General features: G+C 33.3%; 8 protein-coding genes and 5 long non-coding RNA genes across 23 annotated transcripts; 9 read left to right on the forward strand and 4 right to left on the reverse strand.

Moving 5' to 3' along the window:
• Positions 1-5,453: 5,453 nt before the first annotated feature.
• On the forward strand, positions 5,454-6,269 carry LOC107961108 (uncharacterized). The gene has a single exon (XM_016897343.1). The coding sequence runs from the start codon at positions 5,454-5,456 to the stop codon at positions 6,267-6,269; it is 816 nt and encodes a 271-aa protein (XP_016752832.1).
• Positions 6,270-26,724: 20,455 nt separating this feature from the next.
• On the forward strand, positions 26,725-27,888 carry LOC107960362 (uncharacterized). The gene is made up of 2 exons (XR_001701149.2): positions 26,725-27,278; positions 27,569-27,888. It is a non-coding gene; the product is annotated as an uncharacterized lncRNA (long non-coding RNA).
• A 951-nt stretch (positions 27,889-28,839) lies between these two features.
• Positions 28,840-30,519, forward strand: LOC121229604 (uncharacterized). The gene is made up of 2 exons (XR_005927389.1): positions 28,840-30,102; positions 30,220-30,519. It is a non-coding gene; the product is annotated as an uncharacterized lncRNA (long non-coding RNA).
• On the reverse strand, positions 29,528-31,768 carry LOC107960363 (putative F-box/LRR-repeat protein At5g02930). The gene is made up of 2 exons (XM_041114301.1): positions 30,807-31,768; positions 29,528-30,699 (listed from the first exon to the last, which is right to left on the reverse strand). The coding sequence occupies exons 1-2, from the start codon at positions 31,590-31,592 to the stop codon at positions 30,505-30,507; spliced, it is 981 nt and encodes a 326-aa protein (XP_040970235.1). The 5' UTR covers positions 31,593-31,768; the 3' UTR covers positions 29,528-30,504.
• An 828-nt stretch (positions 31,769-32,596) lies between these two features.
• On the forward strand, positions 32,597-36,459 carry LOC107960364 (uncharacterized). Of its 3 annotated transcripts, none has more exons than XR_005927390.1 (2): positions 32,597-34,250; positions 35,215-36,459. It is a non-coding gene; the product is annotated as an uncharacterized lncRNA (long non-coding RNA). The 3 variants fall into 3 exon arrangements; XR_001701150.2 differs by having other exon boundaries at positions 32,597-34,011; XR_001701151.2 differs by having other exon boundaries at positions 32,597-33,945.
• Positions 36,460-40,191: 3,732 nt separating this feature from the next.
• Positions 40,192-41,190, reverse strand: LOC107961548 (uncharacterized). Its single transcript, XM_016897655.2, has 2 exons — positions 40,781-41,190; positions 40,192-40,644 (listed from the first exon to the last, which is right to left on the reverse strand). The coding sequence occupies exons 1-2, from the start codon at positions 41,059-41,061 to the stop codon at positions 40,449-40,451; spliced, it is 477 nt and encodes a 158-aa protein (XP_016753144.1). The 5' UTR covers positions 41,062-41,190; the 3' UTR covers positions 40,192-40,448.
• A 20,483-nt stretch (positions 41,191-61,673) lies between these two features.
• On the forward strand, positions 61,674-64,357 carry LOC107949176 (54S ribosomal protein L51, mitochondrial). Its single transcript, XM_016883903.2, has 4 exons — positions 61,674-61,854; positions 62,598-62,677; positions 63,801-63,907; positions 64,006-64,357. The coding sequence occupies exons 2-4, from the start codon at positions 62,598-62,600 to the stop codon at positions 64,176-64,178; spliced, it is 360 nt and encodes a 119-aa protein (XP_016739392.1). The 5' UTR covers positions 61,674-61,854; the 3' UTR covers positions 64,179-64,357.
• A 29-nt stretch (positions 64,358-64,386) lies between these two features.
• LOC121229605 (uncharacterized) lies at positions 64,387-66,409 on the reverse strand. Its single transcript, XM_041114302.1, has 2 exons — positions 65,099-66,409; positions 64,387-64,771 (listed from the first exon to the last, which is right to left on the reverse strand). Exons 1-2 carry the CDS (start codon positions 65,351-65,353, stop codon positions 64,427-64,429), a joined length of 600 nt encoding a protein of 199 aa, XP_040970236.1. The 5' UTR covers positions 65,354-66,409; the 3' UTR covers positions 64,387-64,426.
• Positions 66,410-66,422: 13 nt separating this feature from the next.
• LOC107949175 (polypyrimidine tract-binding protein homolog 1) lies at positions 66,423-71,865 on the reverse strand. 2 transcript variants are annotated; one of them, XM_016883900.2, is made up of 10 exons: positions 71,502-71,865; positions 70,762-70,971; positions 69,945-70,007; positions 69,788-69,861; positions 69,528-69,623; positions 68,373-68,430; positions 68,195-68,299; positions 68,018-68,099; positions 67,269-67,381; positions 66,423-66,952 (listed from the first exon to the last, which is right to left on the reverse strand). In XM_016883900.2, the coding sequence occupies exons 1-10, from the start codon at positions 71,682-71,684 to the stop codon at positions 66,536-66,538; spliced, it is 1,401 nt and encodes a 466-aa protein (XP_016739389.1). In that variant the 5' UTR covers positions 71,685-71,865; the 3' UTR covers positions 66,423-66,535. The 2 variants fall into 2 exon arrangements, with proteins under 2 accessions (XP_016739389.1, XP_016739391.1); XM_016883902.2 differs by having other exon boundaries at positions 67,316-67,381; positions 71,502-71,813.
• Positions 71,866-75,260: 3,395 nt separating this feature from the next.
• LOC107949177 (uncharacterized) lies at positions 75,261-76,774 on the forward strand. The gene is made up of 2 exons (XR_001697650.2): positions 75,261-76,161; positions 76,282-76,774. It is a non-coding gene; the product is annotated as an uncharacterized lncRNA (long non-coding RNA).
• Positions 76,775-76,873: 99 nt separating this feature from the next.
• On the forward strand, positions 76,874-82,082 carry LOC121229606 (uncharacterized). Of its 2 annotated transcripts, none has more exons than XR_005927391.1 (2): positions 76,874-77,014; positions 81,895-82,082. It is a non-coding gene; the product is annotated as an uncharacterized lncRNA (long non-coding RNA). The 2 variants fall into 2 exon arrangements; XR_005927392.1 differs by having other exon boundaries at positions 81,902-82,082.
• An 8,767-nt stretch (positions 82,083-90,849) lies between these two features.
• LOC107949178 (KH domain-containing protein HEN4) lies at positions 90,850-94,999 on the forward strand. 7 transcript variants are annotated; one of them, XM_016883906.2, is made up of 8 exons: positions 90,850-91,025; positions 91,672-92,264; positions 92,652-93,056; positions 93,154-93,411; positions 93,529-93,792; positions 93,926-93,993; positions 94,274-94,336; positions 94,427-94,999. In XM_016883906.2, exons 2-7 carry the CDS (start codon positions 91,692-91,694, stop codon positions 94,320-94,322), a joined length of 1,617 nt encoding a protein of 538 aa, XP_016739395.1. In that variant the 5' UTR covers positions 90,850-91,025; positions 91,672-91,691; the 3' UTR covers positions 94,323-94,336; positions 94,427-94,999. The 7 variants fall into 7 exon arrangements, with proteins under 7 accessions (XP_016739395.1, XP_016739396.1, XP_016739397.1 ...); XM_016883907.2 differs by having other exon boundaries at positions 94,437-94,999; XM_016883908.2 differs by having other exon boundaries at positions 94,472-94,999.
• Positions 95,000-129,534: 34,535 nt separating this feature from the next.
• On the forward strand, positions 129,535-130,640 carry LOC121229607 (casparian strip membrane protein 3). The gene is made up of 3 exons (XM_041114305.1): positions 129,535-129,887; positions 129,979-130,102; positions 130,243-130,640. The coding sequence occupies exons 1-3, from the start codon at positions 129,688-129,690 to the stop codon at positions 130,459-130,461; spliced, it is 543 nt and encodes a 180-aa protein (XP_040970239.1). The 5' UTR covers positions 129,535-129,687; the 3' UTR covers positions 130,462-130,640.
• Positions 130,641-144,179: the final 13,539 nt, after the last annotated feature.

The following is a 144,179-nucleotide window of genomic DNA, read 5'->3' on the forward strand; positions in this document are numbered from 1 at the left end:
TGCTAATGCAATGTCTTTTCTAACTCTGTTATTCGAGCTCTTAACGTCTCATTTTCACTTTGGCTCTCTGATGTAGTTCTTTTCAGGGCTTCCTCTCGTGCTCGAGCATCACAGAACCTCCTCTTCCATTGATCGGCCTTAGACTTTTCTTCTTGGATTTCTTGTTGCCATTGCTTCGATGTTTTTCCCAACCCGGTAGTTCTCATCGACATATGCAGCTCCTTGTAATCATTCTTCAGACTGTCCAAGTCTTCTTCAGCTTTCCTTTTCCCCTTTCTTAGTTTCTCGGCGTCTAATTTCTGGACGCCAATGTCCAATTTTAGATATACCTTCTCCTCTTCGAGTTGCTCTATATTTTTCCCCAACTCTGAACTTCTCTTCTCAAAATCCTATTTTATAATTTCCAATTCGGAGGGAACCACTCGCAGATACTTCTCTATCGGTTGAGCACCCTCTAAACTTGACCCAGGGATATTGTCGTTAACTCGTCTACTCAACCATCCATCATACTTAGGGGTCGTCATCGGATCTGCAGTCAACCCTTTCACTCGACGAGTCTGATTCCAAGCATTAGAAATCTCTTTAACCCTTTTCTTGTAGTCTCCCTTATACGAAAATTTGCATTGAGCAAGCCCATGGGTTACCGGTATGAGCTGTCTTGCTGCATATTGCCTAAGCACAAGTAAGGGAGCATATCCAATGGCTCCCCAGATCCCAAGCAAAGGGACCCAATCGAAACTCCCACATCGAAAAAGAATTTTGTTAGGCATCCACCAAGGTACTTTCCACTCAATGTCCTCTCCCTGGAGATTCTCTAGGAGCGCGATCCAGTTTTCTTCCGATATGTCATCTCTTCTGGGTGTAGCTCCTATCTCCTTTAATGGAGAATGATTCCCAAAGAAAGTTCGATAATGACCTTTGTCTATCTTTCAAAAATGACTGTGAAACCATACTAACAATAACTGTGCACACCCTATAAATCTGCCCTCGCCGGTCCTTCTACACACGTTCAAGGACCTGAATGTCTCAGTTAAAATTGCAGGAACTGGTGTGACTCCCTTGTCAAGTCGGTCGAATAGATCCGTGACCGCCTCATCAACATATCCCAATACCCTAGGGAAGAGCATCAACCCGTAGATACTCAAGGCAAAGACGTCAACTTTCTTCTTCATATCAGGATGTGTTTGGATCAAATCTCGCAAATTCTTCCATGGGATGCACTTACACTCCCCTTTCTACTTGATCCTTGCCGTAACCCATTGTTCGCTCATTCCAGTAATATTCATTAGCTTTTTCGAAAACGCCGAAACATAAGTAGCTCTCGAATAGGCCTTATCGACTTGTACCTTTGAACAATTTAATAAAGCTGTATACTCCTCCACCGTAGGTACTAAATCCACCTTCCTAAACGTGAAGCAGCTATATGCAGGGTTCCAATACTGAGCAAGGGCCCGAAACAAGTGTTCGTCTATTTCGATATTAAGTAGGTACGGTAGATCTCCATAGTTACATTAGAATAATTTTTTAGCCTCATCATCCCACTGATTCCATATCTCCTTCAATTCCTGATGATTATTTTGAGTCACGCTAATGCGAGTATAATCCCATAACTCAGATTTTTATCCCTTGGCTAGGTTGTCTCCCTTCTCTAATTGTGTTATCTCTAACCATTTACGGACAGCCGCAATATTTTCTACCTTATCAAGGAATTTGTCCCCCTTGACAAGCTTTCTAATTCAGAAAATTAAACACAAATTGACACATTTCAAATGTGGAATGACATGCAAATATGGCAAAACAAAACACAGCAAGTTAGTATCATATATCAGAAACATAACTCAAAGTAAAGAAAATAGAAACAAGCACCTATTGGGGGTAATCACTAGGGTTTAGCATAGTTCTTCCCAAGGTGGGCCCTTAGGGTTCCTCTAAATATGGTTTGGTTCTAGAGTTGAGGTACTTGAACCAGCAGATTCCTCGATCCTCACCCATTATAGGCTCATATAGACCGAGTTCAGTTCAGGGGGATACATTTCCCTATGGCTGCAAGGAGGTGAAAACCTCACGAAGACATAGGTACGGATGTATCCCGAAAGCGATCCACTATCCTGCACGGAGGTGAAAACCTCACGAAGGAAATAGCTTCTCACTCCCACTTAAGAGGTGTGACCACAATTGTCATGCAATGCCATGACAGAAGATATAAAGGAACTTTGAAAAAAATGCCAGAAAAACATAACACCAAACAGATGAAATGCAATAAGAGGATCGTAGACTCCAAACCAAATTTAACTTTCGAAAAAAGACAAAAAGTAATCAAATCGCGACTTAACTCTCTTATAGGCCCCCAATGGAGTCGCCAAGCTGTCGAAACCATTTTTAAATTTTGAAAAATGGGGATCGACTTTAAAAATATGAATAGAGTCGCCACTAGAATTGATCGTTTTAATAAAACATTTGGGCTTATTAAAACAATAATTTTTGGTCTGCTAAATTTGAGAAAACGGGCTCGGGAGTCGGTTATATACGAGGAAGGGTTAGCACCCTCGCAACGCTCAAAAATTGGTACCTTATTTGATTAGTTAATGTCTTGATGTCGAAACTTAAAAAGATTTTAGAGTACGATCTTCTTACTTAAAAAAATATAAATTGGATAAAATGTAAAGGCCCACTCATTTCGAAGGAGAAATATGCCATACCCAGTAAGTTAGGGTCTAACACCTCAGACCTTCGGAACTAAGTTAGTCTTTGATTTTTTTAAAATTCATGTATGAAGGTTCAAGAGAAGGGTATTTGGTCATTCGGGACTCATGAAAGATAAAATGTAAAGACCCACTCATTTCGAAGGAGAAATATGCCATACCCAGTAAGTTAGGGTCTAACACCTCAGACCTTCGGAACTAAGTTAGTCTTTGATTTTTTTAAAATTCATGTATGAAGGTTCAAGAGAAGGGTATTTGGTCATTCGGGACTCATGAAAAATTCGAACTCAATAAGTTAGAGCTCGATCTTTCAAAACCCGCAAGTGCCAGGTATTGCCTTGATTTTAGAAATCCCTATCCTCAAAACCACAATGCCACACCCAGTAAGTTAGGGTGCAACATCCTAAATTCCAAGAATAGTTTTTTATTCGAACTTCATACAATTAGATTTAAAAAGGGTACTCAGTTATTTAGGTTTAACGAGGAAAATTGGAACCTAGTAAGTTAGGGCACAATCTTCCCCAGGATCTTAAATATCGAACATTGCCTTTATTTTGAAAATAGTCGATGATAAATCTTTAAATAAAATGAATTTGGGCGGTTGAAACTTAACAAAAAAATGACAACATGCAATATGAAAACAGCAATATAATAACCCTAATTACATATATTAATACCTAAAATATAGCAAGCATAAAGAAAATTAAGAACAGTAGTAATAACAGAAGTGATGAATATAATAACATGATAAATACAGCAATGATTAAAAAAATGCACAATGGAAAGGAAGATAATAAGCCAATGATGATGTTTGATAAACATGTCAAATTGCATATTTTTTGTGCCTAATTTGGTTTATTGATGAACTGAATCCTGCTAATTAAGTGTTTTTATTATTTAATTCTTGTCAGGGATGCAATTGATCAAAAGCAAGCTGAAAATGGGCCAAATTAGAAGAAAATTATTAGAATAGGCCAAAGCGAAAAGATGGAGCAAGCCAAGGACTAGTCATAAATTTGACTTTGTAAAAAGCCAAAAATAGGAAATTCTATTTTAAGTTTATTTATTTTTAATTATTATATTTTAGATTTTATATTAATTTTCTTAAGCTATTTTTAGTAAACCCTATCTATATAAATAGGGGGTTTTAGTTCTTAGGAAATCATCCATTAATCAATTGTCTTTACATTCCTATTTCATTTTGGAGTTCCATTATCCACTTTGTTTTCTTTTTCTTAATTCAATTGAGCATTAGATTATTTTGTCTTCTTTTTACAAAATTTGTCTAATTCTCTTTGCAATTATTCCTATCCATTTCCACTACCTTTTTCATATAATTTCTATCATTTCCATAACCTTCAAGCATGATTAAATTCATGCCACACTAAACCCCTTTCAGCTTTAAGCCGGTGTTAACCCCGTCAAAATACCTGTGAGTTACGAACCCGAGCTGTTTAACTCCCAACTTTCGATATTTATTATTTCTCCGGATTAAGAGTATGACTTTGTCAACTCACAAAGTCAAGTCAATACTAAGTCAAAAAAGACGTCGTTTGAGTTAGTGTGGCTAGACGTATAGTTGGAATTCCGAAAGGATCGATTGTCTAATTGGTCTTCCGTGAACACATTGGCGTGCCAAGTGGAGATTGCTGTTTGGTTCCGTCAAGGGAAGTAGTAACCGGATTTAAATGTCTTAATGTTTGAGGGCATTGGTTCGACCTAGGCTCTTCTAGAACGCAAAACTGCTGGAGTTCTAAATCACGAATGTTTCGTAGGTTGTTCGATCGGTAAAGGTTAGTTATAGGACGTTCCATAACTAATTTACACAAGGAAGAGTTGGTGTCCGAGGCGTCCTTGGTAGCTATAACTAGCTTATCGAAAAAGAGGAGTTCACCTAATTTCGAGGAACGGGTCGAAGACGGGAAAACCCGTGCTTAAGGCTGAGCTAAGTTTTATTGATTTCCCGTTAAATTATTTTGTTATTTTATTTTTATTTCATCTTTTTATTTTTGTTTCATCTTTTACTTTTTACTTTTTACGTTTTCTTGTGTTTATTTCAGGTTTCATATTTTATTTCCCCCCTAAATGTCGCGGGCACGACAACTGCCCAGACACTAATCTGGTCAAGAAACAAACAATTTTAAGTAATTCCAGTCTCTATGGGATCGACCCTACTCCCTATACTGCTTTAATTTGCAAACTAGGTGTAGGTTTATATTGGTGGAATTGACAGCCATCAGTTTTGGCGCCGTTGCCGGGGACTGGCAACACTTACAATTGTTTAAATTACCTTCATGACCAGATCTTCATCAGGAGATCTCGAATACGACCCATAGATCGAGAAATCAGTGCGAGCACGACGAAAAGAGATAGAAGCTCTTAAACGTGCAAGTAAAACAGAAGTTGAGCTAGGACAAGAAATCCTAGAATCCGACGTTGAAAAGTTGAGCGAAGCAATTCGTGCAGAGGCAATTCGACGTGGGAAACAAGTCGAAGAGGTTGAACCTGAGACCGAACCACTCTTTGAAACAAAAAACAACCTCGGTAAACTAGAAAGAATGGTAAACCGAACCATTCGTCAACTAGCCGCTGCTCCCAACGAGCAAACACCATTATGCATTTAACTATCCAACCGGAGGAACTCCTTTCGAATTGAAGTCGGGCTTGATTCACCTTTTGCCCACTTTTCGAAGCTTGAAGAACGAAAATCCACACACTCACTTAAGAGAATTCCACATGTTCTGCCCAAGCATGAAACCCCAGGGAGTACCCGAAGATGAGATCAAACTTCGAGCCTTTCCTTTTTCTTTAGTGGATACAGCAAATGAATGGTTATTTTACTTACCTCCCGGTTCTATCACAACGTGGGATGACTTATCTCGTGTATTTCTTGACAGGTTCTTCCCAGCGTCACCAGCAGCCGAGCTTAGGAGGGAAATAGTGGGAATTCGCCAATTGGAGAATGAATCGCTCTATGACTACAGGGAGCGGTACAAAAAACTGTGTGCGAGTTGTCCTCAACATGGATTGACCGAACAATCACTTCTTCAATATTTCTACGAGGGTTTGCTCCCTATGGAAATGAAGATGATCGACGTTGCTAGCGTAGGAGCGCTTGTCAATATGACCCCTCAAAGGGCAAGAGAGCTAATATCCACCATGGCGAAAAATTCTCAACAATATCGGCCAAATTCAGAACCGACAAGACAGGTTAATGGGGTAAACGTTTCAACTTTAGAAGATAAATTAGATAAGCTTACGAATGTTGTTCAATCTTTGCTTACAGAAAAGAAGAGTTTGACCCCATTATGTGGAATTTGTACTACGTTTGAACACCCGACGGATTTGTGCCCAATCCTTAACGATAATTCAACGGCACATGTAGATGCTGTCGGAGGTTTTCCGGGACCTCCACAAAGACACTATGATCCTTTCTCCAACACCTACAATCCTAGGTGGAAGGATCATCCAACCTTAATTACGGAGCTAATCCCCGATATAATCCACCATACCAACCGAGACCTCTGCAACCACCACAACAACAACATAAGCCGAGCACATCTCTAGAAGCTGTTGAGGAAAGACTTGCCGCCGATGCTGCAAAATATCAACAGAGGACAGACGCATCAATACAAGATTTAACTAATCAAGTTAGTAAACTCTCGATGGCAGTTAATCGCTTGGAGTCTCAAGGTAAATTACCTTCCCAGACAGAGCCGAACCCTTGGCAGAATGCCAGTGCAATCACTCTTCGTAGCGGAAAGGTTCTGAAAACAGTACCAACTAAAAGTCATGGGCAAGAAAAGGAACAGGAAAAGCAGATCTCCGATCCAACAACCAGGCTAGAGTCAGAAATTCAGAGACCAGTTGTAATGCCACCTCCTTTTCCAGTGAGGCTTGCAAGGGATAAGAAAGAGAATGAGGAAAAAGAAATCCTCGAGACATTCAGGAAGGTGGAGGTAAATATTCATTTACTCGACGCTATCAAACAGATCCCCCGTTATGCAAAATTTCTCAAGGAATTGTGTACTAGCAAAATGAGGTTAATAGGTAACGAAAGAGTAAATATAGGAGAAAATGTCTCCGCAGTACTGCAAAAGAAAGTTCCGCCCAAATACAAGGACCAAGGTATGTTTGCTATTTCCTGTGAGATAGGTAATGTAGGCATTAAGAAAGCCATGTGTGATTTAGGGGCTTCTATTAATGTTATGCCTTATTCTATTTATAAGTTGATTAACGCAGGTCCTTTAAAAGAGACAGGAGTAATAATCCAGTTGGCGGACAGGTCAGTCGTCTATCCCGAAGGGCTGCTTGAAGACGTCCTTGTTAAAGTTAACGAATTATTTTTCCCTGCAGATTTCTACATTATTGGTATGGAGGATAATAATTCAACTAATTCGTCTGACATTTTGCTTGGAAGGCCGTTTCTAAGTACCGCAAGCGCAAAAATAGATGTTCGAAGCGGGACGCTGACCATGGAGTTTGATGGCGAAATTGTGAAATTCAATGTCTACGAGGCTATGGGTCATCCTAACTCACTATTGAATATTTCTAGCATTGATATTTTAGATTGTTTAACTCAATCTTATTCTGAATATCATGACTTTGATGAGTTGGAAACTGTCCTTTTCAGAAACATTGACATGGAAGTTTTACATCATCTCGAGGAATTCGCAGTCATTGAAGATCCGTTGCAAGAAATCGTCAATCACTTGGATATGCAACCTTCGTTGACAAACCGAGGTAACCAAATTGAACTATTACCTTCCCAAACTAAAATGTTACCCTTAGTTTTACAGCCACCGATCTTGGAGCTTAAAGCATTACCGGACCATCTTAAGTACGTCTTTTTGGGAGAGAAAGACACCTTACCGGTAATAGTGTCAAACAAGTTAACCAAAGACGAGGAGGAAAGTCTAGTTCGAGTTCTGAGAGATTATAAGGAAGCTATTGGTTGGACGATAGCCGACATAAAAGGGCTAAGTCCATCCACCTGTATGCACAAAATTTCCATTGAAGACAACACGAAACCAAAGAGGGATGCTCAACGACGCCTTAATCCACCCATGATGGAGGTAGTAAAGAAGGAGATCCAAAAACTGTTAGATGCTAAAATGATATATCCGATTTCTGACAGTAATTGGGTTAGCCCAGTTCGTGTCGTGCCCAAGAAAACTGGTGTGACAGTGGTGAAAAACCAGTTAGGTGAGCTGGTCCCTACACGAGTACAGAATGGATGGAGGGTTTGCATCGATTACAGGAAGTTGAATGCAGCTACCCAAAAAGACCATTTTCCACTCGCATTCATCGATCAAATGCTCGAGCGATTAGCCGATAAGTCCCATTATTGTTGTCTCGATGGGTACTCAGGATCGGAACATTTGCGTATAAACGGATGCCGTTTGGACTCTGCAATACTCCGGCCACTTTCCAAAGATGCATGGTGAGCATATTCTCTGATTACGTCGAGAAAATCATCGAAGTCTTTATGGATGACTTCACAGTATACGGTAACTCTTTTAACGAATGTCTCAATAATCTTGCTAAGATATTACAAAGATGCCTAGAATTTAATCTTGTTTTAAATTATGAGAAATGCCATTTCATGGTTGACAAAGGATTAATTTTGGGTCATATAGTTTCCTCGAAAGGAATCAAGGTCGATAAGGCAAAAACGGATATTATTAACTCGTTACCTTACCCCTCATCAGTGAGGGAAGTTTGTTCGTTTCTTGGCCATGCAGGATTCTATAGACGATTCATGAAAGATTTTTCGAAAATCGCGCGACCACTTTGTAGTCTGTTACAAAAGGATAAAGAATTTGAATTTGACCAGACTTGTAAGGACGCGTTTGATGTGCTGAAGCAGAAATTGGTTTCCGTTCCCATTGTACAGCCACCAAATTGGAACTTCCCATTCGAAATCATGTGTGATGCAAGTGACCAAAGTGTGGGAGCTGTTCTTGGCCAAAGAATAGGGAAAGAACCTCATGTAATCTACTATGCTTCGAAGATTTTGGATGCTGCCCAAAGCAATTACACAACGACCGAGAAAGAATTATTAGCTGTTGTGTTTGCTTTGGATAAATTCAGATCTTACCTATTGGGAACTAAGGTAATTATCTTTTCTGATCATGCAGCTTTGAAATATTTAATAGGGAAAAAGGAGGCAAAACCCCGACTGATCAGGTGGATTCTACTCCTACAAGAGTTCGATTTTGAAATTCGGGATAAAAAGGGATGCAAAAACCTAGTAGTTGACCATCTGAGTCGATTACCGATTCCAGTAGACGACACACCATTGAAGGACAACTTCCTAGATGAAAACCTGTTTTTAGCAAATGCAGTGCACCCTTGGTATGCAGACATAGTAAACTATCTCGTCACATGTACTGTCCCTTCAGATTTGCCAAGGTCTAAAAAAGATAAGATAAGAAAGGATGCACGATATTACATTTGGGACGACCCTTACCTTTGGAAGCATTGCTCGGATCAGGTAATACGACGTTGTGTAGCAGAAACAGAGGTACAGTCTATCTTAACTTTTTGTCATTCTTATGCATGCGGAGGGCAATTTGGACCTAAACGCACCGCACACAAAATTCTCGAATGTGGATTATTTTGGCCAAACATATTTCGTGATGCCTTTTATCTCTGTAAAACTTGTGAAAAATGCCAAAGAGTTGGCAACCTTAGTCGTCGAAATGAGATGCCGCTTACTCCTATTCATATTTGTGAAATTTTTTATGTGTGGGGCATCGACTTTATGGGTCCTTTCGTTTCTTCTTTCGGTAATTTTTATATACTTTTAGCTGTTGATTATGTCTCTAAGTGGATAGAGGCAAAGGCCACTCGAAATGATAATGCTAAGACCGTAGTTAACTTTCTTAAAAATTCTATTTTTTCCAGGTATGGCACTCCACGAGCATTAATCAGTGACAGAGGAACACATTTTTGCAATAAGCTCATAAGTGCACTTATGGAGAAATATGGAGTGACTCAACGAATTGCCATAGCTTACCATCCACAAACAAACGGGCAAGCTGAAGTGTCAAATCAAGAGATCAAGTCCATTTTGGAAAAGACGGTTAAACCTAACAGGAAGGATTGAAGTTTAAGACTGAATGACGCACTTTGGGCCTATAGAACAGCTTACAAGGGACCAATAGGCATGTCACCTTACCGACTCGTTTTCGGTAAACCATGCCACCTCCCGATCGAGTTAGAGCATAAGGCTTTTTGGGCAGTTAAGCAATGCAATATGAAAATGGAGTCTGCGGGAAAATCTCGAAAATTAGACATCCAGGAACTCGAGGAAATCAGAAACGATGCATATGAAAATGCTCGAGTTTATAAAGAAAAGACGAAGGCATTTCATGACAAGTTCATCACTAGGAAGCAGTTCTCAATAGGACAAAAAAGTGCTCCTATACGACTCCACTTTAAAAATCTTTGCTGGTAAGCTTCGATCCAAATGGATAGGACCGTTTATTATTACTAATTTATTTGCGAATGGTGCAATGGAAATTCAAAGTGAAGAGATACGAAAGCACTTTAAAGTGAATGGTCAATGACTAAAACCCTTTTTCGAGAATTTTCAAATACACACAGTTGAGGAGATTGTTCTCGATGAGCCAAAAGTTTAAATAACAGGTCGTCGAGCTAACGACGTTAAACAAAAGCGCTTTTTGGGAGGCAACCCAAATTTATTTTCATTTATTTTTAGTTTAAGTAAATTAGGAAGTAAATAAATAAATTCTTATTAGTCAAATTGATGTTTTCAGGAATACAGTGGAAGTGATTAATTTCAAAAAGACGAGTAATGAAGGTGGCGTGGGCACGACTTGCTAATATGGTGATATTCCTAAAAAAACCGATCATCCACTAAAATTCCTACCCAAACCCATTTACCACATACCCAAACACCAAACCCAATTTCCATTTCCTTCAAACCCAAATAAACCACCCCAACTACCCACCCAACAGCCCAATATCCATTAACCCAAACCCAATTAAATCATCAACCCAATACCCATATAAACCCAATACCTATGATTGGCCCAATAACCAACACCATACCCAATTACCCTGTAATACCCCTACCCGTATTCATTGCCGGAATAGGGTACGAGGCGTTACCGGAGTTTACGAATTATTTTTTTTTATATTCAATATAGCCCTTTTATAAATATCTAACCTTCCCTGTAATATTAAATCGAGACCAATCCACATTAACCAAATCAATTCAACATATTTTCATGATAGATTCATGCATTTATATAAGATAACGTCATCACATATCTATAACCAGGTTTGTTAACCATACTAATGGCTAACTTTACATTCATTTCACGTTAACATTTACTTTGTTAGCTTATACATGCCATTGATTTCCAAAATAAAGTTTCTTTATATACCGAAATCCTGAGGTTGACAGTGTGATGTGTCTCCGACCAAATCCGACCTCCGAGCTCTTAACACTACAAAACAGGAAAAAAGGAAACGGGGTAAGCACTTTATGCTTAGTAAGCTCATGTAACAAGAATTATACTTACCTAATATTTTCAATACAATATAATAAACATTCATATATCCATTCAATGCATTATTACCCTAACATGCACAAACTCAACATTCAAGTTAGTACAATAATTTCCATGTATCAATAATATATATACCATGATTGATGTACTCATCAATACCATGATTTTCATTCCCTTATTATTTTTCATATTTATCCCATTGAATTTATCGGAATTTCGATGGATTTTCAGAGGTACACTTTTAGTGTACAATTCCGGGTCCGTCAATTCATATTCATGTGCGCACATTTCCATTTCAGAGAGCACACTCCCGCGAACCTCAACCTTGCAGCGGGATTACCAGTCCATGCTAAATCCCCTGCAATATAAACTCATAGAGTATTGTCGGGATTACCAGTCCAGGCTAAATCCCCTGCAACGACAATTACTCTAATGAGCTTGGATCTGAATTACCAATCCAGGCTAAATTCAGACCCTAATTCGGATTACCCGTCCGGGCTAAATCCATTTTACACATATTCTTCGGGAGGGCTATATCAGGATAGGATCACCCGTCCGGGCTAGATCATTTTTACCGTCAATTCCTTTTCAGAGATCCATCGAATTTTCCTTTCATTCAACCGGGATTTCTTCCCATTTTATCAAATATATCAATGTTTCATTAATTTTCATACAATGAACATTCAAATCATATTCACATCAATAACATACAATCTCAAGCATTTAAGAATATAATTCAAGTTACACGAACTTACCTTGATACTTGTTTGTAAACAGTAAAAATCTATTAATCCCGAACTTTTTCCTTTCCTCGATCTAGCTTCGTATTTGAATATTCTGGATTTAAATAAATAAATTTAATTATCAATTTAATACATTTCATGTTCATATGCAACATTCTCTATAATTCAACTATTATTTATAGTTCATTCAAAGCTGTCTACTTGAGTCATAGTCACTAAATTATTTATAACTTGAGCTACGGAACTCCAAATTAAGATCCGTTAATTTTCCCTGAAACTAGACTCATATATATTTTTACCATAAAATTTTAAGAATTTTTGGTTTATCCAATCAGTACAGTTTATTCTTCAAATTCACCCCTGTTCTGTTGTCTAACAGTTCTGACCCTTCTTCACTAAAAATAAATTATCTCTTTATACAGAATTCAAATGATGTTCTTGTTTGTTCCTATTAAAAATAGACTCACTCAGAATTCTAGACATATAAATTTAAGTCCCTAATTATTTTTATTCAATTTTTTATAATTTTTCAAAGTCAGAATAGGGGAACCCGAATTCATTCTGACCTTGTCTCACAAAATTCATTATATCTCAAAATTTACAAATCCATTGCTTACAATATTTCTTCTATGAGAAAATAGACTCAATAAGCTTTAATTCCACATTTTTTTAATCTTATAATTCGATTCTTACAATTTTTGGTGATTTTTCAAAGTTAGTCTACTGCTGCTGTCCAAACTGTTTTAGTGCAAGCTGTTTATTACCATTTTTCCCCTAAGCTTTTAATAAATGATAATTTCGTCCCTACTCAATTAGCCTCTCAATTGAGCTGATTTTTCTCAATTAACATTTTATTCTATCACCTTAAACTAGTTTACAACCTTTAGGAATCAGAATTTTAGCAATAGACTTTAATTCCAAACATTTTCACAATTAGGTCCCAAAAATCAATTTCCATTGAAATTGCCTAATAAAATCATCTCATAAACAAATTAAAGCTTTAATTTCATTCTATTTCATCATAAAATTACAGCACTCAACCATGGTGACTTTCAATTTCATCCATGAAATCAAAAACTAATGAATTTAATAGTAGGACCTAGTTGTAAAAGTCTTAGAAAGACAAAAATTACAAGAAAAGGGCAAGGATTAACTCACTTGGTGCAAAAATTATGAAATACCAGCTTAGAGAACCCTCCTATGGCATTTTTAGCTGCTGGAATTGAAGAGAAATGAAGAGAAATCTAGATATTTCCTATTTAGTCCTAGTTTTATTTAGTTAATTTTGCAATATTCCAATTTTACCCTTAATTTATCAATTTTTCTGCTGATTTCATACCCTTGCCGTCCAGCCAAATAACTTTTGAGTCTAATTGCCTTTTAAATCCTTTCTCATTAGACTAATAAGCTATTTAATCACTCTAGCAACTTTTACACCTATTACAATTCAGTCCTTTTCATTTAATTGACTACCCAAACATTAAAATTTCCTAACGAAATTTTAATACCACATTAATAACATTTTATAAATATTTATAAAATTATTTTTTACTCGTTTTTACGAGATAGAGGTCCCGATACCTTATTTTACCCAATTTCTTCAATAATTTCTTTTTCTAACTAATCACTAAATTGATAAAATTTTCCTATCAATATTTTCATACGATTTTCCTATTATATAAATTTTCAAGCAAAAATATTGAAATAAATTTCTCTTTAAATCGGATATGTGGTTACGAAACCACTATTCCGATAACATTGAATTTACGCCATTACAACTCTCCCCCCTTTTAAGGATTTTCGTCCTCGAAAATCTTACCAGTAAAGAGGTTTGGGTATTGTTTCCTCATTGCCTCCTCCGGTTCCCATGTTGCTTCCTCAATCCCGTGCTTTTGCCACAATACTTCCACCAAATTTATCTTTTTATTTCTAAGCTCTTTTGTCTCCCGTGCCAATATCTTGACCGGTTCTTCACTGTAAGTCATATCCGGTTGAATCTCTACTTCTATCGGAGAAATAACATGTGAAGGATCTTATCGATATCGTCGTAACATAGATACATGAAAAACATTATGGATTCTATCAAGTTCCGGTGGTAATGCCAATCGATAAGCGACCGGTCCAATTCTTTCTATGATTTCATAGGGCCCGATAAATCTTGGACTCAATTTACCCTTTAGACCGAATCGAAGAACTTTCTTCCAAGGAGACACTTTCAGAAATACCTTGTCACCGACTTGAAATTCAATCTATTTTCGCTTAAGGTCGGCATATGATTTTTGACGATCGGAAGCTGCTTTTAGACTTTCTCGAATAACCTTTACTTTTTCTTCTGTTTCCCGGATCAAATCAACCCCATGTATCTTCCTTTCACTGAGCTCTGTCCAATATAACGGTGTTCTACATTTTCTACCATACAAAGCTTCATACGGAGCCATTTTAATACTAGATTGATAACTGTTGTTGTAAGCAAATTCAATCAAAGGTAGATACCTCTCCCAATTACCTTCAAACTCTAGTATACAACATCGGAGCATATCTTCCAATACTTGAATTACACGCTCAGATTGACCATCTGTCTGAGGATGAAATGCAGTGCTGAAATACAACTGAGTACCCAAGGCTTCTTGCAATTTGTCCCAGAAACGAGACGTAAATCGGGGATCTCTATCTGATATAATGGAGACAGGCACTCCATGTAACCTGACAATCTCAGATATGTACAGTTCAGCTAGTTTATCTAAAGAATAATCCATACGTACCGGAATAAAGTGAGCTGACTTTGTCAATCGGTCTACAATCATCCAAATAGCATCTTTTTTCCTCGGAGACAAAGGTAGCCCCGATACAAAATCCATAGTGATTCTTTCCCATTTCCATTCCGGTATAGTGATTGGCTGAAGTAACCCCGAAGGTACCTGATGTTCAGCTTTAACTTGTTGACATATTAAACACCTTGATACAAACGCAGAGATATCACGTTTCATTCCCGACCACCAATACATTTTTTTCAGATCATTATACATTTTATTACTCCCCGGATGTACAGACATAGTACTACTGTGGGCCTCGCGTAGAATCTTCTGTATGAGCTCTGAATTCTGAGGTACACATACCCTACCTCTGAATAATAAACAATCATCAGAACCAATCTGAAATTCAGAATCATTACCTGATTCACACTGTGCCCGTTTAACCTGTAACTTCTCATCATTCTTCTGAGCTTCACATATTTGCTGTAAAAATGTCGGTTTAGCTCTCAATTCAGCTAGGATTGAACCATCATCAGTCAATGATAACCGGGTATTCATAGCTCGTAAAGCAAACAGAGATTTCCGGCTCAAAGCATCAGCTACAACATTAGCCTTACCCGGATGGTAATCAATAATCAAATCATAGTCCTTTATCAGTTCAAGCCACCTGCGCTATCTCAAATTCAAATCTTTCTGTGTCATCAAATATTTCAAGCTTTTATGATCAGTATAAATATGACATTTCTCACCGTACAAGTAATGCCGCCATATCTTCAGCGCAAATACAATAGCAGCTAATTCAAGATCATGTACTGGGTAATTTCTTTCATGTGGTTTAAGTTGTCTTGAAGCATAGGCTATTACTTTACCTTCTTGCATCAAAACACAACCTAAACCATTTAATGAGGCATCACTGTAAATAACAAATTCCTTACCCGGTTCAGGCTGCACTAATACAGGTGCTTTCGTTAATAGGTATTTCAATCGGTTGAAACTTTGTTGGCATTCATCAGTCCACTCGAATTTTACATCTTTCTACAATAATCGAGTCATTGGAGAAGCTATCATAGAGAATCCCTGTACAAATCTCCGATAATAACCAGCTAAGCCTAAGAAACTTCTAACTTCAGATACATTCTTCGGTGGACTCCAATTGACAATAGCTGAGATTTTACTTGGATCTACCCTGATGCCTTCGGCAGATACAATGTGTCCAAGAAAACTCACTTCTCGAAGCCAAAATTCACATTTACTGAATTTAGCATACAACTGCTTCTCTCGTAGAATTTGCAACACAATTCACAAATGTTCTGCATGTTCTTCTTCATCCCGAGAATAGACCAAAATATCATCAATGAATACTACTACAAATCTGTCTAAGTACGGTCTAAATATCCGGTTCATCAAATCCATGAATACTGCAGGTGCATTAGTTAGCCCAAACGGCATAACTAGAAACTCATAATGCCCGTACCTGGTTCTAAAGGCTATTTTTGGCACATCTGACTCCTTTACCCGTAACTGATAATAACCTGATCGAAGATCAATCTTTAAAAACATAGTAGCACCTTTCAGCTGATCAAATAAATCATCAATCTGGGGTAACGGGTACTTATTCTTTATGGTTACTTTATTAAACTGCCGGTAGTCGATACACAATCTGAAAGACCCATCTTTCTTTTTCACAAACAGAACCGGAGCACCTCAAGGTGAATGACTCGGTCGAACAAAACCCCTGTCAACAAGCTCTTGCAATTGTGTCTTTAACTCTTTTAATTCTATAGGAGCCATCCGGTACGGAGCTATGGAGACCGGAGTAGTTCCCGGAATCAAATCTATAGAAAATTCCACTTCTCTTTCTGGTGGCAATCCTGGTAATTCTTCTGGAAACACATCAGAAAATTCACATACCACTGGAACTGCCTGTATCTTTGACTCAGATACCTTGGTGTCGAGTACATAAGCCAAGTAAGCATCATACCCCTTTTTGACATACCTCTGTGCTGCCATTACTGAAATCATACCAGATAACCCCTCTGTCTGATCAGATTTAACCCGGAGCAACTCACCATTCTGACATTTTAACTCAATATATTTTTGTTTACAATTTACTACCGCATCATGCTGGGTTAACCAATCCATACCCAATATCACGTCAAATTCATCAAATAGCAGTAACATCAAATCAACCGGGAAACAATAACCTCTTACCATCAGTGGACAATTTTTACAAATTTTATCCACTAACACAGACTGGCCCAGGGGGTTCGAGACTTTAACCACAAATTCAGTAGGTTCAACAGATACATTTTTAACAATTGCAAGTTTAACACATATATATGAATGCGTAGAACCAGGATCAATCAATGCAGTAATATCAGTATCAAGTAAAGAAAATGTACTAGTAATAACATCGGGTGCTGAAGCATCTTCTCTGGCACGAATGGCATATGTCCTAGCAGGTGCTCGTACTTCAGGCCTACCTATAGTATCTTTTGTAGCTCCTCGACTACCACTGACATTACCGGATGGTCGAGGTGGTCTGCCCCTCGAAACTAGATTACTCGGCTTCGATATATGTTCAACTTCTTTTTCAACCCTTTCTGGACAATCTCTGAGGAAATGGTCAAAAGAACCACATCGGTAACAAGCCCCACTCTTAAATCGGCATTCACCAAAATGAGCTTTATTACAGTACTGGCATCTCAGTTTAGGAGTGCCAACACTGCCAACACTGGTCACTGATGGAGTAGAAGGCCTTGGATTAGTGCGTTGAGAACCTCGTTCTTTGCCCGAATACCCAATGGCTGAAGTAGAACGATCCTGATATTTCTTCAATTTCTTTGAAGCAGAAAACTGAGATTTTCCCATCGGTCTTTTACTAAAAATTCGAGCTTCCCTCTCAGCCTGTTTCTTTTCTTTGCTCAATTCTTCTGCTTTATAAGCTCTCTCTGCCAATGTAGCAAACTCTCGAATTTCAAGAATTCCGATCAGTAACTTAATGTCTTCATTCAACCCTTCTTCGAATCGTTTACACATTTCAACTTCTAACTGTACCCATTCTCGAGCATATTTACTCAATCGAACAAATTCTCTTTCATATTCAGATACTGATCTATTGCCCTGTTTCAGCTCAAGAAATTCTTTTCTTTTCTGGTCAAGGAACCTCTGGCTGATATATTTTTTTCTAAACTCGGTCTGGAAGAATTCCCATGTAATTTCTTCTTTCGGAACAACTGAAGCTTTAGTATTCCACCAATGGTAAGCTGTATCTTTTAGCAGTGAGACGGCACATTTTAGACATTCTTCTGGTGTACAAGATAATTCTTCCAGAACCCGAGTAGTATTTTCTAACCAGAATTCAGCCCGTTCGGAATCATCATCAACTGCTGCTCGAAATTCTTCGGCCCCATATTTTCGAATTTTATCTACTGGAGCTTCCTCTTTTCTGACAGATTCAGTACCTGTACCTTGTGGGATCTCGGGAACCGGTGAAGGAGCAGGAGGGGGAGCTTGAACTTGCTGCACTACAGGGTTAGTTCTTAAGTATTGATTAAACCATTCATTCATCATTTGAAAGAAGGCTGTTTTTGCCTCCTCCCCTCGACCCTCTGTCTCGGGCCTTCTACTGCTAGTTTCTTCTCTTTGTACTGAAGCCGGAGCATGACTCCCAGCTTCCTCAGATTGAGCTCGGTCGGATGACATTACTATAAGAAAAACACATTTTAAATGGTCAGGAGATATCACACTATCAATAATAATTTAAATAGCATGTATAGCTAATCCCGTATTTGCTACATCGATCCTAGAATCGGCTAAACCGTAGCTCTGATACCAATAAATGTAATACCCCTACCCGTATTCATTGCCGGAATAGGGTACGAGGCATTACCGGAGTTTATGAATTAATTTTTTTATATTCAATATAGCCCTTTTATAAATATCTAACCTTCCCTGTAATATTAAATCGAGACCAATCCACATCAACCAAATCAATTCAACATATTTTCATGATAGATTCATGCATTTATATAAGATAACGTCATCACATATCTATAACCAGGTTTGTTAACCATACTAATGGCTAACTTTACATTCATTTCACGTTAACATTTACTTTGTTAGCTTATACATGCCATTGATTTCCAAAATAAAGTTTCTTTATATACCGAAATCCTGAGGTTGACAGTGTGATGTGTCTCCGACCAAATCCGACCTCCGAGCTCTTAACACTACAAAACAGGGAAAAAGGAAACGGGGTAAGCACTTTGTGCTTAGTAAGCTCATGTAACAAGAATTATACTTACCTAATATTTTCAATACAATATAATAAACATTCATATATCCATTCAATGCATTATTACCCTAACATGCACAAACTCAACATTCAAGTTAGTACAATAATTTCCATGTATCAATAATATATATATACCATGATTGATGTACTCATCAATACCATGATTTTTATTCCCTTATTATTTTTCATATTTATCCCATTGAATTTATCGGAATTTCGATGGATTTTCAGAGGTATACTTTTAGTGTACAATTCCGGGTCTGTCAATTCATATTTATGTGCGCACATTTCCATTTCAGAGAGCACACTCCCGCGAACCTCAACCTTGCAGCGGGATTACCAGTCCAGGCTAAATCCCCTGCAATATAAACTCATAGAGTATTGTCGGGATTACCAGTCCAGGCTAAATCCCCTGCAACGACAATTACTCTAATGAGCTTGGATCTGAATTACCAGTCCAGGCTAAATTCAGACCCTCATTCGAATTACCCGTCCGGGCTAAATCCATTTTACACATATTCTTCAGGAGGGCTATATCAGGATAGGATCACCCGTCCGGGCTAGATCCTTTTTACCGTCAATTCCTTTTCAGAGATCCATCGAATTTTCCTTTCATTCAACCGGGGTTTCTTCCCATTTTATCAAATATATCAATGTTTCATTAATTTTCATACAATGAACATTCAAATCATATTCACATCAATAACATACAATCTCAAGCATTTAAGAATATAATTCAAGTTACACGAACTTACCTTGATACTTGTTTGTAAACAGTAAAAATCTATTAATCCCAAACTTTTTCCTTTCCTCGATCTAGCTTCGTATTTGAATCTTCTGGATTTAAATAAATAAATTTAATTATCAATTTAATACATTTCATGTTCATATGCAACATTCTCTATAATTCAACTATTATTTATAGTTCATTCAAAGCTATCTACTTGAGTCATAGTCACTAAATTATTTATAACTTGAGCTACGGAACTCCAAATTAAGATCTGTTAATTTTCCCTGAAACTAGACTCATATATATTTTTACCATAAAATTTTAAGATTTTTTGGTTTAGCCAATCAGTACAGTTTATTCTTCAAAGTCACCCCTGTTCTGTTGTCTAATAGTTCTGACCCTTCTTCACTAAAAATAAATTATCTCTTTATACAGAATTCAAATGATGTTCTTGTTTGTTTCTATTAAAAATAGACTCACTCATAATTCTATACATATAAATTTAAGTCCCTAATTATTTTTATTCAATTTTTTATAATTTTTCAAAGTCAGAACAGGGGAACCCGAATTCATTCTGACCTTGTCTCACAAAATTCATTATATCTCAAAATTTACAAATCCATTGCTTACAATATTTCTTCTATGAGAAACTAGACTCAATAAGCTTTAATTCCATATTTTGTTAATCTTCTAATTCGATTCTTACAATTTTTGGTGATTTTTCAAAGTTAGTCTATTGCTGCTGTCCAAACTGTTTTAGTGCAAGCTGTTTATTACCATTTTTCCCCTAAGCTTTTAATAAATGATAATTTCGTCCCTACTCAATTAGTCTCTCAATTGAGCTGATTTTTCTCAATTAACATTTTATTCTATCACCTTAAACTAGTTTACAACCTTTAGGAATCAGAATTTCAGCAATAGACTTTAATTCCAAACATTTTCACAATTAGGTCCCAAAAATCAATTTCCATTGAAATTGCCTAATAAAATCATCTCATAAACAAATTAAAGCTTTAATTTCATTCTATTTCATCATAAACTTACAGCACTCAACCATGGTGACTTTCAATTTCATCCATGAAATCAAAAACTAATGAATTTAATAGTAGGACCTAGTTGTAAAAGTCTTAGAAAGACAAAAATTACAAGAAAAGGGCAAGGATTAACTCACTTGGTGCAAAAATTATGAAATACCAGCTTAGAGAACCCTCCTATGGCATTTTTAGCTGCTGGAATTGAAGAGAAATGAAGAGAAATCTAGATATTTCCTATTTAGTCCTAGTTTTATTTAGTTAATTTTGCAATATTCCAATTTTACCCTTAATTTATCAATTTTTCTGCTGATTTCATACCCTTGCCGTCCAGCCCAAATAACTTTTGAGTCTAATTGCCTTTTAAATCCTTTCTCATTAGACTAATAAGCTATTTAATCACTCTAGCAACTTTTACACCTATTACAATTCAGTCCTTTTCATTTAATTGACTACCCAAACATTAAAATTTCCTAACGAAATTTTAATACCACATTAATAACATTTCATAAATATTTATAAAATTATTTTTTACTCGGTTTTACGAGATAAAGGTCCTGATACCTTATTTTACCCAATTTCTTCAATAATTTCTTTTTCTAACTAATCACTAAATTGATAAAATTTTCCTATCAATATTTTCATACGATTTTCCTATTATATAAATTTTCAAGCAAAAATATTGAAATAAATTTCTCTTTAAATCGGATTTGTGGTTACGAAACCACTGTTCCGATAACATTGAATTTACGCCATTACAACTCTCCCCCCTTTCTAAAATAACCCAATTAAAAAAAATAACAAAAATAAAAATTTAAACACCCAAAATCCCTAATTTCCCAAAATTTTCTCATCTTCTTCATCTTCACTCAAACAAAACCCAACCCCAATCACCCTAGCCACCGTCGACCACCGCCATCACTCCTTTCGCCAGCCAATCATCACCATCGTAGCACCTCTCCACACCCCACCTCGTGCCGCGCCACCGTCGACCTCGTTCCGCACCACCGTCGACCGCGCGCCCACGCCACCTCCACTTTCTTTTCTTTTCTTTTCCTCTCCAACTTACCCACGTCATCCAACGCCTTTTCCACCGCCGAACCATAGCCGAACAAGTCCTCAACGACCACGTCGCACTATCGTCGCCGACCAGAACCCCCACTGCCGTGCACCGCCGCACATTGCCCCCTAACCCCCATTTTTATTCTTCTTGTTATTATTTTTCTTTTTCTTCTCTTTGAAACACCCAACCCATCACCAATCATCAAAACCGACACCCCCATCATCACCATCTAAAAAATCAGCCAAAAACGCACCACCCATCCTCACCGCCACCGTCGCCGCCGTCCTCACTGCCGTGCGCCGCCGCAACTCGTCACCACCGTAACCTTCTGAAATGTCAATTTTGGACGCTACGATCGAGACCATGGTTCGCGCTCGCAACCAAACGGCTGATAACATACCGGCTTCACTCAACCAAAATCAGCACCAATTCTCCGCGCCTCCTGTCGTTGAGTTAGCCGACGACGACACTCCTCCACCTCCTCCGAGACGAACGGTTGCCCAACCAAGAGCCCACCGACGACGAAGTCTAACCCCGGCTGACACAAGCACTTCGGGCAGTCCAGAGGAAGTCGAAACTTCTAACTCCATGTTGAGCCTACACCCACTGTTGTTGAACAAGTCTCTCAACGCCCAACCCGAAGTCATTGACGGTCGACACGTGAGCCATCGACGCACCTGCACAGCAGTACTGAAGCTGCTGAACGAAATTCCCCACCCGACTCGCCTAACGAGCACGTTCGACCACCCTGAGCAAATCAACGCAACAGACGTAGTCGAGCAAATGTTATTCTTACCGATAGTCATTTGCAAGGATTTCTAGAGTTTTCGACATCGGAACAGCAAACACGATACAACGCCATCCGACAACGCTCGCTTCCGGTCTGTAAGCAAATCGATTTCCCTACTCTTGAACTTCTAGATATTCATGATGCAGTGCTCCATTATTTTGATGCTATTGGTTGGACTCTATTTGCTAATATTACTTGTGATGCATATTATGAATTAGTATATGAGTTTTATACCACATTTAGCTTCAATATAAATGCATTGCAAACTGTTGAAACACAAAATATAGTGTGCTTTCATTTGCTTGGAAAAGACTTTCGGATGTCTGTTTCAAAATTTAACATTGCCATAGGTTTCATCGATGCTAATGACATTCAATCTGATGCCTATCATTCTGCTCTTTTAGATGTTCCCAATGACTTCGATGCTCAGCATGTTTATCGGGTTTTAACTAATTCTGACCAATTTTATAATCCAAAGACTACAAAAGATTTATGGGTGCATGAGCCTGCTTTAAAATACATACACCGATTTTTAGCATTTTGTTTTTCAGGTAGAAATGACGCATCAGCTGCTTTGACTAAGACTGAACTGTTCTTTTTGTGGTGCATGCATTCGGGTATTAAAGTTAATTTAGGATATTGGTTTGCACGAAATTTTCATGCCGTTTTGAGTTACAACCGTCCACTTATACTTGGATCATTCATTTCAAATTTAGCCTCTCGACTTTTTGAGTCTAAAATTGATTTCGCAACCTTCACATGTGCATATCGTATGGACCACCTAGATAAACATTGTTTGGATTCTATGGGATTGCTTGCCGGCACCCCTACTCCGTGTTATTTCATTCCTCCAGGTACACGGGCTGCTCGGGAAAATAGAGTTTTTCACAAACATCCGCACACTAATACGAGAGAGCAAGAGGAACACCCTTTGACTGTGGAGGCCCGTTTAAGTCGAATCGAAGCTAGACTTGAAACAATGGAAACACAAGTCGCCACCATCCTCAATATCCTGCAAAGTCGCGACGCTCAACACCAATGATTTCATTAAAATACACGGGGAGTGTTCTGAACTTTTTCATTTTTAATTTATTTTGAGCTGCTGACTTTATTTTGCATGCTTGAGGACAAGCATAGTTTAAGTGGGGGGTTGGATTGATATGTTAATTTTTGCTTCATGTCTTTCTCTTTTGCATGTGAATCTTACGATGAATTCTTTCGATAATTTATTCAACATTTGAGCCTTAAAACCTCATACTTAATCGATTTAAGCAATTGGGCAAATTTTGAATTAAATGTTTAAGTATATAGATTGGTCGAGATTTAGGTTTTAAAATTGGTATATGTAGCTAGAGTTTTTTCGCATGAATTGATTGATTGAATAAAATATGTTTGCTTGTGCATAAATAAATTAATAAAGGTTCAGGCTATGAATAAAGGTTCGAAAACGTGACTGAATTGAGTAACCGGGGCAGGTTGCTTGGGTTGTCATCTTGTCTCGCGTAAAAAGGTTCGAGTGACAAGTCGATAACTTACAAACATTCCGCTAGCTGAACACCCCATAAAATTAAAAAAAAAAGAAAAAAAAAGAAAAAATAATACATAATAAATAAAGACTGTTTGAACTGAGTAACCGGGATAGGGTGCTTGGGTTGTCATCCTAGTTCGCGTAAAAAGGTTTGATATTGTCTATTAATTTTCTGATGCATAGTTAATTAATAATGCCATGCAAATTATGGGATTCAATCTCAATTTAGCGAAATTGTTTAGTTGACATATTTCAATTTTATGACACTTGTTGATTAAAATGTATATTTTGAACATTTATTTAGTTTTTGCCTATGTTGTTTGCATTGATTAAGGATATGGAAAAGGGGCTCGATTTTTAATAAATTGTGGAATTGTTTCTAATGTTTGAAAGAACAACATGCTTGAGGGCAAGCATGAGCTAAGTAGGGGGGATTTGATAAACATGTCAAATTGCATATTTTTTGTGCTTAATTTGGTTTATTGATGAACTGAATCCTGCTAATTAAGTGTTTTTATGATTTAATTCTTGTCAGGGATGCAATTGATCAAAAGCAAGCTGAAAAGGGGCCAAATTAGAAGAAAATTATTAGAATGGGCCAAAGCGAAAAGATGGAGCAAGCCAAGGACTAGTCATAAATTTGACTTTGTAAAAAGCCAAAAATCGGAAATTCTATTTTAAGTTTATTTATTTTTAATTATTATTATTTTAGATTTTATATTAATTTTCTTAAGCTATTTTTAGTAAACCTTATCTATATAAATAGGGGGTTTTAGTTCTTAGGAAATCATCCATTAATCAATTGTCTTTACATTCCTATTTCATTTTGGAATTCCATTATCCACTTTGTTTTCTTTTTCTTAATTCAATTGAGCATTAGATTATTTTGTCTTCTTTTTACAAAATTTGTCTAATTCTCTTTGCAATTTTTCCTATCCATTTCCACTACATTTTTCATATAATTTCTATCATTTCCATAACCTTCAAGCATGATTAAATTCATGCCACACTAAACCCCTTTCAGCTTTAAGTCTGTATTAACCCCGTCAAAATATCCGTGAGTTACGAACCCGAGCTGTTTAACTCCCAACTTTCGATATTTATTATTTCTCCGGATTAAGAGTATGACTTTGTCAACTCACAAAGTCAAGTCAATACTAAGTCAAAAAAGACGTCGTTTAAGTTAGTGTGGCTAGACGTACAGTTGGAATTCCGAAAGGATCGATTCTCTAATTGGTCTTCCGTGAACACATTGGCGTGCCAAGTGGGGATTGCTGTTTGGTTCCGTCAAGGGAAGTAGTAACTGGATTTAAATGTCTCAATGTTTGAGGGCATTGGTTCGAGCTAGGCTCTTCTAGAACACAAAACTGCCGGAGTTCTAAATCACGAACGTTTCGTAGGTTGTTTGATCGGTAAGGGTTAGTTATAGGACGTTCCATAACTATTTTACACAAGGAAGAGTTGGTGTCCGAGGCGTCCTTGGTAGCTATAACTAGCTTATCGAAAAAGAGGAGTTCACCTAATTTCGAGGAACGGGTCGAAGACGGGAAAACCCTTGCTTAAGGCTGAGCTAAGGTTTATTGATTTTTCTTTAAATTATTTTGTTATTTATTTTTATTTCATCTTTTTATTTTTATTTCATCTTTTACTTTTTACTTTTTACGTTTTCTTGTGTTTATTTCAGGTTTCATATTTTATTTCCCCCCTAAACGTCGCGGGCACGACAACTGTCCAGACACTAATCTGGTCAAGAAACAAACAATTTTAAGTAATTCCAGTCTCTGTGGGATCGACCCTACTCCCTATACTGCTTTAATTTGCAAACTAGGTGTAGGTTTATATTGGTGGAATCGACAGCCATCAATGTTAGATATAGTGATGCAAGTAAAAAAAAGATAATAATTATAGTAAATTAGTAGTAGTGTAAAATAATAAATAATAATAGTTTAGTATAAAAATAGTGACCGATAAGAACAATGGTATATATAAAAATAAATAAATAAAAATATCATAATAGGTCTATTGATAATTATATTTGAAAAAAAAAACTTTAGTGAAAAACAAATATAAAAAGTTATAAATAATAATAATAAAGTAGTAGTAGTAAATAGTAAAAATAAATAAAGTATAACAAGCAAAATATAGTAAGAATAACAATCTATATTTAAAATTATTAACCTTTAATAATATATATACATATATATATAAATATTTAAGATAAAGAGTACAAAAAATGATTTTTTTAAAAAAAAATTAATATAACAGATAATATAATAAATATAATAAAAATTTATACATAAAATAATTAGTTTTACTTTTAAAATATACATATATAATAAGCATATAACAAATATGTAAATAAGTAAATAATATAATAATGTGAAACAACTCAAATTGATTAAGTTAAATAAAAATGATATAAAACAAAATTTTAAAATAATAATAATAATAATATAATAAGTATAATAGGTAATAGTATAAAAACAGTATAATAAATAGTGGGATAGAAAAAACTAAAAAACCAGTAGGATATAATAGAATAAAAATAATAAATATTACAAACAAAAAACAATTAATTTTATGTTAAAAGTATTTAAATAATCAAAATGGGGCTTAATTGAAATTAAAATGGGAGTTTTTAGCCAAAATCGGAATTAAAAAAGGTTAGGGGGACCACGTTGGACGCGCATGTGAACTAGGGGGACCAAAAATGGAAAATTTTCTTTTGCCCAATGTACAGCATTTAATACAGGACTAAAATGAAGAGGCGCGCAAATATTTGGGGCCAATTTTTTTTTAAAAAAAAGTAGCATAAAAGGACCCAATCTAGTGGCCACACGCAAACGAGGGACTAGGTGCGCCATAAGCCCAAAAAAAATTAAATGGTCCACTCTCTTTGTAATTAAAACAAAAAAAGTTGGCTGTCTGCCACTAACACTAAAATTAAAGAAACCCCCCATTTCTTTAATCCTATTCTGCCGAATTCAAAAAAGAAAACCAAGGGGTTCGGCCCCCTTTCTCCTTCTGCTAGGGCGCAGCGCCCATCGTCGCAGCGCTTCTCCTCCCCTGCGCGCTCATCGGCGACCGTCGGAAACCAGGTAAGGCCTTCCTAAAATCTTTTTATTTTTTAAACTCTGTTTTTCAAAAATACAAGATAGATCCACAAAAAGCTCTAAAGATTAAAAAACTAAAAGAAAAGATTGTAACCACCTTATTCTATTCGAATGTATGAAAGCTTTTACTCAAAACTTGCTGTTTTCGTATATTTCTCTCTGATTTTTGTAGTAAAAAAAAACCGATCGCTTTACATTGTTTAGAATGGCTTTTATAGCATAGAAAAGCAAATAAAATCTTCTATTGGTTGCTATCTGTTTGGTTCCTGTTACAGGTGTTGTTGCGGATATCTCGGAGGCACGAGGCGTGACAAAGAGGGACTGCTGGTAGCGCACGTCTCGGAGGTGCGGTGGATGGTGGAGTGGGACGCTGGTGAGAGGCGTGCGACGCGAGGGCTAAAGCAACAGCATTAGGTTTCTGTTTGTTTGGGCCTTGTTTGGGTTTATTTTTGGGCCTGTGTTTTAGATGTAAATGGGTCTTGGGTTTGGGAGCTTTGGGCCCAGGCATAAATTTGGTCCTACAGCCCTTTTTTGTAAGAGTTTGAATTCAGCACACTAACTTCATTCTTGATAAGAAAATCTCAAATTTATAGTATTTTATCTGATAATTAGCTAAAAATAAATATATTAAAAATACGAATTTATCTTGGGCTTAATTGTTTTTTTTGAAAAAGTTTAAGGGTTTTTTTATACATTTTAAAAGTTCAAGTACTCAGTGCAAATAAAAAAAGCAGGACTTACTTTTTTTCAAAAAAAATTTGAAAGTATTTTTTATACATTTTAAAAGTTTAAGTATATAAGTAAGTGAAAAACTTAATTATTTTTTAAAAAATTTAAAAGTTTTAAAATTTCCTACAGAGCCAAAAAAACAATTAGTCTAATAATAGTTTCCATGGAATGTAATTAATGCAAACTTTTTAAACGTTTCAATTGCCTTTTCAACGGCTTAATTAATGGAATTAATGGCTTTCACGCAATTTAATTTCATGCATTTATCTTGTTTTTTCTCGTCTTCCTTTCTTTTTATTTTTCCTTAGTTTCTTCTCTTCTTTTCATCGGTATCGATAACTAGATTACTTCGAATTTTTTTTCAAAAACCACATCGATCTTGGTAAAGAGAATGCCGACAATAAAAAAAGAAAAATAATATATTTTTTTAAAATTTAAATTGATGCCGACAACTTAAACGCCGACACTTATTAAAATATATATATTTTTTTAATCTAAAAATACACATTTCTTTTAAATGTATTTGAAAAAAAAATACATATTAATATAGACATTAAAAAAACAATTTTTATCTACCAGACAATCATGGGGCAATGATTACGGGATGAAGAAGGATGGTGCAGATGGTAAGATGGTCAACACCAGCATGTATTGCAAAAAATAAATCATTTTCATACGAAATTTTACATTTGAATATTTTTATAAATAATCAATTTATTTGGATGAATTAGGAATAGAAAAGCCTAAGCGAACCAAGACAAGGTACAAGTTGACCAAACATTTCTAGCTACTCCCATAATGCAGGATATTCGAAATTTCCTCTCTTTTACCACCTCTATTGATTTACACTTTCATGCTTGTAATTATATTATACAGGCTTTAATGTATCTGAAAAGAAAAAGACCCATTCTTTTCTTATTTTATTTCGTGGTGGCGGTCAATCGTCATGGGTTGAACCATACAGGCAATTTCCCTTTTCAAATCAAACCGCCTCTGAAAACTTAGCAGGGTTTTCCATGCCTTTTAAATACCCCGCCCAAGACCTCACAATTCAATCAATTTCTTTTCTTTTCTTTTCTCTTCAATATCATTCTTTCAACATAGAAAAATAAACCCATATTCTTTAGCCAATTACATAGCCAATCTACTTGCTTCAATGGAAACATCATCTGCAAACTCAAACTACAATATGTTACTATTGTTCCATGGTTTTTCGTGCTATTACACCGTTAAAAGCTATGTCTCAAGATATTGGTCATTTTCTCCACAATCCCAGACTTCAGGTTGGGACCTGAAGAACCAGAAATCTGGGTTTTCAAGCAAGGAAGTTTTATCTGGTGGTGAGAGATTATGCAGAAAAGAAGTGGAGATTTTGATGGGGAACCTGGGGATTTTTTGCAGCCAAGAAAGTGAAGAACAGTTGAATGAATCATACGGTTGTGAGGAGATTTCAAGATTGTTTGAAAAAGAGCCAAGCTTGGAAGAAGTGAAGTAAGCTTTTAATGTTTTTGATGTAAATAAAGATGGGTTTATTGATGCAGAGGAATTGCAGAGAGTTCTGTGTGTTTTGGGGTTGAAACAAGGTTTAAAGCTGGAAAACTGCAACAACATGATCAATAACTTTGATGAAGATGGTGATGGCAGAATAGATTTTCAGGAATTTGTAAAATTCATGGAGAACAGTTTTTGCTGAATCAGTTTCTTTGTTCTTTTTTTTTTAATCATTAAATATTATATATTGTTTTATATATAGTTGATTTTGCTTTCTTTTTTTGGGGGTAAATGTGATTAGAAACCGAGAAACTAATAAACCTGAAAACTGGGAAGAAGTAGTTGATACTTTCTAATAAAAAAAAAATAGCTTGCAATTGCAGACATCAACAATTTACAATCAAATCAATGAAAATTATTTATTCAATGGATGCTTCTAGAATCCTAACTTGTGGTAGGTATGATGAAATGATATATGAACATTAGAGGAAGCTGTAGACAAGCTAAAAATCTCTTCTTGAACCAACTCTTTAGGAGGGCAACTAGTATATCCACGACTAAAGGATTCAGGGTTGAATTCAAGCCTACGGTAAGTTAATGATAAAGTCTCAAGAACAACTGCCTTCTGCATTAGATGCTTGATAAATTCAATCTCACTTTTATAGCCAAAGAAGTGATGTATGATAATTTTCTTCACATTATCCAGAAATCCAACTGTTGGTTGCCCATCTCCCCTGTTCTCAACAAACGGACGCTCCAAAGCAAAAGGTGGTCTATGCTCACCAGCCTCTTCCCAAAAGGAAAATCTGAACTGCAAATCCATCAACATGTATGAGAATTAGTGTTGTAGATCAAGGATTTCAATTGTGATGTAAGAATGTTATTGAGGTGATGGTGGGAGACAGGTGAAACTGTAAAATAACATTGTAATGACTGGGTTTTAGGACATCTCCCCCATGTCATCCTACACATACATCAACAGTATTCTCTTTTAATACCGTTTAAATTTAGGAAACACAGAACTCACATCTATTTCAATCTTCTCTAGGGAAGGGCAATGAACCAAGAAGTCAATTAGTGCAATGAGATCACACTCTTTTTCCAATGGACCAAACCAAGCAAATACCTTTAGATTTTCGAATATTTTCCATCCATTGTTGTTCACCTCATATTCTCTAGCAAGAAACTTTCACATACCAAGAACAAAAGAAGGGCATGAGAATTTCGTTAAACAATCAATATTTCAATAAAAAAACAGAACAATAATGAAGGAATACTAAGAAATAAATCTACCTGAGAAAACCAAGAATTCACACCAAATTTCTTTACATGGGCAAGATTTCTTAACCATGTGCTAGTGTCAAAGTTTTGCACATACGGATAATATCTGGATCGAAAAACTGTGGCTTCAGCAATGGAAGACAATAAACTGACTGAGATCTTCACTGAATTTCCATAGACTTTAAAACTTGACAAACTTGACGAATCAATTTCTAGATTGAAACCAGGGTTATGCATGCATCTAACTACAAGGTGTTTAAGCCTCATACTTTGACACCAAGAAGCTTTGAAGTTGAGTAATCTATGGCACAAATCGATTGTCAAGCTTTCAAGAACAGGAGAGTTAGATAACAAGCCCTTTAGAGTTCCATCGTCAATCACACAATCAAAGAGGCAAAGGGCTTTCAGAGAAGCAAAGGGTAGATCACATGGTGGATTAGGATTGAAAAGAAAACCCTTTAAAGAAACTTGTTCTAATGATGGGACATTATCATGGGAATAAAACACGTTAGGCAAAACATAATAATCTTCAAAGTCTTCAAAGAGTAACTCAGTTGAAACTGAGAGAATCTGAACCTGTCTTGAAATGGCAAACTCAATGTCGTGTTGAAGTTGAACATTAGCGACAAGGTACTGTAAGGCTCCGTAGGAGAAGTCAAGGCTGAACTTATGGAGTTTGAAGGCTTGGTGTTGGGTCAAAGTGTTGTGTATGAAGGTACGTTCAGATGGAGTGGTCTCATGGTAGAAGTTGCCATTTGAATGTCGATGACAGGGGTGAATTTCCAGAGGTTGATCCATCTTTTGGACAAGATGCAGGTTTGAATCGATTGTTTGGTTGTCAAGAAAGACAGAATGTGATGGAGAATTTCATCTGGTAATACGCTGATCCAATCTTGTCCTTCAGACATGTTGATTTACCCACGAAAGAAAGAACGAAATAAAGTTTGACTTTAAAAGTTTGTTGGGATGTAAGATGTCAGCTTGTATTGCTAATTGATATCATTTGGTATACATACAAAAGCGATTGGTGTTGGCAATTTTATAATAAGTTTTTAATTTTTTTAAAATAATTGATTGTTAAAGTGAAACTAATTATGGAACAACATTTTTTAATAAAATTAATTTTTTTAATTTAACTTTGAATCAATCAAATTTAACACTTAAATTGTTGAGTTGAAATAATTCTTAAAAATAAGTACCAACTATATATATAATAGATAATAGGTTAGGCTGATCTACACATGGCTAGACCAATATTGAAAAACATTTTTATTTGTTCAAGCTCATTCAGTTCACTTAAAGTCCAAGTTAAAAAAATTGACCTTTTACTATTTTAAAATATTAAAAAATTTAAAAACATGGTTTATTTAATATTTTAATTCTAATTAAAACTCGATAACCCCAAGGGGTTGCAGGTTTTTTCCTACCAATTGGAGCCCTCCCTTCACCACCCCCATAGGGATAGTCTACAGGGTTCATTACTACTACTCTTACTACGGGATGCTTACCTAGCCAACATTTAGATCTAGCTACTACTCTTACTACGGGATGCTTACCTAGCCAACATTTAGATCTAACTCTACCCAAACTTTTTTGGTTCACCCCAACATTCCCCATTTGTTCAACTGTTGCTGCGCAGTTTTTGAATATCAAACGGACCTCCCTAGAAGGTAATTTTAATGTGACCAATTTCCCCTCTTTGCAATCAGTTTTGCAACAGCACTCACTGCTCTAGCTAAGAAAATTTTGTTTGAGCAATTTGAATCTAAACTCATTACAATTCAATTTGATCATAAAAATCAACAATTCAAACCTAACCTGAAATGATTTGAATTCAAAGTGATTATGATGTTATTATAAAATTCATATGCTTGAATTACATCAAGTTCGAATGTATGAAAGTTATTATAGTGAATCTTGTTGACGAAGAAGGGTGAAACTTTAAATAACAACCATATAAACATTGTAATGACCAAGTTTCAAGACATCTTTCCAGGGTCGGATTTTGATCTTCACCTCTCGTACACTTTCTTACATCAAAGGTATTGTACTCATTGAACATTCGACAACCCTTCAAGACTTTATCACCCAATGATGCACCTCCACTGAATCGAACAAAAGATCTCTGCTTTAAGTTATTTCTTTAGCGTAGCGATAACGACCAAATATCAATATTTATAATGACACACGGTGAGTGAAGCAAAAGGTCGGACACTGGGTGAATTTGGATTGAAAAGAAAATTTAAGGAAACATGTTGCAATGATTGAATATGACAATGGGAATACATGTTAGGCAAAACATAATGTTCTTGAGGGAAGGGTACGCCTATATGGGGTGATTAGTCAACAAAATTGATTATTATTAGTCTTGTAGATTGTTATACAGTTATAATAAAATATATTATACAATAATCTGATTCGGTATCTGACCTGGGAAAACCCACTTTTATACGATTTCAAAGACCCTCTTTGGAAGGAAGGAGGTCATACCTCCATTTTTTTATCGTCTTCTCTACTTCTTCTCTACTTCTTCACCTAGACCTTCCTTCTCCACTTTTGTTGAAACACGGTATCAGAAATTGGTGCGGTGAGTGTGGATCGAACCCGATAGAAAGTTCGTCGTTCTTTATGATGCTAAGGTTCCTATCATTATCTTCTCCTAGCAAACTCTTTGGGTACTACAGTTCTAGTTTAGAAGCAGTAGATGAGAAGCAACAGTACTCAATGGCAATGAGGGATGTCGAGAGGAAGCGACTAACATCGGCAGAAGAGACATGCACTGATTGCAGTTTCACGATTTTATGGTTTCCATTTCTAATCCCTTTTAAGCTCCCACATCCCGAACCTCTTTATTTTCCTTTTTTTGCCCATCTAGTTTTCAATGTAGAATTGCATAGAAATTATGCATGTTGATAAATGATTTTTTAAAGGAATTGATGGGTTTTTGGTTTTTGTTTGTAGAATTTTATCAATGTACGGACACATGCATGATGTATGAATTTGGGATATGGTTGGGTTTTGGCATTATCCCATACCAGAGTTTTTCTGGCTTGCACAATTTTGTTTGCTTTAGGTAATCTTGTAAATAACTCTATTTTTGTCGACTTATCTGATAAGGATGCATTATCATCAAACAACTCTCCTGGGTAAGGTATGAAAATCTATCATTTGAGTGCTATTGAATTCTCTTTTGACAGCATGAAAGGATCATTATTAGGTTGGCTCTAGAAATCTGAATATATCTTTAGAATTTCTCAACAGTGACGTAATTTTGAAGTTGTGCATTTACAGATTATTTCTATTTTACAACATTGAGCTTGAAGAGTTGTTAATTTTTCTGTTAAGATATTATTCGAAAATTTTGTTTTCATTTCCTCGCTTCCTAAAAACGGATAAAACTCATGTTCTCAGATTTTATTTAATTATGTCTACTACTCTGTGGATGGAGAGACCAAGGTATTCATTGTGTTCTCAGGTTTGGTTTCTGCTTTAGGTGTTTTAAGAATAGTAGAGGAAACCTTTAGATTGTTGAATTTGAGGAATAATGGTGTCGATATAGCATTGAAGGACATGTAGTGCAAGTGAATAAATATGTGGTTCACCATTGTTCGTCCCACAGTCATGCTTTTCTAGAACTTTGTTTGCAGTCATGAGCATCGGTCAGCTCAACTTATATTAGGAAAGAATTTGCTCAGCTTTGGTGTTTGGGTAAACCTTTCATGTATATATATATTCTAGCACACTATTCTTTGACTTTATTATAAGGGGATATAATCTTGTTGATTTCTTTAAAGATTTCAGCAAAGTTAATTTCTTTTAGTTGTTTTAAGGTTGAAATTTTAGTGTTCTCTGCAGTTTAGATCTGAAATTTATTTTAAAAAGTTTGGATTTCAAGCTCTTTTTCATTTAGAAATTTTGAAAATAAACAATTTATTAAATTGGGTTCGTTGCTTTCTTTTATAAAAGTTATATAAAATTGACAAATGATTATTATAATATATACCTTGTTTATTTTGTCCTTAATCCTTTTTCCAGAAGCGGTAAAATAATTGGACTTTGAGTTGCTTGTGGAATTGCAGTGAATTTCATCGAATGATATAGGCTCTGCTAGTATTATCTTAGGGTATTATAATTTGTGTTTATATTTGGTTTATTTCTTGCAGCATATGAAGTGTTGAATAAACGTAGTTGCTGACCCTGCTTTGTATAGCTGAAGCAAATAAATGATACCATGTTCTGGACTGTTTCTAGTTGCAAAATATTTATTTCTTTTCTATCTATCTTTTGAGCCACAACATGAGTAGAAAAATACGTCGGTCTCTGATTTTTCTTTTTGAAGCTCACTTCGCATTATTATACCTTTTTCAGATCGATTTGATCTCTAATGTTTGCTTCCTCAAATTTTGAAATCATGTTGTAGTTAGGTGTCCTTGAACATCACAACTCATGGAACTTTCTGGAGATAGCTTTGCTCGGTTGCTTCTGTGCAATACATAACCATGGGTTTGAGTTGCTTTTTTCATTCTTAGCAATTGTGCAACACACCCCTTGTCCTCCTTTTGGGTTCAGCATCTTGAGAGATGGTCTAAACAAATCTGTCCTCTTGTCAGTATATGTATCCCCAAACACATCCTTCTGCTATGATAATCAGAGATTGATAGCATCATTCTTTAGCGGAATTAGGTAGAAATTTTTATCAACATATTGATCATGTGGAACCTACATCGCTTTGCTGATTATTCTTCTTACAGTTTTCATGGTGACACCCAACAATATATTGTTTAGATACATCTTCCTTCTTCTTGTTTGGATTATTGGAAGACAACTTTGTGAGAGAACAAAAAGGCACTTATGGTTTCATGTATAGACACTTTTAGTCAACAGCTCGTCAATTTGAGGTTGCAGTTGATGATTGAAGGTTAGCTAAGTTAAGCTCACAACTTCCAGTTATTTGAGTTAGCTGAGTTAAGCTTGCAACTCCGAAACAGCTCGCGGACTTATGCTCCCAGCTGATGATTAAAGGTTAGATGAGTTAAGCTCACAACAGCTCACAGACCTACGCTCCCAACTGATGATTAAAGGCTATCTGAGTAAAGCTCACAACCTTCAGTTATTTGAGTTAACTGAGTTAAGCTCGCAACTCCAAAATAGCTCGTGGACTTACGCTCCTAGCTGATGATTAAAGGTTAGCTGAGTTAAGCTCGCAAACTCCAGTTATTTGAGTTAGCTAAGTTAAGCTCGCAACTCCAAAATAGCTCGTGGACCTACGCTTCCAGCTGATGATTAAAGGTTAGCTGAGTTAAGCTCGCAACCTCCAGTTATTTGAGTTACCTGAGTTAAGCTCGCAACTTCGAAATAGCTCGTGAACCTACGCTCCCAGCTAATAATTAAAGGTTAGCTGAGTTAAGCTCAGAACCTCTAGTTATTTGAGTTAACTGAGTTAAGCTTGCAACTTCGAAATAGCTCATGGACCTATGCTCCCAACTAATGATTAAAGGTTAGCTGAGTTAAGCTCGTAACCTCCAATTATTGAGTTAGCTAATTTAATATTGTAACTCCACACAGCTCGTTGATTTAAGGTTATAGCTGATATTGAACAATTCCCTTTGAGTCCGTCGATTTACAAAATTTGTTCTTATGTGAAATACAATCACAATATTCTGCATTTGAATTCTTGACTCCTATTCCACACTATCGGACAACAAAATTTGTTCAATAAAATTTCAAGTTAAAACTTATATAGTAAGCCTCAAATTAAAAACATTATAAGTGTAACTTTGTCTCAGAAGTCACTTTATAATTCATCTTCAACAAGATGGAGGACAAATTGTTATACAGCTATAATAAAATATATTATATAATAATCTGACTTGAAGTTTGACCCAATAGGAAACCCACTTTTATACAATTTTAAATACCCTCTTTGGGAGGGAGGAGACGAGACCTCCATTTTTTGGATCTTCTTCTTCTCTGTTTCTTCACCCAACCCTTCTCCACTTCTATTGAAACATGGTATCAACATAGATCATGGATTTAAATCGTGATTCTAGACATTTATTATAATAATGATGTATGAATGTTGCAATGAATATCGGTGATGGAAAGAGATGAAACCTTGAATAAGTGATGGGCGTCGAAATCACCAAAATTAATTCCTACAAAATAACTCTAAATAGTAATAAAGAGTGGTAGTAGGGTCGAGTCCACAGGGATTGGATGTTATAATCAACTTTCGTGTTTAACTTGTGATCAAAATTTTTGTCGTGTCAAAAGTTGTGGTAAAAGTCGTGCCCACGACTCTAAACGGACCTACTAAAAAATAAACAAATAAATCAGGGGAATTTTGAAATGTTTAGAAACTAAATAATTGAAACAACATAAATAAATAATTAAATAAATTATAAATTAAATTGAAAATTAAATTTGAATTTTATAATCAAACATTTATAAGCCTTAGCCCTAGACTCGATGGATTCTAAATTTTTGAATCGATCCTTAAAAATTAATTTACTCCTCCAAACAATAAGTTAGTTATAACAGTTAAGAACGTCCTAACCACCAATTTTTCCTCTCGTAGTTGGTCCCGATACGACCTACAATCTAACCCTTATCGATTATCTAACCGAGATACATGTGTTCCCAATTCAAGATTCCGGCAGCCTTGCGTTCTGAAGAACCCAACTTGAATTAACGGCCTCAACTGCTTGGGTCGTTTAAACCCGGCCACTTCTTCCTTGATTTGTTCTCGGAGATTCGAATACAGCACGGTCGACTCGTTTCTCCAACTATCAGCAAACACGACTCTAACCCAACGTGTACTTTTTGGGAGAAGGAAGGACTTGAAAGGCAATTAAACGAATTTTGAAAGAACAAAGAAATGGAAATGGAAACAACGTAATGCTCACGCCCAAATTGGAAGAAAAAGAATAGTTTCTCTTAAATTCCAAATGAAAATCAAATATGTAAAATTAAAATGTGTCTTTTCTAAGTACATTAAAGCCCTATTTATATACATAGAATTTACTAATTTTGGCTTTAACCATTCAACGTATAATTAAAATTAAATAAAAAATATTTTTTTCTATTTTTGGCTTTTACAAAGTCAAAAGAATCTGATGAGCCATTGGCTTCTTCTATATTTTTTATTCGGCCTCATTTTATTGATTGTGTTTCAATTTGGTCCTTTTCTGCTCGTTTTTTACTCTTAGCGTCTTAATTGTATCCCTGACAAGATTCAAATATAAAAGTACTAATTTAGCAGGAATCAATTCAAAAAAAACCGAATTAAACACAAAATATTATGCAAATTAACATGTTATCTATAAGACATCTCCCCTGGGTCAGCTTATGTATCGGGATTAGATCATAACCTCTATTAGTTTGGGCATTCTCTATTGGTTTGGATACTAATCAATGGATGCCCAAAGAGAATAATACTTTTAATATAAGCATATGAATATATGGTGATACGAGTGAGATGCCCCAAAATTTGTTCATTACACCGGAGCCGCTATCTAAATATTATCATGAAAGATTAAAATGAAAAATCGGCTTTTTTACTAAAATAAATTTAAAAAAAATTATTTATCAAAATAGGTTGCCTGCCCGATTATATACGAAAATGGGGTGTTTTTTTCATTCGCGCCTATCTGACAGATGCGAATGATTATTTTATATTAAATTTTTTTAAAATAAAATATTATTTTTTTATTTTTGGAATAGTAATTGCGCCTACCTGAGAGGCGCGACTAATCGAGCCTTTCTTTGAGGCGCAAATGGTGGGGCCCACATTTTTCATGTGTTATTAAAATGCATACTTTACCTGGATGAAGTATGTATTAGCAGATTCACTAATATGATTATATATATATATTTACACAAGCATGTATCACATTACAAAAACAAAAATTTAAATACTTATACCTAATAAAACATGTATCTCATTACAATAATAGTTATTTTCCAAATAACATATTGTTTTATAATTTTATTTCCTATTTAATATTTTAATTTAATTTTAATAATGCATACTTTACCTGGATGAAGTATGTATTAGCAAATTCACTAATATAATTATATATATATTTACACATGTATCACATTACAAAAACAAAATTTTAAATACTTATACCTAATAAAACCGAGTATTAAAAACAACTTTATAATATTACCAACTTTCATCGGCTATATAATCCACAAGTTTGCCTTATATATTACCAGCTGCTAATACATGCTTCATCCGGATAAAGTATGCATTTTAATAACACATGAAAGATGTGGACATTAATATTTAAGGCAAACTTGTGGATTATATAGTCGATGAAAGTTGGTAATATTATAAAGTTGTTTTTAATACTTGGTTTTATTAGGTATAAGTATTTAAAATTTTGTTTTTGTAATGTGATACATGCGTAAATATATATATAATTATATTAGTGAATTTGCTAATACATACTTCATCCAGGTAAAGTATGCATTATTAAAATTAAATTAAAATATTAAATAGGAAATAAAATTATAAAACAATATGTTATTTGGAAAATAACTATTATTGTAATGAGATACATGTTTTATTAGGTATAAGTATTTAAATTTTTGTTTTTGTAATGTGATACATGCTTGTGTAAATATATATATAATCATATTAGTGACTCTGCTAATATATACTTCATCCAGGTAAAGTATGCATTGTTAAAATTAAATTAAAATATTAAATAAGAAATAAAATTATAAAACAATATGTTATTTGGAAAATAACTATTATTGTAATGAGATACATGTTTTATTAGGTATAAGTATTTAAATTTTTTTTGTAATGTGATATGCGTAAATATATATATAATCATATTAGTAAATCTGCTAATACATACTTCATCTAGATAAAGTATGTATTTTAATAACACATGAAAAATGTGGGCCCCACCATTTGCGTCTCAGAGAAAGGCTCGATTAGTCACATCTCAGAGAAAGGCTCGATTACTGTTCCGAAAATAAAAAAAATATTTTATTTAAAAAAAATTTAATATAAAATAATCATTCGCGCCTGTTAGATAGGCGCGAATAAAAAATACCCCATTTTCGTATATAATCGGGCTGACAACCTATTTTGATAAATAATTTTTTTAAAAAATTTATTTTAGTAAAAAAGCCAGAAAAATCAAAGATAGGAAACAAAGAGTAATCACTTACATCCATTTCAGTCTTCTCCATATAAGGGCCATGACTCAAGATCACAATCTTTTGCCAATGGACCAAACCAAGAAAAGACCTTTAAGATTTTCGAAAATGATCCATACATTACCGTTCACCTTGTGTTCTCTAGCAAGAAACTTTCCATACCAAGAACAAGAAAAGGCATAAAACTTCTATTAAACAATCAAATTCAACAATGAAAAGATAATTAATGAATATTTTATTAAGAAGTAATTATACCTGACAAAACCAAGAATTTAACCAAGTTTCTTTACATGGGAAAGATTTCCAAAACATGTTGTAATGTACTCAAAGTCCTGCTCATATTGTCTATTTCTTCATTGAAGAACTGTCGCTTCAACAATGGAAGGCAAAGAACTGAGAGAGATCATCATTAAATCTCCACAGAATTTAAAAGTAAACAAATTGGCACATCAATTTCTACATTCAAAGCAAGCTCATCTATCCATCTAAGTGTTTAAGCCTCATGCTTTGCCACCAAGAAGTCTTAAACTTAAGTAACCTATGGCACCAATCAAGTGTCAAGCTTTCAAGAAGAGGACAGTTAGATAACAAGCCATTTAGAGTTTCATCATCGATCCCACAATCAAAGAGCAAAGGGTTTTCAGTGAAGCAAACGGTAGAACACTTGGTGGATCTGGATTGAAAAAGAAAAAAAAAACCTTCAACGAAACATGTTCCAACCATCGAATATTATCATGGGAATACAACATGTTAGGCAAAAGGCAATGTTCTTCAGGCAGTAAATGAGCTATAACTGAAAGAATCTGAACCTGTTTTGAAATGGCAAACTCAATGCAGTGCTGAACATCAAGGTCATGGTCCCAAAAGGTTCCAACGGAGAACTCAAGGCTGAATTCAAGGCTTGGTGTTGGGTCAAAGTGTTTGTGTATGAAAATGGATTGGGATTCAGTGATCCCTTGATAAGGTGTGATTGGAAAGTCAATGACAGGGGTGAACTTCCATAGGATGAGTAGGCAAAAAAAGAGAGGATGTGATGGAGAATTACATCTGGTAATGCACTGATCCAATCTTGTTCTTCACAGATACTCATCAATACACACACAATAAAAGCTTTGACTATGGAAGTTCGCTGGAAGATCTCAGCTGCTACTCCTACTATAATATTTTATACTTAAAAACGAGATCGGTGTTCCTTATCCAAAATAATAATGACACTGATAAAAGGGCTTTCGTGTAGCGTATTTTTTTTAAAGCTTTTTTAAATTAAAAAAAAGTTTTTATAATTATTATTAAATTTAATTTTGAGATCAAAGTTGATTTATGTCCTGTTTTAATTTCCTAATATTAAATTATTGAACTCGTGTTAAATAAGTGTGAGCTTTAATCATTATTTTATACAAGTCAAAACAATAATATAAATATTTAGGTAAACTAACTAGTTAGTCATCCAATTTGTGGGGTGCTTTCATTTTGATCGTCCAAAATAAAATCTTTACAATTTTATTACCCAACTTTTAAAACTTTTTCATTTTAGTTGCTCAAACATTAAATCTCTAACAGCGGTTAATTTGTACACGTCACATTATGTTTACACTTTTATTTTGGTCACCCAATTTTTAGGTCACTTTCATTTTGTTCACCCAAAAAAATATTTTTTTAAGTATTAATAGGGGTAAAAAAATTAAGAATTAAAGTAAAAAAAGAAGAAGTAGCAACTAAAATAATGCATTCAAAATTTGTCAAATTTTACCCCCCTTACTGACAGTTCTAAATTTCAAAACATCAACATCAATTAAAAAATTATTAAAAAATTTTATCCCTTCATAGCGTTTATAGATTTGATACTATAATATTGAAATTAATTAATTTAATATTATTTTAAAATTTATTTTATGTTTCTAAATTAAAATAACTAAATAACTTATTTTTTATAATTGTCTATGAAACACAAATTTCTTTTGATTATATGATCTTGAATCTTCTATGCTAAGCTATAAATAAAGAAAAATCCTTGCAATTAATTTAATTAATTAATTTCATCTTCCATGACAAATAAAAACTTATAGTTACAAATTGGAAGATTTGAGATTATATCATCACAAGATTTATGTTTCGTAGACAATTATTAAATTTGAATTATTTGAGTTAATTTTGTTAAGGATAATTTGGAAACATAAAATAAAATTTCAAAATTTAGAAGGAGATTAGATAAATTAATTTCAATATTATAGTTACAGATTGGTTCGCATTATCAAGGGATAAAACACTTTCAACAATTTATTTAATTTATTTTGATATTTTGAAATTTCAATATTTAAAAAAATAGAATTTTCAGCAATGGGATAAACAAGTGCAATTTGAAAAATTTTGTGTATTATTTTAGTTTCTACCGCTTTTTTCACTTCAATCCTTAATTTTTTTTCTATCCCAATCAATTCTTAAGAAAGAAAAAAAGATACTTTCTAGGTGACAAAAATGAAAGCAGCCTAAAAGTATGGTGACTAAAATGAAAGTATAAACATGATGTAACGTGTACAGTTAACCGTCGTTAGAGATTTAACACCTGGGTGACAAAAATGAAAACTCTCTAAAAGTTAGGAGATGAAATTGTAAAGATTTCATTTTGGGTGATCAAAATGAAAGCTTTAAAAATTGAATGACCAACTAAATAGTTTACCCTAAATATTTAAAATAATCTACACAACAACATAAACATTAAATATAATGAATATTAGAAAATTTTAATAAAAATAAATTAATAAAATTTTGAATAACTTCTATATATTTTAAAAAAGTAAAAATTCTATAATTTAAAGGATTAAAATATTTTAAATAATGTTTGTAAATTCATAAAAAATAGATGTTCATATAACTATCATAATCCCGATTTTTTTATAAAAATAACTCAAAAAATAATTAATTACTTAAATAAACTATTTTTTGATAAAATACGAAAATAACTTAAAATCTACAATAAAAGTTGGTGGAGCGAAAGTGTTTGGCACCACCAATATGCCACGTCAGCAATCTACATTAAAAATTTATTTTTTGGGTGGAGCCATGTAAAATGGCATTACTTGTATAAATATTAAGAAAATATTATAATTTTTTAAAGTAGGGAGGGTTTAAGCAATTTTACCTTTTTTTAGCCAAATAAATTGGCCCCACCAGATTCCAAGACACTAGCCTGTTTTGCCTATTTTCCTATTGAAACAGCCTAAATTTTTTATTTTTTTCATTCCTTACTTTTTTTTATTCTTTGTCCTTTTTCATTTTTTTGCTTTTCTTTTTAAGTTTTTTATTTGTCCTTTATTTATTAATTTTATTTGTTTATTATTGGTTTTATAAAATTTAAAATGTATATTTTAAATATTTTATAAAATTATTTTTTTAAATTTAAATATATTATTTTTTAATATTATAAAATATTTAAAATATATTATTTTTAAAGATATGACCTTTCAAATTTATTACTTGTTTTATAATATTTTTAATGCATATTTTAAAATTTTTAAATATATTTTTAATTTTTAAATATAAATTTTTAAATTATTTTTTAAGAATTGTGATTTTTTAAAATTATTTTTAAAAATATTCAAATGATTTTTTAAAATTCTATTTAAAATTTAAAAAAATAATATTTTATTTAAAAAGTGAAAATTGAATTGATTAAAAAAATAAAAAAAATAATTTATTTGTTAAAAAAGATTAAAAATATATATTAGAAAATTTATATATATTAAAAATATATATTATAACTGTCACATCACATTAGTGATATTAACAATGTGACTTGTCATTATCCTAATTGTTAGTTTAAAAAAATAAAAAGAATAAGAACATCCTATTTAAGAAGGTGGGGTTTAGTCCCCCTTCAAATATTTTGTAGAAGGAAGGAAGAAAAGAGAAAAAAAAAAAGAGTAAGTTATTAATAGTTTTTATTTTGTATTTTTATATTTTATAGTTATTATAATATAATAGTTAATTATATTTAATTTATGTATTTTTTAAATTATGCAGATATTAAAATATCTTCTAGAGTAAATACGGATTACACTTCATCAAGGATCAATGAAACAGTAAAATTAATTATAAATTAAATAAAAAATCATTTTGATTCCATGAAACTAATCTCTATTTGGTTGCTATTATCCCTTTTAAATTCCTTTTTGCATGAAATTGATCTCTACGTCCTAGTTATAATTTTTTATGACATATTCATAAATTTATATATTAATTTGTTTTAATATGACAACCTTTCTACTTAACTTTGCATTGTTATTGTGCTTGGTTCCATTGGTGGAGTACAAAAAAGATACATTTGTCTTTAGCAAGTGATTTTTTTTTATAAAGGTTCTCGTATGTAAGATAAATTTTTGAGTTTGAATATGTCTAGTTTATATTATATGTAAAACTCTATGTATTATTATAGATATTGATTCAATAAAAATAAGTCTTTTTTATTTTTATATTTACCCATACCACCTATGTTTTTTAGGATATTATTGCTTTTTTTATGTACTTTTTGTAGTTATATGGTTGCCTTTTGTTTTAATGCTTAATTATGATTAGGACATAATAATCACATTTGATCTCTAGGTGTTATTATTAATATTTTATGACAAATCTTCATTCTATTATTAATATTTTATTACTATTTAATTTAACTTAAATAAAAAATACTTAGAATGACTACGTTGGTACAGTATAAATGTGATGTTTTTGTTTTCTCAACCTTTCAATTTTACTTTTCAATATATAATTTTAAATAATTGATTTATCATATTTTTATAAAAATTTTATCATACAGGATGGGTATCAAGTTTTGAGGTCATGGTTTTATTTTCTCAAGTATGATTTGAACGAGTAGATCATGCCATACTTACAGTTGGCGGGATTTGGGACGTTGCATTGATCCGGAGGTTTGACCTGAGGGTGAACTTATTATCCACCTTGGTTGAGTAATGGTGTACGAAGACCTACACCTTCATTATGTCGTACGGAGAGTAGACTATCACATTAGAATGCGTTGCTATACAACTTGGGTTACGAGTTGACGGTGCTATGGTCACAAGCCAAAGCAAAGTGTTGGAACCTTCAGTACTATGCCACAGATTGCTTGGATGATCCTCTAGTGATGGGAAATAGAATTTCACATGCTTGACATTGGCATAGTTGAAAGCAAATTTTAAGGAGTTATCAAGCACTGCCACTGAGCACGAGGTGATGTGTGCTGCTTGAGCCTATATTATGCAGCTGATTGGGGGTACTTATGCCGATCAACAAGTCTAATAGGGTCTACTTAAAGTACTTACCTCTATTGGAGGATTTCTCTCGTGTCGATAGTTATAGTTAAAGATCGGCAGTGTTGGCCATATTGTACCATAAGCTTTGCCGAACAACAAAACATGGGGTTAGAAACATGGCTGGTTGTTTGGGTCTACTACAGTCCTTGGCTCTATATAGGATGTCGTTTCTAGCAGCTGTTAGCTATTAACCATATTTGTGGCCACTTATAAATAGGTAAAAACAAAATTATACTTAACATTTAACAACTCATAAGTGTGGATAATATTTTCCTAAGTTTAGTTGATAGCGTGTTTATTTCAATTTCAGATGGGCCAAGTCTCCGAGATTGGTGCGAGCCAAACATTAATCATTTATTGCCAAATGATAGAGGCATCCGCTAGAGAGAAATTAATATATATTAATATGGTTTAAGTAATTTTGATTTAACTTATCCACTTGTAGTATGTGATGTGACTTGACTCATTATGTTATATTGTGCAATTCTTGTGGATGTCGTATTCTACACTGAACATTGCAACCCTTATTCCTCAATGGGTTCACACCGAAGCCCATGTGTGGTGCATTAACACGCCGGTGCTCAACTTCTTAACCATTGAGTGGTACAATGCCAATCGTGTTATGCGACAATTTAAGTGTAGACAATTTGTGCTGGTCGAGGCACAACAATTTGCTGATGTCCATGATAAGACCATGAGGGGGAAACATACAACAGATTGGAGCGTGGAACATCAATGTTATGTAGCACTATGGAATGCCCGGTATGGCAAGCGGCCTAAGATGCACTCTTACATGTTTGACTTCAGTCTCTCGACTGAATACATATAGTGGTACATGACTCGATGGGTGCGTTTATTTATATGGTAGGCAACTTATGATAGTACCGGATTACGGCTATAAACTTGGAAGTCAACTTATGGGGGAGCTAGAGAATCAACGTATGGCGGAGCCCGAATCAGAGGACCAACCTTTGAACACATCTAACCAATAGGTTGACGCTTTTTGTGATGAGTCGTAGAGCAGTTCATATCACCCGGACATGGCCGGTTCGAGTTCATATCACCCAGAGCAACCACTGATATCATTTGATATGTTTGGTAAGAACATGTACTCCACCCTGCCTCAGATCATGTTCGATCTAGCTGTCGGTCCTCCTGATGTGTACAGAACACCCCAACGTCCACCCCGTCAACGAAGGCCCATAAATCGCTATACTCCGAACGATGATACCACTCCCGATTCTTTCCAATTTTCAGTTATGTAAATTTCAAGTGTTATGTAATATTTGTTGTATTGGTTTATAATTCCACAACTTATGTATTAATCTTTTTTTGTATAATTTATAATATCTTTTAAAGTATTAAAAGTTGCAACTATTAATTTTAAATAAAAGCTTAACACTAAACAATACAAAATTTATTTCCAAAATACCACAAAATGCAAAAATCGGGTACAACATTAAATTTCTTTCAGATCGTGAAGATTGACCAGTATAGACGTTTCCATAGAGACACTTGCTCCAATCGTGGCCAACTGTTCTATATATGGTGCAACGCTTTAGATCGACATGTTTTCTTATATCCATGTCATTTTGAATCTTTATTGTTGTCTGTTGACCTTTAACTCTCCTACGTAGTGACCGATCTAACAATATCTTGAACACAGGCGGTTGCATTTCCCATGTCGATGCATCCCTTAATACGAGGAATTCGTTACCCCAAATACGCAACATACATTCAAGTGTGTACACATTGTCGATATATTATTCGACATTCAAACTGTAGGTAGCACACACTGCAACCACATGTGCACACGAGTACCGTAGTGTTTGGAACATCCTGTACTCACATTGCCTGTTTCGGAGTTATGGTGAGATCCTTGACCGACGATCGATGTACTCTGTCACTCGAAAAGTTTCCAAGTTTCGAGAATATAATTATGTATTCATCGACTTGGCCCTTTAAACGTTCTCTTTCATGGCATCCCTGATTTTTTCAACGTGCACGTGTCCTGCCTCTAACTATTTTGCTTGTTTCAACCCCATTTTTTACATTAAGGTTGCTAACCTGTAAAACGTGGCTGTAAAAACTACTGAAATTGGCAAGTGACGCATATGTCTTAAGACGGAGTTAACGGCCTTAATGAGGTTGGTTGTTATATGACCATATTAGTACCCCTCGTTAAACTGTTTGAGAGAAGGTTTGGACCCCGCCATATCAATCTCTAACCTCGCCAACTTATGTCTGAATCAGTGTGCTTCCAGCTCGTATCTTATGTTTTTTTTATAAAACACATTACCACCCCAATTAGGAAATGGACTCGAAATATTTACAAATACGAATTTAAATACGATATTTTTACGCATGTTCATAATTCGTTTGCACCAGTCTTTATCCTTGTACTCATTGTGGAAATTGACAGCGATGTGACAAATACAGTAGGCGGACCTCCACGGAACCTTGGATTGTTGAATTATAGCAACAAGGCCTTTCGATCTGTCGAAGATAATGCAAATGTTATCTTGCCTGAAAACATGCCTCCGTAAGTTCCGAATGAAATATGCCCACGATTCGGGGTTCTTTGACTCCACGATGACGAAAGTGATTAGTAGTACATTTTTGTTACCATCTTGTACAACAGCAATCAGAAGTATTTGCATGTATTTTCTATAAAGCCACGGTACATCAGCTTGCACTAGTGGTTTGTAGTGGGGGAAGTCCCTAACACATGGCTTTGAAAGTCCAGAATAGTCTACGGAAAACTCTTTTCCCTAGTTCCAATTGTCCATTTGGGCCTCTATAAGGCACGTGTACAAGTCCATGATAGTTCCTAGGACGTACTCCACCATCGCTGAAATCGAACCTTGAAGTTCATTGTATGACGCAACCCAATCGCCATACAATTGTTGTATGGCCATTTGTTTCGCCCACTATGCTTTCCTGTATGACACTCTGTATTGGAATCAAGCTTGCATTTGCTTAATCAATGTCGACACAAGAATGATTGGGCTATCTTTCACTAGTGGCATGATGCAATTGCAAATACTTTTGGCATCCAATTCTGGTGGTCTTGAGACATACGTGTGACAACGCATGTATGACGCCTTTCTAATTTTTGTATTATCCACTGTTAAGTCCTCTGTATAAATGCAGTTGAAACCCGCCAACCACACCCATCGTTGGCTCTCCAACATTTCCCAACATATAATGTCGACGTAGACTGGGCAACCTTGTAATCAATCGACAACTTCATACTGTACTATTTGATGGCAAACACACAATTTGCCTTGTTTTCGAACTGTTGTCCAACGAACAATCCTCTAATTGCAAATTTAACTTCAATCTATTAGTAGGTACTATATCGGCATACTTAGGGAACTTGAATACATGCGTTGCATCTAGATCTACATTCAACATATTGCCCCTAGGTTCATTTCGTAAAATAATGCTACGACTCGGGTTATTGAATGAATGGCTGTGAACATCTTCAACCTCCTCCGAACTTTCATTATCAATATCGTTTGGAACCTCATCAACATCGGGATCACTAAAATATTGAATGTCCTGGTCAGAATCTTCACCATTATTGATCATTTCTCCGAAATCTGCCTCTGTGCTTGTTATCACCAGATGTATTTGTAAGCGGGGACCAGAGGTAGGGTTGTTTTACGAACTCCCACCATAATTTGGATTTTCAGGTATCTGTGATGCCCTTCCGCATTCTAATTGGTCTGTTCATCCAACATTAAGATCAAATTCAAATTCGCGATGTTGACTTATTGGACTAACATTCTTAACAGGTTCTAAGTCTACTAACTCAGCAAATAATTCAACTAGTTAAGGGTTCTCACTCCCAATCAACCATCATATTTCCATCATAGTGCCAAGTCACCATCATCTAACAATTGCATCTCACAAAATTGGAACGAATCTGTAGAGATTGGAAATTTAACACCCCCTAATCCCAAACCGTCGCCGGAACAAGGCTACGAGGCATTACCGGATATATCAGACAACTTAAGGATATTTTACAATTATTATAACATTCATAGTATAATTGAATAATTATGTCCCTATAATGGACTTTCGAAGCCCAACACAAGTATTAAAGTGGAATGAAACGGGACTTGTTCGAGTATTCAGGGAAATATATATATATATTTTTTACAAAAATTTCGACAACATTTCTTCTTAATTTTTACATAAAACCCCCTGCAAATTCAAACCAAAAACCACCTAATCCAAAACCAATGGCACAATCAAAAACAATTTAAACTTAAATATATCTAAATCATAACCAATTCATTAACATAGTCATTTAATAACTAAACATTCATAATATTAATCCAAATTAACTAATAACTTCATTCATTTTTTTTTCATTCCAACTTATACCAAATTATATAATATAATATTTACCATTTTATCAAACTAATAACAAAATATGGTATACCATTCTTATAACTAACTTTACAAGTATATTTATATAACTTATAAATCACCTAGTACATGCCACTTTCAATTAAGAAAGAAAACATCACCCAAAATTTGCTGGAGTCAGGATCACTCGGATGCTGGACCAGGACACTAGACTTCTATTAACCTGCGCACGGAAACAACCGTACGCTGAGTATTTCATACTCAGTGGTATTACCATAATTCAAATTGCAATAGCAATTAAAAAAAATAAAATAAGAACTCAGCATCAAATAACAATTCTTTTTTTTTAAGTTATCATTAAATAACAATAAATAAACAATCTTTAGCTATTATTCAATTTTAGTTACAAATCACATTTACCAGGTTTTAATCACCACAATCATTTTAAATCCATGCATTTCATTTCCAATCTAAATTTTCAGTCCACAATTTTAATTTCTTTCATATTCACTAGTACAGTCGATCAAATTCATTTGAACTTCTCATTTCAATTATTCACCCTATTAACATTTCGGACTTTAACGGATACACGGATTCCAACCCAAACACACCAGTACGGCACATTGTGCCTAAAACGGTACATAGTACCTGATCAGTGTACGACACATAAAGTGCCTAAAACGACACACGAGGTGCCTGATACGACACACGAGGTGCCTGAAATACGACACATAAAGTGCCTGATCAGTAAAGCCGGCAAATCCCGTATACTTCCATATCCTATGGCATGCCAATTATATCCGACTCAGCCCGACTAGTTAATAGGGTATTTCTATTCTCAATTCACTTTCATTTCCATTCCAAGATTACTTTTCAATTAAAACTTTCACATTCAAATCAATTTACAATTCAATTATACATACACATTCACCATTCAATTCAATTCTCATTCAACTCAAATATCAATACTTACCTTATAATTCACTTATTAAATATAGAATTGATATAAAACATTTAATAAAAAGTAATTTGAATTATAGTAATACAAACCCTGAATTTCTCGTTTTAATCCTCGATAGCTTTCTCCTTTCCTTTGTGCGCCGATGTCTTGGGTTCTTTGTTAACTACGAAAATAATAATAATTTATAATCATCAATATAACACAATTCAATTTAATCCATGAGCCTAAACATGCAAATTTAACCATTTTTAATGTATATATATAATTTCACCATTAAGCTGTCTACTTGAGTCATTGTTACTAAATTATTTATATCTTGAGCTACGAAACTCCAAATTAATATCCATAAATTTTCCTTAAAACTAGACTCATATATCTTCTCACCATAAGATTTTCAGAATTTTTGGTCTAGCCAATTAGTACTGTTTATTCATTAAATACTCCCCTGTTATTTCATTTGACAGTTCTGACCTCTCTCTACTAAAAATAAATTATCTCATTGTACAGAACTCGAATAAGGTTCTTGTTTACTTATTTTGAAACTAGATTCATTAAGGAGTTCACACATATAAATTACACTCCATAATAATTTTTTTACAATTTATAATGATTTTCCAAAGTTAAAACAGGGCATCTCCAAATCACCCCGAACCAGTCTTACAAAATTTCAAATATCTCTTGATTCATCAATTCATTGCCTACACTATTTATACTATAAGAAACTAGACTCAATAAGCTTTGATTACATATTTTTTTCATCCTCTAGTTCAATTTATACAATTTTTAGTGAATTTTCAAAGTCAGACCATTGCTACTTCCCAAAACTGTTTTGATGTAAAATGTTAATAACCAAATTTATAACACCAATTCACACCTTATGTCTATTCAAATTTCATTTAAACTCAAATTTAACTATTAAATTTTCAACATATTTTCTTAATTCTGAAATTTTCCTCAATTTTGTCCCTAAAACACAAAACTTATAGCTTACTTTGCAATTCGATCCTTATATCTATTTTAACTTGAATTTCATTCAATTAAACCCCTATTTCATTTTTTTTATTCAACATGAACAATATTTAGAATTCTAATAACTTTCAAAATATTAATTTAATTTCATCAAAACTTTGTTCTAAAGCTTTTAAAACATTAAAATTAAGTAAAAAGGGCTAAATTAACTTACCTATTAAACTTTCAAACCTTCAAACCCTAATTCTCCCTTTTTCTTTTCTTTCTTCTTTCTTTCTTTCCTTCCCCTGCTTTTCGTTTGCCTATTCTGTTTCTTTTCTTTGTTCTTTACTTTATTTTCTTTCTTTTATTTGTTTTAATTGCTAATAATATATTATAATTTAATTTAATCAATCAATAACAAATATCTAAGAAAAGCCTTAGATTTTTTTATAGTTTATGCCGCCTCATCTATGCTAATTGGTAAAATTGCTAGTTTGGTCCTTTTTATTTTCTATTGATCTATAATTGAACCTTTGCCCTTTATTCAATTTAGTCATTTTTACTAATTACTCTAAATTAAGCTAAATTCACCTAATTTAAACCTAATTAAACATATCGCTAGACTCATAAATATTTCTAGTAATTATTTCGAACTCGATTTACTAAGATGGAGGCCCGATAATGTACTTTTTTCGGTGCCTGTGAATTTTGGGTCATTACATTTCTCCCCTCTTAATAAATTTCGTCCTCGAAATTTACCTGAGAATAGATGAGGATATTGTGCTCTCATCGTTTCTTCCGGTTCCCAAGTCGCTTCTTCCATACGATGACTCCTCCATAACACTTTTACTAGAGGGACCTGTTTATTTCTCAGCTCTTTTACTTCTCGAGCTAATATCTGAACCGGCTCTTCTTCATAAGTCAAATCAGACCGAATTTGAATATTTTCAGCAGGAATAATGTGGGAAGGATCCGATCAATATCTCCGGAGCATCGAAACATGAAAAACATCATGAATTTTCTGTAATTCTGGAGGTAAAGCTAGTCAGTAGGCAACAGGCCCAATTCTTTCCACAACCTCATACGGCCCAATAAAACGTGGACTTAACTTACCCTTTCGGCCAAATCTCAAAACTTTCTTCCAAGGTGATACTTTGAGGAATACTTTATCACCAACAGAATATTCAATGTCTCGCCGTTTCAAGTCTGCATATGATTTCTGCCTATCAAAAGCTACTTTCAATCTATCTTTAATCTTCTTAACTGTTTCTTCTGTTTCTTGAATCAATTCTGGCCCAATCATTTTTCTTTCATTCAATTCTGTCCAACATACCGGTGATCGACACCTTCGACCATATAATGCTTCATACGGAGCCATTTGAATACTATATTGGAAACTATTGTTATAGACAAATTCAGCTAATGGCAAATAACGTTCCCAACCTGATTCAAAATCAATGATACAAGCCCGAAGTATATCTTCTAATATCTGTATTACCCGTTCGGACTGTCCATCTGTTTGCGGATGAAAAGCCGTACTAAAGTTAAGTCGAGTACCCAATGATTCATGTAGTTGTCTCCAAAATCTCGATGTGAACCGAGGATCTCGATCTGAGATTATTGACACCGGAATACCGTGTAATCTAACAATTTCTCGAATATACACTTCTGCAAGCTTCTGCTTTGACCAATCTGTTCTAACAGCTATAAAGTGAGCTGATTTTGTAAGCCGATCAACAATTACCCAAATAACATTCTTTTTACTTGCTGACAATGGCAAACCTGTAACAAAATTTATTGTAATACGATCCCATTTCACTCAGGAATGCTAATAGGCTGAAGTAATCCCGTAAGAACTTGATGTTCTGCCTTTACTCGCTGACATGTCAAACATTTACTAACATATTCAACTATGTCCCTTTTCATTCCAGGCCACCAATATAATTCTCGTAAATCACAATACATCTTCGTTCCACCAGGGTGCAAAGCAAAAGCACTATCATGTGCTTCTCGAAGAATTAACTCTTTTAGTTCAGAATTAGCTGGAACATAAACTCGATTTTGAAACCTCAAACAATCATACCCGTCAATACTAAAACTCTTGGTTGTACTATTTTGAACCATTTCTCTTTTCTTCAATAATCTATCATCTTTCATCTGAGCTGCTCTAATTTGATCAAACTTCATCGGCTTAACCCTTAATTCAGCTAGTAAGCTTCCATCATCATTAATACTAAGTCGAGCAAATATTGCCCTTAATTCCCCCACTACTTTTCTACTCAATGCATCAGCTACCACATTCGCCTTTCCCGGGTGGTAATCTATAATACAATCATAATCTTTCAGAAGTTCGATCCACCGTCTCTGTCTTAAATTCAACTCCTTCTGCGACAGAAGATATTTAAGACTTTTGTGATCCATGTAAATGTAGCATTTTTCACCATATAGGTAATGCCTCCAAATCTTTAAAGCAAAAATTACTGCAGCTAGCTCCAAGTCGTGCGTCGGATAATTACGTTCATGTGGTTTTAATTGTCGAGATGCATAAGCTACGACCTTCCCATCTTGCATCAATACACAGCCCAGACCGCTTAGAGAAGCATCACTATACACGACAAAATCTTTTCCCGACTCTGGTAATGTTAATACCGGTGCCTCTGTCAACATTTGCTTCAAAGTCTCAAAACTCTTCTGGCACTGGTCATCCCAGATAAAAGGAACATTCTTTTGCAATAGTTTAGTCATTGGTAGTGCTATCTTTGAGAATCCATTTACAAACCTCCTGTAATACCCAGCTAGACCGAGAAAACTGCGTACCTCTGATACATTCTTGGGTGGTTTCCATTGGACAATCGCTTCAATTTTCTTTGGATCAACCCGAATTCCGTCTGCAGATACTACATATCCCAGAAATACAACCTCTGATAACCAGAATTCACATTTACTGAGCTTTCCATACAACTGTTTCTCTCGTAAAATCTGTAGAACTATTCGAAGATGCTGATCATGTTCTGCTTCTGTCTTCGAATATACCAATATATCATCAATAAAAATCACCACAAACTGATCCAAATACGGCTGAAAAATGTGGTTCATCAAATCCATGAAAGCAGCTGGGGCATTAGTCAACCCAAACGGCATCACCAAAAATTCATAATGACCATAACGAGTACGAAAGGCAGTCTTAGGCACATCACTTTCCTTCACCTTTAGCTGATAATACCCAGATCTCAAATCAATTTTTGAGAATACTGAAGCTCCCTTAAGTTGATCAAACAAATCATCTATACGAGGCAACGGATACCGGTTCTTGATCGTCACTTTATTCAACTGTTGATAATCAATGCATAACCGCATAGAACCATCTTTCTTTTTAACAAACAACACTGGAGCTCCCCAAGGTGAAATGCTTGGTCTAATAAATCCACGATCTAGTAAATCCTGTAACTGCACATTCAACTCTTTCAACTCAATGGGCGACATTCGGTATGGAGGTATAGAGATTGGTGCTGTACCCGGATACACTTCAATAGCAAATTCAACCTCTCTGTTAGGTGGTAAGCCCGGCAATTCTTCAGGAAATACATCTGAAAACTCACATACGGTCCTGATCTGACTACACTGACTTCCAACTAAATCAGAATTAATAACATATGCCAAATATGCTGAACAACCCTGCTGAAGCAATTTATTAGCTTTCATTACCGAAATGATGCGTGTCGGACCACTGGTACGGATGCCACCTACTTCAACTCTGTCCCCATCCTCTGTCTGAATACTGAACCTCTTTTTGTAACAATCCAAAATCACCCCATATTCGGATAACCAATCCATGCCCAAAATTATATCAAAGTCCCCAAATGGCATAATTAACAAGTCAACCAGAAAAGTTTTATTCTGTATAATCAACGGGCATCTTAGACAGACCTGATTCACTAACACTGTTTGCCCCAACGGACTCGACACCTCAATAGACACTCTAGATATTTCGGATTTTAATTTTCTCAACTCAACTAAATTCGAATTAATGTAAGAATGTGAAGATCCAGGATCAATTAACGCATAAACAGGCTCAGAATACAATAAAAATATACATGTTACCACATCGTGGGCATCGCCTTCTTCACGAGTTTTGACCACATAAGCTCTAACTGGTATTCTGGCTTCAGACTACTGAGTAATAATATCACTGCTCCTTCTACCAGCTCCTCCTCTAACAACCGAACTACCTCTACCTAGACCTCTGCCTCGAGCAGTAGATACTGATTTCTGTGATGTGACAGGAGTATCATTTTTATTCTTCGGACAGTCTTTAACAAAATGCTCCGTCGACCCACAATGGAAACAACCTCCGGTCAATTTCCAACATTCACCCAAATGTCTCTTTCCACAATGTCCACATTCTAGAATGTCCACATCTCGAGGTGGACCTCGTATACTACCAGTAGATACCGTCGTGTGTTTTCCCTGGCTTCTTCCACCTCTGTCTGATCTAAAACTGAATCTCCAACCACCCTAAGATTCTTTTGGTCTTTTCGGCTGAGGGTTCCAACTGGTAGTTCCCGTACGTTTCCCAGCTGGTCTAACACTTTGAGTCTTTTTATTAAAGCCCAACACTTGTTCTACCATTTTAGCTCGCTCAATCAAATCTACCATTTCAGTAATACGTTGAGATACTAACTGTAATTTGATCTCATCTCGTAGACCCCGTAAAAATCTCTTACAACTATCAGCTTCAGTTGGAATAAACTCTTAGGCATATCTACTGAGTCTCGAGAATTCTCTCTCATAGTCTATTACTGACATGTCACCCTGTTGTAACGTCAAAAACTCTTGTTTCTTGTCTTTGATGTACATTTCTCCGATATATTTCTTTTGAAACTCTTTCTGAAATAGATCCCAAGTTATCTGATTCTCTGGTAAGTGTCGAACCACTGATTCCCACCATAAGTAAGCTTCTTCTTGTAACAACGATACAGCACAAATCAAACACTCTCGGGGGGTACAATCTAATTGTCATAAAATTCTTTTAGTCGACTCCATCCAATTTTCAGCTACAGATGGATCGACTCCTTTCAGACCCATAAATTCATTGGCACCATACTTTCTCAATTCCTTTATCGGGGCCCGTCTTTGAATTGGAACTGAAGTCATAGCAGGAACAATTTCCACTATTCTTTGTAGTGCATCAGCAATTTTTCTATTTGTATCAGAATCATCTCTATCATTTCTTCTTTCTGCTCTAGGAGGTTGGTTTCTCATCGGGTTAATACTAGGTGTTACCGATTCAGTTTCATCTAACCCGTAAGATTCTTCTTCCCCAGTATGCATTTCTTCATCAGTATCATTTATTCTTTCATCCGACATCTTTAATCTATAAAACAAAACAAATAAATAGATCAGCATCCAAAAATCCCGACTCAATTTCGACTCAAAAGTGGCATGTACTTCTAGACTCAATTTCGAGCTCAATATAGCCCGAGAATCAGCTAAACCTGATAGCTCTGATACCAACAAATGTAACACCCCCTAACCCCAAACCGTCACCGGAACAGGGCTACGAGGCATTACCGGATATATCAGACAACTTATGGATATTTTACAATTATTATAACATTCATAGTATAATTGAAGAATTATGTCCCTATAATGGACTTTCGAAGCCCAACACAAGTATTAAAGTGGAATGAAACGGGACTTGTTCGAGTATTCAGGGAAATATATATATATATTTTTTACAAAAATTTCGACAGCATTTCTTCTTAATTTTAACATAAAACCCCCTGCAAATTCAAACCAAAAACCACCTAATCCAAAACCAATGGCACAATCAAAAACAATTTAAACCTAAATATATCTAAATCATAACCAATTCATTAACATAGTCATTTAATAACTAAACATTCATAATATTAATCCAAATTAACTAATAACTTCATTCATTTTTTTTTCATTCCAACTTATACCAAATTATATAATATAATATTTACCATTTTATCAAACTAATAACAAAATATGGTATACCATTCTTATAACTAACTTTACAAGTATATCTATATAACTTATAAATCACCTAGTACATGCCACTTTCAATTAAGAAAGAAAACATCACCCAAAATTTGCTGGAGTCAGGATCACTCGGATGCTGGACCAGGACACTAGACTTCTATTAACCTGCGCACGGAAACAATCGTACGCTGAGTATTTCATACTCAGTGGTATTACCATAATTCAAATTGCAATAGCAATTAAATAAAATAAAATAAGAACTCAGCATCAAATAACAATTCTTTTTTTTAAGTTATCATTAAATAACAATAAATAAACAATCTTTAGCTATTATTCAATTTTAGTTATAAATCACATTTACCAGGTTTTAATCACCACAATCATTTTAAATCCATGCATTTCATTTCCAATCTAAATTTTCAGTCCACAATTTTAATTTCTTTCATATTCACTAGTACAGTCGATCAAATTCATTTGAACTTCTCATTTCAATTATTCACCCTATTAACATTTCGGACTTTAACGGATACACGGATTCCAACCCAAATACACCAGTACGGCACATTGTGCCTAAAACGGTACATAGAACCTGATCAGTATACGACACATAAAGTGCCTAAAACGACACACGAGGTGCCGATACGACACACGAGGTGCCTGAAATACGACACATAAAGTGCCTGATCAGTAAAGCCGGCAAATCCCGTACACTTCCATATCCTATGGCATGCCAATTATATCCGACTCAGCCCGACTAGTTAATAGGGTATTTCTATTCTCAATTCACTTTCATTTCCATTCCAAGATTACTTTTCAATTAAAACTTTCACATTCAAATCAATTTACAATTCAATTATACATACACATTCACCATTCAATTCAATTCTCATTCAACTCAAATATCAATACTTACCTTATAATTCACTTATTAAATATAGAATTGATATAAAACATTTAATAAAAAGTAATTTGAATTATAGTAATACAAACTCTGAATTTCTCGTTTTAATCCTCGATGGCTTTCTCCTTTCCTTTGTGCACCGATGTCTTGGGTTCTTTGTTAACTACGAAAATAATAATAATTTATAATCATCAATATAACACAATTCAATTTAATCCATGAGCCTAAACATGCAAATTTAACCATTTTTAATGTATATATATAATTTCACCATTAAGCTGTCTACTTGAGTCATTGTTACTAAATTATTTATATCTTGAGCTACGAAACTCCAAATTAATATCCATAAATTTTTCTTAAAACTAGACTCATATATCTTCTCACCATAAGATTTTCAGAATTTTTGGTCTAGCCAATTAGTACTGTTTATTCATTAAATACTCCCCTGTTATTTCATTTAACAGTTCTGACCTCTCTCTACTAAAAATAAATTATCTCATTGTACAGAACTCGAATAAGGTTCTTGTTTACTTATTTTGAAACTATATTCATTAAAGGGTTCACACATATAAATTACACTCCATAATAATTTTTGTACAATTTATAATGATTTTCCAAAGTTAAAACAGGGCATCTCGAAATCACCCTGAACCAGTCTTACAAAATTTCAAATATCTCTTGATTCATCAATTCATTGCTTACAATATTTATACTATAAGAAACTAGACTCAATAAGATTTAATTACATATTTTGTTCATCCTCTAGTTCAATTTATACAATTTTTAGTGAATTTTCAAAGTCAGACCATTGCTACTTCCCAAAACTGTTTTGATGTAAAATGTTAATAACCAAATTTATAACACCAATTCACACCTTATGTCTATTCAAATTTCATTTAAACTCAAATTTAACTATTAAATTTTCAACATATTTTCTTAATTCTGAAATTTTCCTCAATTTAGTCCCTAAAACACAAAACTTATAGCTTACTTTGCAATTCGATCCTTATATCTATTTTAACTTGAATTTCATTCAATTAAACCCCTATTTCATTTTTTTTATTCAACATGAACAATATTTAGAATTCTAATAACTTTCAAAATATTAATTTAATTTCATCAAAACTTTGTTCTAAAGCTTTTAAAACATTAAAATTAAGTAAAAATGGCTAAATTAACTTACCTATTAAACTTTCAAACCTTCAAACCCTAATTCTCCCTTTTTCTTTTCTTTCTTCTTTCTTTCTTTCCTTCCCCTACTTTTCGTTTGCCTACTCTGTTTCTTTTCTTTGTCCTTTACTTTATTTTCTTTCTTTTATTTGTTTTAATTGCTAATAATATATTATAATTTAATTTAATCAATCAATAACAAATATCTAAGAAAAGCCTTAGATTTTTTTACAGTTTATGCCGCCTCATCTATGCTAATTGGTAAAATTGCTAGTTTGGTCCTTTTTATTTTCTATTGATCTATAATTGAACCTTTGCCCTTTATTCAATTTAGTCATTTTTACTAATTACTCTAAAATAAGCTAAATTCACCTAATTTAAACCTAATTAAACACATCGCTAGACTCATAAATATTTCTAGTAATTATTTCGAACTCGATTTACTAAGATGGAGGCCCGATAATGTACTTTTTTCGGTGCCTGTGAATTTTGGGTCATTACAGGAAACTTGTAAAATAATCTAGACATCGCCCTTCTACAACGAAAAACTATTTTTGCACTGATCTTCCTTTTCATTTCTGCCAGCTTCACATTTTTTTGAATCGCAGTCCTACTATTTGCTGACCTTGAAATACACAACCAACATCACTTTCTACAATTTAACCATAAAAAAAAACATGCACCAAAAACACCTTATTATTCATCTTCAACAGAATTTTTGAACTCTCTTACTAAACACAACAATTTCACCATTCTATATATACTAGAGAACCAAGACGTGCAATCATAAAGAATGGCTCCACCAAAATAAAATATTAAATATTAAATTTTCATAATAATAAAAACATATTTTTAAAAAATTACACTTGTAATAAAGTGCTGAAGTCATTCTAAAAAATATTATTTTTTAAAATTTTAAATAGAATTTTAAAAAAACGTTTGAATATCTTTAGAAATAATTTAAAAAATCATAATTTTAATAAATTATATTTAAAATTAAAAATATATATATTTAAAATTTTTAAAATATATATTTAAAATTTATAAAACAAATAATAAATTTGAAAGGTCATATCTTTAAAAATAATATATTTTAAATATTTTATAATATTAAAAATAATATTTAAATTTTAAAAAAATATTTAAATTTAAAATAATAATAATTTTAAAAAATATATTTAAAATTTTAAAAAAATAATATTATAAAACATTTCAAATATACATTTCAAATTTTATAAAATCAATAATAAACAAATTAATAAAACAAACAAACAAAATAAATAAAGCACAAATAAATAAAACTTAAAAAGTAAATAAATAAAAAACTTAAAAAAACAAAAAAAATGAAAAATGACAAAGAATAAAAAAAAGTAACAAATGAAAAAAAAAATTAAGTTGATAGGCATAACAAGGTAGTGTCTTAGAATCTAGTGGCGCCAATTTATGTTGTTTCACCAGAAAAATATAAAATTATTTAAACCCCATACTTTTAAAAATTACAATATTTCTTTAGTATTTATATAAGTGACATAATTCTTTTATATCGCAATAAAAAAATAAAGAGCATGTATAATTTTTTTTATATCGCAAGTAAAAATTGAATTATCCTTTCGTTTTTCTATTATTCTCTTTTATCCTTTTTATAAGTTTATTTATCTTTTAATTTAAGAATAATGATATTCACCGTAACTTTGTTGAACCCAAAATGATAGAATTATGTGTCTTGTAAATAGTGCTATAACACATATTATACTAAAAGATAAAAAAATAAAAAAAAATTGATAATAAACAATTAAAAAAACTTCATCGATAATTTATGATTTGATGCAGAAAATTGTATTGAATAACTATGGCTGAGAGTATAAAAAAATAGGTAGAGAGAAAAATAATAATAATTAGAATTAAATTGAAGAATTAAACTTATTGATTTTTTAAAATTAAGTCTAAATTAATAAAATCTATAAATATTAAAAAGCTAAAATTATTATTAAACAAATAAAAAAGCCACGTCAAACTTTCGACTTGAACTTAACGATACAGTGACTAAAACTCTAAAAGCGAAAAACCGTCTAACAGGAGTACGAAACCCTAGTATCAATCAAAAAAATAAAGGTGACGAAAAGCGTGACAAAATATTTCTGTTCTTTTTTATTTTTTCTTGTCTAAACACTCATCGTCTTCTCTGAGAATCGATTTCATTGTCAGGTAAAATCCCCATATTTTGCCTATTATTATTTCCCCTTTATTTGCATTTTTGCCTGTTGATTTCTCTGTTCTTTTTTTTCTTTCTTTATAATTTTATTTTAATTCGAGTCTCTTTTTATGAGATCTATGTTTTTTCTGCTGTTATTTATAATCTCTTTGCATGCAATCTATTGTTTGGGGGGTGATTTTGGGTTCAAGTTATTGGATTTGAAAATGTTGTTGTTTTCTTTTTTCCTGGTCAATTTTAGAAGACCATTTATATGTATGCTGTTCAAATTTTCGGGTTTGATTTGATTTTTTTTCCTGTGATAGAATCTTTGAGATATTGTTTTCTTTTTCCTCATTATATGTTACATTAAGGATAGTTGATTAGAAGCGGGATTTTAGTTTGTTATAGAATATAAATTTGTAGGTCGAAGTTGTAATTAGTAACATTGTGAATTTGTGTAGTTGAAATGCTAAGTTATAGGAGGTGTTGAGTATTTATTTAATCGTATTGTTCAAAATAGTTTTACTATTTGCTTTCACTTTCTTGAATTTTCTGAAAAAATTAATGTCTTATGGTTGAATTATAGTATTTAAGTTAGCATTATATTCTGAATTTCATGGAAATAATTGGCAAAAACAAAGGGTGCAATTCATTTGTTTTATATGTATTGCTATTTAGAAAATAAAAAGAGGGGGTGGGGGGGGGGGTTAAACATATACTTAGTTAATAATTTGTTTATGTTTTGAAAATGAAGATGGCATTGCGAGGAGTTTGGCAACTTAAAAAGCTGATTGTAAGCTATTGTGATTGGGGAGGTAGTAGTAGGGGCATCAGGTATGATTTTAATCCTTCTTTTTTTTCCACTTGTTAACTTTTATATAAACCTCTTGAGTATTATCTTCTAAACTTTCTGGCTTATATTATTTTTGGTATATTTGCTTGACACCTCTGGGGTAAAGTACTTTTTCGAAATCTCAATGTTTGTTGCATCTCTCTTTTCAATTCCAACATTGCAATGTGTTTTTCTCATCTTTGTTTGCCTAATAAAGCAGGTACCTTTTTGTTAAATGTTTTCTTGATCTGTTCGCCAAGAGTTTGTGCTAAGATTTGCATTTCAACTTTAGGTATTATTCTTGTTTATGCTGTGGAGACTTGTATCTATATATAAACTAAACTATTGAACCACTTCTGAGTAATTTGCAAATAATGAATGAATCAGCTTCTCAAGCTAGTATTAAGCTGTGTCACTTTCATCTGCGCACAATGTGGTTTGATAGTTGAAATTATGGATGATCTGAATCTAGCTGTAGGTGATTAAATAAATGATCACCAAAGTAGTGGGATAACATAGATTAAGCAGGATATCTTGGATGATGTAGGAGTTCATCTTGAGATAGGCTGCTTTCTTTAATATTTGTACAAGTATATTTGAATGCTTAGCACTTTGGGTTACATTACGGTACTCAAGTCATCTCTGCATGTGTATGCACTGATAATTACTGTGACCCGGTGAAACAGTAGTGAAAAATTGAACTTTGTCATTACTCATCCACCTAAGTATTTGGGGACCAAAATAGAAACAGAGAAGCACATTTCCCTCCCTTTTCTTTTGTCATGTGACTGAGGCTATTCTGGAGGGGGAATTGACGTGAGAATTCTTGAAAAAAAAATTTGCTGTGGGGATGGTAAAATCTAACGGACTGTTTTTGCTAGTCATTATCACACGAATAGGTTTTCTAATGACTTAATGATACAATATTGGGATGCCTTTCAAGTAAGGTAAATGAAAAGGCCATACTTTGTTAACATTTGGTTTTTGACTCATACACCATGGTAGTCTCAAGTTCAACTCTGTTATAATTAATAATAACAAGAAGCATGTACAAATACCAATTCTCTCCTTTAAATGGATTCTGAATTCTTCAAACTCATGGTAATTTTGACATGGTTATGCCAGGGCATTTATGGAGTCTGAGTTACCAACTTTTAAAGAGAAAAACCCTCAGCTGGAGGTGGTTACTGAACTCATTCGTGGGCAGCATCCACATTTGAAAGGCTTTTACAGTAAGTTACTCTTTCTTGGATGAGTTTCAGACATGATGCATACAAGTATGCGTTGTTTTTAACCATGTCTCAAAACATGTATCTTGCCAATTTCTCAGAGAACAAAAACGAGCGGGTGGTATGCGTGAAGAATATGACTCCTGAAGATATCCTTCTTTATGGAACCAGGCTAAGAAACGCATTGGGAAGAAAGGTGGTGAAATTGAAGACAAGGCATGTAACTAAACACCCTAGTGTGCAAGGTACATGGACAACTGATGTGAAATTTTGAGACACAATAGTACCAAGTTCTTCACAATTTTGTCTGTATGTTTCTTTATTGTTCTATGTAGTCATGATGGCAACTTTGCTGAAACATTCACTCTTTGGAGGTGAATGAAACTGTTGTGTAATGAACAAAGGCTAATGATGTCGTAATAGATGATTGGACCCAAATAATTAATAATTTTAGAGCATCTGTACGTCTTCAAAACATCATAGCATTCAACCTTCTCAGGTTTTGAACTTCTAATAATTTGTCTAATGAAACAATATATGAACAAGAGAGGAAACTCTAGGCAAGCTAAAAATTTCCTCTTCAACTAACTCTTTAGGGCTATTATTACATCTATCACTAAATTCAGGATCAAATTCAAGCCTATGATAGGTTAAAGATAACGTCTCAAGAACAACTGCCTGTTGCAACAGATGCTTAATAAATTCAATCTCACTTTTATAACCAAAGAAATGATGTACCCTAATTTCCTTCACATTATGCAGAAACTCTGTTGTTAGTTGTCCATCTTTTTTCAACTCAACAAAAGGAGGCTCCAAGGCAAAAGTTGGTCTACTCCCACCAGCTTCTTCCCAATACGAAGATCTAAACTGCAAATCCATCAAGAATCATAGTGCAAATAGAATGATGAGAAATTAGGAAACTGAGTAATTTCTCACATCTATTTCAATCCTCTCCAAAGAGGGGCAATAACCCAAAAAGGCAATTAGCGGTATGAACTCACACTCTTTTGCCAATGGACCAAACCAAGAAAAGACCTTAAGATTTTTGAAAATCTTCATCCATTTTTGTTTACCTAATGTTCTCTAGCAAGAAACTTTCCGTACCAAGAACAAAAAATGGATATGAGACTTCAATTAAACAATCAAAATCCATTTAAAACAAAGCAACAAATATTTACAGAGAAATAAATATACCTGAGAAAACCAAGAGTTCACACTGAGTTCCTTTACATGGACAAGATTTCTTAACCATGTTCTAATGGAAAATTCTTGCCCATATGGTCTATAACTCCATTGAAAAACGGTAGCTTCAACAATCGAAGGCAAAGAAGTGAAAGAAATCTTCATTAAATCTCCACAGAATTTAGAAGTTGACAAACTTGACACATCAATTTCTAGATTCAAATAATGGTCAACTATGCATCTATGTACTAGGTGCTTAAGCCTCATACTTTGACACCAAGAAACTTTAAAGTTACGTACTCTATGGCACCGGTCAATTGTGAAGCCTTCAAGAACAGGGAACTTAGAAACCAATGCCTTTAAAGTTTCATCGTCAATCGCATAATCAAAGAAGCAAAGGGTTTTGAGTGAAGCAAAAGGTAGATCACATGGTAGGTTTGGATTGAAAAGAAAACACTTCCAAGGAAACTTGTTCTAATGATCGGACATTATCATGGGAATAAAACATGTTAGGCAAAGTTCAAGCACTGCTGTGCATAAATGAGCTGAAACTGAAAGAATCTGAACCTGTCTTGAAATGGCAAACTCAATTCAGTGTTGAACATCAAGGTCATGCCGCAAGGGTCCAGTGGAAAACTGGAGGCTGAACTTAAGGAGTTTCGGAGCTTGGTGTTGGGCCCAAGTGTTGTGTATGAAAGTACATTCAGATGGAGTGGTGTGTTTGTAAGAACTATATGGAATGTGAATGACGGGGGTAAACGATCCATCTCTCGAATAAAATGCTGGTTTGAACTGAATGTTTGGTTGGCAACAAAGACAATTTTGTGGAGAATTGCATCTGGCAATGCACTCATCCAATCTAGTTCTTCTTCACACACGCTCATCAATACACAAAATGAGCTTTGACTTATGAAGTTTGCTGGAATTTTGAGATCTCAGGTGCCGCTATAATATGTTATACTTTAAATGGGAATTGGTGTTCGACTATTTTATAAATACTCTCAACGCATTACAACCACTTACTTTACCTACTCACTGTATATCAAAGTGTACCGTCCCACAATATATTTCCCTTTTCTTTCCTAAAATTCCCCATGTGAAGAGTTCATGAGAATTTATCTCTGGATTTTCAGACACAAATACTTGATGAAAAAGTGTCTGGATGATTGAAATTGCAAGCACCTTCATCATTTCTAAATCACAACTTCAATTTTAGCATGAAAGCATCTCTTGTACATTAATTTACCATTTCATTTTCAACGTTACCTCTTTTTTACATCAATGGCGGAGATGGTTTCCAAAACAAAACAAAAAAAACAACACACTTCCAATCCAATAAAAAAAATTTAATTTCAGTCATAACTTAAAGAGATTCAATTGGCGAATCTTTATATGAGGAATATAAGATAGACAAGGGATCATTTAATTTCATTATAGAATAGACACAGGTCATCGACTGTAATAAGGAGGCCGACCCAGCACCGCTGCGCCTCCTTGTCTAACATTAGCCCATGGCGGCTGCTGCTGCTGCTGCATGGGCATGGAAGATGCACCAGGTTGTGAAAGGGGTGATGAACCTGCAGGTCTTGCCGCATTAACGTATGTAGGGGCTGTCAACGATTGATATGTTTGACCAGGAACTGATCCATATGGCGGCCTAGCCTGAAAATTTGGATCCCAAGCAGGAACTTGTCCAGCAGGAGGTTGACCCTGTATTGCAGCTGAAGCCGAATAGTCAGTACCATGGTGCACCGGAACACCCTGAGGATTCTGCCAAGCATTTGGAGCAGCAGGCAATCCCGGAACTTGTGTTGCAAGCAAACTCGGGTCTGAGATTGTGTAATCTCTACTTTTATCACTGTATGCCTGCGGCAAAAGATGAACTCATCAGAATCATGTGACAACATTGCTATGACTCTTCATTTTTCTTTAAGTACCCATGTCACATTTTTGGATACGAATGTAGCGATCCTCCAGTGACCCTTTAAATATAGGGAAAAACTTATTAAAAAATTGAGCAGGTAACTGACGCTTATATCCAAATTCAAAAAACATAGTCAAGAAGCATACAATTTAAGGCCAAGATCCCCTTTTTTTCCCAATCAAGAACAGATTCCCTTTATCTTCTAATGAAGTCCTAAGTTATTTTTCCTACATTTACTCAAAAAGCACATATTTATACCTTTACATTGAGATCAGTATGACGAGAGTATGATAGATGAAGCTTACAATAGCCACCATCATATATGCAGTGTCCCTCTAAGGATTCTTTGGCAACTGCTGCGGTTGTAACATCTGGATATAATACATTCAACATCAGTAAAATCAATCAAAATACTCTCTAACGTAAAAACATGAATTACAAAAACAAGTAATTTGCAGGTCATTACATGTCTAATGGTCCCCAAGGCACATCCCATAGACTTGGACGCTCTCAAAGTTCAAATCTTTGAGATAAGGTGTGGAAAAAAGTATCCCACAATCATCAGAAAGAGAACAAATTTCAAATAAAACCGAACAAAGTGAAGCCAAGAGAATGGTATTATAGTTATTATATAATATAGACATCAATGCACTTTGCATGAAACTTTAAAAGAGAAGACATTAGATCTGATTTGCTTTTGCTTTTGCAAAGGTGCCGAAGATGCATTTTAACAAATTCTCTTCACAAAGAGTGATGAGGCACATAAACTGTCCAGTCTTTCATTAGTGCCTAGGTGCCTGCCTTAATAATGAAATAAAATTTTTAAAAAAAATACCATATGTAGGAAAGGTTCGTGAAGTAGGGAAAGAATGACCAAAAAAGAGAACAAACTCAATTCTCCAAGTCCTCTTTGCATGGAAGGATAATTGGGTATCAAATCATTAGGTATGTATGGATTACCGAAGACGGAAATAAACAAATTCAGAATTCATGTAATGAAAGCATACCGGGATATTGAATAAGTGCCTGTGTTCCACCATTCTTCTCAAATATGGCAATCTTTTGGACTGTGCCAAATGCTGAGAACACCTACAATATGTAAGCAGTAGAATAAAAATATGAGAAAATTTTCAAGCAAGAACCCAGTACAGGCATGCCAATGGAGCAGCAACACAACATCCTACCTTGTGAAGAACATCAACTGTCACAGCATACTGCATATTTTCAATTGAAGCAAGTAGCACATTACTCTGAGGCTCTTGCTTTTTTCCATCAGGACCAACTACAGGCTGGAGATTACCACATATTAATGAACACCCAACGTTATAAAACAGGTCAAATGTTTGTAACTGAAAAATCTACCTGCAAAAGTCCTTCCATTGCAGTAGGATTCACAGGAAGGTAAGGATTGGTATAGTCCCTGCATAAAATGTGCAAACAAAATCAGATCACATTAAGTACAAATGCATCACCTGATGCCAAATAGAAATTTGCATCTAGTAAGGATAAATGATTTATGGTAACGAAGTACTGCAAATGTAATAGAGATGATCAGATGACATGAAAAATTATGGGTTCAAGTCAAGAACCATCTTGTTTGACAGGAATAGTAGATCAATCACTATAACTGCATCCAGTTGGTTCCAACCATATAGCGAATAGCAACTCAAAGCTTTCAAATACATGCCAATTGAAGACTCTTAGCAAAATTACAACTCATTCTCTGAATGCTACAGCCTTGAATTCGACCAATGCTTCCAGAAACAATTCCTAATGTTCAAAGAGAAGCAACATAGATAATATTTTTATGGAATACAACAAATGAATGTTATTAATAAAAATTACATTAACATACACAAGTCTCTATCCCCCACAGGTAAGTAAAGCTTCTGCAAATTTGCATGCTGACCCACTTTCATTATATAAGAAAAATGAACATCATAGCAGAGACTATTGTTATGACTTTAAAATACTTGAAAAACTCAGGTTCCACAACGCTGAATTGTTCAGCTAATAGAATAAATAATTGCAAGCACACAACAGTTGAATACAAGGTTCGCAATGGGAAACACTAAACAAGTTTAAAAGCAATATTCAAACATAATATCAGATTAATTTTACTAGCATGTTACATGATATGCTCCAATGATCAGTCAATTACAAAATTTATTTGTATGAAAGAAGGAGCAAAAGCTCCCCCACTCATGATGCCCCCAAAGTCGTAATTCCACAATCAACATATAAACAACTGCAACTATAATGTGATTTGAAAATGCAGGGAACTGTGGTCAAAAGATTAAGAAAATTACTAAGCGGCCATGACAACACATCTGTGTGCTGACTACCAGGCTTCACTAACACCCTAGATGACAAAAAGCATACACATTGATTAGAAACATATCAGATGCCAAAATAAATATTTCGCAGGATCATTACTTCAGATTTCGGAAATGAACATGACCAAACATTGATGAACTTTAAATAGAAAATATCATGATATTTTGGATGCACTTTTACCTGCTCCGATGAGACTGAAACTTGATATTCAGATCAGTGTGTGCTGAATATGAGATTCTCAGGTAACAAGAAGTAACATGATCTGGAAGCAAGTACCTAAATTCAAAATATCATGATAAAACATTACAACACAACCACATTTTATGAAATACCTGAACTACATATCGTACAATAAATATGAAGAAGAGAATTAAGTGATGCTAGATGAGAAAAATGAGTATATGTGTTAAAGTAGGAGGATGCAAGGCTATAGTACTTACCTGGGAATACTTCTCCCATCCAATGCATTCCTCGCCGAAGATGCAGTTTCAGCATCAGTGAATTGGATTAATGCCTGCCAAATTTACCATAAAATGAGTATGATATTGGAAGATATGCAATCTCCAAAGATCCAGATGCATATTTTTGACATCTCACCTGGAATCCGGCAGCCTTTTCAAAAGTAGCAATCTTGTGCACAAAACCAAATGCAGAAAATACCTGAAACCAAATTCAATTAGATACAATCACAGATCATAAATTCAAAAATATAAATTAAAAGAATACTAGCAAACATCACAAGCAATAGTATAATGGGAGAAATCACTGTTAGCATATGCAAATGGATGAGAAATAAGTTCAGAATGACACCTGAGGATACATGCCTCAAGATATACCCTAGAAAGGAGCATGACGTACTTGACAATATCTCCAAATTATCTCCAAGAAAGGAATTTAACTTAGGGGCATAACCATCTATGATACAACTGATTTCAATTAAAATGATGCTATTATGTAAAAGAACAAGAAAAAAATGACAGTTTAATTCATTGTATATTATGATAGTTAAAACTGATACTTTCACTGTATACTACCTTTAACTTCAGACGTCTATTACCTAAAAAGACCACCAATCAATCTGTTGACTGAAGGACACTTCATGAACTTTCTATTTTAATAGTTCACAATCGCAACAAGTATTCTCATTCAAAACAAAGCTTCACAAGATTTAGACGGACTAAAAACAGGTCAATTTATAACTATAAACAAGATATCTTCATTTACTCATAACAATAGGCTCCTTGGAGCAAGATTCATCCAAAACTCCAATTCCTTATGCAAATACCAGAAGCCCCTAAGCATAAAAAGGCTTTAACACCTTAAACTACCTATTCTTTTAGCAGAACAACAGAAAATCTGTAACAACTGGTCGCATTTATTTGAAGAAATGCATGTGCCAGAAATAATCACTTACCAAGTGAATGGTCTCAATGGTCACGTCATTAGGTTCCACACCCTCAATGGTAACCAGCAACACATTTCCAGGGGTATCTCCAGGACTTTTATTGTTGACAATTTCATGTCTGTTTGAATATTGAATATACACAGTTTTTCCACGAATCTGTGCTGGTTCTGATGATGAAGCATAGTATGAAACCATTGAAATAGCCTGATTTAAGTCTGCCTGCAAATAAAAGTAACACCTTTTCTTAACATCAAACCATTACTGATCATCCTTTAAAAGGATTATCTAGACTTCACTAATTGAAATTAACCCATAAAATATTTACACTAAAAAATAAAACCATCATCGATCAAAAATTCCAATTGCCAACTAACCCACCAAATTTATATTTGTGATTTGATAGAAAAGAAAATAAAAATAAAATTTTATCTTGCGCATTAGTAATTAACCTTAACCTAACACAATGGAACAAAACCATCATCCCCAAAACACACAAAAATGAATAAAAATAAAAATTCTGCCATCGACCCATCAAATCTACATTGCAAAGAACAAAATCAGCCGAAAATTAAATTATTATTGCCATGCTAAACAAAACAAACTGTCACCCAAAAAAGACTAAAATTTCCAATTTACAATTCAAATTTACACAAGAAATTATCAGTAGATAATTGACCTCAACCTAACACAAGGCAGTATATGAATTACAAAAAAAGAAAAAAAAACTATTGATGGATTTAGAAGCTTACGAATTCAACAAAAGCTTGGTTTCGGTTGGCGCCAACATTGCATTTAGTATTAACGATCTTCCCAAAGGGTTTACAAAGTTCGACGAGTTCCTCTTCCGCACACTCCCATGGGAGGTTACGGAGATGGAGGACCTTCGATGGCGTCTGGGTATAACGGAACTGGGGTTGGCTTGATGTTGACATCTAGGGCTCTCGCAAGGAGGGAGTATTTGTTTAGATAGAAAAATACGGGAATTTTCTAGGGAAAATTTTATCTTTGAGGAGATGATTTATTCCTGCAATCAGTTCTGGTGGGGTTCTTTTTATATTGTTGACGTAACGCTGATGGAATTTTGGTGAGACTTGACAAATACTATAGCATTGCATTTACTGATTTGTCCATGTCTTAGGAAAAACTTTCAAAGTAACATGTTATATTTACTAATTTGTCCTTCATTTAAAAAACCTCACGTTGAAAATTGTTCGGTTGAATTCGAATTATGCAACCAGCACAAATCAAAATTGAGAAAATTAGATATAAATATTTATGTCCTCCGAAAAGAATAAAAATTATGAGGCAAAGAAATTTCACTAAAAAAGCAAAAAATCAAAAAAATGAAAGTACAAAATAGAGAAACAAATAAACATTGAACCTTAAATGTAAAGATTTACCGAAATTCTCACAAACCTTCTGTTAAAAAGGTCTATTTATAGGTTCAATTTCATGTACAAAAAGTATCTCTATAATAATCAAAGTTAGATTGGAAAAATATAATAGAGTTTAATTAAGAGAAAGAACCTGATTAAGTAAGGAACACATCGCCATGTCATGAAGTTGCTATTGGCTCGTCAAGATGTCCATCGTTGCGCATCAAGACGTGGTGTTACTTCTCCTCAGGATGTCGTAGTTGCGTCATTGTGACAACAGCTCTTCCTCATTACGATGTCAACTCTGTTTTGTCTAAAATACCAGGCACACTCTACAAAGATAAAATAAAATGTTTAATTCATCATTTGTCACTGGAATTTAACAAAAACTTTAGGGTAAACTATCTTAAAGTCATCCAACTAATGGTAAGATTTTTTTTTTATCTCCCAACTATGAAAAGTTAAAAATAGTATCATAATTATTTGATTTTTTTTATCACCATAGATGATGGAAAGATGGTGTGAGCTTTTAAAATCGGTATAATAGTAACATTAACCCGCAACATTTGTACATTGCGTCAATTTGATCTTAATTCTAAAAAAATTAACCATCAACGCTCACACATTGTGTAATTTGGTCTTTTTTTCTTCTAATTATGTTTTTCATCGTGGTGCTTTCACTTAAAAAGTTAAAAATATTATCAATTAAATTTGATTGGAAATATACAAAAATAGAAACATCCAAAAATCCAAGATAATAATTTTCATCTTTTTTCATTCTTTTAAAATTAACCCCTCAATGTCACAAATAAAAGTGAAACTACAAAAAGAAAATATACCAAATTACATAATGTGAAAATGTTAAAGGTTAATTTTTTGAAATTAATACTAAATTGACATAATGTATAATGTTTAGTGCAAAGGTTAATTTTTTGGAATTAATACTAAATTGACATAATGTATAATGTTTAGTGCTAAAGTTGTTATTATGCCAATTTTAAAAGCTGACAAGTTTATTCTTATTAGTAATTTAACAGCTAGTGACCAAAAAGAAAAAAGTTGAATAATTGAGTGATCATTTTGTACTTTTCATAGTTAAGTAACTAAAAAAAGAATTTACTAATAGTTGGGTAACTACTAGTGTAGTTTACCCAATTTTCAAATGTAATACATGTGGGTTTTTTTTTTCCAATATGTTACTTTTATTTTGCAAAAGTTATACATTTTTGGTATACAAAGTTATGGTATTAACTTTTAGAATTTAATTCGGATATTAATTACTAATATTATTAGGTTTGACTTTTCATAAATTTATTAATAGACTAAATTTAGTATTAATTGTGAATTTATTTAATTTATTAAATAAAGTGTGATCTAGTGATTTTTTTTTAGTCTAGTTAATTTCTTGAAAGTTAATTGTTGATATTATTAACTAATTATGAATTTTGGTTAAATTAACTCTAAAACTCGAGTTAAACTTTAAAAAGTTAACATTGTTTCTTTTAAGTATTAAAATAATTTTTGTCATATATATATATCACATTGAACAAAAATAAATATAAATATCATAAAAAAATAACAAACCCATATATTAAGCCAAAATAAAATCACGTGAGCTCACTCAAGAAATTGATAAAATAAATTGGACTTTTATGTTTGGTTTTAAATTTAATTATTTACCTTAAGCTATGCATGAGAAAATTAACGGAAATTGTTTTCAACATAATATATATATAATGAAATCATCCGATTCTCAAGTAAATGAAGTTAGAATTAAAATTAAATTACCATAATAAATTATATAAAACATGCGATAAGTTAAGACAATCTACAAAAGTAATAGGAAAAATAATTGAAATATGAAATGACATATATGAATATAGCATAAATACAAGAATGTATCGAATTCCACAAAAAATGTATTACTAACTGAAACATAAAAGTTAAAAAAATTTCATTATTGTTCAAGGGGATCTGCTCCTCCGAAAGAAATATTTAATGTGTTGTTCTCGGCGATGTCAACATGATCCCTCAATAATGGAAGGTATTATCCATTGAGGGAAGGTTTTGTCCCCTTTTACGGAGAGTTGTTTACAATTCATGGAGGGGGCGCCTGGACTATATGGCCCCGTATAAGCTTTTATTGTAAGGGACGATTGGCTCCTTCAAGAAAAATTTTTAAAGTGTCATCCTCAGGGACACCAACCTGATCCCTTAATAATGGAATGTATTGTTCTTTAAAAGAGGGTTCAGGGTAGATTTTATCCCCCTGGGCGAAGAGCCATTTACGGCTCACAAAGGGAACACCTCGATAGTAAATGAACATATGGTCACCCACCAAGATACAACGTAAGTGTCTCAACCTTAGTGAGATTCAAACATCTAACATTTGGTATATAGGTCACATGTTGGGGTATATGGTACCACTTGCAGCTCAAGTGGTACCATATACCCCAATATGTTTAAATTTTAAGGGGGATCAGCTCTTCTGGAAGAAAATTTCGAAGTGTCATTTTTTAGGACACCGACCTGATTCCTCAAAATGAAAAGGTTTACATCTATAATACCATGAATACAGATAATAATAATAAAACACGAACATATGCAAAAAAAAAATCAGCATCATAGATACACAAAAATGGAAACATAAGCATGAATAAATTATGGGTCTATTTAGCCACTCAAGTTTACCAGTGTTTTTATTTTGGTCATCTATTTAAAAAATATGTTATTTTAGTCACTTCAGTTAGATAAGTTATCAATTTTAGTCACTCTACCATTAAATGCTTTTGGTCACTAGACGAAATGCTAACACGGAAGCCTTTTGATTGACATACTAACAAATTTATCCCCTAACACTTTGCATATTCTATCAAATTGGTCCTAATTATAAAAAATTTAACAAATTTAACCCTCAATGTTTACACATTTTGTCAATTTAATCCCCATTCTTAAAATTTGTAAATTTAAGAACTTGAATATATATACTATTTATTATAAAAAGACAAAATATAAAATATTAAAAAATATATAATTACATTATAACTTTTTTTTTTTTGAAAATCAACTGGACTTTCATAAATGGATAAATAAACAAAATACACAATGGGTTTTAGTCTAATTGGGCTTACAACCAAAAGCAAGAAACCAAATTAAAAAAACAGTAAAAAAATAAGTCCAGGCCTGATTGTTCTTAACCTAAATAATTCAAAATTTAAAAATTAAAATAGAATAACTTAAGAAAAACCGATCGTCAGTCCAGTCAATCAAAACAGCTGGATATCACTAGCCTCTGTCTTTTCAAATCCATTATCCAGCTTTAATGATAACAGTTTCCGACGTGATCTTTTAATATCTGCTATCAATATCTTTTAACATCTTCTTGAATCTTCTTCATCTGTCTCCTTTAATCTCCAGCTTTCCCTTTTCTGAGTAGTGACCCTTAGATGCAGTCCCAACGGTTACCCTTCTTCTTCCCTTAGCATATCTTTTTCAAGCATCAGGCAGTCTTGAAACTCCTTCCTCTTGTTCTTCTTGCCTCCGTCGTTCTCTCGCCTGATGGAAACTCAGTGGATGCAGCCCCAACAGGTAATGTCCTTCTCCTCTTCTTATCGCTTCTTTAGCAACAAAATGCGTGTTCTCATTTTCTGTTTTAGGAATAAAATAAAAACCGATATTCTGAAAGAAAACTTTTTTGCTGTTGATATCTCTGATTATCGCTCCTATAATCGATTTGTCTTGATTTATGGACTGACATTTCTTGATTACTGTTCTTGAGTCTCATTTTATATCCAAACAATGTAATCTCATTTCAATCCCTAACTGAATCGCCTGTAACCCTGCATGTGCCTCCGCTGCAAATGATGACGAAATGTTGGAGTGAATAACCGATTTAGAGGCAACGATATCCCCCTCCGTACCGCATACAACCAAGCCCGAAGCAGATCTCGAAGTTCTCTTATCGAAAGCCGCATCAAAATAAATTGTAGTTCTCATGCTCCTTTCAATTTGGTTATGTCCTCTGTCAATGCTGGTAAGAAGTATTTTTTCCTCCGCTCCATTCAACTCTGCTATAAAAATGATGACTTGTTTAGAAATATCCCTGCCTATTGTATTCTTTCTCTTATAAATGAATTTATTTCTATGGTTCTAGATTGACCATAACCCACAGCAAAAAAGACGACACTAGGCTTTGTTCCCTTGCCTGAAAATCCAGATAAGCCACTCCCACAAGCTTTGAATACTGTTGTTTGATACCCATGCAAGATCTAAACTTGACCATATTTCAGTTGTTGTGGCACAGTACTTGAAAACATGGATGCAATCTTCATCAGAAATGTGACATCGGAGACATAGAGTTTCCTCTGCGACCTTCTTACTCTTTAGATTAGATAGAGTAGGAATATAATTCCAAGAAATTCGCCAAATTGTAATTTTGATTTTTGGAGAAATTTGTAAATTCCATAATTTTTTGTAGAAATTTCTATTATCAGTCTGTATAAAATTATTACTAGGACCCGAAGTAGTCTCTTGTAATAGTTTATAGGCACTTCTGACTGAATACTCCCCTGTCGGTTCTCCTCGCCATACTTAGAAGTCCTCATATGTTGTCGCTGCCAAAGGAATCTGCAGAATTTTTTTTGCAATATCCTCATTAAAGTTACTAAGAATTAAATCTGCATTCCACTCTCGATTATTAGCATCAATCAAATCTGATACTAACTTAATGTTCTCATTGGCAGTATCATTCTGCATTCTATCAGTTTCAGCTCCCGATATCCATAAGTCATCCCAAACAGAGATGCGAGCACCTGTTCCTACTCTCCAGCATAACCCTTTCTCCAAAATCCCTTTAGCTGCCCAGACTCTCTTCCAGGTAAACGAAGGTAAATTCCCCAAATGAGCATTGATGAAGTCCGAATTTGGATAATATTTTTCTTTTAAAACACGACTTAACAAAGAATTAGGGAAATTGATAAGACGTCAACCTTGTTTTGCTAATAATGCTAAATTGAATTTTTCGAGACTACGAAAGCCTAAACCACCATCTTCTTTCAAAGAGCATAAATATTTCCACGTACACTAGTGAATACCTTTTTTGTCTCGACTTTTCTGCCACCAATATTTTGCCATGCCTTCTAATTCAGCACATAAAGACTTAGGAATTAGGAAACATGCCATCGTATAAATAGGAATAGCTTGAAGAATAGCCTTTATAAACACTTCTTTCCCCCTTTGAGACAGGTATCTTACACTCCAGCTGTCAATTCGCTGCTTCATTCTGTCCTTTAAAGTCTGAAAAGATAGTTTCTTCTTTCTACCCACCATATTAGGCAACCGAAGATACCTTTCCAGGTTATTTGAACTACGTACTCCAAGAACCCTGGAAATGACTGCTTTATCCCTTTCCTGTGTATTGGTGCTAAAAAATACTATAGATTTGTCATAGTTGACACACTGTCCGGAACAATTCCCATATTCAATCAGAATATGTTTTAAGTGAGCTAGCTCCTCTTTCTGTGGCTTCCCCAAATAAAATATTATCTGCAAATAACAAGTGAGAAACCTGTGGACCACTTCTGCTTACTTTAACCCCTCTGATTATGTTCCCTTGCGTAGCGAGTCTCATAAGACTGGAAAGACCTTCCCCACAAATTAAAAATAGGAACGGACTCAAAGGGTCCCCGTCTTAATCCCCTTGAGGGTTGAAAAATCTCTCCAGCATGACCAGTGAAAACCACCGAGTATGAGACTCTGGAAACACATTTCATTAGAGACTCAATCCATCTTAAATCAAAACACATGCGCTTCATAATTACTGCGATAAACTGCCATTCAACTCTATCATAAGCTTTACCCATATCTAATTTAACTGCCATGAATCCCTTTTTCCTGTCTTATTTTGTTTTAAAGTATTTAGGATTTCATAAGCTAAGAACACATTATCAGAAATTAACCTCCCTGGAACGTAAATGCTTTGTGCTGGGTCAATACAGGTTTCAATAACCACCCGAAGACAGTTCACAATGACCTTATCTATCAACTTATAAATAACATTGCATAGGCTTATGAGGCGAAAATAAGTAATATTTGAAGGGTTTTGAATTTTTGGGATCAGAACTATATTAGTCGTATTAATAAAAAACGCTTTGTGCTGGGTCAATACAGGTTTCAATAATCACCCGAAGACAGATCACAATGACCTTAGCTATCAACTTATAAATAACATTGCATAGGCTTATGGGGCGAAAATAAGTAATATTTGAAGGGTTTTGAATTTTTGGGATCAGAACTATATTAGTTGTATTAATTAAACTAATATCCATACCTCCATTGAGATGTTGTAGGCAAAATGATGACACCTCCTCCCCTATAATTGACCAGCACTTCTGATAAAATAAAGCTGGGAAACCATCTTCTCTTGGCATTTTTGTTGGCCCCAATTCTAACAAAGCCACTTGAATTTCCTCATTTGTGTATCTTGCTGTTAATCGAGCATTATCCTCTTCAACAATACAGCGATCTACTCCTGTTAATAGATGTTCAAAATATCCCCTCCTTCCGGCTGAAAATAGATTCTGAAAATAAGATCTAGCTATTCCTTCCATTTCATTGATCTCTGCTGTTTCTCTACCATCTTCAAATTGCGGTTTTTGAATAAGGTTCTTTCTTCGTCGTTGAGTTGCTTGTTTATGAAAAAAGGCAGTATTTTTATCTCCAAATTTTACCCAATTAACTCGAGCCCTTTGCTCCTAATATCGTTCGTGCTTGTCAATCTCAAAATTAAGTTGAATCTTCGTATCAATAAGTTCTGCCAGATTTTCATCATACCTATTAGATTTCATCAACTCGACCAATCTAGAAGTTAGCCTCTCCTTATTTATCTTTCTCCTATGCCTAATTTGATTCGCCCATCTTTCCAAGCCATGTCTTACTTTTTCCAATTTTAGTAACAAGTCTCCATTCGAATTATCCCATATGTATCTTACCTCATCGATAAAAGATTCCTCCATCATCCACCAAGCTTTGAATTTGAAACTCCTTTTAGGCCTTTCATTATCTGTAGTTTCCGTCGTGATAGGAAGTGGACAATGATCCTAGATGTTGAATCATTGCCTCTGGAAATGTAGACAACCAATTCCCATTAGCAACTCCTCTATCTAGCCTTTCTTGAATATTTGTTTCCGGTAAGTTACCCCTTCCCTACCTAAACCAATTCCCTGTATAGCCCACATTCAGTAGGTGACAATCTGCTAGCCCTGAACGAAATGCATTCATGCGCCTCTCCTCTCTAGGTAAGCCCTTATCTCTTTTCATGACCATACATTATTTCGTTAAAGTCTCCACAAACTAACCATGGGAGCTCCTCTGCATTACTCAAATTATTCAACAGATCCTAAGATTCGTTTCTATCTTGAGTGTAAAGAGAGCCATAAAACCCAGTAAATCTCCACCTATGCCCTTTATCAGTATCTTCAATGACTACATCAATGTGCCTTTTTCAAAAACTTTGGAAAATAATTGTAACATCATCATGCCATGCCAGACATAATCCTCCTCTCGAACCATCAGAATCAATGTCAATACCATTTCGAAAACCACACCTTTTACGTATTCTTTCCATCTGCCTCTTAAATATCTTTGTCTCCATGAAGAAGACAATTTGGGGATTATACAACTTCAGAGAATGCCGAAGTCATTGTACCGTCCGTGGATTTCCCAAGCTACGGACATTCCAACTTAGGATTTTCATTTCCCCTAGTCGGCTTGCCTTTTGGAAGCCGCTGATCTTAAAAAGTTGTTCACCATTTTGCTGTCTTTCATCATCAGATTATCAGTACTAACAATATAATCATCAGTTTCTCCTCTTTACCTCTTTTCCCCCTCTTCACCTATAAGAATCCCTTCTTCAGCATCGTGGTCCATTGAGAATTGTTGTTCTTCTATTGGTTTCTTTCCATCCCTTTCAGAGGATGTGATTCCTTCCAAGCAAAATCCCAAAACGGGATCAATCTGCGCCTTTTTTCCAGAACTATTTAGCGCACTCCATATTCTCCCTTCAGATGTCCTATTACAACCGAAATATCCATCCCTTATTCCCCCTTCTTCGCGTAACCAGATGCTACTTTGTACCCGTGCTTTCCTAGATTGCGCTCTTAAAGAAAGATCCCATCCCATTTCAGTAATCTCCACACCTAACGCATTTTTGCCTCACAAAAAGAATCGCTATGTCCCAAACAACCACAATAGAAACAAAAAGGCGTTAGTCTTTCATATTTGAATCTGATATATGATTTATTCCCATAGAACATAATCTGCTTCTTCCTTTTTAAAGGAGACTTTACATTCAATTGGATTCCAACACTTAAAAAATTTAGATATCCCTTTCCCATGTTGGCACCATCATACTCCAAGAACAAGCCTATGAACTCACCAAGTTGCTTTGCCAAAGCCTCAGAATAGTATCCTGCAGGAATATCATGGATCTGATCCCAAAACTGTAAAAAAATTAAAGGAACTAATAATGGATCTTCCCCCGGTTGTAACGAATGTAATAATAATAAATGGTTATTAAATGTCCAAGGAGAACCCTTAACAACCCTGTCCATATCCATACTATAAAAGAACTGAAACAGAAATCTTTTTTCCCCCAGATACAGAATTCTAACACCTCAGACCTGATGCCACAGATTTGCCATAGTACTTTTCATAGCAGCAAAATTAATAACACTAGCTGTTAAAAAACAGCCTACTAAACAGTAATCAACTTCTCTCTCTGGACTTGGAAAAGTTGGAATTTGTATAATCTCATCCTCTTCATTTATGGATAATCCAGCAAATTCGGTCTCCATAAGCACTGATTCAAGTTTTTAAAGTTATATTTTTTGAATTTTTAAAATTTGGAGTAAACTGATAAAATGTACAAATATTGAGGGTTAAATTTATTAAAAAAATTAAAATTAGGACCAAATTGATAGAATATGCAAAGTGTTAAGGCTAAATTTGTTATTATACCAATCAAAAGATAGCATGTCAGCATTTTGTTTGGTGACAAAAGGCATTTAACGGTGAAATGATAACTTATCTAATGAAAATGACTAAAATAACAAATTTTTAAAATAAGTGACCAAAATAAGAACACGGATAAACTTAGATGACTAAATAGGTACTTTACCCATAATTTATTAACGCTTAAAACTTACATAAATTTATAAATATTTGAAAGATAAAAATAACATAAACACATAAACATGAATTTATTTTGATCCCAAAAAATAACCTCTTAAAATATCTAATTTCTCATTACTATAATTGGCCATCTTACAATCTTTATCTTTCAAGGACAAATCTGATTTGCTAAAAAAATAACCAACTTCAATGTTGAATTCATTGGGATATAATCAAAGTTAGGTCGGATCCGTTTGAAATTATAAAAAAACTACCGTATACTAAAGACATTCAAAATAAGGAAGTTATATATAGAAAAAACTGTCCTTGGCAGTTACTATATAGACAGGGAAGGTAGCTTCCTTTCATTTGCAAATATAGAATTTTTTTTGAAAAAAAAAAAAAGAAGCCATTCGAATTTACAAAAGAAAGTGGCATTTAAATAACAATGAAATTTTTGGAAGCAGTTTGTGTTTTATCTTTTGTTTTGTTCAGCGCTGCTGTCAGTAGATTAGTTATCATCCACTTTTTTTTCCTTTTCCTAACTTTTTTTTTCTTTTTCTCATTTACTTCACATGTGTTCTCGTTTTTTTTTAAGTTTACAGATCTATTTTGTGGGTATTTTTGTTATCTTCACAAGTTGTGATGAATAGAAGATGATGCTTATTGTTTGCTAAAACTCCACCAGTCACCAACAATTTTTCTTAAAAAGTGGGTAGCTCTTCGTCAGTTTCTTAATATGTGTTTTGAGAATATTTTAGAATAATAAATAATTTCACGAGTCAATTTGGACTTATATATCTTAAGTCCTATATGTTTTTTTTTGTTTGTTTTTCTATTGTTTAATAAATTTTCAGTTTTAGAAATTTTTGTCTGCTCTTGTAGTACGGTTTTTAGTCTTTCTTATACATGTAATCTTAGTTTTACAAGTGATTTTATGGATAATTTTGTTGCCGTCCTCTATATCGTAAAAAATCACATTTGGGCATTCCAACAAAAATGCATTAAGCCATTTTGTTTAATAATAGCGTCAGGCCATTAATAAAAGAAGATAATGGAATTCTTTTAGCATTTAAAATAAGTATGCTATTGGCGGAAATGGTTGGTTTTAAAAATTATTTAGGAAATTAGATTTTTTCTTAAATTTAAAGAAATAGATTGATTTAGAGAGAGAAATAAAAAACGCGTCCAGCAAGACGTGTTTTCGTCCAATGATAACTTTTTACAACAGTCAAAATATTCAACGACTAATTTCTAATAGTTTTTTTTTTCAAACAGTTAGTTTATTTGCTATATATATCAAACTTATTTTCTTTCTTTTGCCTTAAAATCCTATTCTCTTAATCTTATTCATCCATTCTCTCAGCTATTTTATTCTCAATTTTTCATTCAATCCCCCTCAAATTCTTGTTGTCTTAATTTTATATTTCAAAATTTCTTTGATTTTATTTGATTTTATAATTTTAAAAATACCAATGCCTCTTATTCGTTTGGATGAAAAACACATATCTAGTATCCAATTGCAAATGGTAAAAAAATATATTAATTTTTTTAATTTTAATTAATAACTATTAAGTTGTTGACATTATTAATTTTATTAATTTTTTATGTTTATATAATGAGACCGAAGATCGGATTATCGAGACATATATGCAATTTAAGTATGCACCGCACTTTGGCTCTCTTGGAGGACTAATACTGTTATCCTCATATGGGTGACGATGTTGAGACCTATGTGAAGGCTTGTCTTGTGTGCCAACAAGACAAGGTAGAGTTGAAAACGTCGACTGATTTATTGCAACTTTTGCCCATTCTGGAATGTTCATAGGAGAGTGTTCAAGTTGATGGGTGGTTTACGGGCCAGTTTTGGACAGAGTTGTTCAAGTTGATGGGTCAAACTTGAACTTTTCTACTAGCATGCATCCATAATTTGATGAGAAAACTGAAAGAGTAAATGATTTATTGGAGACTTATCTTTGGCACTATATAAATGCCACACAGATGGACTAGCCAAAATTGTTGGATGTGACCCGATTTTCTTATAACTTGCAGCGAAGTGGGGCCACGAATCAGAGTCCATTTGAGATATTGACGGGGCAACAACCACTTACACGCAATGTTGTTGCTCCCTGTTATACAAGACTAAATCCAACAACTTATCTATAACGACCTAATTTTCAGTGGTGTTAGAAACGGTGATTTGAAATCACTAAATCCGATAAGTAAGATTGAACAATATAGTAATTTAATATTTATGAGTCAAGTAAGAATTTAGAAGAAATTGTGAATTGGTGAATTTGGTGAACTAAAAGAATTTATTAGGTCAAACGGGTAAAAAATGAGGTATCGAGACCTCAAACTTGAAAACTGAGCCATAAATATTTTAGAAATATTCATGGAGTATCATTAAGTTAGTAATAAAATTTGGTTGGGAAATTTTACCGTTTGGGTAGTCAATTAAATAAAAAGGACTAAATTGTAACAAATGAAAAATTTGATAGAAGGATTAAATAGCTCAAGTGCTAAAAGAAAGAGGATTTAAAGGGAAATTAAGCTTAAAAGTGAATAGGTTGGACGGCAAGGGCAAGAAAATCAGTAGAAAAATAAGGGAAATAAGGGCAAAATTGGAGATTTTACAGTTTTAACATATAAAATAAGGACAAAATTGAAAAATCTAGAGGTCTCTTCATATTTTCTCAGCCAAAATGCCATATGAGGTATATAAAAAGCTGTTTTTTCATATTTTTATATCCTGTGAGTTTAATTCTTGCTTCGTCTTGATAATATTTATATTTTTATGACTTTTACAATTAGGTCCACTTATAGAATTCATTAGTTTTTGATTTTGTGGGTGAAATTGGAAGTTACCCTGACTAATTAAGGGAATTTTATGATGAATTATTATGAAATTTAAGTTCTAATTTCATATTAAGGTGGTTTTATTAAGTGATTTTGATAGAAAATGGTATTTAGGACCTAATTGTGAAAAAGTTGTGAATTAGAGGTTGTTATTGAAATTCAGAATATCAAAGGTTGTGAAATAATTTATAATGATAAAATAAAGTGTTAATTAAGAAAAAATAGTTCAATTGATGGGTGCATTAAGTAGGGACTAAATTGTAAAAATTGTAAATTTTGGGGTAAAAGTGTAATTTCAAAAGTTGAAGAGCATAAATTATGAAGTGAAATAGAAATGAAATAAATGATAATGAGTGAAAATATTTTACATTATAGATCAAGAATCCAAAAAAGAACGAGGAAAAGAAAAAGTTGCGGAATAGTCCCTAAATTTCAATATCTTCTACAAATCAACCAGGTAAGTTCATATGGTTGAATTTACATGTTTATTTGTGAATGATTGAATGATATAATGTGTTATTAAATATGAATTTGCTATGGGATTGTGAAAATTTTTATAAAATGAAAGAATAAATGTGGAAATTCAAATTAGGAAAAAAACGCAAGATTGAGTATATTCGTATCGTGACATGTGATGAATTGACAAATAAGACCATGGTTGATCCATGGAAAAGTGTGAAACGTAGGTATGGTATTAACCATACTGAGTTGTGAAACGTAGGTGTGATATCATCCATACTAAGTTGTGAAATGTAGGTATGGTATTTCAAGGAGGAAAACCGTACTGAGTTGTGAATCGTGGCATTGAGCAACGACTTACTCAATTTCGTAAGACGTTTCCTAATTTGATAATAAGTAATATATGAGGTGCAAACTAAAATGAAAAGGGATCGAGTAGTTGCTAATGTTGAGCTCAACTATGTGAAGTATTATAACAGTGGTTGTGAATGGCAAGGAACTTTAGTAAATGTTTTGTTATTTTTTGGAAATATTATGTTTGGTAAGCATTACTTTTAAACCTATGAACTTACTAAACTTCAATAAGCTTACTTGTGTATGTTCGATATTTTTATGTAGATTGAATTAAAGGGAAGTTGGTAGATCGGATCATCACAACAAAGCTCACTGTCCAAATCAATTCCAGTAGCTTATGTTTTATGCTTAAAGATTTATATGGCATGTATAGAGTTTAAATGAAATGAGGAAAATATGTTATATACTAGTTAACAATATTTTGTACTAAAACAGTTTTTGGTTAGTAGCAATAGTTCAATTTTGAAAATTCACCATAAATTATGAAAATCGAATTAGAGGTTGAATAAGATATGAAATTAAATCATATTGAATCTAGTTTCACATAGAATAAACGGTGTAAGCAAAAGACTTTCATATTAGGAGATATTTGATTTTTTGTGAGACAATGTCAGAGTGAATTCGAGCTCCTCTGTTCTGACTTTGGAAAATCATTAAAAATTGTACAGAAACAACTATGGGTTATAATTTATATACTTAAAATTCTTAATGAGTCTAGTTTCAAAAGAAACAAACGGGAACATCACTCGAATTCTGTACTATGAGATAATTAATTTTTAGTAAATAAAGGTCGAAACTGTCAAACAACAGAACAGGGGTAACTTTGAAGAATAAACTGTACTTTTTGGCTAATCCATAAATTCTAAAAAATTTATGGTAGAAAGATATATGAGTCTAGTTTCAAATTCTTTTTACGGATCTTAATTTATAATTCTGTAGCTTAAGATATAAATAATTTAATGAATATGACTCGACGGACAACTTTGATGTGAATATAAGTAAATAATGGAATTTATTTGTAATTATTCTGTAAACTTCGGTAACATCTTGTAGCCCTGTTCCTGCGATGGATGTGGGTTAGGGGTGTTACATTTTTTATTTGCTAAAGATTGACAAGAGCATAATAACTTAGCTAAAGCTTGCCTACACAAGGTAAGTAAGCGCAACAAGAAGTAGGTTGATAAGCGCAATAAGAAGTGGGTTGATCAGAATTGCAGAGATATACAGTTTTAGGTTGGTGACTTAGTCCTTGCTAAATTGCACTTAATTTTGCACCACACCGGTTTGCACAAGGGTAGGCAAGATGGTCTACAAACTAGATTTACCAACAAAACTCAAGGTTCATCTGGTTTTCCATGCCAATATGTTTAAGCATTTCCACGAGGATCAAGAGAATCCAAATTGAGACAATTTCGAACGAGCACCAATTGGGGTAAAGATCTCATATGATAGGATGTTGAGTGCATCATGACAGATCGAGTAATCCGGTAGAAGTACTACAGGCCAAAGCATGAGTACTTTGTTCATTGGAAGGGACTTCCCAATAGTGAGGTTAATTGGGAACTTGCTAAGGTCCTGGAAAAAATCTGGTTCGAACATGATTTTCTTACATAACAGAAAATAAAAATTTTGAAAACCAAACCGATTTGTGATATTTATAGCAATAAACCCTTTACCGAAATCTTACCTGTGTTTTTGGCTAGGCGGATCCTTGTCGTTCTTAGCTTTCAACTAAACGACCTTTTTTGCTATTCTTGTACCATGAACTGCTTTGAGTGTAGGCTCGAACGATTTGAATCAAACACAGAATTAGAAATAGTTTTCTTTTCTTTTAGTGTGAAAACGAAAACCTCTTCTTAATAGAAAGCAACATAATTGTTATTCCAGAAATATATTTAATACTTGAGAACAAATTCTCACTATTTTTGGGTAGAGTAACAATATCTTAAAGTTGTGTAAATAACCCTATAGTGCCATCTATTTATAGGGTGAAGACGTAGAACCCTTATTGAATTGTAGAAATATTAAAATATATTTAATACTTGAAAAATATAAAATCATTTCCAGGTCAATTTCATTTTTCATTTTCATTTTTGAGAAAACCATAATTATTTCCAAATGTTTCTCATTTCTCTATTTTTACCTTTTATATTAATTTGATTCAACATTAAATTCATTTCTAGTTTTAATGAGCTAGCAAAAGAACTGATTGGACATATGTGATTAGGGTTCAAATGATTTATAATTAAGTTATGGATTTTAGCCTATTAATTATAAACTCATGTAGTCATGAAGTCATTCCACTATAGTATCGTGACTGAGCTCTCTCTAATGGCATATCATTATGAAAGTAACTCGATCATTGCTCGTCCAATGACCTTATCATAAGTGCGTTGCCCTCATAGGATATCATTAATCTTTTTGGGATAATATCCATTCTCTCAATATGGTCCTATTTTATCTCATGGTAATCATTACATCTTCCTTTATGAAAAATCAATTACTAGTAATCAAGTCATTCTTCGCAAAGACGAATGACCCGTGGCTACGTTTACTTTTCATAAACCTTGTAATGCCAATGAGAGCATATCATTTACCCATGTCTCGAGCTATTAATTCCACTATTGTGAATGACGCTACATACTGCAGAAGCCGTATACAAAACGCACCAATTTTCGGTTCTTTATCTATTTGAATTGAGGCTTTTACTTACATCAAAGTATACGAGTCACACATACATAGTCTGACATTCACTCAGGATTTAGGTATGCCTTACTATGAACGTCACAAATGAATAAATCCATAAACAGATTCGATATCTATTCTTTTTGGGTTCAGTTCGATGTACTGTCAATCTAGTAGTCACATCTATGTCTCTATATTTTGAGAGTCATCTGCTCTGATGCCTAAGATAAGACATTTCTCCAATTGGGCTTGATAGACGACATATTAATCTTTCAATTGATTTGCTCATTTTCGATTAGACTAAATACATGTTTAGGTTCATCTACTAATATAAGTTGTCTTTCCGTATTACGATTTGACCACGTAATACCGCTTAGTTTAATACTAGGCAACCAATAAGCTAATATTTGCATCTATTTTACTTTACATGCAAAAACCATGCGGGGATAATATATAAAGTATTAATTTAATTTGTGAATACTTTTATTAACTAATCTATTTGAAAAAATTACAATTGTACTTAGATGAAAATATTACATTTAGGGCACCAGATCTAACATGAGGCTCTATGGCAATTCCAAGAGAAGATAGACTAGTTTCATTCCGAGGACGTGACGAGGGTGTCACGAGAATAGGTGAAAGAGAATGTCACGGGCCGCACAAAGGAGCCCGCAATTGATACGCGTATTTCAGACCCTTCATGTTCCCTTGGTGTCATTTACACCTACAGGACTAACCCATTACTTTAAAGAGACTCAAGGCCCATCTTTTTGAATTATGGTTAAAATGTAAACACTCTAGTAAATTATATTATACCAGGATAATTATTATAAATCTTAAAGGATAAACATGCATAAAATTTAAATCCCTTAAGATTTTCTTATTTTAGATGGGAACTAATCTCAGCCATTAATGTAATTTGATTTTTACAATTGGATTTGGGGGAGCTCAACTATAAATAGAGCCCTCCCCCTTCATTTGTAATTACTTCATTCTTGAGTTAAAAATATTATTGAGAACATTTACTCAAACACTTGGTGTGCGCTATTTTTCTGTGGCTTTTCTGTTTGTTCGTGGTTTCTTTCTCTTTTGCTTCCATTTTGCTTCGGTGCCTTTTAGAATTTCTGCGAGAATTCATATTTTTCGAAAGTAATGCTGATTTAGATGGATTTAAACCCAAGAAATCAACTAAGGCAACGTAATTTGCCAGACTAAAGTTTTAGTCCTGTGAAATAGGCAATGACTCGACATGAATGATGAATAATGAAATGTACATAAAATGGGATTGTAGTATTTGCTGAGAAAACTAAAATCATGATACTAAGACAAAGCCCTAAGATAAATCAAGTGTTGAAGAATCCATAAGAAAGCAAAACAATGACAGGAACTGCGTTGAATATTGCAAATATATCATCAGAGTCTTATTTTTCTCCCTATACTATAATTTATATGAAGATCTATTTAAATAATTTTTCTTAAAACATTTTGATGAATACCAAGTTAATATAATAACCGAACAATCTTTATGCTAATACTTATTCTTTAAAAATAAATCAAATGTGAAAGAAGTATATATGGCTAGCAACAATACACAACATATGAATAGTACTACTTATAGGTTTGGATGGGTGATGTAGTGCGATGCGGTGCGTTTAGCTTATTATTTGTTTTATGCGACAGTGTTGCTACAGTATGTAATCTCACTGCCGCCGCTATTTTTACACTAACACCCTTATTCTATTTATAGAAAAAGAATGTTAAAAATTGAAAGATGGTATAGCTGGCTGTTTGGATTGAATATACCTTTTGATTACAACACATTCATTTTAATAATTTCTTTAATTTTACATTAAAACATTTGCAATTTAACAATAAAAGTACTATGGTACCTTATAATAGAAGTTAAATTGCATGTTGTCCTCTTTAATAAAAAATAGGTAAATTAGTCTCAGTATGTTAGATTAAAGAGTAAGCTAGTCCTTTTTGTTAAAAATTTCATCTATTTCTACTGTTAAAAACTGATGCAGTTGATAGAATAATTAGATAGTTACACGTGATGTGTTCACGCGTATCTAATATTAACATATATAGACTAATTTTTAACAACAGAAATAGATGAAGTTTTTAACAGAATGACCAATTTACTCTTTGATCTAATGTCTAAGGACTAATTTACCCATTTTTTTAGTAGAAAATGTAAAATACAATCTAACTCTAATATAAGGCCTGCATAATACTTTTACCGCAATTTAAATCATTTATTTAAAAAAAATAAAAATAAAAATAAAAATGTTGAATGCATGGTTAAAGTAAAATTCTTAAATGTTTTCTTTTAAGGTATGGTTAAATTTAAATTAGTTTTTGCAAATTAAAATTTTAATATTAGTTATATAAAATTTTGTTTTTTCACCTTATCACATAAAGTTGACAATTAATGTTACTGTTGAGATTAGGTTGCATTTATTGTTCTATTCGATGACTTATGGTGTTTTTGATGTCGGAAATTAAATTCTTTTGAAATTTTCAACTTGGAGAATCACTATTTAATTTAAAGTGTTAAAAATTTTTACCCATAAATTATGATTTTTCTGGTATAAGAAATTGAAAACTTTTTAAGTTTTTCTACGTTGAATAAGAGAGTAAAGGAATAGGTAGAAAGAAAAAAAACCAACAATTAAGATAAAACTGACAAATTTTACAGATGTTGAGAGTTAAACTTATTAGTGTTTTAGAATTAAAACTAAATTAATAAAATGTATAAATATTAAAGAGCTAAATGTATAAATATTAAAGGGCTAAACTTATTATTTGATAAATAAAATGACTAGGTCAAACTAATGTTATCAATTTAACGACATGATGACTAAAAATTTTAATTTTAAAAGCTTTAGTGACTAAATCAAAATCTTTTATAATTAGATGATTAAAATAAAAACACTCTCATAATTAAATGATTATTCATGTAATTTATCTAAGAAATAACAAGTCACATTATCCAACCATTTTAGACTTAACACAACATAGTGACTAAAAAATTGAACTTAAATAATTTAATGATTAAATTAAAAATTTACATAATTGAATGAACAAATAAAAACACGGTAAAGATTTAGTGACTAATTCAGTTGTTTTCCCCAAAAAGAACATATTTTCAATAGCACACGACAGGATTAACCGTGCATCACACGATGTGGAAACTGGCTTCTTTTTAATTATTTAAACGCATATAGAAAACAGAATAAAAGCAAGAATGGGTCAACCAAAACCCTAGAATCAATCAAAAATAGAGGAGACGCTAGGCGTAACAAATATTTTCTTTTTTTCGTTTCTAAACACTCATCGTCTTCTCTGAGAATCGATTTTATTTGTCAGGTAAAACCCCCATCTTTAGCCTATTATTATTTCCCCTTTATTTACATTATTGCCTGTTGATTTTTCTGTTCTTTTTAATTTTTTTTTACTTCGAGTCTTTTTTTATTATCAGATCTGTGTTTTTTCTGCTGTTATTATTAATCTCTTTGCATGCAATCTTTTATTTTTTTTGGGGGGGGTGATTTTGGGTTCATGTTATTGTGTTTGAAGAGATAAAGTGTTTTCTTTTTTCCTGGTCAATTTTAGAAGAACATTTATATGCGTGGTGTTGAAATTTTTGGGTTTGATTTGATATTCTTTTTTATGTTATAGAATCTATGAGATATTGCTTTTTTCCTCATTATATGTCATATTAAGAATGGGTTATTAGAAGCAGGAGTTTAGTTTGTTATAGAATATAAATTTGTAGGTCGAAGTTGGAATTAGTAGGTCACATTTGAATTTGTGTAGTTGAAATGCTAAGTTGTAGGGGGTGTTAAGGATTTATTTAATTGCACTGTTTTCAATATAGTTTTACTATTTGCTTTCACTTGAATTTTCTGAAAAAAATCCTATTTGACTAAAAATGGTCAAATGGTTGAATTCTAGTATTTATTCAAACATAATTTTTTTTGTGAAAATAAACTTTTGATAGACTTTGAAACAGGTAATTGTTCTGCTGATAATATGGCTGGTCAGAGAAATAGTTTTCGGAAGCGGGCTCGTTCTCAGTCTGACTATCCCGATAATGGAGCAAATAAAAGGAGAAATGCTGGTGATGACAGGGAGCAATTTGTTGTTGATCCGGAAGATACTGTTTATCGGTATTTATGCCCTGCAAGAAAGATAGGAAGCATTATTGGAAGGGGAGGGGAGATTGTGAAGCAATTAAGAGTAGCCACTAAATCAAAGATTAGAATTGGTGAGACAGTTCCTGGTTCTGAGGAGCGAGTGGTTACTATCTACAGCTCACGGGATGAGACAAATGCTGTTGAAGATGGTGACAGTTTTGTTTCTCCTGCTCAAGATGCTTTATTCCGGGTGCATGACAAAGTTGTTGCAGAAGATTTGCATGGTGATGAAGAATCAGAAGGCCACCCAATCACTGCTCGGCTTCTTGTATCTTCTGATCAGATTGGATGTATCATAGGAAAGGGTGGGCAGATTGTTCAGAACATACGCAGTGAAACTGGTGCTCAGATCCGCATTCTTAAGGATGATTTACCTTCTTGTGCCTTGCCCACGGATGAGCTTGTACAGGTAATTTTACTTTTTGATAGTTGAGGTTGCATTTTTAGATAATTCTGATTCATTATGCAATCCCCCCTTCCCTCTAAAACAAAGCTCGGGCCATAGTCGTACATTGATATTGAGGGCATTTACAAGGAGTGTTTACTGTGGCAGGGCTGCAGGGGCCTGTAAACATTTCCGGTAATGGAGTTGACAAATTCAACACTTTAAACTTCAGCCTTTAGTACTGAAGTCTTTTGTCTCTATTCTTTGGGATGTCTAGATAATTCTAATATGTTCTAAGATTTTGTTTCTTTTCAATTTTTTTGTAGTTAATTTCTGTTTTAGTTTGTTTGGTTATACTGTTTATGATGTTCTCTTACAGTTGGATATTTATATATGTATTTTTGGCTTTAGATATCTGGGGAAGCTGCAGTTGTGAAGAAGGCTCTGCATCAAATTGCATCTCGCCTTCATGAGAATCCTTCACGATCTCAGCACTTGCTTGCTTCTGCCATGTCCAATGCATATACTGCTGGTGGTGCTCCGATTGTACCATTAGCTTCATTGGTGGGTCCTTACGGAGGATACAAAGGTGACGCTGGAGAATGGCCACGCTCATTGTACTCTGCTCCAAGAGATGAGAGATCATCAAAAGAATTTTCCCTTCGTATAGTTTGTCCAAATGCTAATATTGGAGGTGTAATTGGTAAAGGTGGTGCAATAATCAACCAGATCAGGCAGGAATCTGGTGCAGCCATTAAAGTTGATAGCTCAAGCAGCGATGGAGATGATTGCTTAATAACAATATCAGCCAAGGAGGTCAGCTTTTAACTTTGATTATATTTCTTTAGAAATCCTCTTATGTTATGCCTTGTGCTAGGCTTGTGACAGTGTTCCAAAATTTGTGATGTATTAGTTTTTTGAGGATACATTTTCACCTACTATTGAAGCTGCTGCAAGGTTGCAACCAAGATGCAGTGAGAAGGTTGAAAGAGACTCCGGAATTATATCATTCACAACCCGTTTACTTGTGCCAACCTCACGTATTGGCTGCCTTATTGGTAAAGGAGGATCTATTGTAACTGAGATGAGGCGGATGACAAAAGCTAACATTCGTATCTTGTCTAAGGAAAACCTTCCTAAGATTGCATCTGAAGATGATGAGATGGTCCAGGTGAAGTACTTCTATAGTTTTGACAGTATTATCTTAATCATTACTTTGTATTTGTTGGTTCATAGTTGTTTTAGTTAATACTTGCATAAAGTGAACATCTCTGTTTTTTATTATCAGATTGCTGGGGACCTTGACGTTGCGAAGGATGCCCTTGTACAAATAACAACACGGCTAAGAGCAAATTTTTTTGATAGGGAAGGTGTTGTTTCTCCATTAGTGCCAGTTTTACCATATCTCCCTATGCCAACTGAGGGAACAGATAGTTTGAGTTATGAAAGTAGAGAGAGCAAGAGGCATGGACGGGGGCATACCTATTCTGGTGGTTATGGCAGCAGTGATTTAGCTCCTAGTGAAAGCTATGGAACTTATGGTGCCCCCCAGGTATTTCTTTTGAGGACTTAACTGTTTCATGAGCCTTGTTCACGTCATCCTTTTATTAGTTCTCTTGTGACTGCCCTATTGCTCCTCTTACTGCACTGCTTATGAGTAATAATGATTCTTTATATATTTCTAGATTGGTGTTAGTAACAGTGCTTATGGAGCTTATGGAGGTTATTCATCAGGACGCAGTGGTCCCTCTGGGTGAGAAATTTTCCTTCCTTAAAAGGAACGTCTTTGTTGTTGCCTATATTACTATTCATGACTATCATCTACTACAGGAGAAATGCTTTGAGATGAGTGAGCATTGCACTATTATAAACATCATATTTAAATATGTGAACTACATGACTTAAAAGTTTTCTTCAAGGGTAACAATGCCACTTTATCCTTCCCCAAGCATGTCTACGACACACTTAGTTTTGATTAGATATGATTACTTTCTTAGGATTCTGCAACAATCCTCACCAACTTTTCTTACCAGGTTATCCAGCCATAACTCTGTTTCCCGGCGCAAAAACTATGGTTACTAAATTCTTTTTGATTGGTACGTGCTGACAGACTATAGTTTTATTTTTGGTTCTGTTATGTGTATTATTATAACTGGCAATTCTCTGATTGGACCGGTACATACTAGTGTATGACAGTTGGATAACAGAGCCTCTCCGATCTCCATATTTAGGGTTCTGATGCACTTGTTTTCCCTTTGTTGCCTATCCATTCCCATTAAAACAGCTGAGATTTACGAAGCCTGAAGCCCGCCTAGTGCCTACTTTGATGAAGCCTGCCTAAACCGGAAGACCAGATGAACCAGGGCCCACCTTGATGCTACTACCTAGAAGGACCAAATATATGTGGAGATATTACTATTCTCTTTGAAATTTGCCATGTCCATGCCACCAAAATACCAAGCTCTATAATATGTGCTCCCAAGAACCTTGCTAGCCGGAAATGCCTGTTGCTGCCTTACAGTTCCTTTTTTGTTTGATGTCGTTTCTGCTTAGTAGTTTTGCATTTGTTTAGTCGTTCAAAACCTTGTTGCTTCTTCCATCTTCTGACTGTTGTACCAAGTGCCTGGTTTATAATTTGTCTTCTGCTTTCTCTTAATTGTTCAGTAGTCTGAATTTATGGTTGGATCTTATCCTGAACTTAACCAGTTTACCCTGAAAAGTATTGCAGAAGACAACCTGGTTTGCAGGCATTTTTATTATATGTTATTAACATCTAAAGCAGCTCAGTAGTCCTTGAGCCGATTAATGTTTATTAATCAAGTTGTCATTTGCTTTCCTACTTAAAATTCTTGAGGGAATACCTCGGAAAACATATCTAAAAAGAACTTCAAAATGAAATACCGAACTTTCCCTCAGCTTAATCATGTAACAACTTTATTGTATAATAATGTATAGCTAGTTTTGGCACGCACTATCTTAATGATGCTGGGAATTGATGCATCGAGTCGTCTACCGTTACAGTGTTGACTCTATATTGGTTTTCAGTGGTATATGTATATAGCAATGTTTCTAGGAAAATTGCTAGTTCAGGGAGTTGCAGAGCTGGATGCAGAATGATCATAAGCATGAGAAGGGCTATGTCTTGTTTGTCTTCTGCAATCCGTAGATTTTTGGGTTTTGGCATGCGCAATGATCTCAAGAGGAAGGTAAGAGCTTAAAGTTTTTGCTTCTTGTTTGTAACTCGAGAAAACGGAGCTTGTGTCTATGTTACCTGGACTCTGGGTGAGTGTTGGATATTTGTTTGTTTCCAACTTGGGTAGACCCATTTTTTAAAAAAGGCTTTCTATAAATTGAAGGGTCAGACTCTACCATGTCCAAATAACTGTAGGAGATGGATATTTTAGTGAAAATGAAGAGTCCGGGTAACATAAAGTTAATAAAGGTTTTTTTGGTTAAGTGATATGGCTTTTATCTCCCAATATTATTGTTTATTACATTTTTCCGCTGCTTAGAGTGTTTATATTCTTATGAGAACAGGCCTGGTGGCAGGTTCTGGGCGCATGCCTGCTAAGCTGGAGAGTTGATGAACTTGAGATATAAAACATTTTCTTTTTAGTTGTGGGGAAGAGAGATTTGAACCTGCGAGAAATACATGCATTTATGGTTGGTAAGAATGAAGAAGAAGAAAAAGAGCCTTTTCAACCGGCCCAGATCTATTATCACGAACCCTAAAATTTCTTCAGATATTTTTATTTCTTTTATTTTATTTAGAAGGCAGCAAAAGTGCAAGCTAGAGGTCACCGATATTCTCATCAGCAAAAGTGGACCGTTACCATCAGACGGATAGAGTTTGACAATACAAGGTTCAGCTGAGTCTATTATTGAGATTGGATTTCCGTCTCTTAATTCAATAAGAAAAAACCGGCTCCAGCTGGACTAGGGTTTCCACTAACAGATCCATCAAGGAAAGGTCGAACTAATTTCGTAGATGTGGGCTGGAGAGTTTTGTTCTGTCGCAAAAAAAAAGACCAAGAAGTATAATAAGAAAGAAGTCTAACTACCCGACCTTACACAGTACCCTAGCTTGGGAAAGATTATGAACGGGAAACTCAGGATAGACAGACTAGCCTTATTAAGTTAAGCAACCCCAGCAAACTAAAGAAAAGAAAGGTCTTTTCAGCTCAAAGAAATTCGGAATCAAGACGAATTGTGACTAACCCCCCTAGTCTAGGATTTAGTTAGTCATTGCTAGCTCTTTGAACGAATACGCTCTTGGGCCGCAGGAAGATCATCTCTCTCTGTCTATTCAAAGATCCGAGACAGCTAGTTCAGTAGTTTTAAGGGATTTGTGCAATGAATTCTTTTCTGCCAGTTTCGAGTGGGAGTCTAAATCAACCCATTTTCAAGGTTCGATACGTTCACCTACGAGACTCACCTTTGGCTTTCGTCTCGGTAGGTGTATTATTATACATTTTCCCAAGGTAGGCCAAATGCTTACTTGTTAGAGTCAGGCTAAAGCTAGCACGTGGAGCCTTGGAAAGGTTCTGCAGGATTCTTCGTGAGTATTGTGTATTGTGTTTAAATCTAACATTTATGTAACAGTTTGGTGGAGCTGTTCAATAATCTGAACTTGTACCCTATTCTTATTCAATCTAGTTAGTGTTGGTTTCGATGGTCAACCGCAGAATGTTGTAATGGTGAGATTGGTTTCGATGGTCAACTGAAGAATGTTGTGAACGTTTTAAAGATATAAATGGTCGATATATATATTTATTAATTTTAACGTTTATCTATAAAAATATCAATAAAAAAGTATCTTAATTTAATTTAAATTTAAATTATTTTACTATTAATTGATTGAAAAAATAAGTGCGTCTTGTTTGGAGTAAAAATCATTTATACTCTTTGCTGTGCTCGTATAACTAATGAGTATTCTATTCACTATTACTTATTTTTGAGTAAAAACTATGATATTGGGTAAGATGATAATCGTAAGTATATAATCCGATTTGATTGTCGTTAACATGAGATTATAAGGCCGAAGATTCAAATTTCGTCCTGTTAAAAATATTAAGAGTATAAACTAAACAGGTTTTTCTTTTTTATTTTATCCCTAAAATCTACCCAGTCAATTAATAAACGGTTTCATATAATGTATTGAATGGATTAGTCACCGAATTCTTGATTGTACCGTTTAGTGCAATTCGATTCTACCCCTACAAAAAACTTCACCCACTTATCCAAAAACAAACCTTATTTTGATCACTAAGACAACAGTTTTATTTGGAAAAAATATACACAAAGTGCAATTTATTTTTAGGCTTAAAATAATAACATATCACATCATATTGACCATAAGTGGAGTTGGCTAAAGTGGTATCATATACTCCAACTATTGATCTATATGGCATAGGTTATGGGTTTGAATCCTACCAAGGTTGAGATGTTCACATTGCCTTTTGGTAGGTGGCCATACATCCAAGTATGGTTGAGACGCGTCCCAATCATGAGTTGTACATGGCTTTTCGTGAAGAGAGGGCAAAATCTCCTCGAGGGATCATACCAGATTATATACTGAGACGTGTAGTAATTGTATGTGTGCATAGAAAATGAAGTGCTTGAAGTCTCCCGCAATCATAGGTTCCCTTTGTTTCAGGTATACACGATAGGATCCCCCAACAATTCCTTGTTCGGTCTATGTTACTCTGTAACATGAAATATTTCATTTGGATGCAAGTGACACACTACCATCATAGTGTCCACCCTTGTTGCAATTTCCACCATATCTTTCCTCGTACCAAATGTGTCAACCCTTTATCTGTCTAAACATATTTTTCTACTTGCTTTAGAAACAAGTTTGACAAGTGGAAATATGTTTCTTTCACCATCGATGTTATCGGCAAATGACACGTCCCCTTATTCAATAAGAAATTTATGCATTCCTCTAGGTTCATTATTATATGCCCGTATCATAGACCTCCATCATATGATTGAGTCCATTGTTCCTTAAGTATCTCATCGAGGTAATCAATACATTTTGTGTTTATTGCCTGCAAATTCTTCAACATTTCATGGAATCGATGTTGGACGAGCTCGTATCTTGTCAAAGAAAATAAAGAATATCCATAAATGCAAACAATGTATATGCTAAAAAATGAATGTTTACTACATACGCATGTTAATAACATATCATTGTTCCTCATCTTTGTGGAATTGACCCATGTAATTTGCCATGATATGATGTATACAATCCCTATGGTGTGTACGATTCCATAGGCTTTCATGTTGACCAATTATAACCTGTATTTCGGGTGCCTTATCAGAAATGATGCATATATCGAGTTTGTTAGAAAAAACCCGATTTGAAAATAGTTTTCTTGCACAGCGAAAAATGAAAATTTTAAAAACTGATTCGATTTATGATATTTATAACAATAAACCTTAATTGAATATGCACTTGTATTTTTTGATAAGCGGATCCTTAATATTTTTTGGCTTTCAACCAAACGATCTTTTCCACTATTCTCGTACTATGAACAACTTCGAATGTGGGCTCGAACCAATTTAACCAAAACACAGAATTAGAAAAAGTTTTCTTTTTAGGGTGAAAATGAAAATTCTCTCTTCTTTAAAACAAACCGGCAAAATTGTTATTCTTGAAAAATATATTTAAAAGTTGAGAATAAATTCTCACTATTTTTCAGCAGAATAATGATATCTCAAAAGTTGTGTAAATAGCTTTACCAGTGCCATCTATTTATTGGAAGAGAAGGTAGAACCCTTGTAGAGTTGTAGATGATTATTTTAAATAGAAAAACAACATCTTACTTAGAGTAGGATAAGAATGAACGATGCGCCCTTGTAATTTTACTAGGGTTACCGCCCCTTTCATTTTATATGAGGGGTTTTGGGCCTCTCTCACATCGGGTCCAATTACGAGTACTTCCTAGGCCTTTTTAATCCAATACTCTGTAATACGATCCAACCTAATTTAGTTTTCTATTTCCCAAAATAAACTTTAATATTTACTTATTAAATAATTTTCTCATCCCAATTTTACTCCACTAAAATTTTTGACAATTTTATCCCGGTAAAATTTTGATGATTTTACCCTCGGTAAAATTTCGAGAAAATTTGTTCAATATGTCATAACTCAACATGTTCAATATGACCAAATGATTTATTTTCATTTTCGGGTTTTAAAATAGTCCAAAAACATAAACTAATTCTTCCATAATTTTTTAAGTAATCCTATAGGACTACAAGTTTTCGTTTCAATTTTCATTTTCATTTCCATTTTTGGAAACCTACATTTATTTTCAAATGATTCCATTTCTCCATTTTGGAGAAAACCATAATTATTCCTGAATGTTTCCAATTTCTCTTTTTCTATTCATTCCATTCATTTCTATTTAAACATGCAATTCATTTCTGGTTTCAACGAGCTAGTGAAGGGACCGATTGGACATATGTAGTTAAGACTCAAATGATTTATAATTAAGTTCCTGATTTTTACCTATTAATTATAAATCAGGAACTTAATTATAAATCAAATAGAGGAGGGACCAATTGGACATATCAAATAATGATCAAGTCATCCATAATTAAGTTTTCGAGTCTGTCACAAAGACGGACAACCCGTGACTATGTTTACTTTTCATCAACCATGTAATGCCAATGAGAGGATATCGTTTACCCATGTTTTGAGCTATAAATTCCACTATTGTGAATGTTGTTACACACTACAAAAGTCGTACACCCAACGCACCAACATTTGGTTCTTTATCTATTTGAACTTAAGCTTTTAGTTATATCAAAGTGTACGAGTCACGCATACATAGTCCGCCAATCACTGAAGATTTAGGTATGCTACACTATGAACGTCACAAATGAATAAATCCATAAACGAATTCAAGATCTATTCTACTTGGGTACTGTTCGATGTACTGTAAGTCCAGTCAGTTACATCTATGTCTCTATCTTCTGAGAGTCATTCGCTCTGTTGCCCAAGACAAAATATCTCCCCAATTGGACTTGATAGATAACATATCAGTCTTTTAATCGGTTTGTTCATTTCTGATTAGACTAAGGACATGTTTAGGTTCGTCTACTAATACAAGCTATTTTTTCGTACTACAATCTGACCACGTAATACCGTTTAGTATCAGTTAAACATTAGACAACCAATGAGCAACATTTGCTTCCATTTTGCTTTACGTGCAAAAACTATGTGAGGAAAATATGCAAAGTATTAATGTAATTCATGAATAATTTTATTAACCAGCCTGTTTGAAAAATTTACAAGTGTACTTAGACGAAAATACTACACTTAGGGAACCAGATCCAACAGGGTTGTGGCATGACATGCCTTCTTAAGTTAGTCAAGAAGAAGTTCAAGACATCTGTAATTTCTTGTTAAACAATTGCAAAAGCTATAAGCATGATTTTTTTATTATTGTCCTGTGCAATGACCAATAAAAAGTGATGCTTATATCTCCTATACTTGAATGTACCGTCAATTTGGACGAATGGTTTACAATACCGAAACGCTTCAATACATGGCTTAAATGTCCGAAAAAGACGATGAATTTTTTTTCCTTGGACCATTCGATTTCTATGATATGTAGGTTCCATTTACAAATCGATGATGGTACCTAGGACGTATTGATTCAATACCTTACCGTTGCCACATATTATTATATGTTTTATCCCACTCGTTATGTATTTTTTCCATTGCCTTCTATTTTGCAATCAATGCATTATAGTTATAGTATGACACATTGTAATTGTACTAACTATGAATATTAACAATCAAAATCATTACGAGGATTCTAAGATTTGATTTCACCATAGGTAAGACAATGTCAGAATTCAATTTCGGATGATCCTGTGATATACTTGCAACAACACAAGTATATGAAGTGTCATATTTCTTTATTGTCCAAAATCCCATCTTCTTTCTTGCTAATATCATGATTTTCTAGGGATATCTACTACCACGCATTGCACATTTTGCCTCATACTTTTTCGCTTGTGATTTTGTAACATGGAAATAAGCCTCATGCTTTATGCTCTACCGTTTCACTATAACAATATCTTTGGAGGAAAACTTCATTCCAACTTGTAAATTGCTGAAATTTGTAGAAGAACTTGTATGGCTTAATCTTCTATGAGGAAGTTCTAGAAATTCTAACTTATTTTGAACATCAATATCGACATGAAGCATGTAGGGTGGAGGTTCATACGCCATAAAATCTGGTTGGGTTCCTCCAATATTTTTCGGACCTTTACTGTCAGAACCACTTCCATTTTGTTCAGTAAGAATGACTATTGGTTTAGAAAATAATGTAATTTCGACCATTGGGCCTAACTCTCATATTAAATCATCACTGGTTTCAACTTCATCTTTGTTTTCAACCCTAGTTTCGATTTCGCATACCAGATTGGATGTCCCTTCGTGAGTGCAGGTTGTAGGGAGAACATAATCTGTTCTTGTCAACCCTACATTAAAACCAATATTACTTATGGATTTCCCACTCGTCTAATTTGATGGCATATTTGTAATGCCCCAATTTTTCTTAAAATTAGATTGTTAAAGTATGTTAAGTAATTTGAATTGGTTTGATGGTTAAGTGCTTTGGATGTTTGCTTTAGGTTTTGAGTTCAATTCCCTTGTTTTGGATTTTCCTTATTAATTTTGGATTATGTCTAACTTGAGTTTTAGGGCTTACGTTTTGATTTTGCGAGTTTGTTAACAAGAATGAGCCTGTTGATTTAGTGGTAAGGCTTCAAATTACCTTTAAGTTTTGTGTTCAAATTCTGCTGTGTACAAATGTGAAATATTTTTGTTATTTGCTATTTGTTGGAGGTGAAATTCAATTTGAATTTTATAATATCTGGTGGGTTAGGATGTGGCTAATTTATTTTTATTATATTTTTGGAATTATTAAAAAAAATCCCTAATTTTTCTCCCAACTCCAACTGTCAAACTCACCTCCATTTCTTTCACGTTTCTTTTCCTTCTATTGTTTTTCTCTACTATTTTATTTTCTTTCTTTTCTTTGAGTTTTCTTTCTTTTTTCTTTTGTTGTTAATTTTTCTTACTGCCGTCCACTTTCTTTTAGTGATCGTACGTGGTATTTTCTTTTGGATCATGGTTTGAATGTAGTGTAAGTTTTGTCGAATTATTTTTATGATTTTATTTTTTAATCCATTCTTTGAGCAAGGTGGGGTTGTGTTAGTGTTATTCTCATTCTGCATTGTGATAAGTGTTCGTGTGGTTTTTGATTAGGTGAAAGGTGTGAGAATCGAAATCCTCCAGTAGAGGAAATGTTGATTTGGATGCTGTTTCTGTGAAGTAAGTACTTGAATGTCATTTTGGGACTATTTTTTAGGAAAAAAGAGGGTTTTTAAGTGAAATTTCGGGTTAATTTATGTTTGTAATAGATGTGTTTTTGGTACTGTATGTAGAATTCGGAGTGTGCTATTGTGTGATTTATCAGAACTATCATTAGGTGTGTGAAACTAACCTAAAACCTTGATTGAAACAAGGAAAAACCTGAAAATAGGGGCTATTTTCGAAACTTCCTAGTATCTCATGGTCGTGTAGCAGGTCGTGTAATAGACTGTGTACGCCACATGACTATGTGGTTGGCTGTGTGCCAGACAATATGGAGCACATGGGCATGTATGATTACACAGCCTGAATAGGCAGGCCGTGTGGGTCACACGGGCTGGCTTGTTGGACCGTGTGGGCCTTTTTTGGCCAATTTGAAGGCCCAATAGGGGCTGATTAAGGGACTCTAAAATTGGATCTGTGGGCATTCTGTAGGCTTATAAAATCGTAAAATTTGGCATGTTATACATGAGTATGCTTAGAAAGCATGTTGAGTAAGCTTAATTTTGAATAAGTTATGTGATATGATATTATCTGTGAAAGTATGTTTAGGTATGCATGCCATGTAATTCATGTGATTTATATGTATGTTAATAAGATTATGCATCTACATTGGGGTGGGTTTTGATTTGATGAAGAAAATGTATTTTGGCAGTATTACTGCAATTCTAGTGATTAAACCGTAATTTTTGTCTGGCAGCTCAGTTGCACTTTTATGAGTGACATACTGCCACATACCAGTGTGATCGGATGGATGGACTCTTGTAGTCCTAATTGGTGTGATTGGATGGACAGAGATGGTGTGTAGTAGATGGGGGTAGGATATGCTCTGATATGATATAGATGTTTCTGAAAATATGAAAATTCTGTTATGATGTTCGTGTATGTAAACATTATAACATTCTGCATGTAAGCCAAGTCACACACTAGGCTTCTTCCTAACTCGTTTGTTTTGATTCATTTCAGATGATCATCAGACTAAGGATTCGGTCGTGATTCCAGAGCTTGGTTTAGACTTTTTGGTTCAAGCATGTTTTGGGATTTAATTATGGACTTTCAGATTGTTAACTTTGTTTTGGGACATTAATTTTGGCTTTTGTAATTGTTTTGTTCTTTTGTGCAAATTTATTACTTATAATTGGTATATTTGAACATGACTACATAACTAACGAAATACTAAGATTTTATAAATTAGGAATACTAAAATGTTTTTTCTTGCAAGGTTTTGGAAATTGGATACAATATTTTACGAAGCAAGTGGTTAAGCAATTGGGTCTATTTTAATAAAATAAATAAAAAAGCAGTTTTTGACAAAGGACACATGCAATTTTCTTAATACTTATGTTTTCAAAAAATAATCAATAAAGTTTTTATGTAATGATGTAACCTTTAAAATCCGACCGTAATGTCTAGGCCGAGTTTGGGGTGTTATAACACCCGCATTTCCTACATAGGGCATCAACATTTTGAAGTCGAAATCAAAAGCACTCACAAAATATCGTGCCGAGGTTTCTGCAATCGGGTTACAAACTAACCCTGATTGTATACCAAAGTTGAAATCAATGAATGCATTCCCATTAATGATTCCAACATTCCCTAATACGAGCTTCCTAACAACACAGTGAAACTACCACACAACTGTGTGGTTGTACTTTCTGCTTCCTATTCCTTAAACAATTTAACTAGAACTATTGTCAAACTCAGACCACCTTCTTCTGCATCAACAAACTAGACATATAACTCTAGTATAACATCTAGTTGAGTAATGTGTATCAAGCATTAACTCAATATCCGTGATGCCTTTGAGCTCAAATGTATCATATCTAATAAGGTTCATTGATGTTAGAGATCTGTATTTCAAACTCAAAATTCTCCTCTGACTTGAAGCCTAGAATTTCCTTTCAATTCTTAATAGAAGCTTGTTCAATTTGATGCTTCAATTGAAAGTCAATTCTATAGATTGGCTAATACAAAAATGACTCCAATTTCGATGTCACAAATTTGACCATCATAATAAATAACAACTCTAATTTGTCTACTCATATTCACCAACCAAACTTGTTTCACATGCTTAATATTCATTTAAAACGAAAACATTATACAAAAAAAAGAAGAAAAACTCATTAACCAAATTCAAACAACAGCACCATGTTTACTTGCTTGAACTAATTTATTTTGTTGGGTCAATTTTTCAACTTTAGATTTTTAACATCAACAATATTCTCCTCAACATGCAAATATTCTGCTTGAAATTTAACTGTGAAAACCTTTCCATATCAATCTTCATTTTATAGGAAACTCTACCACCGAATATGAAACATTTTTCAAAATGTTGGAAAAGATCGAACATGAATCACAAATTTTCCAATATTTATATTCTTATGGTAAAATTTGCCACGAAAAAATGAAGTGAACTGTAAATTTTATCCCAGGATTCTTATATTTTTGACCACAACATGACTTACGAACGCAGAGTAGAGAATCAACACAAAATATCTAAAATTAAAGTGGCTTGACTAAAAGTGTGACAAGTCAGTTGTAAGATTTGTATGTTACAATGGAACATAGAGTATTATGAGGATTGAACCATAGAGAGATCGGGTGATGAGGTTACTAATAGTGATAATGCATGCAACAAAAAAGTCTAGCTAACTAATCACTAAGCATTATATTACAAAAAATCATCGTCAAAGATTAATTACATTAAACTACACCTAGGAGATTAAATTAAATAACATAGAAAAGTGTCCAAATATCAATTCAATGAGATGAAGTGGTTGGTTGATATCCATGTTTCTAGTTAGTTCTTAGATTAGGGATCTATATTTATCAAACTCCTAATTAGTCTAATTTTTCCATTCGACCACCATTTTACCCAATTAGATAGTTTAGTTTGATTTATCTTTTGACTTCATTAAACTAAATTGAGACAATCAAATTGGTCTGCAATAGGCTTTCCTCTCGCTGTCACCTATCTAAATGTTCCTATAAAATTATTGATTCTTGGTTTTTAAGTTTATTCAATTTAGTATAATTTTTATGATTTAGTCCCTGACCCAAAAACTAACCATGCAACATTACAGTCAACAAACCACTATAAGATTTAGTGCATATTCATCATCAACATACAAATATCAGCCAAGTTCATGCTTAAATGACTTATAAAAGAAAAGAAAAAATGCAAAGTTGAGGAGTTCTTAGGGACTCTTGGAGGAGTCTTTGTTGAAGATGATAACATCAATAAAAGTAAGGAAAGCAAACAAAAGTTGAGATTTCTACACTTTTGAAAGTTCACAAATAGAAAATCTATTTAACACTTTAAGGAGAAATCAAAATAACAAGATAAAGTTTTGTGTCTAATTTTAAGAAGGTTAAAACTACAGTAAAACTGACCAACTAACAACTACTAACTAACTAAGCTAAGAACGAAAAAAACTGAAAACCTAAAAATGGTGAAAGGAATAAAAGAGAGAGCTAAAAATATCACAAATGAGGCTCTTTTATGTTTGGCATCAAGTATGCCTTTAATAAAACCTATTTTACAACCCTAAAATTTGACCAAAATACACTTGGAGTGCATGAGTTAACTTGAGTTGGTGTTTGACACAAAATTTCCCTTGCAGTTTTTTTCATCCCGTCATACTTCTGTGTCGCAACATTCAAGCTTTGGTATCATGACATCCTCGATAGTAGGCACAATATTGGCTTGGAGGTTCTTAATGTCGTAACACAAGCTAGCTTAGCTTGCGCTTCGTCACTTCAACAATCAACTTGGAGTTGCGAGCGTTAAGGCTTAGAGTTGAGACATTGGGGCTTAATGTCACGACATAACACACCTAATGTCATGACATCATTGGCAGACTGCTTTAGGTTGGTTTTTCATTGATGTTTTACTCCCTTAAGGTGATAGAGGGTCGATGTCACGACCCACATGCATTAGTGTCATGGCACCTAAAGGAGTTGATGTTGTCCTCAAGGTTTGGATATAGTTATTTCCTTACATATGCTCAAGTAAGCCATTAGACTCATAATGGCATAGTTTTGCCAATTTGGGTCTCGAAAGGATTAAGAGGTAAGAAAAACTACCATTAACATTAGAAACCAAAAATAGTTAACAAAAAGCATTAAAAAAGCTCGTAAATTTCTTGAGAACAAGCTCATTAAGTGTTTCAGAGAGCCTAATTTTATATATCAGATTACGACAAATCAAACTCTTCCACACTTAAGTCTTTGCTGGTCCTTAGGCAAACACCTAAGATACTAGCAAATGCAACTAGACGACTCTTGAACAATTTTGAGACATGACAATGAATTAGTGAAACAAATTCTTCTACTATACAACTTAAGAATGATGAATCCTGAATTTAAAAATTTGAAAAAAAAATCAACCTAGTTCACAAAGTTACAAAATAAATAAACATAGAGGAAATCATAGAAAAACATTATACTTCATATTATTCCATCAAAATAAGCTATGCATATATGATGTATATTCACAAGAAGGAATGAACGTCTTCTCAAAAGCCTCTTCGAAGTAGTCAAAATGGGGGCGTCGAGGCATATTTTTCTCCTTTCTCTCCCCCTTGCTAAAATGCTGGGTAGAGATTCATCGGCTACTGCAGGACATCCTACCCTTGTTGCTTTGTGAATCTGCCAATATAGGGTTGTAGAGTGGCGACCCATTGGTTGAGGAACATCAGCTTGGCGGTCTCATCATGGGGTCCACCTTTTGGGATATTCTCGTTAGATTTTATGACCTAAATGTAGTATTTTCGTCTATAAACACGTGTATATTTTCAAACATGTTGGTGTAATATAAATTACATTAATAACATCTGTATATTGTCTTCAATTTTTTTTGCATGCAATACATCAGATATATAACTTGTGACATTACATTAATACCATCTGTATATCTATCCTAACAGATAGAGACATAGATGTGACTGATTGGATTGGCAATACATCAGACATGACCCGAGTAGAACAGACCTTGAATCTGTTTATGTATTTATTCATTTGTGACATTCATAGTGTGTCATACCTTAATCCTTGGTCGATGGTGGACTACGTATGTGTGACTCATAGAATTTGATGCAAGTAAAAGGCTGAATTCAAATAGATAAGGAACTAAAAGCTGGTGCATTAGATATATAACTTTTGCAGTATGTAGCATCATTCACAATAGTGAAATTCATAGACCAAGAAATAGGTAAATGATGTCCTTTCATTGACATTACATGATAGATGAAAAGTAAACATGGTCATGAGTCATTTTTCTTTGTGATAAATTACTTAATTATGATTTTGATATTCATTGACTTTTTATGAAGGAAAATGTAATTGTTACCATAAGATAAAATAGGATCATATTAGGAGAGCGGATTTATCTCTAAGAGATTAAGAATATCTTATAAGGGTAACACACTTATGACGAGGTCATTGGACGAGCATTGATAGAGTAGCTTTTGTAATGTCAGGTAATTGAGAAGAGCTCAGTCACGATACTATAGTGGAATGACATCGTGACTAAATGAGTTTATAATTAATAGATGAAAAATTGGAACTTAATTATGAATCATTTGAGCCTTAATTATATATATGTCCAATCTTTGCTAGTTTGTTGAAACAAAAAATGAATTGTATGTAGAATCAAATGAACAAAAATGGAATAGAAATGATAAGTTAGAGAAATGGGTTACATTCAGAAATGAATGTGGTTTCTCATAAGTATGGAAATGACCTAAGAATTAATTTAAGTTTTTTGAATTATTATTTAATTAAATAATTGAAGTTCGAAAATAGAATTAAATTAATTGGACATTGTGAATCTGTTGAATATGAAAATTAAATATATGTTCTCATAGTCTCTTTTACGCTAAAGTTGCCATGACTTTAACTGAATTAGAATTGAGTTGAGAAAATTATTTACTTGGAAAATTAATTAATTAATTAATTAATTTAACAAATAATATTTATTTTGGAAAATAGAAAAACTTATACTTGGTTGGATGAAATTATAAAGTGCTAGGTTAAAAGTTCAAGAAGCACATATTATTGGACCCAATACAGGAGAGGCCCCAAATCCCTCATAATATGTATGAAGGGCAGTAACCCTAATATATTTAATTAGGGTTTGCCAACCCTTTCTCCTAGTTGAATTAGGGGACTATTGTTTTTATCAGATAAGTACTATTTATATTCTACTAATTCAACCAGGATTCTTTTATCTCTTCCTATGAATAAGATGGTACTGATAGAGCTAAAAGTACAAGAAGTTATACACAACTTTGAGATATTTTTGTTCTACCTAAAAATAGTGAGAATTTATTTTCTAAGTATAAATTCTATTTTCTGGAAATAACAATTCTACCAGTTTCTATAAAGAGAGATTTACTTTCCTATTAAAAGTAAGAAAATCATTTATGATTCTGTGTTTGATTCGTGATTGTTTGAGCCTATGCTCGAAGCAATTCGTGGTACGAAAATAGCAGAGAAGGTCATTTAGTTGAAAGCTGAGAACGTCAAAGATTCGTCTCGTACAAAGCATATATACTTTTTGGGAAAAAAATATTACTATAAATATAAAAAATCGGCTTGGTTTTTAAAATTTTAAATTTCTGCTGAGAAAGAATCGTTTTTAAATCAAATTTTTTCCAACACTTATTGCCTTCAAATTTCTTCTTTAGTAGAGAATGTGGCATTTCCATTTTCTACTTTTGGCGTTGGTTCCACTCTTGGATTTTCTATTGTTCAGTTGGCTCCATGCTCACTTGAATTTACGACATAGATCTGTGACTAGGTGTAGAAAATATATACCAATCTTACCTCCCTCAACACAGTAACACATATAATTGGAAATTAAATTCCTTAAGCAAATTTGCTTTTTCTGCAAAATGGAAAAAAGCAAAACAACTCGAAAAATATTGATAGTGTTAGTGTTCAAAGAGGGGCATATTTGAGTACAAATTACTTGCATCCACATTTTAGCAATGAGGAACGTGATGGCTTGATTAGAAGACAAAGGAAAAATCAAAATATGGTGCCTGTTTCCACTCTCCTTTATTTTCCATTAAAGAGCTCATTATGGTGTCCATATCAACATTAGTATAATGCTTTAAATCCATGGTTGAAATATCATCGTCCTTAAAATACAAAACACCATAATAGCTACAAATTACCTGAGGAGAGATGCCGACCTTCTCCGTGTATTTCAAATTAGAGTAAAACTCTAATATGACAAAAATTACAACATGTGTTGTCAAAATAAGGCAAAAGTTGTACCATCTATGGTACTAGACTAAATCCGAAATATCATCACATAATGAGGAGGCTGGGTCAAATTCACGTTTAAGGATGGCCGTTCACCCTTGAAGTTCCAAGAAAAATTTCTCGCCCTCCTTAATTTTAATTTTTCCTGAAACATATTCCAGAGATGGAGGGGGTTCTGGTTAGGATTTAGTTTGTTTGGTTCATCTTGGGGGCATATTGCTAATTTCCTTACAAATTCAAGCAGACAAGATTTCTAAAAAAAAATTCTAACTAACTAGCTTTCAAAATATAAATACCAATTCAATGAAAAATGTTCAAATATCTAAATATACATGCAAATGGAATATCAATACCAATGAGTAATAAGCATTTAAGCAAATTATAAACAAAGTGCAAAAGTAGCCTAAAGTAAACATGCAACCATAGATTTTGCAAAAAATATATGAAGAAATTTGAAAATGAAGAGTTTGAAACCCTTAACCTTAATCATTTGTTGATGGTAAAGCCAAGTCTCGGTTACCAAATTGTTGCATAGTCTTTCCCAAATGAAGAGAAAATCTGAAATTCTGAGAGAAAAGAAAAGTATTGTGCAGATTTTTGAAGATGGAGATGAGATTTAAGCCCTAAGTTGAGAGAAAAGGGAGAGAGAAAAGTGATTTTGGGTGTTTTGAAGGCTGAAAACTAAATGAATGAGAGGAATGGGGACTAAAATGACTGTTAAATAGGCTAAAAGGGCATCGTGTTGCGCCTTTAAAATGGGTATTTCATGATACCTGACAGTGGTGTCGCAATACTTGTATTTATAAACCTAGTTTTAATTAATTATCTTCCTAGTAAAGCATGAAAAAAATCACATAAATCAACTCATCACACATGTATCTCCTTGGTAACGGCTTCAACAACTCGATCGCGTTACGATGTACGAACGTCGAGCATAGAATTAGCACAAAATATTAGAAATTAAAGTGACTTGACTGCAAGTGTGACAAGTCAATTGTAATATTTGTGTGTTACAACAGAACATGGAGCATTCCGAGGATTGAACCCAAGAGAGATCGGGTGATGAGGTTACTAATAATGATAACACATGCAATGAAGATGTCTAGTTAGCTAATCACTAAGCATTATACTATGACAAATTATCATCAAAGATTAATTACACTAAACTACACCTAGGAGGACTAAATTGAATAACAAAAAAAGTGCCCAAATATCAATTCAATGAGATAAAGTGGTTGATCGATATCTATGTTTCTAGTTAATTCTTGGATTAAAGATCTAAATTGCTCAAACTCCTAATTGGTCCAAGTTTACCTTTTGGTCCCCATTTTACTCAATTAGATGGTTTAGTCTGGTTTATCTCTCGACCTCAGTAAACGAAATCGGGACAATCAAATTGGTTTATAATAGGCTTTCCTTTCAGTCTCACCTATCTAAATGTTCACCTAGAAGCATCGATTCTTGGTTTTGAAGTCTATTAGAATTAGTCCAATTTTTATGATTTAGTCCCTGACCCAAAAACTAACCAGGCACCATCTTAATCAACAAACCACTATTAGATTTAGTGCATATTCATCACCAAAATACAAATATCAGCCAAGCTCATTCTTAAATGACTTATCAAATAAAACATAAAAAAGGCAAAATTGAGGAGTTCTTAGGGACTCTTGGAGGAGTCTTTGTTGAAGATGATAGCATCAATAAAAGTAAGGAAAGTAAGCCAAAATTGAGATTTTTACACTTTTGAAAGTTCACAAATAGAAAATCTATTAAACACTTTAAGGAGAAATCAAAATAACAAGATAAAATTTTGTGTCTAATTTTAAGAAGGTTAAAGCTACAATAAAAATGAAAAACTAATAGCTACTAACTAACTAAGCTAAGAACGAAAAAAATTGAAAGCCTAAAATAATGAAAGGAATGAAAGAGAGAACTAAAAAGATGATAAATGAGGCTATTTTATGTTTGGCATCAAGTATGCCTTTAATACAACCAAGTTTACAACACTAAAATTTGACCAAAATTCCCTTGGAGTGCATGAGTTGACTTGAGTTGGCGTTGGACACAAAATTTCCATTGCAGTATTTTTGTAACGACCCGAATTTTATGGTTATCGAAAAAGTGTATTTTCAGGTCTACGTTTCTGAAAAGTAGATTCGAAAATATTTATTAGAAATATTTATGAAGTTAATTATGAGGTTAATTAGATTGTGGATAGATGAATTAAGGGTGATTAGGAAAAAAGACTAAATTGAATAAAGGGTAAATGTTGAATTATAGATTAATAGAAAGTAAAAGGGACCAAAATGGGAAATATGCCATTTAGCATAAGTTGAGGCCGCATATGAAGTAAAAATCTAAGATGTTTATTAGATTTTTATATGTTTAAGGTTTTAAATCAATTTATAAATTATATTAATTATAATTATATTATGAAATAAGTTAAATAAAGACAAATGTATGGTAGTGATTTAATTCAAGTGTATTAATAGAAATATATACATTTGTGATATTTTGTTTAATTAGTAAAAGATATTTACTAGATAAAATAATTAAATTGTGAGAATTTTGTGTAAAGAACAAATTAGATAGTAACACTTGTAATAATGTGAATATATACATTTGTATTATATTTTTTTATTTACTTGAAAATTAAGTAAAAGATAATTACTAATTAAATAATTATATTAGGAGATTTTTATTAGTAAATAAATTGAAAAGTAGGAGAATTGCATGGTATTGATATTGTACAAATGTACAAAAATATATGCGTACAATTGTAGTATTTATACTTATAGTTAAAATAAATTATAATTTATATTAATTATATTATGAGATTTTTATAGGATGAATAAATAAAAATATGACATAGTAAATGTGTAAAACATATATAAATACATTTGTAACAAAATAAAATATTTTCTTATAATTTAAGTAAAAGATATTTATAAATTAAATATTATTATTATATTATATTACTAATATATATATGAAATAAAGTAAAATAAAAATGAAACAAAACAAAGAAAGAAAGAAACAGAATAGGTTGAAACGAACAGGGGAGAAAAGAAGAAAAGAAAAGAAAAGAGAGAAATGGGGATTTTAAAGCTTGAAACTTAAGTAGGTAAGTCAATTAAGTCATTTTCTTTTAATTTTGATGTTTTAAAAGTTTTAAAATAGAGTTTTGTAGAAATTAAGTTGAGATTTTAGAAGTTCTTAGGTTTTTGAGTATACTTCATGTTGAACAAATGATTGAATTAGGGGTTTAATTGATAAATTTTTTAGTTAGAATTGATTAAAGGATTAAATTGTAAAAGAAGTTATTAATTTTACATAGTATGGACTAAATTGCAAGAATTTTGAAATTAGGGTTTTATGGTAAAATTTAAATAGTTATGTCTAAGTTTGGTTGAAAATTGAGTAGAAACAAAATATGAATTGAGATAGAAAAGTAAGTGAATTTAGTTAAGATTAAAATTGAAATTAAAGTAGAAATTGAATAAAAATTGAAATATTTAATGTGAAATTGAATGGTAGTATATTGATAATTTTTAATTGTTTTAATTTTCATAGTTAACGTTGTGCCGGAAAACCTCGGCTAAGAAAGAAAAAGACAAAGTCAACGAGAGTTAGCTCAGAAATTACGGTTTGTATTTCTATAATCTGAACTTAATATTTAATTGTTGAAATTATTATTTAATATGTATGGTAAGTGCATTGAGATGACTATTTGGAATTGGAGTGAACCTTGGTTGAAATTGAATAGTGAATTTAATTATTAATTGTTATATTTTGATTAAATGTTATGATAAATAATTAAGGTGCGAATTAGTTGGATTGTGTTTTACAATTGGAATAGATTGATTTGGTATGTGATAAATTTATTGAATTTATATGGATATATGTGATTGATATGGAAATTGAATATTGAATGTATGTTATATTGAAAATTAAATTGATTGGAAATGTGATGAAATAAATATGCATATGTGATTATTGTGGAATTTGAATGTATATTGAATTGTATTGAATTATCAATTTATGTGATTAAATTAAAATGTGTATTGATTGAAAACTGAAAATTTATTAAAACCCTATTAATAGTATTTGGCTAAGTCGGATATAGTTGGCATGCCATAGGATTGGAAGTGTTCAGGGATACTTCGACCTTGAGTCGATGAGGCACTATAAGTGTTGTACTGTTACTTCGACTTCAAGTCGATGAGGCACCTTGCGTGTCGTACTTTTACTGTTACTTTGGTTTAATCTGATGAGGTACTGAGTACCGTACTGTTACTGTTTACTTTGGCATAGCCGATGAGGCATTGAGTGCCGTACTAGTGTGTTGGTTTGATCCGTGTATCCGTCTCTGAGTCATGTTAATAGGGGTAAATAAAAGTATTGAATGACTAATTTCTCTAAAGGTTGACTGTTACTAAATAATAAAGATTAATTGATCACTACTAAAAAATATTGACTGTTACTGAATGATATTGATAAATTGATTGATATTGAAAAAAATATTTATTGATATTGAGCTTGGAATAAAACAGATTACTAATTGAGAAGTGAATAGCTGAATATTATTTATTGATATTGAACAGTGAACTGAAGTATGAGTGAGACATTTGAATTAAGTATCTTTGAACTAGATATGAATGGAAAATATTATTGTTCAAATAATTTGTGAATTTATTTTGAAAACTAATCGGGTTAGTAGATGAGAAAAAAATTGAGTGAGTTATAAAAGATTTAATTTTTGTAATGAATATATATATAATTGTGATTGGCATATGATTTAAGTGTATGATATATTGTTAAGTGTTCAGATTATAGAAATACCACTGAGTGCATACTTAGCGTACGGTTTGTTTTTGTGCGCAGGTTGGATACGAAAGTGATTAACGACTAAGCATCCAAGTCGGTCCCGAACTCAAAATGGTAAAGTATTTTCCTTTTTGGTAAATGGCATGTACCTTGGATGTTAATAGTGGTCATTTTGGAATATTATTGTAAATATTGTTACAAATGATTATGGTTGATTATATAACATGTTAAAAGTTTAGAAATTGAATTGCTTCTGGTTTATGATTTGCAAGGTTGGTAAACTTGAATTGTAAGACTCATTTTGAGTCCACACGGCCTGGCACACGGATGTGTGTCTTGGCCGTGTGAAACTAATTTGTTCATAAGTAATAAGTCAGAGAGTTACACGGGTAAAGGACACGGGCGTGTCCCCTAGACCACACGGGCGTGTGGGTACTATTCGATAGGAAAATTTTGAAATTTTGAGAAAAATTCGTAGTGATTTTATATTAGTCCGGAATTGATTTTACTGTTCATATTGGACTTCGAGGGCCCATTAAAGGGACGATATGTTAAATTTAGGATAAGTGTAAACAATTATTTTAATTAATGTCCGTAATTGAACTGTATTGACTGGTAATGCCCTGTAATCCTGTTCCAGGGAAGGGTTAGAAGGTGTTATAATTTTTGTAACACCCCTCACCCGTATTCAAAGCCGGAATAAGGTTATGGAACATCACCGGATTTAAAACACTTTTAAACATACATTTCATATAAAAATATCAATTCGAATACAACAAAATCATAACCAATCACAGTGTCCTTTAAATGAGCCTAAGAGGCCTTAGACATATATTGAGAGTGGTTGGGGACTAAACCGGATACTCAGGAAATTTTTCAACACTTAGTAAAATTTTTCTCAAAATAGGGGACACACGTCAGTATGGCCAGGTCGTGTGTCTTACACGGTCATCAGACACGCCTGTGTCACAGGCCGTGTGGACATTCGAAATAGGAGCACATGGCTGTGTCCCAGCCCGTGTCCTACCCCGTGTCCAAACAAGTAAGGTTACTGACTTGGGTCACACGGCTAACCACATGCCCGTGTGTCTAGCCCGTGTGCCATTCAAAGAGGCCACACAGGCCCGTGTGCCAGGTTGTGCCAAAACTATAGGGTATACTGACTTATGCAACACGGCCAAGTCACACGCCTGTGTGCTAGATAGTGCGTGTGACTTGGCCATGTGCAAATTAAGGGGTATTTTGACTTGTGCCACACGGTCGATCACATGCCTGTGTGTGAGACCGTCTGGAGCATACTGACTTCATTTCAATTTCAATATTAGGGGACACACGCATGTAACATGACCTTGTGTCACACACGGCTGAGACACATGCCCGTGTCTCTACCCGTGTAGACAAAAATAGGCTATTTACCAAGCCAATTTGCCACTCATAATTTCATGTACCTAAACAACCCCAAATGGCATCACAATATAGCATAATTGAACATATATTTTAGCCACAACCAAGACAAATTTCATACCATTTCTAACAGTAATAACCAACATGCTTATAACTTATGTTTTTCTTAATCAAACATACCTAAACACATATATCAATCAACTAGCTAAACATTTACCAAACACATATCATTTTATACCAATTCACAAGCATAATAACAATTCCACAAACCTCATATTATAAATCATTTACATATTCATCCATGGACTCAAAATACTTTTACATGAATTCACAACAAAAGCCATATATTTATATATACCAACATTTGGTTCAAACATACCAAAACAAGCCAAGTCACATGGCTATTATTTACAAACCAAACATAACCAACATGAATAAAATCCTATACATGCCACATGACCAAATCATTAGCTCAAAAGTACCAAAGTGATAGTTGGATAGTGTGACGTAGTCTCCGACGATCCCTGATTCCGAGCTAGCTTTGAAATCACTATAAGACATGGGAAATAAACAAAGTAAGCTTTATAGCTTAGTAAGCTCGTATGAAATATACTCAACAAATCATAATACACAAATCCTCAATTTGTACTACATAACATATAATTCATGATAACAACAAACCTTTCATATGCTTAATCATATGCTTATATGCAAATTCATAGTTTCTTCTATTTGAATCTCATACTTTATATGTACATATCTGTACAATTTCGTAACAAACTCATACCTTTTTGGAATACTGTTGAATACTCGATATCTCGCACACTAAGTACCGTACATAGCTGAAGCTATCTCAAATCACACACTAAGTGCTATATATAGCCGAAGCTATCTCAATCTCGCACCCTAAGTGCCATATATAGCCGAAGCTATGTTGAATAGTCAAAGCTATGTCGAATCACACACTAAGTGCCACATATAGTTGATTTGTCGTCAAACATAACTTTAATTTCGTATACACAATTTATACAATATCAAAACATTTAAAGCTTAATTATAGCAATGCCTGTTACATATGAACTTACCTCAGATATTAAAACGACGAATCGAGTTGATTAGTCGATAACTTTCGTTTTTCCCCGATCCTAATCCGAATTCTATTTTTCTTGATCTGAATATATTCAAAATTAACTCATTTAATCAAATATTTATTCAATTCAGTCCAAAATATTCATTAGGGCTATTTTACACATTTGCCCCTAAACTTTCACATTTTTACAATTTAGTCCTTATTCATAAAATCACAAATTAATGAAATTCACAATAAACCCATGCTATCCGAATTACCATAATGCCCCTAGAAGCCCATAAATTTCATTTATTTCTCATTTTAACCACAAAATTTACACAATTTTCAATTTAATCCCTATTTTGCATTTTCACTAAAAATCACTTTACAAAACTTGTATATCTATCAACAAGCATTCATAATCTATCAAGAAACTGCAAAATACACATGTATTCAACAATGGCATCATTCAAAATCTTTAACAGTTTTACAAATTAGTCGCTGGGCTAGCTAGTACTAGTTGCAATGATCACAAAAACATAGAAATCATTAAAAACCGAGTAAAAAATCACTTACATGCTCAATATACCATGGAAAAAATTTCAAAAGAAGAAAATGGTGTTTTTCCTTCCTTAGTTTTGGCTAGATGAAGATGAAAGCACCAAAATTTGTATTTTTTATTTATTTTATCTTTAATTAACAATTACCAAAATTAACCTTTAAAAACCTTAAAAATTTCAAATTTACCAAGCCACTATCATCCACTAACATATTTTTGGGATATTTACTACATAAGGACCTTCACTTTAAAGTTCCATAGCTATTTGACACCTTTATCTATTAGAACACTAATTTTACATTTTTCGCGATTTAGTCCTTTTTATCAAATTAAAAACTCAAACGATTAAATTTTTAAATGAAACTTTCACACATACATACTATCATACTATAAAAACTTATAATAATATTAAAATATTTTACAATCTCGTATTTGTGGTCTCAAAACCACTATTTCGATTTGAATAAAAACGGACTGTTACAATTTTTCACCCCGTCAGACTTCTTTGTCATGACAACCAAGCTTTGGTGTTGTGGCATCCTCGACATTAGGCTCAATCTTGGCTTGGGGGGTTCTCGATGTTGCGACACAGCCTAGCTGGTGTCATGACATCCTCAACAGTGGCATTGGGCTCCTGCAGTTCAACCATTAGCTTGGAGTCACGCCCTCGAAGGCTTGGAGTCTAGACATTGGGGCTTAGTGTCACGACACCTAAAGCAGTTGATGTTTTTCTCAAGGTTTGGCCATAGTCATTTCCCTACACACACTAAAAAAAGCCATTAGACTCCCAATGACATAATTTTTCCAATTTGGTGCTTAAATGGATCAAAAGGTAAGAAACTACAATTGACACTAGAAACTAAAAAATCAACAAAAAAACATTGAAAAGACTCGTAAATTACTTGAGAACAAACTCATCAAGCGTTTGAGAGAGCCTAATTTGACATATTAGATTATGACATCAGTTTTCAAAAAATTTTTAAACTTTTTTCGATTTTTCAAAATTCAATCCAATAGTTATTTTTCTTTTATTTTTCTTTGAAGTTTAATCAGATGACTATAGTTAGTGTTTTTGTTGGAGCCCCCCTCTCTTGCCACGCTAGTAGAAAACGCCTCCTGCAGGGAGCATTTTTGCCACTTATACCAAAATTGACCTATTTCCTTAAATTAAAAAAAATCTATTTCCTTAATTATTTTTGAAGATATACTTAATTTTTCTATTTTTTTAACTCATAAAAACAAACAAATAAAATCAAATACCTAAAGCTTTCGTCTACTCTCATGGTCTCTAAGTCTCAATGATAAAATTTACAACCAAATTTCAATTGATTATCTTTTTCTAAGACTAAAGATTCGGATTTAACCTGTTTTTTTTGTAAACTTTTAAAACCTTAAACTCTAATCTAACACTTCCCCTGAAATTATAAATTCTAAAATTTTAAATCCTAAACTCATCATATCATAATTCAAAAAAAAAAACCCATAAACCTTACTGTTATTTTTTAATTAATCACCAATAACTAATGTTAAAATATTATTAAATAGAGTTAATTTAGTGTTAGAAAATGAATAACATTAATTAATAATTATCTTAGGGAATATAATTTGAACTCAAAACAAAACCAACAACAGTTAAGAAAGAAAGAAAGAAAAAGGATGTCACCTTTTTGCAGATGATAGTATTTTTTAAAAATGAGGAAGAGAAAGAAGTGGATTGGTTCAAATGATTCAGAAAAGCTCCCAACTCAACTCTTAGATTCAAGTTCAACTGCCCCAAAATGAATCCTGTTTTGTTGGTTGGTTTTCTGTCTGTACTAATGGGTTCCTTAGCTCCTAACCAATGGCGTGCGGAGATTCTCTACAATGATTTAGTTTTTTATTCACCATTTTTGGTATAATTATATACTCTTTGGTTTGGTTGATAATTTCAATTAAACTAAACATAAGACGTTAGAGCTACTACGACAGCTGCTGCTTTCTTTCAGCTTTAGTATTGAAGCAGTTACCAAAACATTATATGCAACATAAATGATTAAATTATGCTATTAGTCCCTATACTTTTGCAAAGTTTGTGAATTTAGTTCCTATATTGTAATTTGATCAAGTTTAGTCCCTTTACTTTTCAAAACTTGAAATTTTAGTCCTCACCCAAATAGTAGCGACTATACTTTTCAAATTTGAAAATATTTAACTTTTGACGCAAATGATAATCATTAGTCAATTAATTGGATTTCTAGTGAGCAATATGTGGAAATAACAAGATGACATGACATTCCAAAAATGAAAATATATTTACTGTATCAAATTTTAGAAATAGCATAACTTAATGAATTAAATAGTTTTAGTTTGGTGATGACTGGAATTTTATAAATTCGAAAATGATAAGGATTAAAAATGACCATGATTGTTTAAACTGGACCGGACTGGTCAGTTGGACTGATTTGGAAGGGAACTGGTCGAGGTGCCAGTCTAGAGAGGGGTTTTGAATCAGTTGACCTAAGAACTGGTATGGACCGATTGAATTGAGCAGTTGAACTGATTGAACCAGACAAAATGGTCAGACTAATGAACTGGTGGCGTAATCAGCTCAACCACCAATTTGATTATGAAAACCTTGAAAATGACCAAATTGAAGTATAAGGACTAAATCCAAACCTTTCATAAATTATAAAAAAACTAATTGTAGAATTTAACCCAACATAAATTGTTTTATGATTATTTCTCTACACTTATAACTAATTGTTTTAAACTATTTTATATGCTATTTTTTGCCATCCATAATAGTCTATTCATCCTTTTAAATTTGTCACTTTCTAACTTGGGTTGGAAATTTTCAACTTTACCTTTTTATTCTTTAAAATTTGGGCAAATTTGATAAAAATGCCTATTTTAAAAAATAGTTAGGGTTTTAGATAATTTTTTTCCATATTTGGGACGTGTTTTTTTTTCTTTCTCCATTTCTTTTTGTGTTTGGTGTTGGAAATTTGAGGAGAAAAAATTATTTGTATTTGAGGTAGACATTATGATGGTTTTAAGGTATATCTGAATTCACAGTGATGTGATTGTGCTTGGAGACCCACACATTTCATCTGTTGTGTCGAGATGGAACTATCACCTTAAAAGCCCATCACATTGCAACTCAGGCTCCCAGTTCACATTGGTTATATGGTCATGAGTTGAAGTATAACTAGTGCTCCTAGTTGGCGGTGGTTATGCTATCACAGGTTGGAGTATAACTCGGGAGCCTAGTTGACGGTGGTTATGCGATAACGGGTTCAAGTTTCATGATATCAGAAGAGGATGCTTTATAAACCCCATCTATAAGTTTGAGAACATAATTATGGGCAAAAACAAAGGGGCTTTGCAATATAGTCAATTTATTTTTTCTCTCCATCTTCACTAAAAAAGTATCCTTAACCTAATTGTCTGAAACTTGTGACAAAGTTGAGGGCAAGAAGACTTTTAAGGGGGAGTGACTGTGGCAATGGAGAGAAAGATAAAACTTGAGTCGGGGCGACATCGATTGTAGTTATTAATGAGTTCTTTAATCACAACAACCACTGCCGCCTTGAAAGGACTTTCAGTTTTTCTCCAACACCACAATCATTCCTCCCCCTGAAAATCCTTTTGCCCCTAAATCTATTATAGGTTTCGAAAAATGAGGTTAAAGATACTGATTTGGTGGAGATGGACAAAAAGAAGAAGTTGATTATATTGGAAAGCCCATTAGTTTTTCCCTGTGATTATGGTATCAAACTTATGCATGAAGTTAATGAAACATCCTCTTTTGGTCTCATTAAACTTGAACCTATGACCATATAACCACCATCAACTGGGGTCTCCAGTTATACTTTAACTCGTGACCGTATAATCACCATTAACAGGGAGCCCTAATTATACTTCAACCCGTGACTAAATAACCACCGTGGGCTGGAAGCTGAAGTTGCAATGCAATGGACTTCTAAGGTAATGGTTCGATCTCTACACAAAAGATGAAATGTGGGGGTCTCTGAGCGCCACCGCATCACCGTGAACTTAAACACACCTTAAAACTATCACACTGTCCCCTTCAAACATAAACACAAATAAAATTTTGGTATAAAATTTCAACAGTCAATAAAAAAATTAATTTACAAAAGAATTTTTTATTTTGTAAGGGACAGTGACTAAGAGAATTGATGGAAATGAGGAACAAACCCTCTTTTATATAGGCAACCCCTCGTGAAAAAGTAAAAAAAACAATGTGGGAGCCCATGACCATGATTCTTAGGATAGAATGTCTAAAATTATCCTGGGATTCTTAGGATGTTTGAAAATTATCTCGGAATTCTTAGGTTCTGAATTTTTTCACGGGTTAGGGTTAGGGTTGAAAATAGAAGGAAAGACGAAGGCGTTTTCAGTTGAGGTGACAGAAGGGACTCTAAAAGCGTTCCCCATAGGACGTATTTTTAGCTGAGGTGGCTGCCATGCAGGCTAAAAGCAACATCCATTTTACCACCTCAGCTGAAAACGCGTCCTACAGAGATTTAGAACTGTAACCCTAATCCTAAACCAGAGACTCTCGAACTAGAAAATCCCGAATAAAATTCAGACATCATATTCTAATCTTTTTTTTAAATGCTTTTAACAAGACATAATTTTAAGAATTATCAGACTTTTCAAGAAAACACTTTTCGTTAAAAGTGTTTTTCAAACTTGTCATGTCCAACCTTTTCCAGCATTTTAAAGTTATGTTTGATATCCGGGGGGGTAATATTTGCTATAAAATGAGCCACCATTCTGTTGGAGAACTTTTATACTGAAATTTTGAGCAGATTATTTTCATAAAGAGATTTGCATAAGAAGAAGATTATTTATGTTAAAGACCTGGATTTCAAAAATCGATCCAACAAAGTAAATTAGTTCAAGTAAGTTTCGTTGTTATTGTTTTTAGATAATTCATACTTTTTTCTACATAATATTTTCATTTTCAACTTGTGAAACAAGTTATTTGGTTGAAGATGAGTAGACGAATTAGAGCCATTATTTATTATGACGATCAAATTTGTGACACCGAAATTGGGATCATTTTTATATTAGCCCAATCTACAGAATTGGCTTTCAAATAGAGCGTAAAATTCCATAACTTCGGTAATAAAATTAAGAGAAAAATGGCAAGTTCAAGTCGGAGAAGAATTTCAAGCTTGAAATATAAATATCTAATGTCACTGAACCTCATTAGATATGATATATTTGAGCTTAGAGGCAACATAGAGGTCAAGATGATGTTCGATTCACATTGTTCTAGTGAATCAACTATACTAGAGTTATATGCCCACTTTTTTGACGTTGATGAAGGTGCTTTGAGTTCGACAACAAGTCCAGCTAATACCCAGAATAGAGCAAGAAGCAGAAAGTCCAACCAAACGATTGTTCGATGGGTTCATAGCATTGTTGCAAAGCTCCTATCATGAAATACCATAATAATCAATGGGAAGACATTCATCAATTTCAACCATCAATTTTAACTTTGGCGCATAGTTCATCCAGTAGTTGAGGTTAGTTGGTAACCCAAACTTTGACACCCCGACACAACATTCTGAGTGCTTTTGATTTCAACTTAAAAACGTTGATGTTCCATACTAGAAACACTTATATGAATATGCCATGAAGTTACACCAATGGGAAATCCATAAGTGATTTTAGTTTTAATGTAGGGTTTACAAGAACGAACGACGTACTCCTTACAACCTGCACAGGCGAAATGACTTCCAACCCTAGGCATGTAACTGGGGTTGATAATGAATAAGGAGCTGAGAACGAAGAGGTATCTAAAATCGATAATGAACCAATCTGGGAGGCCAAGATGGATGGTTCAAAAATTGCATTATTTTCTAAACTAGAGCCGATTCCTACTGAACTAAAAGAGAGTGGTTTTAACGGTGAATGTTTAGACAATACTAGAGGAACCTATCCAGATTTCACTCCATATACACCTCCACCCCATATGCATAATGTCGACCTCCAGGCTAAAGGTGGGTTAGAATTTCTAGAACTTTCTTATAGAAGACCGAGTTATGCAAATTCTTCATTAAATGTTGGTGATTTACAAGTTAGAATTCAGTTTTCCTCAAAAGATGCTTTTATTGCTTTAGTGAAACGATATAACATAAAGCATGAGATCAACTTCCATGTTACAAAATCCCAATTAGAAAATTTTGAGGCTAAGTATGTATTGCATAGCAACAGATATCCATGGAAAATCATGACATATATAAGAAAGAAGACAAAGTTATAGGCAATTAAAAATATAACCCTCAACATACTTGTGTTATCGTAGGTACGCACATGATCATCCGAGATTGGATTCTGACCTGATCTTTAACATTATCTTACTCAATTTGAAATAGTTGTGTTGTTATATGTATGTCATAGAATCATCCCAAATTGCATATCTAACATGATATGTAACATTATCTTACCTAAGGTGAAAGTGAGTCCTAGGATTCCCTTGCTAGTTTTGATTGTTAATATCTATAGTTAGTACGATTACACCGTGTCGTACAACAAGGCATGAGTCGCAAAATAGAAGGTTATGGAAAATATGCATAACAGGCAGGGTAAATCATACTGGTTTGTGGCAATGGTGTTAAGTATAGAATCATTATGTCCCAAGTACCGTAACCGATCTACAAATGGAGCATACACATTTCCACGATCGATTTGTCCAAGAGAAAAGAGTTTCCCATATTTTTTTATATTTAAGCTATGCATCGTAATGTTTCGATATTATAAGCTATTATTACAAATTGGTGACACATTCATGTATGGGAGGCATGAGTATTGATTATCGTTGGCTATTGCATAGAATGGAAATTGAAAAATCCTGCCGATAGCTTTTGTAATAACATGAGGAGAATTTATTGATAATTGAGATTTCTTCTTGATTAAATTGAGAAGGCATGTTGTGCTGCAACTCGATATATGTGCCATTTCCAATAGGAGACCCAAAATACAGGTCGTAATTGAACGGTGTGAAAGCCTCTGAGACTATGCACACCATAAGTATTATGTTCAACATATAGGGTCTAACTACATGGGTTGTTATCATAAGGATGCTGAGCGGTAACATGTTATTAACATGGGTATGTAGTTGCCATTATTTTCTATATCATTCTTTAACACATACAATATTTGCATTTATAGATATACTCTTTATTTTCTTCGACAGGGTATAAGCTCGTCCAACATCGTTTCCAAAAAATGTTGGAGAACTTGTGACCTATAAATAATTACGGGATTACATACCTCGATGAGATACCTAAGGATTTGTGGACTCAATCATATGATAAAGGTCTGCGATATGGGCACATGACAATGAGCTTAGTGGAATGCACAAATTTCGTATTGAAGGGGACGCATCATTTGTTGATAACCTCGGCGGTCAAAGAAATATTTTTCCTCTTAGCAGCTTTATTTCCAAAGTGAGCGGAAAAATATGTTGGACAAATAAATGACAGTCATGTTTGGTATGAAAATGTGATGAAAGAAATTAGAGAAAATACAGAAAGAGCGAATTCTATGTCTACAGTATGTCACTCGCATCCAAATCAAATATTTCGAGGTTACGGAGTTCTATAGACCCAATGATGGTATTATTGGGGGATTGTACCATGATACCTTGGATGAAGGACTTGCGACTGTGGGGGATTTCAAACACTTCATTTTTCATGTGCACATGTAATTTCTACATGTGACTCAACATGTCTAGATTGCATGAGCTATGTTGACAAAGTGTACAAACTAAAACACATATATAAAGTATACAAATCTAAATTCCCATCGATCCCAATTGAAAGTATGTGGCTGTCTGTATTGAGCACTCCATTCAAGTTGGTAATGAATATCAGGTTGTGTCACAAGCCAAAAGGTTGATCGAATCCTACTTGGATACGTGACATTATGGATATTCAGGAGAGGATAGACCAATCGAGGTTATGCAGTTATTGTAGGAATCCAAGGCGTACTAAGTCAATATATCCACACACTTAGGGAAAACATTAAGGACAAGACCTGATTAACACATTTATTCATATTTTTGATAGACATATGAAAAAGAAAGAAAGAAACAAACAATTTGTTCATTTTTTCATTGCTTCTCATTGTTTGGGAAATTGTAAATATGGATATATTATTGATGTGAAATACAATAGAATATAATATAAATAGTTTTTTTCGTTTTTCGTAAATTATAAATAAGTATATACTATTGATATGAAAAATACAACAGCCCAATTTTTTAATTTTTTTCTTAAATTGTAAATAAGTATATTATTGATGCAAAATAAAATAGATTAACTTTTTTATATAATTGGAATAAGTACATTATGGATGGAAAAAAATGTAATACAATACAAATGACTAGTTAACAAAGTAAATGATGATTTACATGACAAAAATTTTGAAAAATTCATCGGCATCATTGGGCCGAATGTGTACCATAATCCAGTAGGTGTTAGTCGTGAGGAGGATTTCTTCATAGTTGGGGTTTCGGCTCCTCATCTTCTTCATCTTCATCTTGTTTAACCGTCCTTGAGTGTCGTGTCGTCCTAGGTTGCAATTGTATATCCTCGATTGTAGTAATATGTGGCTGTGAAGATGAGCCACCTCGGTAGAATAACGATGTTGAGGGTGTTTGAGACATTATTGACTGATAAATATATGGTATCACATAACCCGAGTGTGAATAAAATGTTCGAATTGTTGGAGATAGTAGATATGTCAGTGTTGTTGTCAACATTGGCACTCTATATGGTGCTAGGGATTAAGGTGATGCAAAAAATACACTTGTAAAAGGTGTTAATACATGGTACGATGGTGCACATTGTGGTGCTTGTGTAAAAAATAGGGTTAGTGAAAGCTCCAAAATAATATCAACCATACTGACTGGGAGGTCGTGCACCCTTTGGTGCCTCATGTGGGGTTGGAGTTGATGATGACTCTATCGAGGCATGTACTCCCAACCTAGGATTCATGTCGGTTCATCTTGGCCTCCTGCAATAACTTTGTCTAGTCTTTTCCTCCTCTGGCAATATATATGACTTACAGTGATGTCTACACTATGTCATGTAATCTAGAGAGATCACCAAATCCGATGCGAGAATTGGTTCACTCATACGAATGAAATCATACCTATGCTCCCAAATGTAGATATATTTGGCGTGGAATTTCTCCCAGTCTTTGTCGGTTCTCCCCCGCAAGTCGACCTTATGCAGTTCTTCGATGTCCTAGGGTGACGACAGATTATTTTGCCTAAATCTAAACTAGCACATCACTCGACCGAATTTGTGCATCTCGATCATCGTGAAAACTATCAATGGCACCTTGACGCGTCAGATATTGTGATTGATAAAAAATTCGGCTGAGATGCATTCTTGAATTCTCAAATCAATGTATGACAAATTTATAAATTTTATTAAGTACCTAATATTAAATTTCAAATCCTCACGTAAATATTTTATAATTTAAAATTTCAAAAACTAACACCAGCTTCCAATCATTGATCTAATAGTAGCTGAATATCTTCGAACTCATTCGCTATACCTGTATGACTCTCCTCATTTTTCCACCTATTCAAATAATATGTTATTTCAAAAATATAATAACGAAAAAAATATTATGATAACTATATTATCAAATGAATTTTACCTTTTTAAGAGTGGGAAAGAATGATGGGCGTTTACTTGGGGATGTAAAAATGGTAGTCGGTACCATGCCTATGACTGAAGGAGTATACAACCATTAATTTTAATTTTTTGTGGTTGCATCGCTCGACACATCTCTCGGTATAATATCGCCAACAAAGTTGATCCATAACTGAGTTTCCCCGTTTCTTTCAAGTAGACAAATTGTAGTAGCCACCTTTAATGTACCAGATTTCGAGATTTATCGGCATCAGAAGACCCTTACTTAACCTCAATATGAATGCTCAGGCATATTGTTCTTTTTCAACGGCATTCACGAAATTTTCGATATAATTGAAATTTTCATTCAACCATTTCATCTCTATTCGGCTACCAAAAGTCTTGTTTGACACCTTTTGTAATAGTTGCTCGCAAATCGTGCTCTAATCGCCAACGCCCACTGCCGCCATAACGACTGGCCCATCTATCGGTAAATCGAGTTGTAAAGCTACGTCCTCGAGTGTAATTGTACATTCATCGTATGGAAGATGGAATGTGTATGTCTCAGGTTTCTATGTTTCCACCAAAGCGCTGATAAGTGCAATATCCAATTTAGTCCCCCCGAGCATACGAGACACGTGCAAGAATCCCGCCTCTTGCAAGTGTTGTTTAATAACACGCGGTGCCCTCGCAGTTAAATTGTGTATGTACGTATCTAAAATTTAATCAGCGGCCTAATTATATAAACATAGAAAATTAAAAATTAAAAAATTTAATATTTTCTTACAGTTTGTAATTGGGCGCCGAAAATTTAATAAGCGAAATTGCTATTATAAAAATTAATTAAAAATAAAGAAATTACAAAATGTAAAATTAAAAGAACAATTCTTTGAGAGAAATTGAATGAAAAATTCAAAACTAAAAAGTTGAGAGAATTGAGAGAATAGATGAATTGAGAGAATTGAGAGAATTAGGAGAATGAGATTTGAATGCAAAAGGAAGAAAATGGCTTGGTTTATATAGCAAATAAACAAGCTGTTGGAAATAATATTGCTGTTGGATTTTTTTACTGTTGGGGAAAAGTTATTGTTGCCTAAAAATGCATTCTGGAAGACGCATTTTCAGTAGAGGTGGCTGAAAGTGCGTCCAGTAGGGTGCTTTTTTTGCCATCTCAATTGAAAACGCATCCTTCTATTTCTTTCCAAAATCGGCCTATTTCTCTAAATATAGAAAAAATCGACCTAAAACTCTAATTATTTTCTAAAAATGGCATATATTGCTAACTTACCCTTAAAATTTTCTATGGATAAAATTTTTTAAAAATATATTACAAGAAATTTTAAATATTTTTTTTATAATATTTAATTAATTAAAATATTTAAAAGGATCGATATCAAAGTTTAAAAAGTTTGGCTGATATATATATATATATTCAAATAAACCTTTTTTTTTTTGGTGAATCAAATAAACCATCTTCTAATATATAGCTAATGTGAGATTTGTGAGTTTTCCTTAAAAACATGACCGAGTTTTCCTTAAAGCCATGACATTCTCTCTCAGTCAACAAGATTTACCTTTCTCATACGTATAGTTAGTGCCTTTAAAATTCACTCAGATTTTAAATATTAGTTTTCACATCAATCTAAAAGATGTTACTTAATTTCATGATAAAAATATCATAAAAGTTTTTGTATTACAAATTATATTGTATTTTATTTTTTTTATTTAAAAAATAAATGAATTAGTCCATAAATATTAGATCAATGAGTAAATTGGTCATTTTGTTACAAATTTAATTTATTTCTACCATTAAAAATTGATCTCGTATGCTACCATGAAATACATATAGCATGTCAAATGTTTTTGTCTATAGTTATTTTGTTATTCACACCAGTCTTTAATAGTACAAATGGATGAAATTTTTATTAAAAATGACCAATTTACTCTTTAATCTAATATATAAAGATTAATTTAACCATTTTTTAAGTAAAGAGATAAAACAAAAGTTGACTCTTAATATAAAGAACTCCATGATTCTATTCCACACATTGGGTTTAGACAACTTCTCTTAATTTAAGGAGAATGACACTACTAGTACCACATTTTCAAGACATGCATCTATAAATACCCTAGCTTTATATCTCCCTAAGTTTATCAACTTCAATACTTACAAACTCAAAAAACACTTCCAAATTCCAAAGTTGATATACCTCCCCCTCCCCCCACAGCCCCCCAACAAAAAAAAAAAAAAGAAAGAAATGGCGAAGGGTAATGGTGTTGAGCGAAAGAGTCATGCAGTGCAAAAAGGTGTATCAGTAATGGACTTGATTTTCAGGATACTGGCACTTATAGGAACCTTGGGGAGTGCATTTGCAATGGCCACAACTAACCAAAGGCTGCCCTTCTTTAATAGTTTTACTCAGTTCAAAGCCAGATACAGAGACATACCAGCATTCATGTGTGTGGCTTTTCTCTTTCAATCAAGCATCAATAACATGTTTTGTTTATGTGTCCGAAATTTATAACATTTATGGTGTCTCATATGTCAGTTTCTTTGTGGCTGCAAATGGAATTGTAAGCGCCTATCTTCTGCTTTCTCTCCCTTTCTCATTCTTCCACATCCTAAGGAGCAGTGCTCAAAGGACTAGGCTCATCTTGATGTTCTTCGACATGGTAATATTTTGAACTTTTAGAGATACATATTAATTTACTTTCTGAATAACCGAGCATTACTATTGGAGTTCAGATTAAATAATATCATCCGTTGGATATCTTAAGATTTCTAATGGGAAGAAGGTGATTGTGTGATGTAGGCAATGTTGGTTATTTTGACAGCTGGAGCCTCAGCGGCGGCAGCGATTGTGTACTTAGCACATATAGGGAATCCCAATTGGAATTGGTTCTCATTCTGCAGACAATTCCACTCCTTTTGCGAGCGTTCTTCGGGTTCTTTAATTGGATCCTTTGTAGCAGTCATCTTTATGACACTGGTGATTATATTAGCAGGTGTCGCCCTTGCTCGACGTGCTTAGATCCTTTGATTATGGGTGTGATTTCGAATATTTATTTGCCTTGTTTTCCAATGTGTTGTATGCATGTGTTTGCAAGAATGTTTGTATGAATATGAGCAGTGTGACTTATCTTTTATGTGGAACTTTTCGTTTCCTGGGTTTCGTTTATAATGATTAAAAAGCTTATGGAATCTCCTGAATTTGAGGACCACGATTCTTTTATTTGGTACAAGGGAAACCTCAAGTGATTAAGGTTTCCACCCAAAAAAATATTTAAGGTTGATTCAAATTTCATGCGCCTAGCTGAATTTTTTATTTTAATATATTCATTTATTAAATTAGTATGTAAATCAGATTGATGGAAACTAATCAATCGGTTGAGCTCAACATAAACTTTGAGTCTCTAATTTTAACTCAAATTTAAAATTCTTATAAGTTGAGCTTGACTTGATGGACTCGTATTCTGTCATTGGATTTTATGAATAAATCACGGTATAAGTTGTATCAATATGCATTGGGTCATGCACTTAAATCTATAACGGAACACTGATACTTGTGTTCATTTTCATTATTTTTGAGCTATGCACATATTATCCGAAAGCTCAAGGTTTAATTCTTCTTTATTTAGACTATAGTGAATTTAGCATTTTTAGTTAAGGTGGCTATTTATTTATTTGTATTACATTTTATAAATAAAGCTATAAATTTGCCATATGTCTTATTTTTAAAATTTTTTTAATATACTCTATATACATTTGTCATCAACTCAATTTTATTTATAAAAATTTTAAATTCTAATGATAATGTATTAAATATTTTCTCTTTTAATTATAAATTAAATTCGAATTACGAATCATACTTTTAATTAAATTTTTCGAAATTTAAAATAGCAACCAATAACTATAAAAAAAATACAATTATTTGTTTGAAAACGATTCTTTTAATTTAATTAAAAATCGTTTTGATACATTATTGAAAAGGTTATTATCATTGATTTACACAATTTGTGAATGAAAAGAAAAACGTCTTAATCTTATCTATATATATATATATGTTGTACTATGGTAAGGTTTGGAAGCAAATATGAAATATATCTTATATGGAGTAGTTAAAATTGTGATAAGTGGTTCTTCCAAAAGAATTTGTGACAAGTGGATCACCTCTTTAATCACACGGTATTATTTTATTGTAAATAGAATACATGGGCCCTTTTACTATTTATATATTTATATCGTAACATTAAATTTAAAATATTTTTAGTTTAAAAAGAATAAGTTGTGTCTATTAAATATATTCTAAAAGTTGAACCTCATATGATGACTTGATAGTTAAGAGTGTTCACTTTTCTAAATATAATTTAAGTTTGAATCGCATAAATCACGTTTATTGTTCGGACTTTACCTTATTATTATAATTCACCAAAAATATATATTCTAAAAATTATTAAATTTCAAACAAAATTAAATTAATTTTAAAATCATGCCAATCAATATGAGATCATTAAAGTAGAAATTGTTCTTTGTATGCTAAATATTAGAATTAAAAGTTATTGTTATGCCATATAATTCTTTTTTTTAGCATTGATTTTATTATAAATTTTTATCATATATTTTTTTTATACAATGTTTAGAATTATTCATAGTCATTCTCCAACCCTTAAATAAGAGTATAATATATTTCAACGTATGTTCGTCTATATTAACAACAATGTCAATATCAATTAAATTAAAACTCAATCGACAATCATATAATTGTTCTTTTAATAATAGTTAAGCTATATAATTGTTATAATATATATATATACTTTTCAAAACATTCCATATTTTTCAACGAAAAGTTATACCTTATAATAATATAATATAGTTTCCATTTCATTTTTTGACTCCATGTATGATATAGAGTTATACATTCTAAAATTTTTTGGTAAAATTTTTTGGAGGCCCGACCCTAAGGTCATCTAGAGATGCAACCGCTCAAGGTCCAAAACTAAAAGGGGTTTAAAATATTATTTTTCAGTTTTTAAGGGGTTTAAATTTTTTTTAACTTTTAAAAATAAAAAAAAAATTACCAACTTTTAAGGGGCCCAAAAAATTTCTTTTTAGCTTTTAAGGGCCCAAAATTTTTTTTACCAACTTTGAAGGACCTAAAAAAGATTTTCTCCAACTTTTAAAAACCTAAAATCCCATTTTATTGTTTTGCCTAAGGCCTCAAAAATGTCAAGAACGGGCATGTATTTTTTACTTATAAATTTTCAACTAATAGGTTGTGTCAAAACTTATAAATTGTTACTTAAAAAAACATATAAATGGTTTCAACGTTAAGTTAGTATAAAAATTTCAAAACATGCTATGTATATTGCTTTTTTGGGGGGTTTTTTAAGAGAAACTATCTTTATAACCGGAACAAGAAAGCAAATATAAATCAAAATCAAATATTTAAGACCCAAATCAATAGACTTATCTGGTACATCTAGCCCTAATTGTTTAAAACCTGAGTTGTGGAAGACAAAAACGTATTCGAAACAGCAACATGAGAGGTGCAATTTGGACTACTATCTCAGATACAAGAATTCGCATAGCATAAGGCTACTGGAGCTAACAAATGAGCTGCGCTATTAACGATCCTACCTTCCAATTGAAGGACAAAACTTAAAAAATGAGATTTTAAGACTACACAATCTGCAATAATTAGTCCAATCTCAGTATAAGATATAGAGACACCGTTGAGCCCAAAAATGACATTGAGGCAATCAAATTCAATGGTCACATTGTCAACTTGCAAGAAACTAAGCTATCTGTTAAAAACTGAACGTCGATAATGAAAATATAGAAAGATCGCAAAGAAAAAGAAAAAAAATATAACACACAAATTTTACATGAAAACCCTTTCGGGAAAAAACCACAGGTAAATGAAAAGAAAATTCACTAATGTCGAATTCGAATTATACAAGATGAGTTTCAACTATATCTATTTATAGGTTGAAAAAACCTAATTCTAATTAGTGTCAAATATATTATGTTAATAAATGCTAAATATATTATACTAATAAATGCTAAATCTTCTAGAAAGAAAATATATTTTGTTTAAAGCAATCTCTTAGAATTTAGATCACACAACTTTAATAATCTCTACATTGACACGAATTCTCAACGAACATGTTCTCCACCACGAACTCTCAATGAACAAGTTCTCCACAACGAACTCTCAACAAACAAGTTCTCCTCCTCTTTCACGAAACTCTTTTAAGGTATTCTTTAATAATGAACACCAACCAAGTCCAAGCAATGCTCGAACTTGGTTTTAAGAAGTGATTTAGTCATTATATCTGCAGGATTATCATGAATACTAACTTTGCTCTCAACAATATCACCACAAATAATAATATCATGTATAAAATGATACCGAACGTCAATGTGCTTTGTTCTCTCATGAAACATTTGATCCTTCATAAGGAAGATGATACTCTGACTATCAAAAAACACTGTACTGATCTAAAGGTCTTTACTGAGTTCACGAAAGAGTCTCTTTAACCAAATAGCTTCTTTACAAGCTTCAGTAATTTCCATGTACTCAACTTCAGTAGTAGACAAAGCAACTGTAGTTTGCAAAGTGACTTTCCAACTGATTGCGCAATGTCCAATAGTAAAGACATACCCGATGAGAGATATTCTTTTATCAAGGTCTTCAACAAAATCAGAAGCAACATACCCAATGACTCTATCTCTAGTTTTTCCAAAATGTAAGCAAACATTAGCAGTACCTCGTAAGTATTTGAAAATCCACTAAACGGCTTTTCAGTGTTCTTTATCTGGATTCACCATGTATATACTAACTGCACTAACTGCATATGATAAATTTGGACGTAAGCAAACCATAGCATACATGAGAGATCCCACTGCAGTAGAATATGAAACACGTGCCATGTAGTGAATCTCATCATCTGATTGCCAAGACAAAGCAGATGAAAGTCTAAAGTGGGCTACTAATGGAATGCTAACAGGCTTGGCATTTTTCATATTGAACCTACGAAAAACTTTCTCAATGTACCATTTCTGACTTAGGTACAAATTACATGTTTTTCTATCTTTGAGAATCTCCATCTCAAGTATCTTCTTTGCTGCCCCCAAAATTTTCATCTCAAATTTTTAAAAGCTGGGTTTTGACCTTTCTTATCTTTCCATCTTTGTCTGCTATTAACATGTCATCAACATATAGGAGTAGATACACAAAATAACCGTCATTATTTTTCTTAAAATAAACACAACTGTCAAAGCTGCTTCTTTTGAAATCATGAGTAGTCATAAAAGAATCAAACCTCTTATACCACTACATTGGTGATTATTTTAAGCCATAAATGGACTTTTTCAATAAGCAAACATAGTCCTTATTTTTTGAGACTATAAAACCCTCTGGTTGTTGCATGTAAATATCGTTCTCAAGTTCTCCATGTAAGAATATTGTTTTTACATCTAATTGCTCAAGCTCCAAATCATACATGACCGCAATACTAGACTTGCTTTATATATGGGTTTTTCAATTCCTGGGGTCCCTTTTTTTCTTATTGAACACTCAATTACAACGAACAACCTTTTTACCCTTAGGAAGCTTCATTAGATCCCATGTTCTATTCTTACAGAGCGATTTCATCTCTTCTTGCATGGAAAAAATCCACTTTCCTGAATCTTCACAGTTAACTATCTCAGAATAAGTAGATGACTCTTGATTTGCATCTGTATCTTCAGCCACGTTTAAAGCATAAGCAATTAGATCAGTCTCGGCATACCTCTTTGAAGGTTTAATTTCTTTTCTAAGTCTATTCTTGGCAATAGAATATTGTGGTGAAGAAGCAACTCTACTCTGAGTTTTTGTACTAACATGAGGAGTAGACTTTGTTGTAGATTTTGGATCAATCAGTAGCTCTACCTGCTTCACATGTGTGCTTGGACTTTGTTGGTGTTTATTGGAAAATACTTTAAGAGATAAGTTAGGCAACATAACAATTTCATAAAAAATAACTCTTTGCTAGTAACTTTTCCATTTTCAGGATACCATAACTTTTATCCTTTAACACTAGCGTTATAACCAAGAAAAACACATTTAATGGATCTACATTCCAATTTCTCATTATCAACATGAGCATGCGCAGGACACCCAAAAATATTCAAATCAGAATAATCAACAGGATTAGTAGACCATACCTTTTGTGGAGTCTTTTTCTCAATGGCAATAGACAAAGACCAGTTAATCAAAAAATATATATTGAACCTTTTCTATAATTGTTCTATTCATCCGTTTTGTAATACTGTTTTGCTGTGCAGTACGAAAAATTGTCAAGTGGCAGCTGCATCACTAGTAATAGTTGAACCTTGTAAAACATATAACTTGTTGGTCTTTTTCTACCATTTCATCGCAACGAGGGAACCCTTGCTAATCTTTAAAACCCCACTTTCAGTTGTGTACTTGTACCCTTTTTAATCAAGAGTACTCAATGAAATCAAATTCCTCTTCAATTTCGGTACATGTCGTACGCCACTAAGTGTTCTGGTGACTCCATTGAGCATATGTATGTTTAAACATTGAAAGATAACATGTGAAAGATCATATGATTTGGATAATCTGAGCCCCTAAAGGTCGATATGGTTATAAAAAAAATCAATAGATTCGATTATGAAATGAGAAAAATGAATATATTATTATGAAATGTCAAATGATACATATGATTGAGATGATATGATACAATATATTAAATGAATATGTATAAATGATATGCTTATAGATACATATAATTGAAAAGGTATAATAGTTGAATTCCAAAGTAACAACATGTGGTATGCTAATCAAGCATGAAAGCATGATAAATAAGGCATGAGACAAGATGTGTTGACATTTTATGATCTACATTTGAATTACATATAAATGTATATGCTTAAATTGATTATAGTTGTTTAGTTTGTTTCAAATCATGTTAGCACCATGGAGCCCAATTACTCAACGTATAGTTTGTTTATTTTTGTACATAGGTAATATTAAATCATGAGGACGTGAGAAGTGTGATAGCATCCAAGACTTAATTCTCGACTCAATAAAGTTTGTATAGCTTTTTATATGTTTTGTAAACAAGTTGACATGTACTTAGCATCATAGATTAGTCTTTGAGCTTATTTTGATATTATGGTGCTTAATATGTTAATGTCTTGTAATATGAACATGATCATATATGTTTGGTGTTCATATATGTGTTGCACTAGGGATTGGGATGCATGCATAATCTACTAGTTTACACTATGCTTAAGACATTGCTTGTTTGCTAAGAAAGTGAATTTGACACTTGATGTTGTAAGGTTTTGATCATACTTGTGAATAGGTGATTTAGGGTGTTAAACATTCTCAACATGGTGTCTAGAACTTGATAAATATGTCTTGTAATGTTTGGATATGATATGGTATTTGGGTCAAACTAGGCATGTTTTTTAATTCATTTTTGGGTTTTGGCAAACTTCTACCCATACAAGTGGTCAGGTATATTAGTACAAGTAAGTCAGTAGCAAAAAATGAATAGTTGCAAGGACTTCTACCGATACAAGTATTTAAAACAGGGCCTTCCCATTTTTTAACTTATTTTAAAGCCTCGGAGACTCGAATTTGGTCTCGATCATCCCCAAACACCTAGAACTTGTTTGAAAATATTTTAAAAGCGATTTAATTAACTTGAAACTAATTTGGATCAATAAGAATGATTGTAAATTATGGTAGTAATAGAACATTGCATTGATGTTGAATAGGAACTAATATTAGTTGTTTTTAATTGATATTCTTAAACTTGTTTTTAAGTAGTTTTAAGATATTTGGTCACTTTAACTTGTTATATTTGAAACGAATGACGTAAATAATATGATAAACGTGTGAAGCTTGAGTTTTTATTAAAAGAAGAGCTAGTTCAAGTTGCTTCGGCAACGAATGTGATGTTTCGTATTAGGGCCTGACAATCAGGTTGGGTGTGGGGTGCTACAGTTATAGTCAATTTGAAATAGCCCATAATTTGGAGGTAGTAAGTTCAATATGAATTGCACTAGAAAAGAGTCATCCACCATCATCCCTAAGGCCTTTAACATTGTTGTAATATTAGTCGTCTTGATGACATGTTCTTGTATTTCCTTCGACCCATCATACTTTATGGTTGTGCGTTGTGCCATTAAAGTACCAGCAGTGACTTATTTGTAGAATGAAAACGTTCTTCTAGAAACATAAGAAAATTCTTTCTTGCTTTTAGTTTGTGAAATTGTGGTCTTAATGTTGATGGTAATAGTCATTTGCTAAAACACGAGTTCAATCTATTTGATCATTCCCATTATTTATGGTATAACATCTCTTCCTCATTGTTTGAGGCAGTAATAGTAGCATGTTTATCTTTTAATAGTGTCAAGTCAAGATCCTGAACACCTAAATGAGACTTAATTTGTTCACTCCATTCAGAGAAGTTTAACACATTAAATAATGTAACAGTTGATCATTCCATTCAGAGAAGTATAACACATTAAATAATGTAACAGTTGAAGCTTGTGAATGAAGACAAATAGTTGAAAAATAATATATAAAAGCAAAACAATTCTGAAATACTTAAATATAATTACTTTATGAATTCAAACAAACAATCCAAGTATATTCTAATTCTCCTTTGGGTAGATACTAGAATATACTATCATAAATGAATGTTAATAACCTTAATGGACAATTAAATAATTTTCATCAAATATACACATTTTCTTTGTACATTGAAATATATATATAATAAAAACATTAATTTGACACCATAATTTTCAGTATTCATAGAATAAATAATTTATCTTTGGATAAATTTGGAAGCTCTAATGAATAATGAAAGTCAACTATCCAATTTTTTCATCATTAGCATTTAGTTTATTCATTACATGGATATTGACAATTTTAATTTACATTCACTTTTAATTTGTTTTCATATTTATTTAAATTAAATTAAATCAATCAAATTTATGAATTTATGGAATAAATATAACATCACATTTATTTATTTAAATTATAAACTTTTTATCTATTTCATATTGCAATAATACTTTTGGATTTTTTATGGATATATAAATTTATATTTTATTTTTTAAAATTACTTTAATATTATATATTCAAATGAAAGAAACAATTTATGTTATTGCATATGATTTTATAAAATTTTAAGCAAAACATTTTAATTTTAAAAAAATATCTTAATATATTTTAATTAATCCACATAATCAGTTCATGCGTTATGGGTAAAAAAACTAATATATATGTGGGTGGGTGTGCCCGTACGCACATGTTTTCTTCCACAATACATGCTTTGTATATGCATGATTATATTTTAAAAATACATGTAAGATAAATTTAGAATAATTTTAGTGTGAATTAAAATTAAAATTAAAAATTAAAAATTAAAAATTACTAATTGAAAAATAATTATTTAATATTCAATGCAAATATTTCTTAATAATGTAGTTTATTGTGAAGCTATCTTTTATTTAATAAGAATAATTTCATTAATTATCAAAAAGTGTTTATTGAATGATAATATAATTTTTTCAGGATTTTAGTCAATACTTTTTAATATATATTAAAAGTTTGTAAAATAACTTTTCTAATAATCACATTATGAAAAATTACATTATATTAGAATCATAACATATAAAAGCAACAAGTATCCCTTAGTTAATTTTTAAAATTGATTATTTTAATCAATTAAGTTAAATTATTTTATATTCGAATTCAAATATCAATAGGCTCAAGTTAATTTTATTTTAACCATTAAATTTCAATGAACTAATCTTACTTCATTTGTTTTTTTGTTTTTTGTTTTACTTCAAATTAGTCGAATCTTGTATGCTCTTAGAATTCTTCTATTTAAGAGTGAATAAAACTTGAATCGACTAAAAAAAATTAAAAAAATTAAATTTTGAATTATTCAATTTTTTAAGTCAATTCAAATAAGTGAATCAATTTTTTAAATTTGAATCAAGTTTAATTATTACAACTCGAATATCCGTAGAATCAATTAAACAAAACCATGTGATTTTGGAGTAAAGGCATAATTTCAAAATTTTAAGCCCAGCCACATCTTCCGACGTCATTTTACCCTCTCTTAAACTGAAAAAAAGAAAAGAAAAGAAGGTAAGGCTGTTTTAAATTTTACTTCCTTTCTACAAGAAACCCCATCCTGTCTTTGCTTCATTCCTCCTTGATATGTTTTTCTGATTGTGATGGGTATTATTGTATATACCGGATTACTTGTACATGTTTTTTTAATCAGTGGAATGATGATCTATTTGATAGCCTAAAATATCATATTCCACTATACACTTCTAAAAATTTTATTTAATTTAATTTAGATTTTGTTTCTTGTATCAATTATTTGATTATGTTTTATTTATGTAGAAAATTTTTATTGATTAATTATATATATTTAATCTAATATTTTTATTAATTATATTTTTAAATTTAACGCGAATAAATATATTTGATTCGACTTGACTCAAGTTTCATATAACTTAACTCAATTCAAATTGAATTTTGTTAAAATATAATTTATTAACTTGACTAACTTAAACTTCTTTTACTCAAATTCGACTTGAATCGATTGGATGATTATCCTATTTCTATTAATTTCTTGTATGCGTTTAGTACCAAACCAGGCCTACCCCATTTCAATGTTGGGCTTTAAATAGGGATTGAAGTATAACTATTAGGCTTGCCAAATATTTTAGTCCAATTCTTCATTAATTTCGAAATTAGAGCCTGTTCCAAATAGTTTATTTATTTTTAAAAATTTTAAGTTTTTTTTTTAAATTTTCATGTACACTTTTATTCTGGTATAAATATTAAAATTATACATGGATTTTGATTTTGTATAGTTTTATACATGAAATTTTGATTTGATCAAATTCTTGTAAATTATTAACACAATTATTTATATAATATCATTTTATATTTGTTTAAATGTGATTAAATCAAAATTAAAGTTTCAAGTATACATTTGAACTATAATTAGAATTTCATGTGTATAATTGCACCAAATTAAAGTTCATGTATACAATTACGCATTAATCAAAGTTCTTATATACTTTTGAAATTTATCCCATTTTATTTTTTATATAATATATATAGGTTTTTCTATATTTTTAGAACTTTTAATTGAAAACATGAAAAAAATATATATTTAAATTTTTTATGTATTTTTAAATTGTAATAGTGAAATTGATAAAAATTGTAAAGTCAAAATCTAAAAAAAAAATATAATTTTTTTCTTTTATAAATGCCACATTACCAACACTAATGGCAAAAACATATAGGAACTCAATGTCTTCGAAATTAATATGAGAATTAATAAGAACTTTTAATATATTTAAACCTTTGAATATTCTATAATAGAAGAAGTATATGTTAATGTTTATTAAATATATATATTGTAAGGCCCAATTTTTGTCCGGGCTTATACTAAAAATCACTAAAACTCGAGGCCCAATTAAATAAACACTAAAACTCGAGGCTCAATACACCCAAAATTATCTCAGCAGCACTAGAAGCTTCTGGAACGTGCCAGAATAGGCCAGAGAGTTAGGGCTCCCACGAGTGGCTTCTCGCACGGCCCCCTTCGCACGTCTCCCCGCTCCTTTGTACAACCGAGCCTGCAAAAGAACACACCAGAAGGAGCCAATAACAGAATTCATAGCAGATGACAGTAGGAAAATAGGATTTTTTTATTTTTATTTTTATTTATTTTGTAAATCTGGCTATAAAAGCCATTGATGTACCTACAAAATTTTATTGTGGATTACTGCAATACACGCATACACACATACAATACACGCATACATCAATTTCCTTCTGGATTACTGCAACCGGTGAAAATTCTATTGTGGAAGTGGGAGAGAGTCACTATGGGCTTTGTGAGTGGGCTACCTTTGACACCCACTAAGAAAGATTCTGTGTGGGTAGTGGTGGATAGGTTAACAAAATCTGCCCATTTCATACCAGTTCGTACTGATTACTCCCTGCAAAAGTTGGCTAGGTTGTATGTGGCAGAGATAGTGCGACTCCATGGAGTGCCAGTGTCGATTATTTCCGACCGAGACCCTAGGTTTACATCTCGGTTCTGGAAGAAGTTACAGGAGGCATTGGGTACACGTTTGGATTTCAGTACTGCCTTTCACCCACAGATAGATGGACAGTCGGAGAGGGTTATTCAGATTTTGGAGGATATGTTAAGGGGTTGTATCATCGATTTTCGTGGGAGTTGGGAGGACACTTGCCATTGGCGGAGTTTGCATACAATAACAGCTACCAAGCAAGTATTCAGATGGCTCCATATGAGGCACTTTATGGGCGGAGATGCCGTACGCCTACGTGTTGGACAGAGTTGGGTGAACGACAAGTGCTTGGACCGGAGTTGGTGGCAGATACTGAAAGTAAGGTTAAGTTGATAAGAGATCGATTAAAGGAGGCATCTGATAGATAGAAGTCGTATGCGGATCTAAAGCGCAAAGAGATAGAGTTCCCAGCTGGGGATATGGTTTTCTTAAAGGTTTCACCTTGGAAGAAGATCTTGAGATTCGGCAAGAAAGGCAAATTGAGTCCGCGGTTTATAGGGCCTTATCGAGTTCTTAAGCGGGTAGGGCCAGTAGCGTATCAGTTAGAATTACCACCAGAGTTAGACAGAATCCATGACGTCTTTCATGTGTCTATGTTAAGACGATATTGATCGGATCTCTCACATGTTGTGCCAGTGGAGGAGATTGAAGTAAGGACTAATTTGACCTTTGAGGAAGAACCCATACAAATTTTAGATGGAGAGGTTAAAGTTCTAAGAAGGAAGTTGGTTCCGTTGGTAAAAGTATTGTGGCGTAATCATGGAAGGGAAGAAGCTACTTGGGAATCAGAAGAGACTATGCGTCAACAATACCCTCAACTATTTGGATTAGGTAAATTTCGAGGCCGAAATTTCTTTAAGGAGGGTAGAGTTGTAACGCCCCAATTTTCGCGAATTCTGTGAATGTTGGCATAGGTTTAATTATGTTAGTGGGCCTCTAGAAGGCCCAAGCTTAAGATAGAACCCGGTAATTTTAGTTAATTTTTGTTCCATAAGAAAAAGGGAGTGAAATTATGAAATAGGACCTATGTGAAAATGTTTGAAAATGCTATAGGCTAATTTATAGTGGCCAAATAAATAGTAGTGCAAAATAGGAGGATTTGCATGTCAAATTCCCCACTTTTAATGTAGTGGCCGGCCAAGGTGATGGATAGTTGATAATGTATGCATTTTAGCATTTTAATAGTTAATGGATGATGGGCATTAGCATTTTAATAGTTAATGGATGATGGGCATGGTAAGCATTATGGGCATATTTTTATTGGAATTATGGCATGAGTATGGCACAAATATTAGTATATCATTTATGTGTCATAAAATGTTGAGTGATAAGAATAACAAAAGGAAGTAAAGGAAGGTTTTTGTTCATTCTTTGTTCTTCATAGCCGAATTTGAGAGAGAGCAAATAGGGGAGCAAACCCTTGAATATTCGGTCACTAGGAGGGGGGAAAATTGAAGGTAAGTTCTTGGTACTTTGCTTCTATCTTGATGCTCATGAGTTCTTCTTGATTCTACCCTAACTCATGAAGCATATTTTGGTTTTTGGTTGTTGTTTCATGTTCTTTTGATGAAAAATGGAAGATAGGTGAAGTTGAGCCAAACATTTTAGTCCTCAGATGCTAAGGGGAAAAATCGGCTAACATGTTGTGCTTTAAAATGATGAAATGAAGATTATACTTAAGTAAAATCATAGATATGTGATGATTGGTTGGTGATATACATGTTTAAATAACAAGCATGCAAGTTAGATGTGAAAGAGTGATTTGGTAATAAATCTGCTTGGGACAGCAGCAGTAACGTGACTTTGGAAAATCACCATAAATTGTGGGAGATGAATTAGAAGCTGGATAAATTATGTAATTAAATCTTAATGAGTCTAGTTTCAAAATAAATAAACGAGAACATATTTTGAATTCTGTACAATGAGAAATTTGATTTGTAATGAAGAGTGGTCAGATTAGTCAAACAGTGAAACATGGGAAACTTTAAGAAAAATCTGGTATTGATTGGCCATACCAAAAATTCTGAAAATTTTATGGATAGAAGATATATGAGTCTATTTTCAGGGAAAATTAACAGCACTTGATTTGGAGTTTCGTAGCTCCAGTTATAAATGATTTAGTGATTGTTGCTCAGGAAGACAGCTTGCAGAGAAATTATGATTATGTGGTAAACATTGACAAAAATTTGTTAATGAGTTGCTTATTGATTTCTTATAAGCTTACTATGACCTGTAGGTGTGGTTGGCCGAATATTGTAAGGGGTTAATACGTAGTTTGTATTTGAATAGTTAGATTAACGTGTTAGTAATCCAATTGTAGGCGGTTCGTGTGTGGATCTCGTCAGCATATCGTTGCAAACAGGTGTGTAACTAACACCCTCTTTCTTAGTCTAGATCGGCAAAAGTCGAAAAGCCGAAATGCCGAAAATCGGTATTTTGTAGATTTGCGAGTATGCGAATGCTCGTGAGGTAAATCGATTAATGTTTTTGGTAAGCTGCAATGTTTGGACTGCAAAGTGCATGATTTCTGTGCCCTCGATATTTTTGGGCTTAATGGGCCAAAATTGGAATGATGGGCCAACAGGCCCA

This window comes from Gossypium hirsutum, chromosome A05 (genome assembly GCF_007990345.1).
Source record: "Gossypium hirsutum isolate 1008001.06 chromosome A05, Gossypium_hirsutum_v2.1, whole genome shotgun sequence".
Classification (NCBI taxonomy): Eukaryota; Viridiplantae; Streptophyta; class Magnoliopsida; order Malvales; family Malvaceae; genus Gossypium; species Gossypium hirsutum.

Excerpts from the sequence above, each read along its gene's own strand:
- LOC107961108 (XM_016897343.1), top strand. The coding sequence starts at position 5,454 with ATGAAACCCCAGGGAGTACCCGAAGATGAGATCAAACTTCGAGCCTTT.
- LOC107960363 (XM_041114301.1), bottom strand. The coding sequence starts at position 31,592 with ATGGATCAACCTCTGGAAATTCACCCCTGTCATCGACATTCAAATGGC. Across the intron at positions 30,700-30,806 it reads TGAATTCTTGGTTTTCTCAG|TTTCTTGCTAGAGAATATGA; the intron begins GTAGATTTATTT and ends GGTATGTGAAAG.
- LOC107961548 (XM_016897655.2), bottom strand. The coding sequence starts at position 41,061 with ATGAGTATCTGTGAAGAACAAGATTGGATCAGTGCATTACCAGATGTA. Across the intron at positions 40,645-40,780 it reads AGTTTGCCATTTCAAAACAG|ATCCACCAAGTGTTCTACCG; the intron begins GTTCAGATTCTT and ends TTTTCAATCCAG.
- LOC107949176 (XM_016883903.2), top strand. The coding sequence starts at position 62,598 with ATGGCATTGCGAGGAGTTTGGCAACTTAAAAAGCTGATTGTAAGCTAT. Across the intron at positions 62,678-63,800 it reads GGTAGTAGTAGGGGCATCAG|GGCATTTATGGAGTCTGAGT; the intron begins GTATGATTTTAA and ends TGGTTATGCCAG. Across the intron at positions 63,908-64,005 it reads ACATTTGAAAGGCTTTTACA|AGAACAAAAACGAGCGGGTG; the intron begins GTAAGTTACTCT and ends CCAATTTCTCAG.
- LOC121229605 (XM_041114302.1), bottom strand. The coding sequence starts at position 65,353 with ATGAGGCTTAAGCACCTAGTACATAGATGCATAGTTGACCATTATTTG. Across the intron at positions 64,772-65,098 it reads TGAACTCTTGGTTTTCTCAG|TTTAGATCTTCGTATTGGGA; the intron begins GTATATTTATTT and ends ATGGATTTGCAG.
- LOC107949175 (XM_016883900.2), bottom strand. The coding sequence starts at position 71,684 with ATGTCAACATCAAGCCAACCCCAGTTCCGTTATACCCAGACGCCATCG. Across the intron at positions 70,972-71,501 it reads ACCAAGCTTTTGTTGAATTC|GCAGACTTAAATCAGGCTAT; the intron begins GTAAGCTTCTAA and ends TTTTATTTGCAG. Across the intron at positions 70,008-70,761 it reads CCATTGAGACCATTCACTTG|GTATTTTCTGCATTTGGTTT; the intron begins GTAAGTGATTAT and ends ATTTGGTTTCAG.
- LOC107949178 (XM_016883906.2), top strand. The coding sequence starts at position 91,692 with ATGGCTGGTCAGAGAAATAGTTTTCGGAAGCGGGCTCGTTCTCAGTCT. Across the intron at positions 92,265-92,651 it reads CCACGGATGAGCTTGTACAG|ATATCTGGGGAAGCTGCAGT; the intron begins GTAATTTTACTT and ends TTTTGGCTTTAG. Across the intron at positions 93,057-93,153 it reads TAACAATATCAGCCAAGGAG|TTTTTTGAGGATACATTTTC; the intron begins GTCAGCTTTTAA and ends GTGATGTATTAG.
- LOC121229607 (XM_041114305.1), top strand. The coding sequence starts at position 129,688 with ATGGCGAAGGGTAATGGTGTTGAGCGAAAGAGTCATGCAGTGCAAAAA. Across the intron at positions 129,888-129,978 it reads AGAGACATACCAGCATTCAT|TTTCTTTGTGGCTGCAAATG; the intron begins GTGTGTGGCTTT and ends CTCATATGTCAG. Across the intron at positions 130,103-130,242 it reads TCTTGATGTTCTTCGACATG|GCAATGTTGGTTATTTTGAC; the intron begins GTAATATTTTGA and ends TGTGTGATGTAG.